Genomic DNA, 102,370 nt, shown 5'->3' on the forward strand with positions numbered 1-102,370 from the left:
ATCTCAGGGGCTGCCCCTGCACTCAGCCTTTCCCTCTGTAACCCCAGGGAAGCGGCCAAACCCCACACCCTCACACCCATCCGTGTGGGAACATGGAAAAGCTCGGCTCAGAGGTGCTGCAGACACCCCAAATTCCAGTGGTTGGTACCAGAACTCCAGGCTGGAGGAGGGGAGTCACTGCCCAGGCACAGCCACAGTCCCTGCCTCTGTGCTGCTGCAGCACAGCCCCATCCTGGCAGCCAAACAACTCCAGCACCCCAATCCCAGTGCTGCCAGGACACCCCTGCTCCTGCCAGGACCAAATTTACCCCACCAGGACCACGGCATTCCCACCAGGACCACGGCATTCCCACCAGGGCATCTCCCATGGCGCAGCACCGCTCATGCCAGACCCCCCTTCCCAAGCCATGCTCGCCCTTCCCTGACTCCAGCGGGATTTTGGGAGCTGGGAAAGCCCCAGGCCCCACTCCCCCCAGCCCCGAGGAGCCTTTTGGGCAGTGCTGCCAGCACGTTGCAGGCTGACAGATGCCAGCTGGAAACTGCAAACTCATCCAGGATCTGCACCCAGGGGTTTGCTCCCAGCACCTTCCCCTCCTCCCTGCCCCCAGCCCCAGCAGTTGGGAGTTCATATGGCTGGATCTTCTCACCCACAGTCAGGGGGAAAAAAAAAAAATTGTCATAGAAAATGTGCGAGCACTGACATCTTAAGACAAAAAAAGATGCAGATTTCTCAACTGTTCACAGCACATTATGGAAATACATTCTCAGGGACTATTAAATATGGGATTATTGACTAGATGAGCAGCAGCTCAATGGACTGGCTTGCAAATATGTCTTTAGACAATTCTTAAAATGCAGATTAATTATCTAGCAGACAAGAATAGTTTTTTTCCTACAGACTTTCTAATGATCTGTTGCATAAACAAGCATCCAGACAGTTTTGTTTGCGCTTGTGGTGGCTGCGATGTTCTTCAAGAACTAAATGGTGACTGAGACTTAAATCTTATTTAACAGCCAGCAGGAACACAATAAAAGCACGTCAGTCCAAATCACTGGAAGCCACATCTCCTGAGAGCCCCTTGGGAGGTCCAGCTGCCAAAAGACCCCAATCCCCAAACACCAAACCCCTGATACTCCACAGAGCATTCAATTCTTCCCATGTTTATGTCATTAAACAACTGCATCAGTGTCCATCATTTAACCCCCAATCCCTTTGGAAATGAGGGAGGAATATTGGACTAAAGAGATGTTTTCAGTGCTCTGCAGGCTCAGGAAAATATCCCTGCTGGAATTCCATTTGAAAGAATGAGGTTGAAGTTGGGGGAACCATTGCACTGAGCTCTGCCCTCACCTGCAGATTCCTTCTAACCTGTTAGGCCAGAATTTAAAAACCCCATCTTGATTTAAAAAACCCCATCTTGAATTTAAAATCCCATCTCGATTTTAAAACCCCATCTTGATTTTCAGTTTATCATGGATGTGATGCAAAGCACAGTGGTCATTTCCTCACTGAAGGTAATTAACTTGTTATTTGTCAGCTTCCATCTCCCAACCCTCCACTGCTCGGTGCCTTTTGTGATCGGTTCAACTGCTGTTGGGTATCAAACCCACTGCAAAGCAAGTGTGAAACATTATTATTCCAGCTTCACACCCACTTTCCCTCGGTGTGAACAATAATGCAAAGTGAGAGACAGTGATGAATGGGACCCGGAGAGGACCAGCTGCTCGGTGAGCATCAGCACAGGCTCTGCCCCAAACGTTTCTCGGGCTAAAAAAGAGATGTGATGGCCAGAGCTGCACACACAGCCCTGAACAGCACTCACGAGGTGGAGCAGGAAACGGGAAATAAGCAGAGAGCAAACAAGAAAACAGCAAAGGCAAACAACCGGTGTGGGTAGAGGGAGAGATTCTTTGATTAACCTCTTTTTTGGGGTGGAAAAAAGCAGTTTTGGCACGTGTAAGAGTGTCCAGATCAGCCATGAGCTGAGCTTGTAGCCCCTGGCTCAGGCACTTCCCCCAAACCAAGCCACGTTTAGAGCAACTCTCTCAGCCACAGCAGCAATTTGCTGCTTGATCACAGCCTAGAAAGGACAAGCTGCCCGGCGTGGGTCCCACCAGAGCCTCCAGCAGCAGTGACAAGGAGCCCCGCAGTCCCCGTGCCTCCGAGCAGGGACAGAGCCATCAAACAACCCCTCAGCATCAAAGCACCACGTTCCTTCAAAAAGCACCGAGCTGAGGCTCTGTGGTTTGAGCAGAAGGTTTACACAAAGGTCAGGGCTGAGCAAGGGGTGTTCAGGAATCCATCCCCTCCTGAGGTGATCTCTGTGGCCAGGCTCGGCTGTGGGGAGAGGGGGCAGAGGCAAGGGAAGCTGATTTTCTGCTGGAGCAGCTGAGGTGTGAGCACACAGCCAGGTTCCTGACCTGAAACTGCTCCAGCAAGAGCCAGGCAAGGACCCAGGGATGCTCCCAGGTGTCACACAGCCCAGGCAGAGCTGTTCCCCCCTGTTCTTCTCCTCCTCCCTGACAAACACATCGTAACAGTCCCCAAAAAGGTGAAAAAGCTGCTTTTTAAAAATAGCAAACTCTTTAAGGAGCCGAGCACATGCCTGAGTGGGTGGGAAATTAGTGTTTTATTATGGCTCTCTGCTCACGGGGTCTGAGACCTCAGATGACTTGTTTGTGCCCTGCACGGATTTTTGCAGACTCATTATAAACCCTGGCAAAGAGGGGTTTGTAAGGTCACAGGAGAATTTCCATTAACTGAAGCCTGGCTGGGGATTGCCAGCATGATCTATGTCTCCCATTTATGCATATGCAGGGAGGCCAAGAGGAAGCTCCTTTGCTTTATTTCCACATCATCGTGCTGATGCTGAGCTCACCAAATAAACAAACTGAAAAGGCAGTGGGGAAGCAGGGGGAGGAAAAAAAAAATACAAAATGCTGTGCCTGGCTGTCTCCCTCATGAAGGATGCAAATGAATTCTGCAGACTTTGAAGGCAGGAGATCTCAGCAGAGATGAAAATCCCCTGGATGGCTCAGCAGGTGAGGCACTGCGTGGGTATTTTGTTACAGAGCTGCTCACGTGCGATGGGGACAAGGAATAAATGTGGGTATGGGGGTGAGAGCTGCCTCAGGGAGGAGCAATCCAGCAGCAGCAGAACCCTCTGGGCTCTCCAATCCCCCTCCCAGCATCGAGACACCACAGAGCTCTCAAAAGCTGGATTTCAAACACAGAACATCCCCATGGAACCGGGATGGAGGCACTTGGGGGAAATCAGCCCTGATCTCAGCTCCTTCATCCCTGAGCCATCACCTGCCCCCTCGGGAAATCCAGGGGATGGCCCCACCAGGAGGTTGGGGCTCAGCAGAGCTCCCCTGGATTGATTCCACGGCAGCAAATCCAGCAGGATGCTGGCACAGCCCAGACACCAGAGCCCCTGCTCCAGCAGCAGCAAATCCCCGGGCTGGGGGGCTTTGGGAAGAGCAGATGTCACTGCAGAGCCCTCTCTGAACCACACAGAGATGGGGAGAGCCCTGTTTGTCCAGCAGAGCATCTCCTGGGGCTCCCCAGCACCTGCAGCTCGTCCACACAGCCCCGGGCCCTCCTCAGCTGCACACCAACCACACCAACTCCTCGTGTCCCTGCACCTTCTCCTGCTGGAATCCCACAGAATCACCCAGGATTTGCTATCAGGGAAGGAGTCACTCAGGTTTTCCCTTTTTTTCACATGCTCAAAGCTGAGTTACACTGAACCGCCGCACGCTCTGATCCCTCTTTACTCCTGCAAAAGCAACCCCTTCCCGTTGGCATGTTCACTCTTCCTAACCCAGCTCTGATCCATTTCCACCTCCAAATCATTAGAGATAATAAATAAGCCCAGCCTCAGTGTGAGGAACCCTCACATAATCACATATCTACGCTCCCATCAGCACTCGGCCATTACACTTCTATTTTCTGCAGCTTAACTAAGAAAGCCAGCACTGAACTCTGCCCCTTATCCCACAGCTATTTATTGCCCACATTCTGCTATTTATTTCCTAAAATAGTCTCTTTTGGGTGGATTTAATGAAATATCCAAATAAATTAGGCCCGTTGGAAGATGTTGAACTCTTATTTCCTCAGCCTTAGGAAGGAAGGCTTCCCTACTGGGCAGCCATCCTCTGCATATAAACGGTGGTGATTTGACCCCCAGGGATGGACCATCCAAGTATTTGAGGGATAATTAGGCTGTCCCAGCAGGCACAGAAGAAAAAAGTCAGTTATCTGATATCCCAGCTCTTCCTCAGGTTTGGTTTCTGTACAGGCAAAAATTCCTGCTGCATCCATCAGCTCCCTCTGCCCGCTGGGGCTCCTGCCTTGGAAATGGCCAGGGAGGAGGAGGAGGAGGAGGAGGAGGAAGAGGTGTCTTCTCCTCTGTGTTTACACCTACTGCTCTTTTACACCTGATTTATCCCAGATCTACTGATTTGGAGCACTTTGGGTGCATTTCTCCCTCTTTGAGCAATCCAGTCACTGCTCATTCCCCTCAGCCAGGCGCTGCCAGCTCTGTCCCTGTCACCAGCATGGGAACGATCCTGCTTTATCCTCTGGAAGGTGCCCCTGTCCATGGAATGAGATGAGCCTGAAGTTCCCTTCCAACTCAAACCACTCTGGGCATCTCCAGTCTGCTCCTCACTGCATTTTCCTCCTCTTTCATCACAACCAAGCCCCACATGCATTACAAAACCAAATCTTCCAGAGGCACCAGGACAACCACAAAAATCCCTCTGTGTTACCACCACATTCTCTCTGCAGGCTCCATCCCACAAATAAAATTATGATGGGGATCTTTAAAACTGCTCCATGACCTCCTCACAGGTTTTACACCTTCTTTCATCTCTCCAAGCCCCCCATTTTTCCTCTCAGGGACCCCAGGACAGCATCAGTGGCTGCCCTGAGGTGACAAAGTGGGGTTTCCACCCTCCTGTGCACAGGCACAGCTCCAGCAATCCCACAATCTCCTTTCTGGACAATTTTTTCCTCGTGGAGCTGATGATACCCCAGTGATTCCTCCCTCAGGTGTAAGCAACACCCTCCAAGCTGTTCTCATCCTGCTCAGCACAATTTCGCTGCTCCTCCTGTTCACACACAGCAAGAGGTGCCTTGTTTTAACAGATTCCTCACCTTTTACGTGCTGCCTTGGAAACCTCTTGCCCCAGAACAAAAAGCATTTCTGAGGAAGCTTGCAGAACTTCTGTCTTGCCTTCTGCCTGCCAGAAGCATGAAAAATAAATAAAATCTGACCCCTACAAGTGCTGCCCACAAAGATCTCTCCCTAAAGTCACTGAAAATCAATATCCACACCTCAGGAACATCAGCAAGCCTTTAAAAAGGGCAAGACATCGACTGTCTGCACATGCTGAGTGCTGAGCAAAACCAGAATAAAGCTTAAATTGCCTTCAAAAAAATGAAATTTCTTGGAGGAGAGGGTTCTCCTCTGCTTGTCTGGCCCAGGGATGTATCAGCTCCTTCATCTCTTGTGTCAGCTCTTCCTCCTCCTCTCCCCTGCTCTTCCTCCTTCCCCTGCTGACCTCAGAACCTTTTTCCTTGCACCCACCCAGTGCAAACACCCAGCCTCTCCTCCAGCCAAGCCTTTCCCCTGGCCCTGTTCCACATGGAAAACCATGAGCAGGAGCCAGGAGCAGCAGGAATCTGATCCCCCACCACAGCCAGGTACTTTCCCAGCAGAATTCCCCAGGGTTTAGCTGAGCATCCTCCCAGCTCCTGGGTGAGTTCGAAGTTCTCTCTCTGCTTCTCCTCCAAGCAGAGACATCACTGTGAGCATGCACAGATGAGATTTCCTGGCACACTGAAGCTTCCAGGACACTTTGCAGGCAGCCCTGCCCCTGCCTTGCCTCGCTGCTCCTTTGAGGAGAAGCCCAGCTCCCTCAAATCCTGCCCCCCTCACCCCCAGACTGCCGAGTGCTCCTTGGCACCGAGGTACCCAGACCTCTGCCAGCCCACATGACTCCTTGGCTGATTTGCCTTGCACAGCCTGCAAAAGAAATCTCCAGCACGAAACTTGCAGCAGCATCTCCGTGCCTGTGGAAGCTGCAGGCAGCTGCTCCGAGTCAGCCACTAAAAACCAATCTTTTCAAGGGGATGTTCATGTCTTTATGCCAAGATTTCGGGATAAAACCCTTCATTTTGGGGTTCACTTTCCCCAGATAGCCTGTTCCCACCACACAGGAGCCAGATCACATAGGGTTTAAGAGAAATAACCATTTAAAGGTAATTTTTTTAAAGAGCATTCTCCTTCCCTGCGCTGCCACTCTCTGCTGGGCACAGCCTGTCAGCAGCTCCCCTTTCCCCAAAATTCCAGCTGCCTCATCCCGGGGTATTAATTCCTGCCAGGTGCAGGGGAAAGCACCACCTGTGAACCACAGAGAGCCACGCAGCAACTTTCCCAACTTCTGTCTCTGCTCGTCAGGCCCAGCCCTGCAATGGAAACCGAGAGGGGCAGGTTCTGCCTCTCACCATCGATTTCTGCACGCAGACTTGTTCCCTTCCAATCGCCAGCCTCAGACACATCAATGCCGAGGCAGGCTTGCATCGAGACACTTTCAGCACGCCTTGGCGCGGTGGGAGCCTCACTGCGGATCGTTTCTCCCCCTCTGGGATGCACGACTCGAGAAAAGCACGGCAGGGAAGCCCCCAGCGCGGCCGCATCCCCCTCCTACCTGCGGGCACACAAGGCTGAGCACCCAGGAGCCGGCGGCAGAGGCGGCTGCCGGTGCTGTCAGGCTCCTGGGGGATGCTCCCGGCTCTCTCCGATGCCGTAGGCTCCGAGTCGCTGCCCGGGGAGGCGGGGAGGGCTCTGCCCCCGGCTGCCTGCAGCGCTCACATCCAGCCGGGATGTGGCTGCCGGAGGAAAGGCTGCCTCGCCTCGCCGGCACAAAGGGGCTGCCTCCTCCTGGGGGGGATCTCCGGGGGGGGTGAGGGATGCTGGAGCCCCGTCAGAGCGGCCGGGATGCGGTGGCAGAGCGAGCCGAGCCGTCCCTCAGCATCCCCGGCTGGTCCCCGGGGAGGCGCCGGGTGCTCCGGCCAGCAGCACCTCCCCTCGAAGGACACGCGTGTGGCCACAAAGCCACCCCCACGAGGGTCCGGTTAACCCCCCCGGGGCCACAACCCCGCCGTGTCAATCCTAGCCGGCCAAAGATTCCGGCCCGATGGATGGCGAGAGCCGGGCAGCGCTTGCAGCATCTCGCACCTACGCAGAGCCGCAGCTGAAGCGGAGTTTGGGCATAAATCAGCCGGGATAAAGTTGGGCCTAGGAAGAGGTTTCTGCACGGAGTTTTCCCCGGGCTCGGCGCTGCCGGTTCAGCAGCGGAGAGTGCCAGCCCAGCCGCGCACGTCTGCGCACACAGCCGGCACCTCCGCGGTCCCAGCGCCGATTATTCCCCAGCTCAACTCCGCAAAAACGCCTTCCACAACAACGACCCTTTCCTCCCCCATCCACAGCCTGACAGAATGCGAGTTGGAGAGCGTTTTCCTCGCCGCCTCCGAGCGTGGCACGCCGGCACAGCGAGCCCCGCGCCCGCGGGCAGCATCCCTCAGCATCCCTCCCTGCTCCCGCACCCGGCAGCCGCTCCCGGCGGATCCGCGCGACTTGGAGCCGCACCGAGTGCCCCCTCCCCGCGCTCTTTGAACTTCAGCTCCGCTCAGAGCCCGAGCGTGGCGTTTTTCAACTCTTGGTGCGCTAGAACACCGCAAAGGGCTGGTCCCAAAGTCCTTCAGCGAGTGCAGGAGGCGGTCGGGGGGCACCGGCTGTGGCCGGGGGGGGATGGATGTGGCCGGGGAGGGCTGGATGTGGCCGGGGAGGGCTGGATGTGGCCGGGGATGGGGGGGACACCGAGTGCCAGCCAGGGGCACCGCCGGCAGGCAGCGAGCGGCGGCCCCGCGGCTCCGAGCGCTCCCGGCCCCGCGGCTCCGCAGCGGCCGCGCCGAGCATCCCGCGGGGGTCCCGGGGGAGCCGTGCCCACCCCCGGCCCCGCTCCGCCATCCCCCCTGCGCCCCCCGCATCCCCCCATCGCTGCCCGCGGCTCGTACCTGGGCTGGGCTCTGCCCGCGGCTGCTCCGGCCCCGCTCCGGCAGCGGCGGCCGCGGGTCCCCGGCGGCGGCCGCGGGAACTGCAGGGGGCGGGGGGCGCTGCCGGGGCACCGGGACCGCCGGGCGGCGGCGGGGACCCCCCCGGCACGGCGGGGCTGCGAGCGAGCGGGACCCGGGGCGGGGGGATGCGGGAGAGCGGGGCGAGATGGAGGGATGAGAGGAGAACGGGGGATCCGGGATGGATGGAGGGATGAGAGGAGAACGGGGGATCCGGGATGGATGGAGGGATGAGAGGAGAACGGGGGATCCGGGATGGATGGAGGGATGAGAGGAGAACGGGGGATCCGGGATGGATGGAGGGATGAGAGGAGAGCGGGGGATCCGGGATGGATGGAGGGATGAGAGGAGAGCGGGGGATCCGGGATGGATGGAGGGATGAGAGGAGAGCGGGGGATCCGGGATGGATGGAGGGATGAGAGGAGAGCGGGGGATCCGGGATGGATGGAGGGATGAGAGGAGAACGGGGGATCCGGGATGGATGGAGGGATGAGAGGAGAGCGGGGGATCCGGGATGGATGGAGGGATGAGAGGAGAGCAGGGTGAGATGAAGGGATGCGGGGAGAGCAGGCTAGTGGGATGGATCAGGGGATGCAGGGAGAGCAGGGGGCTAAGGATGGAAGGAGGACCAGGCAGGATGGGAGGATGCAGGGAGAGCAGCGGACCCGGGATGAACGGAGGGCTGGGCAGGATGGAGAGAGGCAGGGAGAACAGGACGCTAAGGATGGAAGGAGGGCCAGGCAGGATGCAGAGAGGATGGGGCACCGAGCTGTGTCAGGGGAGGTTTGGGGTGGATCTCAGGGAAAGGTTCTTCCCCCAGAGGCTGCCGGCACTGCCCAGGCTCGCCAGGGAATGGGCACGGCCCGAGGCTGGCAGAGCTCCAGGAGGGGTTGGACAGCACTACCAGGGGTGCCCAGGGTGGGATTTGGGGTGTCTGAGCAGGGCAGGAGCTGCACTGGGTGATCCTGGTGGGTGCCTCCAGCTCAGCCTGTTCTGGGGTTTGGAGATTCCAAGGATGGAGGCAGCACAAGAACCTGGGATGGAGGGCACTGAGGAGGGAGGGCAAGGACCACTGCTTCCAGCGGTGAGCAGCTTTAAGCCCAGACTAAACACCTCTGACTGGGACAGCTGGGTTTGGGAAAGCTGTGCTTGCTCCCCACACATCCCAAATCCTCAGCTGCTTTGGGTCTCCCTGCCAGCACCCCGAGTTCCCCTCCTTCTCCCCTCCCTGAGAAGGACATAAGTGAGATAATTTTGCTCCCAGCTGCTGAAACCTTCACATTAAAGCTTAACCTCCTCCTGGTGCCCAGCCCAGGCTGGGAAAAGGCATCAGGCAGCACTGGGACAGAGCCATCCGTGTGTGAGGCTGGGAAAGGCCAGGCAGGATCCTGATCCCCCTGCCTGCAGTGCTGCAGTCCTGTCCTCCTGCTTCTGTTTGTTTGTCATGGCCAGGAAAGCAAAGCTTTTAAACCATCAATTAATTGGACTCTTGCATTAAGAGCAATGAACTATTATTTGACAGAAATTCATCTTCCCCTCCTGCTGAGAAGAAATAAGCTGGAGGAAAAGAATCAGCTTCACAGGAGAAAAATAAAACGCCTCTGCCTCGGAGACAAATTACTCATGAGATACACAGGTAACAGGCATGGGGTGTTTGAGCTCATCCCTTTTACACATCATTTCCCTCAGGACAACAGCTACAAGTCAGTGGCTTTGTGACAGATCCCTTTGTCCCAGTGTCCCTGCCCATCAGGCCATTCCCAGCGCTTATTATTCCTGGAATTGATGAGCATTCCCCTCATCTGGGCTGCTAATTAACGACTGTGGCCCTGCAGGTCCAGGTTCAGCCCTGCCTGGCTGAGCAGAGCTTTGGCTGACAGGGCTGGGATTTCTCCTGGACCCAGAGCAGCCTCTGTGCCACCCCCAGGAGTGGGAGCTGGGCAGATCCCACCTCTCACCTCAGCTCTGAGCACGCCTGGGCCAGGCAGGGCACCCCCATCCACCTGGATCCAGGAGGATTCTGCATCTTCCTCACAGCTCCTGCCTTGTGCCAGCACCCCACTCTCTTTTAGAGATTTTTTGTGTGGTTCAGATCCATCTCTGCCATGCCCTGAGTCCTTCATGCAATTACTGGAGCCTCAACTGAAGACCTGGAAACGCAGAATTTCTCCAGAATCAACATGTTATGGCATAAATCAGAGCAGACTCACAAGTTAGAGCACCCTGGCAGCCAACAGGGTGAGCCAACAGCAGGAATCCAGAGGAGACAGCTCCAGAAACTGCCTGCAAAGAAATCTGGTTTGGTTTTGGGGTGGGGGAAAAAAAATCCAGGATTCCAACACAGGAGAGAGGTTTCCACAGTGCCTTCTGCTGGGAAGTGTTACGTGGGGAGAGGAGGGGGAGGGAAGGCACCCAGCGAGGTTTAAAATAGAGTTTGGTCATTTTATGAATGAGGTGATGTGACACAGTTCCCTGCCAAAGCTGGAGGGTTTGGTGACCTAGAAAATCCTGTTTGGGGAAGGAGCTGTTGTTGGTGTGAGGCTGCAAATCCAAGTGTTACGGAGGGGGTGGGATCCCACTCACGCTCAGGGCACTCAGGCAGGGAGGAGGTGCTGAGGATTCCAAAAGCCCTCGGGGGTGCTCAGGGCAGGGCTCTGCTCCCCCCCTGTCGCCCTGTTCTTCTAAGCCTCCTGATGTTTACATTATTCTGATGAATTTCCTCACACGGTTTTATGTAAATAATCATTATTTTACATGCTTCTCTGGAGGAGGAGAAATGTGATGGGCTGTTGGTTTGTCCAGTGTCATTGGTGAGGTGGCACTGTCACCCTCCAATCCACTGTCACCTTTGGAAATCTATAAATGCTGGAGTCAGAAAATAAACTTCCCTTCTTTTTACCTTGGAGGTTCCAGCGTGTGTGTGTGTAGTTTTATTTTGTGTCCTGTAGTGACACCCCCAGCCAGCCCGGGGTGCTCCTGCCCAGGGGTGTCCCCTGAGGTCACCCAGGCACAGGGGAGGGAAATGGAGCTCATTGTCCCAGAGAGAGCACAAAGGCCTGGGAGCAGGGCACACCCCAACCTGGTTTGGGGTCTCAGGGCAGACACAAACATTCTTTGGGGTCACGATCCAGACCCAAATACAGTCCAGGGTCTCAATCCAGACTCAGGGTCACAATCCAGACCCAAAGACACTTTGGGGTCTCAATCCAGACTCAAACATTTTTGGTGTCACAATCCAGACCCAACAGGGTCTCAGTCCAGACTCAAACACTTTATGGGGTCTCAGTCCAGATTCAAATATTCTTTGAGATTACAATCCAGACCCAAATACAGTCCAGGGTTTCAATTCAGACCCAAACATTTTATGGGGTCTCAGTCCAGATTCAAACACTTTTTGAGGTCTCAGTCCAGACTTAAACACGATTTGGGATCACAATCCAGACCCAAATACAGCCCAGGGTCTCAATCCAGACCCAGGGTCGCAATCCACACCCAAACACATTTTGGGGTCTCAGTCCAGACCCAAACACTTTATGGGGTCTCCATCCAGTCACAAAGACCTTTTGAGGCCTTAATCCAGATCCAAACATGATTTGAGGGCTTAATCCATCCCTAAATACACTTTAGGGTCTCAATCCAGCCCCAGGGCCTCAATCCAGCCCCAAACAGATTTTGAGGTCTAAATCCAGCCCCAAACACATTTTGAGGTCTAAATCCAGCCCCAAACCCTTTCCCCAGCAGCAGCTTTGCCAGGAGGGTTCAGGAAATCCTGCGCTGCTGCACATGGATGAATCTGCCCCAATACTCCCCAAACTCCAGGCTGGTTTTTCTGGGAATAATCCCACGCCTCCAGCTCCAGACATCCGGAACAAAGAGCCCCCAGCAGTGCCCACTGCTTCCCTCATAGCGGGTTATTTACCCAAGCAATTAAATTCCCTTTTCCCTGTCAGTGCACGGAGAGGGGCTCTGATCTCAAACTGACGTGGAGGTGAGCAGTGAATCATTTAAAAAAACTGCTACATTTATCTTCATAGGTGGCTGTATTTCAGCAGAACAGTAAATAACAGCCCCACTGCCAAAAAAAAAAGTCCAATTCAGGCAGAGCTGAGAGATTTCAGGGGATAAAAGGCACTGAAAGTCAAGATTTGACTGAGACACAAAGAATAAATCTATTATGGGTGTGATTTTTTTTTCACCCAGGTTCATAACAAGCTTTTATTGGTAATAGAAGACATCCAAATGAGATAATTTTATAGATAAGAGCTGCTCTGAAGGAAGCAGTGAGAGGAGCAAGTAGCCTGTGGTAGTTATATAAAAAAGCCCAGCTAATTATAAATATATATTTAGATAGCTCCAAGAAGTTGGTAGGATGAGTTAGATAAATAAGGAACATTATGTGGAACAGTTTGTTTGCCTTGTCTCCCATGCAAAAAGGAAAATGTGTGTGAATTTCAACGAGCTGGGGAGGCAGGAGTGGCATCTGCCAAACCCTGGTGCAGGATTTGGGAGGATATTCCTGGGCCCAGCTGAAGAGGCTGCTCCACACCCCGACTGCCCATTTGGGAACTGCCACCTCATCCCAGAAATGCACGTGGGAATGGGGATTTTAGTGCCTGAAGCTTCCCAAAAATGGATCCCACCCCCTCTCAGGTGCTGCACACGAAGTGAGAGAACCCTGGATGATCACAGCACTTAAAGAAGGTGCAATATTTAAGGAATTTGGGATTTTTGCCACTTCAGGGACGGGGAACAGAGCGTGGCAGCAGTGACAGGATCTCAGGGAGGTCACACAGAGCATCTCAGCTGCCACAGGATCCATCCCCTCAGACAATCATAGATGTTGGACTGATCATTTCCAGCCTGTCACACTTCCCCTTGCTCCTTTTTTTCATTCCCCTCCTCATAATTACTGCATCAAAGGATGTTTTCTCCTCTGTGCATTCCATTCACACCCCAAAGAGAAAGGAAAGCAGTCATTTAAGCGAGGCAGGGGAAAAAAATCCAACCAAAACCCAACCTCTCTTTGAAATGTGGGGAAAACAAAAGATGAAGAGAAAAAAGATGAAGAGACTTTCAAGTGAGGAATGATTAAGAGAAGGGAGGAACGAAGAATGAAATGAGTCATGGGCAGGTTGGGACAAGGACTCAGGAGGAGACCTCCCATTTGTGCAACAGGTTCAGGGAATTCCAGCCCTGGCTGTGATTTTGGGGCAAATTCACCATAAAATCTCCACCATTTTATAAAACCTTTATTTTCCAGGCAGAGCCAGAGGGGTAGAGGCAGCTTTAATCCCTGGAGAACTGCAGGGCTGACTTTTCCCATCAGCACAGGGCACGGCATTTTCCAGCTCTCAGAATTCCATGGAGAGTTCCAGCTCTCAGAATTCCAGCTCTCAGAATTCCATGGAGAGTCAGGAAAGGAAGGCAGTGAAAGGAAGACTCAGTCCTAGGGGACCTGAACAGGGAGATTTGGATCTGCTGAGAGCCCAAACCCCAAATTTTGTAAAGGAAATTCCAAGCATGGAGCCCTGGTAATTCCATGGAGAGTTCCAGCTCTCATAATTCCATGGAGAAAAGGAAAAGAAAAAAAGAAAAAGTAAAGGGGAAGGGAAAGGAAAAAAGGAAAGGAAAGGAAAGGAAAGGAAAGGAAAGGAAAGGAAAGGAAAGGAAAGGAAGGAAAGGAAAGGAAAGGAAAGGAAAGGAAAGGAAAGGAAAGGAAAGGAAAGGAAAGGAAAGGAAAGGAAAGGAAAGGAAAGGAAAGGAAAGGAAAGGAAAGGAAAGGAAAGGAAAGGAAAGGAAAGGAAAGGAAAGGAAAGGAAAGGAAAGGAAAGGAAAGGAAAGGAAAGGAAAGGAAAGGAAAGGAAAGGAAAGGAAAGGAAAGGAAAGGAAAGGAAAGGAAAGGAAAGGAAAGGAAAGGAAAGGAAAGGAAAGGAAAGGAAAGGAAAGGAAAGGAAAGGAAAGGAAAGGAAAGGAAAGGAAAGGAAGGAAGAAAGGAAAGGAAAGGAAGGAAGGAAAGGAAAGGAAAGGAAGGAAAGGAAAGGAAAGGAAAGGAAAGGAAGGAAAGGAAAGGAAAGGAAAGGAAAGGAAAGGAGCGAGAAAAGGCTGGGCTCAGTCCTAGGGGAATGAGCACCTGACCAGGGAGATTTGGACCTGCTGAGAGCCCAAACCCTGAGCTTTGTAAGGGAATTCCAAACATGGAGCCCTGGAGGAGCAGCTGGAGAAGAGACCACGCTGCTGCTGTGGATTTTGGGGCAGGAATTGGTGCCTAAATCAGAGAATTTGGTTTGCTGAGAAGGAGAAGCCAAGGCTGGAGTCATTTGCTGTTCCTGGTGACATCCACGGCCACTGCTGCACCTGGGGGGTGCACAGCATTTCCAGCAGGAAAAAAACAACTTGGTTTATTTGGGGGGGAGAATTTTTTCCAGGTTCTGAGTGGGACTGATCCAGTCCAGCCTCAGCAGAGCGTTTTCCCTCAGCTCCCATCTCGCAGAGGGAGACGGATGAGGCAGAGCTGAGCAGTGACAGGGGCAGCTTTATTATGGCACAATGAAGAAATTGCAGAGGAGAAAAGATGAGTTCAATAGCAGCTGCAATCGAGGCTATTTGACTTCTGCTGCATGCACGCCCCAAAATGATGGTGATGAATGGCTCGGGGGGGCTTCTGAAAGTAGTGAGCCCATTTAATCCAAAAAACCAAATAAGCAAAAAAATAAAAATAAAAAAATCAGTATTTGGAGGTGAAAGAACAGGTTAAGGGCAGGCACAGGAAAACATGGGACAGTTCTGGAGTTTTGTGGTGAAGAGCCAGAGAAATGGGGTTAAATTTTAAGAGTTTTGAAAGATGATAGAAGGATTTCAAAATGCCACCAAGGAGGGTTTAATCTCCCCCTCATCACAAGGCCCAAGCAGCTGGAGCTGCATCAAACCCATCTTTATAGAACTGGAGAGAAAAGGGTTTTTTCAAAGCGAGCTGACAAAAGAAAAGCACAAAGCTCTCTCCTCTCTGTGCTAATTCAGAGCTGAGAAGTTGTTTCAGCACCAGAAGTGGGCTCTGAATTGAATTTTGGAGAGACAGAAGGGAGGGAGATGTGCTCATTAATATCCCAGCATAACAATAACCCCGGATAATGCAAATTATTGCCAAAGCTCCGGAGAGCTGAGAGAAATGGAGATTCACTCTGGAGCTCCACTCCACGGAGTTTATTCAGCAGCACTGAGTAAATATCAACAAGAAGGTTAAAATATTGATCAGGGGAGATGCTCCACGCTGAATAAGCTGCAGACATCTGGAAACAAACAAACTGCTGCAAGAAAGGAAGAGGCTGGGATATTTTGGGGGTTTCATTCTGCCAAAAGCCCAGCTCGATGATTTGCAGCTGTAAACTCCCAGCAGCTGAGGAAGAAGGGAAAAAAAAACAAAAAACAAAAAAAAACCAAAAAAACAAACAAAAAATCACAACATTTTCCTGATTAAAGGAAGTGCTGGTGGATTTTTGGTTTGGGATAGGGAGAAATGCAGGAGGATCAAGCACTGGGATGGAATAATGGAATTTTTAAGGTTGGAAAAGCCCTTTAAGATCAGTAAATGATAATAACAACCCATCAGCCACAATGGCAGCACCAAAGTGCCACATCCACAGGGTTTGACATTCCCAGGAATGTGAACTCAGCCCCACATCCACAGGGTTTCACATTCCCAGGAATGTGAACTCAGCCCCACATCCACAGGGTTTGACATTCCCAGGGATGCTGACCCCACCACTGCCCTGCTCCAATGCCTGACCTCCCTTCCCATGGAGAAATATCAGAAATACCCAACTTCAATCTCACCTGGAACAACTCAAGGCCATTTCCTCTCATTCCCAATTTCTTTTTCTCAGGATGATTTTCCAGAAGTGATGAAATCAGTGAACGGGGCTGGCCACCAATGTGCAGAAAAGCTCTGAAACCCCTCACAAAGCTTTTATTTTCACTGCCTGACCTCACCAGGGTGGAGCTGAAAGTGGCATCAAAACTTTTGGGCTCCTTCTAAAAACTCCCCATATCCTCCTTTTATAATAGTATTTTTAATATATATATATAAATTTTACATATAATTTTTAATATTAATAATAATAACAGGTGACTAAAAATGTTGGAAGATTTCTCAAACCAACATTTTAACCCAGGCATATGCTCAGTGTTAACCCCAGGCTCTTTCCTATTTAATTTTGGATCACACTTTGAAGGAAACATCCAAATTTTATTTTTTTTTCCCATTCTGGGAGTGCTGGGCCCAGCTCTGATGGGAAATATTTCCCCCCCCAAAATGCTCAGCCCAACTGGCAAAGAACTCGTGCCAGGGACTGGACAAATTCCATCCTACACCAACCTCCCATCAATATTTTGAAAGAACAAAACCTAAAATCCATTGAGGAGTTGACAAAAAAAGGGAAAATTATGGGTTTTTTCAGCAAATACCAAAGGGATATTTGCTGAGAGAAAAAATGGATTAAACAGTTATTTTTTATCATTTAGGGAGGTGGATGGAGTGCCACCCATAGAACCCCCTGGATCATGGAATGGTTTGGGTTGGAAGGGACCTTAAAGCTCCTATAACCCCAAAATGACTCAAAATGACCCAAAAAATGACCCAAAAATGACCCAAAAATGACCCAAACCCCACCTGCAACCACTCCCTGAATCCCCCTCGTGTCTCCCCTGCCTGTGGAGATGAATCCCAGGATTGTGGGTGTGGAACAACCCCAAAACTGCAGCCCAGCTCTCCCCATCCCCAGCTGGATTTCTCTGAGCTGCTGAGTCTTGAATCATTTATTTACAGCAAGGCAGTAAAGGGAATATATAAAATAACATTTAAATAGGCAAAACACGAAGAGCATCATTAGGAAATGTAATAGAGCTCAGATTACCAATTATAATAAAGTAATAAAGAAATCTCTCAAGGAGCTTCATGTTCATAATGCAGACAGGGAAGGGAAAATAAAAAAAAAGGAAAAGCTCCCAAGTTTTTAGGAATAAAGCTGATTTGTTTTCTATTTTGGTGTTGTTCTCAGTTCATTTATTTTTGCCAGTTTGTCAGGAATCATCACCTTCCAGGGAAGGTGAAGACAAAAATGTCACTAAAGGCAGGGATTCAGGGAGAGCAGCCTCAGCTCAGAAATCACCAAACTCTGAGCACAGATGTTCCCTGTTCCAAAATGCACAGGTTCCTCAACAGCTGAGTTTTAATTTCACTTCTCTTTTACAGTTCTGGGTCGGTCCCAGCGGAGGGAAAAAGATCCAGCAGGAAAATGGGGATGCAAATAAATATTTGCAAGATGCTGAGGTGAAACATCACAGGGAAGGGTTGTAGAGATGATTCCCAACCTTCAGAACAAATTCCCTTTAAAAATAACAATAAATTAACAGGATTAATCAATTAATTGACCTGAATACTGGCTCTGGTTGCATTTAAAAGGGAAATAACCCAGAAATGATTTGGGATTGGGAGCAGAACTCCCTGCTCAGGCTCAGGAAGTGTCTCAACATCAGCTCAGCCAGAGAAGCTCCTCTGAACTCCTCCAGAACTCATTAAACGGCTGGCTGTGGCCAGGGCCAGCAGAAATTCCTTCAAAAGGGCAGAAATTCCTTCAAAAAGGCAGAAATCCCTTCAAAAGGGCAGAAATTCCCTTTCCAATCCCAGGAGGGCCCCGTGTGCAGGACACCAAGGCTCCAATTCCTGCAGGGAATTCCTGAAGGGTCAGCTCAGCTTGGAGCAAGGGGGGATTTCTTTTCCTGTAGTGGGTGCTCTGTCAATTAATTACTTAATTAATGAATAATTCATTAACTCTGAGCAGCAAAAATACAATCAAGGTACTTCAATCTCTGGAAAAATTCATTGGCCCCAAGGAAAATTTCCTTTGCCATCATTTGTCCTTTAAACACTCCAGGAATTACAGCCAAACCACCCCAAAAAATCCACCAGACAGAGCTCATTTTCCTTTAAGCTTATTTAATGATATTTGAAACGCTTAAATTTTCTATTTCCCAGGTCCTGAAAACAGATTTCTTTTTTTTTTTTTTTAAGTGACCAATATTTAATTCCAGAAACATACAACCCGATCAGCTAAGTCATAAAAGAGCTATTTTACAAACATACATCTGGATAATTAGAACAATAAAGTCTTTTTAGACATTCAAACATGATCAGTAAAAATACAGGATTATTAATAAAGATTTTTGTGTATTTTTTTTAAAGAATACTTCCAGATTTTTTTTTTCTTCTCTTTAAAGTAAATCTCTGTTAAGAGTACATGATTGTATGTTGTACAAAGAAAATAAAAATATTCTAGTATGAAGAGAGCTCCACAAGACTTAATTCAAAATAAAACAGCAGTGTTTTGGCTGCAGTATCCCTTTTGCAGTACATCTGCTTGTCAGTTGGCACCTTTGGGGAAGGGGAGGGAATCCAGGGATTTCTTTGGGGAGCAGGGAGAAAATTCTGGATCCAGGAGAATGCAATCTAATAGCAGGGAGAGATCAATCAGAAAATGGGATTTTAAAGGCTGGAACAGGCCAGGTGCTGTCTGAGAGCTCCTGAGGGTTGCACTCCTCATCCTCTGAGCCCTCCCTTCCCACCAGGGATCTTCTGCAGGACAAGGGAATTCCCACTCCAGAAAATTCCATCTTCAGCTTTTGGCTTGTCCATGAGCTGGGGGACAGCAGGAGGGAAATGACCTCTCAGATGATGTTCTTACATCCCATCCTTGTTCCCAAAACAAAAAATCCTTGTTCTGTTTGGGAAGGGGGGAAAAAAAAAATATTTTTGGGACGAGGGGCTGGGACAAAAAACTCCAGAGAACTGTTTGGATAAGGGAATGCCCAGGGGGGCAAACTAAAATGATAAATTCATTTTAAAAGAAGGGGAAATCTTATGGCTTAAAGGAGGAGAAAACTGTGGGAATCCTGAATAGTGCATTTGAGCTCCAGCCCGAGGTCTGTGGTGCTGCAGGCGTGCCAGGGAGGGGAAAGGAATTCCTGGAGAAAGGAATTCCTGGAGAAGGGAACTCCTGGAGGAAGGAACTCCTGGAGGAAGGAACTCCTGGAGAAGGGAATTCCTGGAGAAGGGAACTCCTGGAGGAAGGAATTCCTGGAGGAAGGAACTCCTGGAGAAAGGAATTCCCTGGAGAAGGGAACTCCTGGAGGAAGGAACTCCTGGAGGAAGGAACTCCTGGCAAAAGGCATTCCCTGTCCCCCCAGTGGAGGGATCCCTGACCCAGCACTGTCCCTGCTGCTGAGGTGGCCCAGAGCTGGAGCACAGCCAGCAGAGTGGGGTTCCTGTCACCCAGAGCCGGGCTCCTCCAGCATTCCCAAATCTCTGCCAGCCTGGCACTGCGGGGGACTGTCCCTTACCCACCCTGAGTGACAGGGCCACAGCTGTTTTTGGGGTAAAAGCCACCCCAGCAGGCAAAAAAGTGAATTGACAAACTCGCTGCACTTTTCACTGCTGCCACAACCACCAGGGGTGACACCAGGGACCACCACAGACCCTGGAATTTGTGCTCAACCACCAGCAAAGAGCAGGAACACCCAGGCCTCCCCAAGCCCCAGCTCTGCTGCTCTTCCAGAACATTCTTCCAAAGCCAGCCTGAGCTCCACGGAAGCCTCTGGGAAGCCTCTGGATCACTGAGGTCACAACTGCTCCTGGTTTTGGAGTGTGAGGGGGAAAGGGTCCAACCCCAGGTCTGGGCTGTTTTCCAGTTCTCTTCCCAGCAGCATTCCAGGCTGGGCGATTCTGGAGGAATTTTGGCTGTTTATAACCCGGGGAATTGTGGGGCTGAGGTGAGGAGTGCTGGGTTAATACTGACAATAATCCCACACAACAGGACAGGCTTTGGTGCATCCCAAAAACCCAGGGAGCTCCTGGCAGCCTTTGGCTGCTGCTGGCAGTGGTGATGCTCCTAAAACAACAGGGAAAACCAACAGGAAAAACAACCCTCCAAGGGCTCCTGGCTCCCACACCAAAATCCCCTCTGCTCCCTCTCCTGCCACCTGAACAGGATTCTGACACCCCACAGGATTCTGAGGGAAGAAACAAGAGCTGGGATTTCTCTGACAAGGACAGAGAGGATTTCTTGCCAGCAGCTAAAGGGAAAACATAAAAAAAAAATTGGTTTAGAGGGGCAGGAGGATCCTGGTGCTGAGCAAAGGTCTGAGTGTCCAGGGGATGTGCAGGATGCTCAGTCTGGATCCCTTAAAGGGATTAAACCTTGGGAGGAGGGTTTGTTCCTCACAGAGCTGGCAGAAGCAGCCAGCCCAGTGACACTGGGGACAGCCTGAACCACCCTGTGCCAAGCAGGACAGTGAAAATTCATTTTCACCCTCCTCTGATACAGAAAACCAGAAAAGCCAGGAGATGCCTAAAGGCCAGGCAGGGGCAGTGCAGGGATGCAGAGCTCCTCGCTGTCAGAGCCCTCCTGTGTGAAATCCAGCACGGGGGGATGGAAAATGAATGGAAACGGGCCCAGGATCACCCTCATTCCCACCCTGGCAGGAATCCCAGCTGCAGATTCCAGGGCAGGCCTGAGCAAGTGCCCAAGAGCTGCCTCAGCCTCCTCAGGTCACCCATCTCCCTCGCATTGGCACCAACGAGTTCCAAAAAAAAAAAAAAAAAGGCAAAAATTCAACAAAAACAACCCCACCCCCCCAAAAAAACAACCCCAAAGCCACCCCGAGCCCTCAGCAAGACATACTCCAGGTACTAAAACTTACTGGCCCTAAAATCAGCAGTACCTGTGGCTAACTCCATGGCAGCCCTGTTTCATTCAGTAGTGAAGCAGGGGCACAGCTGCCCCACATCTTTGAAACACTTCTGGGTTTGCATTTTTTTCTTTTTTTTTTTTTCTTTTTTTCTTTTGATCCAGAGAAGAGTTACAAAAGTGCTGCAGGTCCAAGTATTTTTTTTTTATCACTTTACAAAGGAGACAATGATCAAAGCCAACAAAGTCAAGAAGAAAAAAACCAAAATTAAATCTCTTTCTCCTCTCCCAGCAAAGGAATGGGAAAGGGGAAAAGGAAAATTTGCCCATCTCAAGTGCCTGGCTGTTTAGTGCATGGAAAATTCCTGTTCCACACGTGGTGACATGAGCAATTCCCATGCAGCTGGTTGGATACAGACAAATTCCAGCCATAAATTCCATCCTAACACCTTCATGAGTAGCTCTTGGTAGTCTGAGTGCCAGCAGGGAGTGCAGAGTCCAGTCCAGTGAGGAAACACCTGCACACAGATCCCCCCTGTCCCCTCACCAGGCAGGGTGGGCCACAACTGTCACTACCCAAAAATAGAACAAAAAAAAAAGGCAGATTAAAAAATTAAAATGTGCTTTTGATACACGGAATGAAGTCAAATAAATACATTGATTTTTTTTTTCTTTTAAATGTCTAAATACATTTTTTTATATCCTACACCCAAAGCTCTGTACATTTGGTTTGGTTTTTTTTTTTCCTGTTCTGAAAAAAAAAAAAAATTGAATTTCTGGTAGCAAGGAGAGGAGCAGAATAGAATAGACTCCCTCACTGACAAGATAGTGCAGATGCCCCACAGGAAAAGCACCCCATGCCCACTTTGCTAGAGAATGGTTCCTGTTTGGATGCTCCAAACCCTCATCCCAGAGTCCACAGGGGAGACAGCGGGTGCTGTGTCCTGATTCTCTTCATCCCATCTTCAGCCACTCCTGGAAACACGACTAGCTTTTGTCTGGAAAGGGGAAAAAAGGGGAAAAAAGGGGGAAAAAGGGGAAAAGAAGGGGGAAAAAAAGGGAAAAAAGGGGAAAAATAGGGGAAAAAAAGGGGAATAAAAGGTGGTGAGAGAGAGGGATGGCCTGGGCCAGGAGCTCTGCAATTCCACCTGAGGAATTTCCCCCAGGCAAAGCAGAGCCAGGCTCAGCATTGCAGGAACCCCCCTGTGGGATTCCCACCCCTCTGGCCTGCCTGGAGGGTTCCCCCTGGGGTGGAGGTGTGGGGCAGCTGGAACAGAACCTTCCAGAACAGGAACCAGCCCAGCTGAGCCTCCAGGGGTGGAGCTGACCTTTCCTGCAGGCAGCACTGCCCGGGCTGCTCCAGGAGGTGAAACCTTTTCTGGGCATGTGGGAAAGGCCAGCTGGACCTCTGATCCCTCAGGATTTCATATTTTCCATCTATTTGTAACCCTGCAGTTCTTTAGTGCAGAACTCCAAACTCCACACACGGTGGGAGCTGCTGCTTCCCCATTTGGGGCAGACACAACAATTCCTCTCCAGGCCTGGCAGCCAAGGACACCTCACTGCCTCAGGCTGAGAGATGGAAACAAAAGGGAGTTGGGGCAGCAAACTTGGGGTCAATGACTTCATTGGGTGAAGCTGGAATTGGAGGATTAATCCCCAAAATGCAAATGGACCAAACTTATAAAAGTGTGAAACTTGTGAGTCCATTTTGGGTGGGTTTTGTCTGCCCTAAATGTAGCTGGAGGCCCTTCAATAAACAGGACTGGTTTTTATTCCCTCAATTCTGCCTGGCCTCTGTTTTTGGGTAGCCCAAACCCTGGACTTTGTGCTCTGGGCTGGATTCTGGGCTCCTACCTGAGTGCTCTCCTGTGGAGGCTGAGCCAGCCAGCCCCTGGCGTCGCAGCACGCTGTAATCCTCCTCCACCTCCTGCAAAACAGCAACAACAGCCCCAAAACTCAGCTGCTTTCACCCCTTGGCCAGTCACTGCCAAGCTGTGTCGGGACTCTGGGGAGAGTCAGGAGTTTTCATGACTATCTTTTTAGCATTCTGTAAGTATCCTTGCTGTATTCTTTAGTATAGTACAATATTCTTTAATATAATATAGTTTTATAAAGTAATAAATTAATCTTCTGAGAACATGGAGTCAGATTCATCATTCCTCCCTGCAAGTACAACAGCCTTCCAGGAGAAAGAGCCAGAGGTGAAGAGAAATCTGTGTGCTTGCCCACCAAAATGGTTTTAAAGCTTTTTTCCTAACCCAAAACTGTACGGAAATGATCGAACGCTCAGGTGACCATCAAACATTCTATGTGAAATAATAATAATAATAATAATAATAATAATAATAATAATAATAATAATAATAATAATAATAATAATAATAATAACAATAACAAATAATAACAATAATAACAATAATAACAATAATAACAATAACAATAACAATAACAATAATAATAATAATAATAATAATAATAATAATAATAATAATAATAATAATAATAATAATAATAAAAAAGACCAAAAAGCAACGGACCTTTAGCTTCTCCAGGGCGTCCTGGATGTTGTGGATGTACTGCATGAGCTGCACTCGGGTCTGCAGAGGGAGCTGGGGGCTGCCCAGGAAGGGACAGGGCTCCTCCAGCCCTGCCCAGCGCAGCTCCTCGGGGAAGGGCGAGCTGCCCCCGTCCGACCGGGCGTCCCTCGGGGACAGGGGACACTGCTGCTGCTGCTGGGGACACTCCAGGGGGGGCTGCCTGTGGGAGGTGCACTGCAGGACCAGGGCTGACACCTCCTCGTCCGTGGAGCTCTCCTGCACTGTTCCGTATCCATCGAGGATCAAATAATTTCCTGTGGGGACAGCGGGGATTGGAGCTCCAGGGCTCAGCGGGGCTGGAGCAGAGTTTAACAGACAGAAGAGGGGATGTCCCACAGCCCATCTCCTGAGAAAAATCAAATAATTTCCTGCAAAGACAACTGGTTTTGATTCAACCGTCCCCAGAAAGTTTCAGGGCTCAGGGAGGTTGGAGCAAATTTTTAGTGAGGATGTCCCACAGCCCATCTGCTGAGAAAAGAGGTCCCACAGCCCATCTCCTGAGAAAAGAAATCCCACAGCCCATCTCCTGAGAAAAACCAAATAATTCCCTGCAGAGACAACTGGTTTTGATTCAACCGTCCCCAAAAAGTTTCAGGCCTCAGGGAGGTCTGAGCAGATTTTTAGTGAGGATGTCCCACAGCCCATCTGCTGAGAAAAGAGGTCCCACAGCCCATCTCCTGAGAAAAACCAAATAATTTCCTGCAGAGACAACATCTCCTGAGAAAAATCAAATAATTCCCTGCAGAGACAATGGGCTTTGACTCAACCACTCCCAAGAAGCTTCAGGGCTCAGGGGGGTTTGAGCAGATTTTTAGTGGGGATGTCCCACAGCTCATCTCCTGAGAAAAACCATTTGGGAACACCCCGAAGATCAGTGGTGCTGTCAGACTCAGCTGGTTCTGCACAGGTTCAGAGATCAGGGATGGTTTTTGGACTGTACATTTAAAAAGGCCATAATTAAATGGACAGCACCTGGGCTCAATGATCCTTCTGGCTCCTGTCCAGCTCAGGATATTCTGTCAGCTCATCCTTCCCTGCTTGCCCAAAATCTCTGATATGATAATATTATTATATTATCATATCAGAGATTTTGGGCACGCAGGAAAGGATGATAATTTCTATGATATTATCTGAAATTCCTGCTTTTGCACTCATGGCATCTGACAAATGCAGCTGCTGGATCCCCAAACTCCACTCCCCAGCCCTGGCACTTAGGATGCTTTTAGACGGGTGAGGTTTAAAGCAGAGCTTGCTGATATGCTAAAATGTAAAGTAATTACAGACAGAAAATGTTTTCACAACCTGCACCCAGAAACAGGAGTCCATTTAATGAATTTTTCCATAATAGCACAGGCAAAGCCAGCACAGGGGACTCAGAATTGACTAAAAACAGATCAATCTCATTCTGATGTCCCCATACAGTTAAAAAAGTAAACAGTGGAAGAGGTGACAAATAAATTAGATGCTTCAAGTTGTTGGCTCAGTTTTAATAATTTAAAATGTCTCAGTGAGAAAAGTTATTTGCACTGTGTAGTTGGAAAGCAGCATTGGGGCAGCCATAAATTGGCTTATCCACGTGGATATAATCCAATTTTTAAATAAGAGCATATTTATGGATAAGGGACTTCTGTGTGGCTGTTAGTGTTGAACCCACCTGATAGCAGCTGCTTCTAGTAGAAAATGCACATGAGATAAACCTCAGCTTCTGTGCTGAGTTTGGTGTGCTCAGGAAGCTGTCAAATAGTCCATGAGCAGCAATAACAATAAAATTAATAAAACAATAAACTTTTCAGAGGTTCAGAGTGTGGTAAGGTTACAGGAGACTATTACAGTGTAAAATTAAAGTTCCGAGTTTCTTTCCTGAAGCTTGATCAGGAAAAGGGCTTTAAAAAGTGCTTTGCCTCCAGGGAAAACCTTTTCCCTTTAGGCAGTAGAGAGATGAAGTGGTCCAGGCCAGAACTGAGGGCTTGGCCGGTGCCTGGTGCCTCTGCAATTCCAGTTTGCCACTGGGTGTGTCCCCAGCACTTCACTTCTCCTCCAGCACATGCAGAATGAAGCAGATCTGTGCTTGCACAGGGCTAAAATGACCTGCTGAGAGCTGGCAGCTCTTGTCCTACCCAGACAAGCAAAAAGTGAAGTGTTAAAGGACCTGGCCAGGCCATCACCTGCTGAAGGAGAGCCCCAGGCTCACCTGAGATCCGAATTTGCACCTCCTCCTCCTCCTCTTCCTCCTCCTCCTCCTCCTCTTCCTCCTTCCTGTCCAGCAGCTCGCTCTCGCCGGGGTTCTCGTCGCTGTGAGCTTCCCGGGCATCGAAGAAATGCTCCCCGCTCTCCTCGGCCCCCAGCCCCTCCAGCTCCGAGCTGGAGCCCTCCAGGTTCATGCTGTCCATGGGCAAAGCGCCCCGGGCAGGGGGCTCGGTGCCCACCAGCTGCATGGCATCCCCTGAGGCCGGGCACTCGGCTGCAGTCCGGGCGCCGTGCCCGCCCGCCGCCTCTGCAGTTCTGCCAAGGGCTCTGTCCTCTCCAGGCTGCTGCAATTTGCTCTCAGGGGGCTGCAGCTCGTTGCCACTCTCAGTCTGGGCTTCCTGGGACACGCTCCTGAACCTGGGCAAGCGCTGTCTGTCCTCCAGGGTGCCCTTCTCTGCCAGGCCCAGCTGCTGCACCAAGAGCTGCTTCAGCAGCCCCACTGCAAGGACAGGCAAGGGTCAGCAAACAGCTCCAGAATGAGGGGAACGGGACAGGATTTGCACTCCAAGTGACAAAATGACTCAAATTTGACCCTGCAAAGGGGCTCACAGCTGTGGTTATAGCAGGGGATTCCCACCTCAAGGAAATTGGGAATATTCCGCTCAGGTTTGAAATGACAGCAAAAAAAAATAGGAATAAAAGCTAAGAAGCATTTTCCTTAAAATTCCTTCTGGCTCCTCTCCAGCTCAGGATACTCAGTGAGCTCATCAGCTCCCTTCCTGCTTGCCCAAAATCTGTTTCTATCATAATGTCTGGAAATCCTGCTCTTGCACTAATGGCACCTGACAAATGCAGGCAAGGCTCACAGAGCACAGAAGGGATTAAAGCAGACACAAAGGTCACCCTCTGACAGAGGTGTGATTCCTTGCTCTTGGCTGGAAAAAACAGGGATAAAAATAAATGTTTTAAAGGCTCCAGCCTCACTCCCCTGTTTTACCCTAAAATATGTCAAGACAAGTTGCATCTCCTTGGAGAAAACCAAAGAAATTCTCTCCAAGAAAATTGTAAAATAAATTATCCTGAGTGCCTGGGTTTCACCCTGCACAGGAGCTCACAGCTGTGGTTATAGCAGGGGATTCCCACCTCAAGGAAATTGGGAATATTCCACTCAGGTTTGAAATGTCAGCAAAAAAAAAAAAAAGAAAAAAAAAATCTAAGAAACATTTTCCCTAAAATTCAATGCAAATTTATGCCTGGTTGAACTTCAACCCACATTCCTTTAGTTCCCAAATTATCCCAACCAAACACTTCATAATAGGGACATATTGTTCCAAACAAAAACGTGCTGCTGTCAAGAGCCCCAGATTGTTCCTCCTCACCACAAAATGCTCCTGCAGCACCCAAAAAAAGCAGTGATGTCACACAGCAGAGCTGTCACTCAGCTCAGGCTCTTGTCACAATGTTGGAGAGCTGCTCTTTTAACTCTCAACACTCAGGAGATGCTGCAGGGTCACTAAAAGTGTCCTTACACACCCCCAGACTAAGATTATTTTAGCTGTGGTCTCTTAAAACAAGTACCAAGAATATCTGTCCAGTATTCAGAACTAGAAAAGAACTTTAAATCCTCTGAGGATGAGAATAAATGGAATTAAAGGGCTGAGATAACTCTGAGACTGCAGAGAACTGTCATTGCTTGGACAGAGAGATGGAAAAGGCAATTGGGGCCAAGGATGTGAGAGAGAGTTCTGCATTTTGGTAACAGCAAATATTCCACAGGCTCTTCCCTCCAAGTACAACTGAGGGACTTTGTGTCCCTTCCAGAGCTGCCAAGGAGAGATCTCTGGATTAATGAATTCATTCAAATTTTAGGGAGTTCTATTTAGGAGTTGCACTGCCAGAGCTGATCCAGCAGGTTGCAGAGCCCTGCATTCCTCCTCTGAGAGCAGAGGAAGTGACTAAAAACCTTAAAAACAATTTCAAACAATGATTTGTCCATCAGGAAAACTTCTCAACACACACAAGTGTTGATCCAATTAGACCCAATCACCTCCAAGTACTCAGAAATCTGAGTCTGGATATAAGTGAGCTTAACAGTTTGCAGGATTTTACAGAAAAAAAAAAAAGGAAAATTGTATTCTGCAACACCAGCAACCTCTCCAGTTCTGCTCCAGTGCTACAGAAATAAGCCAGGGCTGACTGCCTTGTCTTTAAAAACTGCTGACCAGCAATGGCACTGTGCACTAGGTTCTGCAATATAATTCTGCCATCAAAGCACTCCATGGATGGTAGAAATTCATGATCACCCTCATTTGATAGAGAAAACCCCAGAAAAACCAGGAGATGCCTAAAGCCCAATGCATGAATCCAGAACTCCTTGCTGTCACATCCAGTCCAGGGGATGGATAATGAATGGAAATGGGCTCTTTGACCAAATTCCACCTCCAAAGGGCACCCCAGGGTGGTACTCACAGTTCCTCAGGGCATCCCGTGCCCACTGCCCCTCTGGCAGTGAGGCTGAGCTGCTGGCTGGGTGTTCAAAGCAGGCAGAGGAGTCCTTCAGTGCCAGCTCTGCCTGCTGCACCTTCTCAAACTGCCCCTCAGCCCCCAGCAGCCCCTCCACCTTGGCCTTCTCAGACATGATGGGTGAAGAGGACTGAGGGTTCAGTATCAAGGGAGACTCCAGGCCCAAATCTTTATCTAGAAGAGAGAAAACAAAAATTCAGGTGAAATAACGATGATAAAACTGCAGAAAATTCCACTCTGGAAACACTAAGATTCTTCAGCTTGGCTTTGCTACAAGGCCAGCTCTTTCCAGGGTTCAAAAAGACTCTCCAGCAGTTTATAAATCAGATGGGAACAGTAAAAGGTGCATTTCCAAGAGGTTCAGCATCACTTTTCTGAATGACTTGTACAGAAATCATCCCTTTCCAGGAAAATCTCCAAGCTGCCCTAGGGTCCCCAATCCCCCAGGGCTATGGCTGGGCACATCTGCACTCTGTGGAGCAAATCTCCTGCTCCACTCCCCTGAATCCCTGCTCTACCTGGACTTTGCAGGCTGCTGGCAGGAATGTCATGCTGCTCTTTCAGCTTCTGCTGCTCCTCTTCCTCACGCTCCTCTCTGCAGGGAGGGAACAAACACATCCTTTCAGTCAGGTTCATCTGCAGCAGAATGCTTTGGAGGGCAATTTGTAAGCAGGAAAAGGGGTGCTGGAGAAAGCAAAATCAGCTTTTCTTCCTCCTGCAGCTTTGACTTACTCGCCAGGGCCTGACTGAGGCAGTGGGATCACTCTTCTGCTGCTGCCCATCTTCACAGTTCCTGCCATCTGAGCTATGAGGTCCTGCCAGCTGCAGCAGAAACAGCAAATAAAACCATGCAGCAAGTGAAGCACAATGAGCATTTCTCTATTTAATCCTCTTAAACCCAGTTGATATTATTACTGCTTTTTTTACCAAAAAGAAATGTCTTTTTTTTTAAAGTTCTGTTACATTCAGCCCCCCCAGGAACACCCTGAAATCACCACAGCAGAAAGCTCAGCTCTCCTGGATGCTCTTCAGCAGACAGAAATGACAGACAGGACTGTATCACTCATCAGATTAACCAGTTAATTGATATATAAATACATGAAAAGCATTATTTCCCACATCACTGAAGTGCATAGATGCAACAACAGGATGTATCCCATGAACACATCTATCCCTGGGTATTCCTCAGGAGAAAAGAGTTTCTCCCAATGAAGCTTTTAGCCACGGAATCCAATTCCTGCAGTGGGGTGTTTATGATGCCAGATTGTAAATCTGCAAAGATCTCTGGTACTGCATGAAGATGCAGGATTATTTCTGTGTCTGATCTGGCAGTCAGGCCCAAAAACCCAGATTTTTGAAGGTAAATAAAAACATTTTGGAGGTCAGGAAAGAGTCTGGAGTGAGCCAGCTGGGAGGGACTATCCGTGGATGCTTCCTACAGAGACCACAAGATTTCCAGCTGAATTTAGAGAAGGAGCTCAGGGAATTCATGGGGTAAAAGGTGTCAGAGGTAGAGCAAAGCCAGCAGCAGCTGGATTGACCCCAGGACTTACACATTCTTCTCTGAGACAGTCTGTGCCACCAGCTCGTAGATGTGAGCCCCGGTCGCCGACATGGAGATGACGAAGAAAGCTTTGTTATCTGCACCAACACAGGGAAGGGAACTGAAACAGCTGCCCAAAAACTCCTACATAACCCCAGCCCAAAGCGAGGAAAAAGTCTGTGAGATAACTTTCCAACACTAATACAGAAACACTGACCTTGTCCTATCAAAGAAATGTGCCCTCAAAGGAAAAAACCCATTTTGAAAAAGCTCCATTTCTCCTCTTTTCCCTTCTAATAATTTCCAGAGTGCTTTTCCTCTAACACAATCAGAGTACTTTCATTTAGAAGTCTATTTAAAACTCAAGCAAATGCCTATTACTGATGCAAAGAAGTTAAACAGCTCATCCATACTAAGCACGATGTTGGACAACCAAGAATTAAGCCTACGCAGTTTTCCATGTTCTGCTCTGAAAATCTACACAAAATCATCTTCCTCAACTGAGCTAATCTTTATTTTTGGCTTCTCTTTTTGCTTTCTCAGTGGGCTGCACTGACCTGTGGCCACCTGGCGAACCAGCACAGTGTTGAGTTTGATGATGGGGCTGAAGGTGTGCTTGCTGTCAGCTGTGGATGCCAGGATCTTGCTGTGGCACTTCAGCACCAGTTTGTCATCTTGTTTCTGCAGCAGCACCAGGATGTCCTCCAGCAGCAGAGTGTACAGATCTGGCCAGAATGCCAAAAAAAAAAGCCCAGAATGAGTTAAAACCATTCCCATCAGAAAGCAGAAAAGCTGCATTTCTGATTACTCATGCAGAGGCAGCAATCAGTGCTGTGCCATTCCAGGCAAAGCTTGCAAATCTTCCTGGTGAAAACTCCAGCAGAAAGCTACAGATGGAACTGGATCAGCTCATGACTGACTGCTGTGTCCCTGCGTGGCCCTAATGATACTCCAGCACATTTCAGAATTGACAAGAATAATTTAATCAGCTCAGAGAAGCACACAGGCATTATTAGAGGTGGCAGTAAGAAGCATAATTGGGAGCTGCAGCAGAGCTTTTCCCTCCTCTCCTTCCCAGCAAACTCACCCAGAGCCAGGGGATGGCCCAGACTCACCGATGGTTTTGTCACGATTCACCTTCCAGGTCAAGGGCCCTTCGTGGAGCATCTTTCTCTTTGTTAGATCCAGGTTCTGTCACCAAAGGAAAGGAAAAAAATGAAATTTCCATGGAAAGAAACACAGGAAATAAAATACAGCAATGCCAGAGGGACTCCAGTTTGGAGCTAGGCAGCTGAACCCAGGCTGGGAAAAGAAACATGGAGCAGGGAACCCAAAATCTTGTCAGAGATGCTGTTTATCACTTCTCCTCTTCCACTGCTCTTTTCCACATGCCAAGTGCCACAGAGTGGAGAATTCTCCCTCCAAGTCAAGCTCCTGGGGCATGAGGATGTCACCTGTTTCCTAGGAGGAGTTTTTCCAATCCCCCATATTCAGCTCTAGCATTACAACTGATTAATGCTGCAGCACTCGATTTGCAAGTCAAGTGTGCCTACAAATTATTTACAAATCATCCCAACGATCTGACAGGCTTTGTAATGTCAATGGATTCTTCAGGCACTTCAGTGCTTGTGACATTTAGATCTGCAGGCAAGCAGAAGTGACAATTTTCACAATTCATCCCTTCCAAGTCTCAGAGTCTGCAATCAATGACAGCGAGATTTCGTAGCTGCCAGAAGTTCTTCCTCCCCTTGCTGAATGCTTGCAAGTTTATTTGGGGAAGGATACATGACACAGTTTTATAAAAAAGTTGGGGTTTTTTGAGTCACACTGACTTTGAGGGAGATGGGGAAGCAACCAGCAGGTAACCAGCTTCCAACAGAACTGCAGGGATTTACAGGAGCCATGGAACTGAGTATTTTTAATACTGGACTTCAGGTTTTATTTGGCTCTGTGGATTTCCCACGTTTTTGTACATGCTCTCCTTTTAAAGCCAATTCCACTGTTACACCTCAGGGCTCTCCAAGGTCTCCCCAGTTCCAACAACATGCACTCATATGAGATAAATACCCGCAATAATCTCATTATCCACCAGATATATCTCTTCTGGGACACAGTGCTTGAGCTTGCAGGCCATAAAGGTTTGTTGCACAGAGCTGACAAGCTTCATCAGCACCATGATGTGCAGAGCTGAGCTGTTAGAGCCACAGAAATCTTCAGGAAAGTGGCAAAACTCACATTTCTGAGACTGTTTTCATTTTCATACAGAAATATTTATCTCCAAAGACCACTTGATTGTGCACCACAAGAAGCACAAAGTGAACGATGGGGCTGCAAACTCCATTCACCCAGGGCTGGTTTTGATGCTCCCACTCACCCTGAACTCATCCATCATGGGATCCTCTGACTGCTTCAAGTAGGAGAGGTCGAGTCGCCGCTGATAATCCTCCAGGTGCTGCAGGAAATGCAAGGGAATGGTCACCTGGAGCAGCAAAACTGCCCAGAGTGCAGCTTTACTGCCGTGCCCAGCCCTGGGTGTTCACTCTGGGCCTCCCACCTGCTTGTTCTCCGACTCTTTGACAGCCTGGTTCACGTGGTTGAGGATCTGGCGGCAGTGATCTGCTGCTTTCTTGACTTTCTCCTTCTCCTCAGGCAGCTCTGCAAGAAGAACACAGAGTGGGACAGTGCTTCCAGCAAAGCTTTGGCCAGGCAGCCCTGCAGTGCAGTGTGCTGACCTCAAAGTGGACAAAGAGGAGTTAAACTCCCAGAGAAGTCATCAACAAAAGCAATGCAACACTGATAAAAATGAGATTTGTGACAGGAGAGAATTGATTGTGACCTGCACATCATTACACACAATACAATTGTGACTCTCCCTTTTTTAGGGCCTTGTTACAACTCACAATAATGTGGGAAACCTAAAATCCCTACTAAAATCCTTACTGAGAGTACAGGCACAGGTGAACCCATCAATTCTCAGCTACACTGAGAATTCACTTAACAGGAACATCAACCAGTACATCAAAGATAATGGAGTATCACATGCTCTCCTAATTAGGATTAGAGGGAACTTGTAGCTGCAGTCTATTTTTATGAGTAATGAAATTACCCTGCAGCAGGTATCAGATAGTAAAGCTGGGAAGGCATTTTGTGCCATTATTTATCACATTTTTACCTGTTGTGCTGGAAGTATCTTTCAGTGTAACACATCCTAATTAAACCCCACCCTCTGCAAGAGCATGAGGATGTTCTGTGCTGCTTTAGAGGTTTGATAAATTCACTTATTTCACACTGAATTTCCTTTTTATTTTCCTAAGGAGGAACCAACACTGGATTTTTCTTTTTATTATTATTATGTTTTACACCTCCTGTGCAGACAGCAGCAGTGAGGTTGCAATGAAAACAGAGACACATAAAATTGAAGTGCTATTTAACACATTTACCTAAAAAACCTGCTGAGATGGGTGCCCAAATCCCAGTGGCAAGGCTTTACCTGTGTATTTAGCAATGTTATCCAGCAGAAGGGGGTATTTAGTCAACCTCTGCATCTCCGTGGGGATGATATCCTTGAGCTGCAGCCGCCGGCACAGGGGATTGCTCTCAGCATCCTAAATTTCAACAGCACAATATCTGCATTTGTCATTTTTATTAAGGCCATAATTACCTGAATGCACAACATCTATTCATCACTTAAACATCTATTACTTCACTTTCCAGTAATTAAATACAAGACAAGAGATGCCAAGATCTATCACCCAGACAACACATCCCCTCTCCATCTGCAATTACCCAGAGGAAAAGCTCATCACAGCAGCAGTGCCTTCCTCCCCTCATTACTCCCCATGGGCATGGGCCCAGCCCAAATCCATCTCAGTCAGCAGCTCCCAGGGAACACATCAGTCTGGGCTTTCACACCGCAGCAAAACACAGGATATTTGTCAAGATCATCTCCCCCTGCACTCCCAGGGCTCCTCCCAGCCCGTGCTGATGGAGATGATGCTCTCCTGCAAATGCCACATGGACCCAAAGCCCACTGCTGGCAGGCAGAGCAGCTGTGCAGCATCTGTCTCCTGCTCCTGGCTCTCTGAGCACTCTGCCCCACAGAAGTTGGCATCCTTTGGCATCCAGAATTTGGCAGCAGCCACCTCGAGGGAGATGGGACACTCCTGCCTGGGACACTGCGCTGCCCTGCTTTCCATCAGGACACTCTGTGCTCCACAGAACTGAAGGCTCCTCCCTCCAGAAACCATCAGGAGAGATAAATACAGTGCTGGACATGTCCCCAGATGAAGGCAGCCTTAGCCATGACGTCATTAATTAATGTTATTAATTATCAGAACTTTATCTAGGAGGATTCACTGGGCTGTGCTGAGGCAACTTAAAAGCCTGGAGGAGAAAACTCGAAGCCTAGAGGAGAAATCTCCAAAGCCTGGTGGAGAAAACTCAAAGCCTGATGGTGAAAAACTCAAAGCCTGCTGTAGAAACTGAGAGCTTAGGGGAAAAAACTCAGAGCTTAGGGGAAAACACTCAAAAGCCTGGTGGAAAAAATCTCAAAGCTTGATGGAGAAAACTCAAAGCCTGGTGGAGAAATTGAGAGTTTGGTGGAGAAACACAAAAGTCTGTTGGAGAAAACTCAAAGCCTAAAGGAGAAACTCACAAGCCCATTGGAGAAAAACTCAAAAGCCCGGTGGAGAAACTGAAAGCTTAGGGGAAAAAAACTCAGAGTTTGGTGAAAAACTCAAGGCCTGGAGGAGAAAACTCAAAGCCTAGTGAAAAACTCAAGGCCTAGAGGAGAAAACTCAAAGTCTGGAGGAGAAAACTCCAAGCCCTGTGGCAAACCCACCTGCACGAAGGTCTGGAAGCGCGAGTCCTTCTTCTGGCGGGACTTGATGACCTCGAGGGCAAAGGGCTGGTTGCTGCAGAAGGTGGCAGTGGCAAGTTTCAGCTTCTCCTCTGCTGGTCCACTAAACTGTGCCAGAAAGCCAAAAAAGCCAAGTTTAGACAGGGTGGAGCTCAGCACGAGGCACCCCCAGCAGGCAGAGCTACACGGGACTGGGATCACCAGGGAACAAAGGAGTTATTGACAAAAATGAGGAGGCATTTCTGCCCTGGTTTAAGGCTTTGTCTTCCCCGAGGAGATGTGTACATCTCAAACTCTTCAGTTCTCCAGAATCCATCCCTCCCACATCACAGAATCCCATGGGTTGAAGGGGATTTGAAAGCACATCCCCACCATGGGACACTTTCCACTACCCCAAAACATCCTTGAACATTTCCAGGCATGGGGCAGCCAAATCTCTCCATAAAGATCTCAAAAGCAAAGCCTGCAGCAGCACTATAAACTCCAAATTTATACATTCTAAGATTAGAAATCAGTATTTCTAACCACCTTTTAAGTGCACCGCAGGCAACACCAGGCTCACACTTCAATGTTACCGAAATAAATCGTGCCACTACATTTCTCAAAATCCCACTCTCACCTTTATGTACTCAAAGTACCTTTCTATTCTACCCACACATCTTAAGGATATTATTCTTGTGCCTTAAATGACTCTCATCTCCAGTCAGATGAAAATCCTCTGAGTTCTTCCTGCTTTCCTTCCCCCCTCATCCTCCAGCTCTGTTTTGGCTCCAGAACTCACAGCCCTTCAGTTCCCATTGCTGGGAATTGCCTCCTCCAACCTCTGGCTCTACTGGTCACTCCATGACACATTATTTTCAAATATAAGAAATATATAAAAGAATTTTACCCAGGAGAGCAAATCTTCCCCAATTTGGCCAATGACAGAAGTCTCGTTCCTTTTTCGGACAGATTTCATCTGATCGTTCAGTGCAACTAAAAAACAAGGGAAAAAAGGCAAATTTTATTAATAGTGGTCAAATTGCTGGCTTAATTGTCAGCATTTGACATAATAGCTGTTCTAGGAGAAGATCAGATTTGGAGTAATTTTAATTAGCTAATAAACAATATCCTGCAACTTAATAAATTTAGGATATCTAATGAAATGTGATGTAACTCCTTTGCGCTTGTGTCTCATCTGGCTTCAAAGGACCCCTAAGAACCATTCCAAACTCAACTTTTCTGAGGCTCATTTTTCTACAAACAGGAATAATGCAGAAGGTAGAAAACCACACAGCTGATGATTCAGTGGCTGAAATTCCTACTGTGAGCAGTCCTGTCCTTAAACAACAAAGAAGGGCCACCCTTCAGAAACAAAAAAATCAATATAAATCTGTTTTCTGCTCACTTCAGGAACAGCTGTACCACCTCAAACCCATAAAGCCCATAAAGCTCACTGCTCCTTTTATCAAGCATGAATCAACACAGACAAGGAAAAGGAACACTGGACACATGATTCCTTATAAAAATATCTTTGTGAATCAGAAGTGGAACAAGTGTGAGCAAAAACAAGCCCAGGGCAGTGTCCTGAAGAATTCTGCTCCATCCCAAGTGTTGGGTGAAGCTGGGTCCGTTTACTTCAATTTCTCAGCCAGTGGAAGCCCAAATTCCAGCATCCAGCTGCTCCTACCGTGCAGCCCAAGGATGTCCTCCAGGTTGGAGAAGATTTTGCGCTTGTCACTGGAGCTGAGGATGCCCTCCCTGGTGACCCTCTGGTAGAAGACGTTGTGCAGGACCTTCAGCGTGCGCACGTGGGCTCGCTCCGTGTAGAACAGCTCTGGGGAGACAGGGAAAGCAGGATTGCAGCCCACAGGGGAGCTCAGAGCAGGCTCCTCAGCAGCATTTCCCCTCCTGGTTCATATTCCAGGCTCTGCTGTAATTCCACGTTTGAATTGTTTGTGAAATTCCATCGTTTACCCCAAACCAACAGATCTGAGCTCACAAACCCAGGCAGGAGCTGCAGCTCAAAGCTGCTGAAGTTTGGGAGCAGCATTTCCATCACCTGCTTCCCAAAAAACCAAGCTTTTCTTGTTTGCTTTTACAGAACATATTAAAAACCTGGCCTTTCAGTGCCTTAATATTTAATAACCACTTGATATTGTTTATTTCTCCTCTAAGGACAGGATCAATCTCACCTCAGGTTATTTCCCAGTAACAAGCACGGGTTTCACACTTAAAAACTCTTCAAACCAAAAGTACTGCAATTCTCCAGCCACTACTTCACAAAATCAGTAAAGAAAAACCTAATAGTAAATTTTTTAAGAACTTCAAAGCTCTCAGGGAAGGTTTCAGCTCTGAGCTTGGCCAGCTAGGACAGAACCTCCATCTCACCATTTATCACTTCCTGACGTTTGATTTCGTAGGGTTTGAGCCCCATCAGCACCTCCCTGCTCACAAGCTGCTGCCAGTTGGGAGGGTCCATGTCCATGTCGAAGTCATAGAGCTCATCCTCACTCTGCACATCTGCAAAGCCAACACTGTCCATCCTGATGGGAGGAGAAAATGAGTGAGTTAATTCCCATTTCAGGGAAAAGCTGAGTACATCCATCAGCTTTATGAATACACTGTCCCTGCCAGCTGGGGGCTGTTGGATGCCTGAACCTCTGGGCACATTCTTTAATTTTGCCCTTTACAGACTGACTGTTCTGACAGTGTTTTCATAACCCTCCTTTTAATGACACAGATCAAATCATGTGCAGTCAGATATCAAGGCAGTGAAAAGGGCAGGTTACAGTTTCTTGCCTCTGTCTATCTGCAGGTACAGAACCACCAGCAACACAGGTTGGAATGGAAAATAGGGATCTCTCTACTCCCTAATCCAACTCCTATCCACTCAAATCATTGGATACAGCAATCATTCCACTTCACTCACAGATCAAAGGGGTATTTTTGCATATGACTCACTCCACCTGCCCTACAAATAGCTGCCAGTGTCTGATTTCATGTGTTCTTCAAGAAAAGGGATCATGCAGACAACTGGGCTGCCTCAGAACAAAGAGCACTGCTGCATTCTGCTTCATAACCATTTGAAATCCAAACAAATTCAGTCAAGTTCAAACATTTCTAAGCACACTCACTTGCGAAAAGGCTTCGGTGTTCCCATGTCAACCATCCTGCAAGGAAGGAAAGCAATCATTAGGAAGCTTGTGCCTGAATTTCTCCCTGCCCAGAATGATTTCAGAATGGTGGTCTGAGCTCCAAAGCAGAGTATTCTACACCCTCTCCTGACAGTTTTCTATCAGAGCAGAGACAGATACCAAAGTTTCCTAATTCTCCCAACAATATTTAACACAATGTCACTGTCATTTTATGCACTAAATTTCAGCAGCCACTGCCACAGTGACAAAGATCACTCTACAAAGATCTTTTCCAACCCATTCCAAGCTTTCCTGACTCTCTCTCAAGGCTCCCTCAAGCAGCCAGAGTTACCTCTCAGACTCTCCCTCCTCCTCCTGCAGGTTTTCCAAAGGAGATGGGAACTCAAAGGTGTTGTTGGGTGTGCGAGGGGTGCCATCCATGGAGTCACTGGCAGGTGGGGCTTCCCCAGGCTGCTTCACACCTGGACACAGGATAAATGTGAAAGGTGAGGAACCAAGTTAGAGGACATTGGAGAACCTCCCAGCCTCTCCAGAGCCTCAATTCCAGCTTCAGAGCTGGAGGAACTCGATTCCCAGGGTGGGAAGAACAAATCTCAGTGACAAAAGCTTCAGGTGGCACCCGTTGGGTTTTTCCTGTTGGATGATCCAATGCCACACTGGCAGAACCCACTAACAACCACTGCTGCTCGTGGCACGATTCCCTAATTGAGGAAAGCTGATTAAGGCGAGGAAGAGCAGCTCCAATGACATCAAAGCATTGCCTAATTAGCCCAGCTCGTTGCATCAGTGCTCTGCACATCCTGTTCACAGCACGACCTTTAACCACTCTCCATTCCACCCTACCTGTGTCACTGTCCTTGCTGCCCTCTGGAGAGGCAAAGGGCCCCATGGCCAGGGGGGACATGGGGTTGGCAGGGGGGTAAGGGGCATCTGTGCCATCGCTGGAGGAGCCGCTCTGCCGCATCTTGCTGGACTCGGGGGGCTCTGGGCTCACAGAAGAGGCTGTGGGTGAGTGCTTGGGGTGCCTGGGCTTCTGCATCTCCATGGCCCTGCCAACTGGACAGAAAGAATCATCACCCTGATGCTTTCCAGTGCTGAGCAAAGCAGCATCGCAGGACCAAAATGGGTTTGTGCATTTGCAAAGCTGGGTTTTAATGAGAAGTTTAAAATCACTCAATCCTACTGAAAATCAGCCAGTCCTAATGAAAATCATTCAATTCTATTGAAAACCACTCAATCCTACTGGAAATCACTCAATCCTACTGAAAATCACTCAATCCTACTGGAAATCACTCAATTCTATTGAAAATCACTCAATCCTACTGGAAATCACTCAATCCTACTGGAAATCACTCAATCCTACTGGAAATCACTCAATCCCACCCCAAAATGCCTCAATCCCACCCCAAAATGCCTCAATCCCACTCCAAAATTCAATTCCACAGCCCCTCAGGGTGAGACAGGGTTGGGAGGGAACTGGCAGAAGCGGGGTCCAAACTGGGAGGGCTGGGATTGGGTGAGGCGGGATGGGTGGGATGAGGTTTGGGGGGGCAATAGGGTCCCTGGCATGGATGTTTGAAGGCAGCAGGGATGTTCTGTGGCTCTCAGGCTAGCAGGGATGTTCTGTGGCTCTCAGGCTGGCAGGGGCTCCTGGCTGACATACTTGCACTGCTGTCGTGTCGGCTCGGTCTCCTGGGGGGACCCAGAATGTTGGGGAAGCCCCTCCTCTTCCCCTTTTCCTCTCCTTCTTTCTCTTTCTTGATGCTTTGCTGCAGGAAAAGAAAAGCAAACATCACTCTCTGCTTCAAATCCAGCTGTTTACTGAGATTTTAATCAGTTCTTCAAAGCTGCAGAAGGGAGAGGACACAAAGCTTCAAAAAGGTTTCACACTGTTTCACCTTTTTGGTTTCACACTGTTTCACCTTTTTGGTTTCACACTGTTTCACCTTTTTGGTTTCACACTGTTTCACCTTTTTGCTTAGTGCAGAACTGCTTGAAACTCTCTTAATATTTCAAAGGAAGCTGAAATGTTGATGAAAATAAGTAACTACTGTGACCAGATACACCCCCATGCTGTGGGAGACAAGGGATCACACCCACAGGGATGAAATTTTGGTGGAAATATTCATTATATAACTGGAAAAGTGGGGGTGGCAGGGAGAAGAGCTCTCCTGCATCACAAACCAGGAGGGTTTGGGTAAGTTTCTCCAGCAGAAATTGAAGTAAACAAGGCAGCAGCCTTAATGAGACCCTCCTGTGGTTCAAGGCTGTGTTCTCTGAAATATTCCTCCCACAAAGTTTTAATAACAGCCAAAAACAAGGTGAATTCAGGGGTAGAGATAAAGGAAATAATTCCAATTATTTCCAATTCACGCCTCTGCCAACAGATGCAGAACCCAATTTCAACTCTTAGGTTTGCCGTGCAGCTCAGCAATCCCAGATCCTCTTGAAGGATAAAAATCATACCCATTTTTAATTTTTTTCCTGCAAAACTGGGGTTTGAATTGCACACAAATCCAGGGTAGGGCAGCACTACCTTGATCTTTGGCAGGAAACCGATGCGGCCCCGCTTCTGCTCCAGGTTCCGAGGCTCTTTGACTTTCACTCCCAGGTGCTTCATGTAGGTGAGGATCACATATTGCATCGTGGAGCTGCCAAACAAACACAAAAACAGGGAGGTTTAAGAAAAAGATATTGGGAAAATACATCGAGTCAATCAAATTAAGGTCAAGTGCCAAGGTTCTGTTGAGAAGTTCATTTTTTAATTCAAGTGATGAAAAGAAATAAATTCCCACAGATAATGGGGAGGTTCAGGCAACAACAGAATTTATTGTTTTGTAAACTATGCAGTAAATAAAGATGGAATATATAGATGGGGAGGCACTGGCACAGGGTGCCCAGGGAAGCTGGGGCTGCCCCTGGATCTCTGGAAGTGCCCAAGGCCAGGCTGGAGCACCTGGCACAGTGGAAGGTGTCCCTGAACAAAGCAAGACTTGGAGTTAATTCATCTTTAAGGTCCATTCCAACCCAAATCATTCCATGATAAAAGGCACAGAAGCCCAGTAGGTGAAAATACAATTTTGAGAATTACACAGAAGGTCCTAAAATTCTGCACTAAAACCACATTTGATGTCACATTATGGCTTTGAGTTATGGTAGAAATAAGCAGCAGTAAAAGGTGACTACAAAAAGCAGAGGAAAAGCTGCTCAGATAAAAACTGAACAGGACAAGGCACACACAGAAAATAAATGTTAGAGCAGATTGAAGCAGTTACAACACAAAACAAAAATAAACACAAACTCTCAGTGACAGTAATTTTTAAGATGTGAAACACAGGCAACAAACATCAGCAAAGAAGAGGCTGGTGCTCTGAATTCCAATGATTTGTGCCAGGGGATGCAGGAGTTTGGAGAACAGCCGGGAGAGGGCTGTCGTGTTCCATCAGCACAACACAGCCCGAGCTGCCCAGCTCCCATTACCTCTTGTCTTCTTCCAGAGGCTGAGATGTCATCCTAAAAACAAGAAAGCGTTTTAAAATGAAACTCAAAACCCAATTAACACCCGGTCCCATCCACCCAGAGCATCAGTAGTTGTGTTGAAGTGTCCTTTAGAATGTTCAGCACTCCCAGCAGGGGAAAAAAAATAAAATCAAGAATCAAAAGTGAAGGTTCGGCTGTGGAAATTGGATTCAGCCCACATTAAAAAGGAGAAAATGAGTTGTGAAGCTGTTGTTTCCTACAGGAAAAGGGCTCTGATCTAATAATGCACATGCTGACAATGGCAGCATTTCACAGCAGCCTCCTGGACAAAACAGACTTCCCTTCCCTCCTGCCAGCCCTGCTGTCACCACCCCAACCAACACTCGGGGGCAGAAATCTCCAGACATTGACACCAAATCCCGCTCCCCAATTCCTCCATCCTGCCTTTCCCAGGATGAGGGAAGCACCTTTAAGGTGCTGAGGCAGCACCTTGAAGGTTATTTTCTTCCCCCCACCTTCCCATTTGGTGTGACTTACAGGACCTCCTCGATTTTGGCCAGGATCTGCTCTGCACAGCTCCTCTCCTTCTCCACGGCGTTGCGGTCGCGGAGCCGCTCTGCGTCCAGCCTGCTCAGCTCCCCCTCGGCCAGGGTCAGCCCCATGCTCCTCTTCTGCCTGCAACAGGGCACAGGGAGCATCACCTGCAGCTGGGGATTGCCCTGTGGCACTCAGGGTGTCATCACAGAGGGGCTTTTGGGGTGTTTGAAGGATCTATGTGAGGTTTTTAGGGTGAAATAGTTCATTGCTGAGCTTGGCATGGAGCTCTTAGCACATGAAAAAGCAAATTAATTATCAACTTCTACTCCGTGCCTGTGAGAGCTCACAGAATCACAGAATTCACAGAATCACCAGGTTGGAAGAGAGCTTCAGGATCATCAAATCCAACCCAGCCCCAACTGTCACAGCAGCTCTCTGGTCACACAACTTTCCCAGGCATTGCTCTGGGAAAGGCTGTGAGAAAATCAGGGAAAAGAATAAGAAACAATTCTTATCTTAACTTGCTGCACCTGTTATTTTGAACTCGTAGAATGTGTTGTAGAGATTTGTTTACCAAACAGTAGTTTCTTAATTTGCCAGTGGTGATGGTGTTTTAATTAAAGGACCCATCAAGTCCACCTATAGCAAACTAAGGTATAAAAAACTATGGTTTTCTCTTAATAAAGTATTATTAACTTTCTATAAATGCATGAAGTCTATACCACTTATCACCCAGCCCTGACCTGCTGTAACAACACCCCAACAGCTCAACTCAACCCTGGCACCCAGTGCCACATCCAGGCTTTGTTAAACACACCCAGGGATGGTGACTGCACCACCTCCCTGGGCAGAACATTCCAGAACTTTATCACCTTTCTGTAAAAAACTTCTTCCTAATATCCAACCTGTATTTCCCTTGGTGCAGCTTGAGCTCTGTAAAGGGGATTATTCCCTGATCAAAGGGGAGAGGGAAGGAAAATAGGAACAGGAAAAAAAAATATATAAGCTGATTATAAACACAATCAGTAAAGAGATTTACCAAACAAAACCTAAGAAAAAGTACTCTGCCATTTCCTCACACAGCTTCCAGGAATGAAGAATCCAAGCTCTAGGACTGCAGCTGATGACTTGATTTAAGGATTGGCCACAGGGTGTATTCCTGGTATATTCCTATCCAGCCAAGAGGAATTTTATCTCCCTCAGGTTTCCCTGTGCTGGAAAGCTGACTGAAATCAAATATGAATGAAAAGGAAACTCCACAGAGAGCTTCTGGTACCTGAAATCTTCCAGGTTCCTCTGAACCTCTGGGCAGACTTTATCCTGCATGGTTTGGATGAACTGGCGGTGCAGCTCTTCAGGGAGGAGCTCTGGCCTCCTCCTGTCTGGGAGGCAGAAAATTCACCAATTATTCCTCTGGGAACAGCCCCCACCTTCAATAAAAGACTTCAGTAAAGTCATTTCCATTAATTAACCCACCCTTCACTCCCACCCTACCTAATTCCAAGGAGATTTCCTCTGGAACTGGGACTTTCAGGTTCTGCAAGAGGAAAGAAAGGCTGGGAGAACCCACAGAGAAACCAGCACCCCAATAAAACACACAAATCACTCCAGGAAATTCCCTCAAAAGCTAAAATCATCCAACCTGAGCACCTGCTGGATTGAAAAGAGGAGACTCCCATGAATACATTATCATTCACAGGATTATTTAAGATGAACATGTGGTACATAAAGCTCTGCTGCAGTTTCTGGGAGTTTAGTTCATGACAACAAAGAATTTTCTCAGCTTTCCAACAGAGATATAAAATTTCCCAATCCCTGCAACAGCCACATCAATACCCACAGCAATTATTAACTAAAAAGCAACGTAGAAGAGCCAGAACTTGCTTAGCTACCATTACATTATTTCTCCTATCAACAACAAATCCCCTGGGATTTACTTTGTTAGCAGGCACCTGAGGCCATTCATTCCCTGGTAACATTTCAACAGAAATACTTAAAACTTTTATTACATTTTTACATTTTATAAACAATATTCTGATTTTGATTTTTAAAACTGTTTCTTTTGGAGGGCTTTAACCCCCCTTAGTTTTTCACAGTTCAGGTGAGTGGAGAAAGGTCAAAGTCAACTTGTTGAATGTGTAAAAATGAAGAAAACAAGAGGAACTTACTGCAGCTCTGTCCAGGAAAAACTGGTAAAACTCCAGGAAAACACGCCGGGTCTCTTTGGAGTTGGTCTGTTTGTACAGGTCTGTGTAAAGGTAGCACAGCTGTGGGGAACAGGAGGGCAAGAAATGAGGTGAAAACCATGAAAACTCCAAGTTTGCTTTGCAGTGTTTCAAGGAATTCAGCAGTGCTGGGTTGAAAGCTTTCCCAGCTCCTCAGGGAGGTGCCCTGGCAATGGGGGGAGAGGGAAGGGGCTGGAAGAGCACAGAGAGGTCAAAGCTTCCCTGCAGACAACTCATCCCACACCTTGGGGTGGAATGAGAGGCTCTCAGGAGCTAAATAATTATTTGTAAGCAGCCAAATGTAACGGGAACAATTCTCTTTGTGTTTCTCCCTTCATCTGAGGAAATAAATGTGGATTTATCACCCTCAGGCCTGCACAGAATCTGCATTTCCCTCCTCGCCAGGGCATGGCAGTGAGTGCTACACAAGATCTGCTAAATTCCGATGAAGATCCCCAAAACGTGAGCCAGGGAAACAATTCCAGAGCTTCTCACCAGTGCTGCAGGGTCAAACTGGGACACCACGTGGTGCAGGAGGACAGCCAGGTGAGCCGGGCGGGATTTCAGGAGCTCGATGTTCTGGAAGCAGCTGCACTGCCCATTGATCTGCAGGGGACAGGGAATTACTAATTACTAATCTGGGTTCGTCAGGAGCAAGAGAAAGGACAGCTAAAATAATGCAGAGTAAATAGGTGCTAGCTGTGCTGCTGTGACAAGAATGCAGGGCTTAACACAAAACTAAAGATTGTGAAATCAATTATAAATAAATAAATGTATTACTAATTATAAAATTATATCATTTAATTATATATAATTTAAATAATTAAGTAAATAAATAATTGAGGTTTGGATAACAGACTCCAAATGGATATTGTCATAAATTCCCCAAATGTTTCTATTTGGAAAGATCAGCAACAACAGGAATTCCCAAATTCTTATTTCACTACACAAGGAGTAGTCAGCAGTTGAGGAACAGAGGAAGGGAATTGTGGTTGGTGGGGAAAAAAGGCTAAAAGTAATTCCCACCTGCTCCTGCTCCGTGTCAAAATCATCATCCTCTGCTCCAATGATCTGAGTCCCCACTCGGGCCAGGGGACTTCCAACACTGCACTGGGAGTCCTGGGGGAGAGAAGGAGAAAAGCACAACCCTGGGATTGACCCTCACAGGAAAACTTGGAGATGTTCTGATCATTTAACTCTTCAAAAACTCCACCTTGGATCCCCCTCCCAAAATCCAAACATTCCCAAACATCAGGAGCATCAGGAGCACACCTGGCACGTGCCCAGTGCCATCCCTGCACAGGGGGAAATGTGGCTTTGGGAGGAGGAGAAGGAGAATCCAGGAGTCATCCCAAGGATGATGATGATGATGTGTTCAGACAGCTCTGCATTTCCTGCTGAGCTCCACTTGAAATGGCAGCCCCCAAATGAGGGAATATCCTAAAAAAAGGGGCTGGACCCAAGGAATAAAACACATGCAACTCCTTGTTCCAGGGCCAGCTGTTTCACTGCTGATCAGGTATTTCTCACCTCTAAATGGCCCTGCTCTTAAGCTCCATAAACATTTACTCACCTAATTAAATTTCTCTGCACTTCTTTAATTGCATTTTATTTTCTAAAGCAAAGTTCAGGCATGCTCCACTTACAAAGTGGGGGAAAGCAGCAAGATTTGAATGGGCCTGCTAGAGGAGATGCTGTTGTGACACTTGATGTTTTGTACTCACAGTGTCTTGAAGCTCAGCCTTTTCTGGGCTCTCATCTGGATAAATCCTCTCCTTCAGGCCACTGCGAGGGCTCTGGGAAAGAGGGAAGTTCAGTTCTGGTAAGTACCAGCAGATCCAGGGAAGGGAGAACTGCACTGGGCAGTTTGTCAGCCACCACAGCCAAAAACTTCTCCTTTCTCACAGGAAAAGGAGGTGTGACAAACCAGAGTCAAATCTGTGTCCTACACACACAGTAAAACAAAAAAAAACCCCAAAACTCAACTGAATGCAGAAGTTTTGGTCAGAAATCTGGTGACAGTGAGCAACAGCAGAGCTGTAAAATCCCCAGCCCTTGGCTTTTTCCTTGCTCTCTCCACCTTTTCTCACAGTTCAGCTCTCTTGTTCCATCTAGCAGCAATCCTCCTGCTCAGGAAGCCCAGCAGAGCCTTATTTGTAAAACCCACGTGCTGCTGCCTCATCTTCAGTGTGTCCAAAGGTTTTTCCAGCCAGGCCACTGCTCACTGCTGGCTTTTTCCCAGCTGCAGAACTCTTTCCACTTCCAAAGGTTTCTTTCACCCTTGCTCCTTAAGTTTCTCAGAGCTGGATTAAAGGCTGGACTGTTTGGTGTGCCAATCACCTGCACTGATCAAATACCACCCCCAATAGTGACAATGATGATTATTAGGAAGATAATTATGAACTTTGTTGGTGAATTTATTACACACAAACACTGAGTGGGATCTGGTCAGGTTTGGAATGTTTTGAAACAGAGTTGTGCATGCTCCCATCTCACCCAGCTCCCTTTCACTTCCAACTGCTGGGACAAATTTAGCTCCCACATCCTTAAGTTAATCAACAAACTTAGGCCAAATCCAAGCAGGGAGTCTCAATTCCCCTGCACTAATCAGACAGTGTCTTAATTAAGGATGAGGCACCAAGGGAGAGCACAGGAGCACACGGATTGATAAATCATGAGTGAGCACACCACGAGCCTTTGCTGGAGGCAGGAACTGAAGCTGATTTGGTGGAAGGAAGGCTCTTCCCCACTCTCAGGGCAAGCTGCCTGGATCTGAGTCACGGTGCTGCAGTTGGAATATTCCCTTCAAAGATGCTCTAACTGGCAAATTAATTTAGAGAAACATGCTGGCATCCATCTTTGTCTGGTTACAGGGATTAATGCCAGGACAATTTAATCCTGGATAAAAACCCCAAATTTATTCTCTCCCAGTCTCTAACAGCAGTCCAATAAACCAGGTTTTTATAGGGAAAAGGTTTTGGTGAGCACTGAGGAGCCTGTTCCAGTAAAGCACAGGACAGCACACACACACAGAATCTGCCAAGGAAACCCAAATGCAAGAGGTAGAGAAGCAAAGCCCTGGGGCTGCCCCAAACTCACATCAGCAATGTCACTGTTGGGTCTGGAGGGGCTGTCACCACTGAAATCCAGTTTGCTGCCACTGTCCCCACTCTCTGCCTCCCCCTCGCTGATCTGCAGCGACTCTGACGCAGACCTGGAGGACAGGACTCCATCCTGCAAAGATGAAAGCAGAACATTTCAAAAGATTATCCTTAAAAATCAACTCCTTCAAAAGCCAGCAGCGCACATTACTCATAAAACCTTAATTTATCTAGAAAAGGCTGCAGTGCTTTTCTAAGAGAAAACAACCACACCAAATTTTCAGCACTTTTAACACAGGGGAAAAGGGAAAAATGACACAGCCTAAATTAATTTCTTTTCAAAAGTGAAAACAAAATTGTTTAAAGCTTCCAAGAATGACTTCATAGGTGTATTTTAAGTTGCACTGACAGATAATAAACACATCATTGCTTGCACTTATTCTTAAAAGCAGGATTTCAGAGATGAGAGCCCACTGTGAAATGTACTCCACATCCTGATTAAGATGACAGTGCCAACTTCAAATCTCAGCTGCAGAGGGTGCAGCCTGCCTGTCTGAGCAACTGCAGCTTGCCCAGGATGCCTTGGGAAGGTTGAGCTGGAGTAGAGGCTGGAGGAGTTAAAGAATAAAGCAGGGATTTGTTAGAAGCATCTCCTCCATGGATGCACCTTGGGCAGCACCAGAGCCCAGGCAGGGCTGCACCCAAGATGGACCAAAATGGTCACAAAAGGAACCCAAGATGAACCAAAATGGTCCCAAAAGGAACCCAAGATGAACCAAAATGGTCCCAAAAGGAACCCAAGATGAACCCAAATGGTCCCAAAAGGAACCCAAGATGAACCCAAATGGTCCCAAAATGAACCCAGAATGAACCCAAATGGTCCCAAAATGCACGAGCGCTGCCGGGGTCTCTCCCTGGGCTCAGCTCTGCTCCATGTGCACATTGCAGTTCAGTGTCCAATCCCAGCTGCAGCCCCTGCAGTCCCATCCTGCTTGTTTTTCTCTCTCCAGCCCACGGGGTTTGTGCTCCTGGGCTGAGATTTGGATCATTTGTCCTTGGTCCCCAGCTGGAGCAGGAATTGTTTTGTTTCCCTGCTCTGTGCAGAGCTCACCATCCCCTGATGTGAACCCAGACCCACACACTAAATCAGCAGAAAATCTGAAAATATAAAAACTAAACCCTGAGGCATCACCCAGAGCACCATGACCCCCCTGGACTGTGCCTGGGAGCACTCCCAGAGCAGGCTGAGCCCGTGTTACCTGGGAGCAGCCCGTGGCCTTGGACAGCTGCTCCTGCAGCTGAGGAATGTGTTTCTTTGCCTCCTGGATCTCCTTGAGCAGGCGGGTGGAGGGGGTCCGGCTGTACTCCTCCTGCAGGACCTGCAAAAGAATTGTTTGTGCCTTTTAAATTAACACCTGCACATCTGCACGCCCAAGGAGCTGCTACACAGAGTCTGTTTTACACAGCTCTGCTAATAAATTAAATTAACGACCCCTCTTTGCATCACTTCCCCCAGCTCTCTCCAAGCTGCACAGCTCCAGTACCTGCAGCCTCTCCTGCTCCTTCTGGAGCATCTTCCTCAGAATCTCCACCTTCTGGTTGTGGACAATGTTATTCTCCTCCTAGGAAGTACAGAGAGATTAAGGTTGGGTTTGTTGGGCAAATGAGGAAATGGACATGTGCATTTTTCACCACTTCCTAAAAACAGGCTCTGAAAAGCCCTGTGAGAAGCAATTCAAATTTCCAACCCTATACCATGTATTCTTTCTTAATTTTGTATAAAAACAGTACAAAAACCTGTATTTCTGTTATCTGTATACATATATATACACAAATAATACATATATCATTTGTATATATAAACATATATATGTATATATATACTTATATATAAAATGTAAATATATATATGTATATAAAATACATATGTATATATTTGCATATTAAAAATATTATATGATTTGTCCCAGCAAGATAGGACTGCATATGCTTTTTCATAAGTGAACAAATACCCACAGACAGGATAGATATCCCAATGCTGATTTGAAGTACAAAAAAAAAATAAATAAAATTCAGGCCAAAACCACCCGGCTCCATTTCTCCTTTTGGGAAGGGAGCTCCAAGCCTTACCCCCATGAGCACTGGGCTGGTGATCCTTTCTGCATTCCCTGACGTGCCAGGCGAGTGGGGGGATGCCATGATGGGAGACATATGCCCAAAAGCTGCCAGATCCACGTCAGAATCCGCCAAGGGAATCTGGGGCGACCCTGGAGGGCGCCCCTGGACAGTGAGAGCTACATAGGAACCAGCTGTGGGGACACAAGGACAGGCACAGGTCACACACACAGGGACACTGCTGGGCTTCTTTGGTTTCCCTCACACCATTCCTCCTCCAAACTGAGCCTGAGAGCACTGCCTGCTTTAGAAATCCCTTTAAATTTCAGATAGTCCATAAAATTTCATGAGAATCAGCCTTTATAAAAGCAAGCAATCCCATTTCCAGCCCAGCAGGTTACATTTGCAGTGCACACACACAAAATAAAACCACCAGCACCTCCTTCCTCACAGAATAAAATCCACCAGGAAAATCTTTCCTATAGTGCTGTGCAGGCATCACACAGCAATGCACAGTAAATAAACCACCAGCACCTCCTTCCTCACAGAATAAAATCCACCAGGAAAATCTTTCCTATAGTGCTGTGCAGGCATCAGTAAGTGGTATTTAAAGTGGAAATAAAGCACCCAGGCAAGGTTTGGTGGGAATTCAAACATTCAGTTCAGGAGAAGCTGCAGGAGAATGCATCAGCTTAAATTCAGGATGTTAAAATCATTCCAATTTCACTTCCCTGTTTCACACCCCTGATCTCTCAGTGCTGGCCTCACCCTTGGGCCCTGGAAGTGATGCCTGTCACACTTTCAAGGTGACACAAGGGCCACCTGCCTTTACTTACACTTGATCAGCTTGACCACCTCCAAATGGTTCGAGTGTGTTACCAGAGTCCCGTTCACCTGGCAGGGAGCAGAGAAAATTCAGTGTTTGCCTCCTGCTTTCCAAGCAATTCCACACATTCCAGAAGAACAGCAGCATTTTCTTCTCCCCCATCTCCATTACTGCCTCTTTCAAGACATTACCAGATAAATTATTTATCCTTCTAACAGTTTATCTCAGTGAGCAGAGCTCTGCAAAAAGAAAACTGTGCACACACCGAAAGAACTCAAGCAGGCAGACAAACAAAAAAAAAGGCAATCCATCTCTGCCTGGGCAGAAAAACAACAGGGTAGCTAATTTAATTCATTAATTTCAATGCCTGGTTGAAATCCCAGCTCCATCTGTGTCAGGAGCTGCTGTAGCATTTTGCAGCAATAGTTTACAGAGTCTTTTAAGTTACTGACTTGATTTCTTACTTGCTTGGGACTAAAAAAGAACACAGATGTGGGAGCAGTTAGGGGGAAAACAACAATTCAGGCAGGCAGTTTATTTACAGATCATTATTAACAACTCTGCCTTGCTTCTCTTCCCTGCCATTTCTGGTTTTATTGTATTTGTGATCCTTGAGCCTGGCAGGATGCTGAACTTGTCCATAAAATTCTGAAATGAGGATCTGGAGGAGAGCCATCCCCAGAACACTGAAGCTTCAGCCATTCCTAATGCAAACACCACAGCAGACACATCAATGTTTTTTGGGTTTTTTTAAGAGAAAGAGCTCATTTAAGACAAAGGACCCATTTCTCTCCCAATTTCAATGTCCTTACCTTGATAATTCTATCACCTGTCTGCACTCCAGCCCGCATGGCTGCTCCATCTGCAGAGGCAAGAAATCACTCAGTTCCCGTTTCAATGCAATCATTTAGAGCAAAAATGGTTTTAAGACTTCTGTAAAACATGCAAAATACTCCTGCACTCAGCCAAGCTTCCTCTGTCAGCTAAATCTTTGGGTGTTGAGTCTAGAGCAGTTCTGCTTTCACCTGCACTGGATACACCAGGACATGATCCCACCATGTTCCAAGGAGTCATTTCCTCCCCTGGGATGCAGCTCCAAACCCACCAGACCCCAGAATGAACCAGGATGGACAAGACCTTTGAGATCAACACAGAATGATCAAAGAGGTCAGCTCCAAACCCACCAGACCCCAGAATGAACCAGCTTGGACAAGACCTTTGAGATCACCCAGTCCATCCTGTGACCTGACACCTCCTCATCACCCAAACCTTGGCACCAGTGCCACATCCAGTCTTGTTTTAAACACCTCCAGGGATGGTGACTCCATCCCCTCCCTGGGCAGGTGATTCCAGTGCCCAAACCCTCTTTCAGTGAAGAATTTTTCCCTGATGTCCAGCCCAAACTTCCCCTGGCACAGCTTAAGGCTGTGTCCTCTCGTTTTCTCAGTGGCTGAAGATTCAGAGGAATAAATTCACTGCTCAACCCCGACCTTGCACATCCCTTCCCAAGCTGCAGCCAGCCCACCTGGCAGGAGTCTGGGAGTTTTCTGCTCCAGCTCACAGCCATTTCCAGGATGGCCAGGGCAAGCTGGCAGGTTTGGGGGCTGCTCTCACCTTCCTTGACAGACTGCACGAAGACGGGGTTGTCCCCGCTGACCGTCAGCCCGAAGCCGTTCTCATCCCGCTGGATCACCACACACCTCTGCACCAGGCCTGGGGACACAGGGACACCACAGGGAGGGCAACACAGAGAGACACAAGCCAGGCATCAGTCCAAAACCTTATCCTCCCAGATAATCACACAGTACTCAGAGGAACGGGGACAACACGGCACAGAGGAGAGACAGGAACAGGGCAGCAGTCCAGAAATGGAGAGGGATGTCAGGACAGGTCAAGCTTATTGCTCCAGCTACACAAAACAGAGATGCAGACAGCTCTGGCACATCAGACACAACCTGAGGGAAAAGCAGCTTTTAAAGAAGAGCAGCAGTACCCACACCAATGAGCAGGATTGCTTTTGTCTGCATTAATAGTTCAGAAACACCTCACAGCTTCTACAGGCTGCTCTAAAACAGAAGCACAAATTCCTCAGAGTAATATGAGGGGGTTGGGCTAAAACAGATTTATTGATCAGGGAAAGTTCTCCCAATTCTCAGCCAAAATCTCCTCCTGGGGCACCTTCTGCTCCAGGTGGAATGTTGCACAGAGCCAGAACAGCAGAGGTGAAGAAGTAAAAGCCACATTTAACTGATTTAACTGTCCTGAACAGGATTTCTGACATAAAGACCAGTCCAGGGCCAAAATCCCAGGAGATGAGTTTGAATGTGCCCCTCCTTTAATTTGCTGTGAGACATCAAAGACAACTTGTTTTGTTTCCTGGTATACTCAGCATAATGTGAACACAAATGCAGAGATAAATTCATTGAGTAGGTGCAGCATTTGGACCAGGTGGAATGCTGGGGATGTCTTTTGTTCCCCTGGAAATGGAACAATGGAAAGACAAAGCACAAGCAAGCAGCAGCCCTGGCATATTCCTTGCCAAGCACTTTCCTAGGAGCAGCTGCAGAAATCCTCCCAAAACAGAGCCCTCATCCTGAAAAGTGCCTTCAGGAACTCTGGAAATGCTTTCCAGGGTGATTTCCATCACCTTTATTTCTACCAGGCTGCTTTGCTTTCTCACTTCTAAAGGCACAGCAGGCAAAATTCCTACACTGGCACCTCTGAAAGGAATCAGAGCTGTCCCAAATCCGACTGCAGAACTGCAGCAGTTTTGTTTGGTGTGGAGGGAACACGGGGAATTGGGAAGATGCTGTCCCAGCCAGACTGGCTTTTCTGGAATGAGCTTTAAGGTATGAATGGTACCAGAGCAGGGAGTCATTCCCCTGTCCCACACTGCTCCCAAACCACCAGGGCTCCTTTCACTGCTCTGCAGCAACTCCCCATGGAAATGAGCAGCCCCAAGAGCCAACAATGCCTGCCCAGCCAGTCCTGCCCTCCTCCAGCGTGGCACAGATGAAAATGGGTGTGGGAGCAGTGCAAAAAGGACTTCTGCAGCACCATCACATCCCAGGAATTCCCCTCCTGCCAACAAAGCAGGAGCAAAGCACGGGATCCCTGCTCTGCAGGGCTGGGGAGTGGATGGCAAGGAAAATCCCCCCACCTTTCACCCCCTGAGCACAGGCAGAGCTGAGGAAGGTGCCTCTCCCTCCTGCACCTCCCCTTCTTTTATATGACCAAGCTTCTTGAAGTCTCACTTCCCAAGAATGCTGCCCGGGGCTGGGGTGTGGGAATTGGTGCTGTTTCAGAGGAACAGCTCCTCTGCAAGGCACTAAACTCAGCTTTGGACTCACAAAGACTGGCCCTGGTTAAAGACCAGAGAGCCCTGAGTCTGCTCTGCCACTGGATTTCTTTTTCTCCACAAGCAATAACCCTTGGATTTACTGATAAACTTCCTCCTGATGCCAAAGCAGTGCCCACGTAACATAAATTGACCTGGCAGAGTGTAAGTGAATTTAATTCAAGTTTATTCAAGTTAAACTCTTTCAGTCCACAAGCTTTAATTTCACCCAAGACCACCTTAGAAATTTAGAATGGAGAAACAATTGAAATTAGGACAACTCAACTTGAAATTAGTCCATAATTGCTTTTTCCTGTACTTGTTTTCTTCAGATAAGGGACACTTAACCCTTCTCCTAATCCAATAGAAAAGGCTGAAATGAGGTAGAGGAGATAGCACACTTGACAGAGATACACTTTATAGTGATTTTAATGAAGTTATCTGGTAGTTTTCTGGAGCTAACACTGTGACCTGCAGAACTAGATCAGCTCTGATAGCACTCCCTGCCTGAAGCAACCTTCAAGTGCTTTTACTCTGCTCATTTTGATATATCCCACCCATGATATTTTTCACTTTTTCCAGTTGAAAATTACAAAGTCATCAGATTTCATCACTGATAGTACTCAAAATAAAATTCTTAATTATCTTATTCCCATTTTTGCTTTCCTTAACAGCATCTTTATGTTATGAAGTGAAGAGACATGACTTAACTATGTGTTAAAATCTGTTTGTGTCTGGAGTGGAGTCCTAAAATTCTGGAGGAAAAATAATCAATTTTAATGTTTTCTGTCGTCATGGAGATGCAAATTCCCCCGAACTCTCTCAAGCCAGGAGGACAAGAAAGCAACCAAACCTGTGCTGGAGTTAAAGAGGTTAAAATTAAAAGTGAAAGCACAGAGAAAAGCTGCAAGGAAAGCTGAGAGGAGCTTCAGTAGGTGGCACTCGTCACTCTCCCTTCTCCAGCCCTGCTCCAAGAGCGTCTTTGGGATGGTGGAAGGACAAAGCCTGGACTTCTCAAGGTCACTGACACCCCAGGGCCACAATAATTGTCCCAAACAGCCTGGCCAGACACATCTGGGCTGCCCCACAGCTTCTCTGGGAAGCTCGTTTTTCTTTTCCTCTTCCCTACATCCTATTTGGAAGTTATTTAACAACATAGGAATTTCTTTAGCAACAAACAGAGAAGGGGTTCACTCTAAAAAACTGACTGAGAAGATGGAGAGATGGACGAGGCTGAGGGCAACCTGGGATAGTGGAAGGTGTCCTGTCCACGGAACAAAATCATTTTTAAGGATTCTTCCACCCCAAAGCAGCCTGGGGTTCCATGGGATGTGAATTCCATCTCCCAAGTCCAGTCCAAGCCTAGGAGCTGAGATTTGGGAACTAAAATCTCCCCTGGGGGCATGAGGCCACCATAGGAAAATGCAGTTTAACAGAGGGATTTGAAATGAATCATTCCATAAACAAAAAGCCAAACCCCTTGGGGTTTTGAGAGTGGCCAAATGTTTCACTTCATTTGGGGAGCTTTTTGTCTATAAAATATTGTCAGAAATGCTGCTTCACAAGGATAAACAGAACTTTTATAAAGGCAAATTTCTCTGGAAAAATGGTGGTCACAACATAAAGACACAAAGCTGGTAAGGACTGCAAAAAAAAAAAAACAAACCCAGGGAGAGTAAGTTTCAATTTCAAAATATCTCAAATCTGGAGTTTCAAAACAAGAACCAAAAACTTATCACAAAGTTGGAGAAAATATGTGGAAGAGTTTGTGTCAAGTCCAGGCTAATATTCTGGCCAGAAATTGATGATTGAGAAACATAAAGGAAGATATTTTTGGAGAGTAATGCCTCACCTACCACCCTGAAAGGTAATTTCAGTTTTAAGTTCATTTAAGAGATGAAAATGCTATATTGATAAGAAGATATTTAATACAATGGGAGGTCATGGCACTAATTAGCAAATTGCAGCAAAACAAACTACACTCATTCTCTCTTCTAATAATCTGAATTTCACTGAATATACAAAGGTGAGATGGTTGGGTTTATGAATGAAAGGGAGAGCTGAGAGCTTCATGTCACTATCAGTTAATTTCTGTCCATTAGAACAATTTCCCTCCCTGACCCACTCTGCCCCCCCAAGCCCTCAAACACTTCAGGAAATGCTGGCTCCTGAATTAAGAATTTCAAGAGGCGAGAACAAACACCCACCAAAGCCACTCCTCCTCTTCCTGCTGTCATTCCCTATTATTCCCTTTGCAGTGGCCAGCCCCCATCCAGTCAGCAGAGAGCAAAATATCAGTACAGTATTTCTACTTGGAGGGCTTGGAATAGTTTGGTGCCTTCCAAAGCAAACAGCAGAGCTCTGCACACATTCCAGAGAAACCTGGGGAAAGCAGACAAAAGGCAGGGCAAGGCCACTGGGAAGGAAGGAAGGAAGGATGAGTGGGAGCTGCTCCCAGGGATCTGGGCACGGGGACAGCATCTGCAGGAAGCTGGGGGGAGGCAGAGCTCACAGGAGGAAGTTCTGTTTGCTTCTGGGAAGGCAGAGCTCACTTTGGGAAGTTCTGGTTTTATCTGGGAAGGCAGAGCTCACTTTGGGAAGTTCTGGTTTTATCTGGGAAGGCAGAGCTCACCTTGGGAAGTTCTGGTTTTATCTGGGAAGGCAGAGCTCACCTTGGGAAGTTCTGGTTTTATCTGGGAAGGCAGAGCTCACCTTGGGAAGTTCTGGTTTTATCTGGGAAGGCAGAGCTCACTTTGGGAAGTTCTGGTTTTATCTGGGAAGGCAGAGCTCACTTTGGGAAGTTCTGTTTGTGGGAAGTCAAGAGCTCACCTCAGGAAGTTGTGTTTGGTTTTATCTGGGAAGTCAGAACTCACATGAAGAAATTCTGGTTTTATCTGGGAAGTCAGAACTCACATTAGGAAGTTCTGTTTGGTTCTGGGAAGGCAGAGCTCACATTAGGAAGTTCTGTTTGTGGGAAGTCAAGAGCTCACCTCAGGAAGTTGTATTTGGTTCTGGGAAGTCAGAGCTCACCTTAGGAAGTTGTGTTTGTATTTGAGAAGTCAGATGTCACATGAAGAAGTTCTATTTGCTTGTGGGAAGGCAGAGCTCACATTAGGAAGTTCTGTTCCTTTGTGGGAAGTCAGAACTCACATTAGGCAGTTCTGTTTGTTTCTGGGTAGGCAGAGCTCACCTTAGGAAGTTCTGGTTTTATCTGGGAAGGCAGAGCTCACCTTGGGAAGTTGTGTTTGTATCTGAGAAGTCAGAGCTCACCTTGGGAAGTTCTGTTCCTTTGTGGGAAGGCAGAGCTCACATGAAGAAGTTCTGTTTGTTTATAGGAAGTCAGAGTTCACCTTGGGAAGCTCTGTTTGTGGGAAGTCAGAGCTCACCTTATCAAGTTCTGTTTGTATCTGGGAAGTCAGAGCTCACCTTAGGAAGTTTTGTTTGAATCTGGGAAGGCAGAGCTCACCTGAGGAAGTTCTGTTTGTTTCTGGCTACTGCCAGGCTGGGGAAGAGGGATAAACACAGAGATGTCCCAGCAAATGTTTCCTGTCATTAACCCACTGCACCAGGCAAAACTGAGCACAGGGGTCTGGTGATCCTGGCTAAGCTGGCTCCAAACCCACAAAATCAGCCCCAAATCCCTGCTGCTCCCTGGGAGGGTGGCAGCAGGAATGACAAGCTGCAGCAAGCCAGCTCTCCCCAAGACAGGTTTCCATCAAGACACCCTCCAAAGGTGTTTACAGCTCCTGAAGGAACACTCTCACACCCTGAGGAACGTGACTATCATATTACTTTGCTTTTCTTTTTTTTTTGCCTTTTTTTTTTTAGAAAAAAAAGAAGTGTGTGATTCAAAATTCCAGGGGAAACGAAGAGATCTCACAGAAAGAACAGGACACACCGCCCCAGACTGCACCAGCTTTTCCTAACATGCCTGTGTTGGCTTAAACTCTTCAGGGTTGTTGTTGTTTGGTTATTTTTTAGTGTTTCTTGCTCTGACAGCATCACTTTGTATTCCAGAGGTGGGTTAAGGAGCTGGAGCACAGCCATGAACACCTGGCAGTTTTATTCCAGTGGAATGATAAAGCTGATGATTCTGGAAGAGTCACTGCATCCAAAATCCCACAGCAGCAATTTTCTGAACAGATTAAAATCAGAAAGTGTCACAGACTGCTTTCAACATGAATTAAATAAATAAAAAAAAAACAGTAAAGGAATAGAAAGGCAACCTATGGCTGGAGTCATGGAAATAAGTCTTGGAAATAAGGAGTGCAGCCAGATTCAGCCCAAGTCCAAGGGGCTGAAGATGCTGATAGGATAAAAAAAACAACTTGTAAATCCTTCTAGATTCTAAGGTCTGAATGCAAATATCTCCAGAGAAGAGTGGAGTAAGTCCCTAGAGCAGGGGGATTTCACAGCCCCAAGAGTGACCCAGCTGGCAAAGCTGAGGGAGCACACAGGCCCCTCGTGGTGCAGGGACAGCACCAGGATGGGTGGGGACATTCCCTTCCCAAACTTGTCACTGCCATTTATTGCAGCCAACAAGCCCAGGAGTGCAGGGTCACTCCCTCTCTCTGGGACAGAGAATAAGTTCACATCCTTCCACTCATTTAAATTATTCACAGACACATTTTTCCATTTCTGTCAAAAGGAACAGACAGAGAACACCTACAAACAATGCAGCAAGATGAATATGAGTGAGAATATGGCCCAGACTTTTCCACAAGCACAAACCCCTTTGGGAGCTGTGCCCTCCCTGCCAGGAGCACCCAGTGACACCTCCACTGGTGCCAAAATTAACATTTTCCAGCCACTAGGACACTACAAGCTGGGAACTGAAGCAGGATGGAAGGGCAGCTCTGGCTGCTCCTGGGCTGCAGGGCCTTTCCAGGCTGAGGAAAACCCTGATGAAAGCTTGAGTGAAACACCTTAAAGAGAGCTCAAAACCCTGTCCCTGCTTCTGCCCAGGGCCTGAGGGCAGCACAGCCACTCTGGCCTGGTGGCCCTGCTCACCTGGCAGGAGCAACAGCTCAGATGGTCACAGGGCTCAGCCCAGCTGTGACACCTCCACAGGTGCCAAAATTAACATTTTCCAGCCACTAGGACACTACAAGCTGAGAACTGAAGCAGGATGGAAGGGCGGCTCTGGCTGTTCCTGCAGGGCCTGGGCTGCAGGGCCTTTCCAGGCTGAGGAAAACCCTGATGAAAGCTTGAGTGAAACACCTTAAAGAGAGCTCAAAACCCTGTCCCTGCTTCTCCCCCAGGTTTCCATCAAGGCACCCTCCAAAGGTGTTTACAGCTCCTGAAGGAACACTCTCACACCCTGAGGAATGTGACTGTCATAGGGCCTGGTGGCCCTGCTCACCTGGCAGGAGGAACAGCTCAGATGGTCACAGGGCTCAGCCCGGCTCTGACACCTCCACAGGTGCCAAAATTAACATTTTCCAGCCACTGGCGTGCTAGAAACTGGGAACTGAAGCAGGGTGGAAGCAAAACCCTGCTGAATGCTTGAGTGAAACCCCTTAAAGTCAGCTCAAAACCCTGTCCCTGCTTCTGCCCAGGGCCTGAGGGCAGCACAGCCACCCTGGCCTGGTCCAGGGCCTGACCTTCAGCCCTGGCAGGAGGAACAGCTCAGATGGTCACAGGGCTCAGCCCAGCTGACACCTCCACAGGTGCCAAAATTAACATTTTCCAGCCACTAGGACACTACAAGCTGGGAACTGAAGCAGGATGGAAGGGCAGCTCTGGCTGCTCCTGGGCTGCAGGGCCTTTCCAGGCTGAGGAAAACCCTGATGAAAGCTTGAGTGAAACACCTTAAAGAGAGCTCAAAACCCTGTCCCTGCTTCTGCCCAGGGCCTGAGGGCAGCACAGCCACTCTGGCCTGGTGGCCCTGCTCACCTGGCAGGAGCAACAGCTCAGATGGTCACAGGGCTCAGCCCAGCTGTGACACCTCCACAGGTGCCAAAATTAACATTTTCCAGCCACTAGGACACTACAAGCTGAGAACTGAAGCAGGATGGAAGGGCGGCTCTGGCTGTTCCTGCAGGGCCTGGGCTGCAGGGCCTTTCCAGGCTGAGGAAAACCCTGATGAAAGCTTGAGTGAAACACCTTAAAGAGAGCTCAAAACCCTGTCCCTGCTTCTCCCCCAGGTTTCCATCAAGGCACCCTCCAAAGGTGTTTACAGCTCCTGAAGGAACACTCTCACACCCTGAGGAATGTGACTGTCATAGGGCCTGGTGGCCCTGCTCACCTGGCAGGAGGAACAGCTCAGATGGTCACAGGGCTCAGCCCGGCTCTGACACCTCCACAGGTGCCAAAATTAACATTTTCCAGCCACTGGCGTGCTAGAAACTGGGAACTGAAGCAGGGTGGAAGCAAAACCCTGCTGAATGCTTGAGTGAAACCCCTTAAAGTCAGCTCAAAACCCTGTCCCTGCTTCTGCCCAGGGCCTGAGGGCAGCACAGCCACCCTGGCCTGGTCCAGGGCCTGACCTTCAGCCCTGGCAGGAGGAACAGCTCAGATGGTCACAGGGCTCAGCCCAGCTGACACCTCCACAGGTGCCAAAATTAACATTTTCCAGCCACTAGGACACTACAAGCTGGGAACTGAAGCAGGATGGAAGGGCAGCTCTGGCTGCTCCTGGGCTGCAGGGCCTTTCCAGGCTGAGGAAAACCCTGATGAAAGCTTGAGTGAAACACCTTAAAGAGAGCTCAAAACCCTGTCCCTGCTTCTGCCCAGGGCCTGAGGGCAGCACAGCCACTCTGGCCTGGTGGCCCTGCTCACCTGGCAGGAGCAACAGCTCAGATGGTCACAGGGCTCAGCCCAGCTGTGACACCTCCACAGGTGCCAAAATTAACATTTTCCAGCCACTAGGACACTACAAGCTGAGAACTGAAGCAGGATGGAAGGGCGGCTCTGGCTGTTCCTGCAGGGCCTGGGCTGCAGGGCCTTTCCAGGCTGAGGAAAACCCTGATGAAAGCTTGAGTGAAACACCTTAAAGAGAGCTCAAAACCCTGTCCCTGCTTCTCCCCCAGGTTTCCATCAAGGCACCCTCCAAAGGTGTTTACAGCTCCTGAAGGAACACTCTCACACCCTGAGGAATGTGACTGTCATAGGGCCTGGTGGCCCTGCTCACCTGGCAGGAGGAACAGCTCAGATGGTCACAGGGCTCAGCCCGGCTCTGACACCTCCACAGGTGCCAAAATTAACATTTTCCAGCCACTGGCGTGCTAGAAACTGGGAACTGAAGCAGGGTGGAAGCAAAACCCTGCTGAATGCTTGAGTGAAACCCCTTAAAGTCAGCTCAAAACCCTGTCCCTGCTTCTGCCCAGGGCCTGAGGGCAGCACAGCCACCCTGGCCTGGTCCAGGGCCTGACCTTCAGCCCTGGCAGGAGGAACAGCTCAGATGGTCACAGGGCTCAGCCCAGCTGACACCTCCACAGGTGCCAAAATTAACATTTTCCAGCCACTAGGACACTACAAGCTGGGAACTGAAGCAGGATGGAAGGGCAGCTCTGGCTGCTCCTGGGCTGCAGGGCCTTTCCAGGCTGAGGAAAACCCTGATGAAAGCTTGAGTGAAACACCTTAAAGAGAGCTCAAAACCCTGTCCCTGCTTCTGCCCAGGGCCTGAGGGCAGCACAGCCACTCTGGCCTGGTGGCCCTGCTCACCTGGCAGGAGCAACAGCTCAGATGGTCACAGGGCTCAGCCCAGCTGTGACACCTCCACAGGTGCCAAAATTAACATTTTCCAGCCACTAGGACACTACAAGCTGAGAACTGAAGCAGGATGGAAGGGCGGCTCTGGCTGTTCCTGCAGGGCCTGGGCTGCAGGGCCTTTCCAGGCTGAGGAAAACCCTGATGAAAGCTTGAGTGAAACACCTTAAAGAGAGCTCAAAACCCTGTCCCTGCTTCTCCCCCAGGTTTCCATCAAGGCACCCTCCAAAGGTGTTTACAGCTCCTGAAGGAACACTCTCACACCCTGAGGAATGTGACTGTCATAGGGCCTGGTGGCCCTGCTCACCTGGCAGGAGGAACAGCTCAGATGGTCACAGGGCTCAGCCCGGCTCTGACACCTCCACAGGTGCCAAAATTAACATTTTCCAGCCACTGGCGTGCTAGAAACTGGGAACTGAAGCAGGGTGGAAGCAAAACCCTGCTGAATGCTTGAGTGAAACCCCTTAAAGTCAGCTCAAAACCCTGTCCCTGCTTCTGCCCAGGGCCTGAGGGCAGCACAGCCACCCTGGCCTGGTCCAGGGCCTGACCTTCAGCCCTGGCAGGAGGAACAGCTCAGATGGTCACAGGGCTCAGCCCGGCTGGTACACCTCCACAGGTGCCAAAATTAACATTTTCCAGCCACTAGGACACTACAAGCTGGGAACTGAAGCGGGATGGAAGGGCAGTCCCTGCTGCAGAGCCAACCATGCAGATCAGGGGAGGGGGAAAAGCCTGGGATTCACAGACAGGAAAAGCAGGAGCTGCCCAGGGGGAGGCTGCAGCTTTGGCTTACCATACGTCTCGGATCTACTCTCCTCAGAACTAGACTTTGTCTTCTTGGAGGAGCTATCTGCACGAGAGCAGGAGAGAAGGAGAGAGAGATATAGAAAATATGGAGACCAAACATGAGGAAAAAAAAAAAAAAAACTTCATGAAAAAAAAACACAGACTCGGATTTCTCGGGTTAAATCGTGCAAAACACAAATAAGATGTGAACAAAACACAGGTGGAACATTTGGAATAAGGGTGAATAATACAAGGAGACACAGGTAACAGCACACAGAATCTGTTACAGGAGCTAGGACACGACCAGAGGAGCTCTCTGCAGTAACTACAGACAAAAACCAGTCCAAGCACGGAGACTCTGGCAGTGTTCCTCCCCAGAGTCAATAACCAGCACAGGCACAGCAGTTCAGCATCCTCAATTCACCCCTTAAATAAAAGAAAAGGGTTTTCTGCAGACTGCAGTGCAGTTCCCCTATCAAAGCAGGTAACAGCTCTCAACTCTGGAGTGACTCTCTGCAAATTAAGATTACAGGATTCCTCAAGTCTGTTTCTGGAGAAATTAAATTCCTTCCACAAAATGAGTTCACAGCCTGAGAGCTCCCTCAACCTGAAATAATTTTACATTACCTGTCCCAAAGGACAAAGGAAAAGAAGACAAGCACTAAAACCACTTTTTTCCCCACTAAATGGGCATTTAAAGCCCTTTTTCATTTATTTTGTGCACAGAGAAGGACTCATGCAGCCAGTGGCAGAAACCATGACCAGGATGGTTTATAAATAACCCCACATCCTACAAGTTGTGCCCCCCTCCCCTGTGCTCCCCAAGCCCCAGGGAAAGCCTGAATGCACAGACAGGAAAAATGCACCTTGCATGGGGCCAGGAGGCTCAGACAGCAGCCTGGCAGGAATTTCACGAGCAGGCACTGGGGGAGAGCTCCAGAGAGAACAAGAATGCTGGGTGCACCCTCATCTCCCTAATTTAACTAAAATAAAAGCAGGCTGAATCAAAGTAGGACAGCAAATCGTTTAAAATTAAGTTTTTATCTTCAAATGCTTCACCTTGGGAAGCACAAATTCACTTTGCAAGGGGTAAAGAGGGATCAAAATCGACTAAAGAACAAAACAAACCCCCCAAAATTAAAACCCCAGCAGGGAAACCCAGCCCTGGCTGGGCCAACCACATCTCCAGTTTCAGACTTCACTAAAGAACTCCTCACAGCTAATTACAGCCTTTGCCTCCTGACTTTGCTGAAAGTGGAAGTTGTTGTAATTATTTACTGATACACTAATCCAGGTTGAGGATGAGGGTGTTTAAAATCAAGCCCACATTCATTTCAATGCCCACACTGCCTTTGCAGAACAACCCAGCTCTGAAAACCACATTAAAATCATTTTTAATCGACTTCCCAGTGCTTTTGTTTGGCTTTTTTCCCTTGAATGTTGGGACTTTACCTGTGGGATCGAAGTCGTGGGTGCTGCTGCAGCGTTCAACCTTCTGCTTCTTGTCTGCTGGAGACTCTCTGCTCAGAATGCTGCCGTGTCTGGGGCACAGAAAAGCAAAATATCCTCACACCAGAGCCCACAGGAGCTGCCTGAGTGCTCACAAAACCCTCACCCAGCTCTGCCTGCTCACCAGAAATTCAGATTAAAGCGTAGGCATCGAGTTCCCTTAAAAAATTTATTCCCAGGCTGAATTCAAAGAGGAAAATGATCTCCCTTGCAATCTCTGGGAGTGGATCCAAGGCTCCAGAACAGTCCTGGTAACCTCCAGAATTGGTAACAGCAAGTGCATTCTCTTTATCACTCAGCATCAGCCCATATTTTATCTTAAAAACCAAATAAATTTAATGGAAAAAACCCTCCTGAAATCTTAACTCTCCCAGCAAACTTTAAATATTTCAGCATGCCAAAATTAAAGATTTAGGATCTCCCCAGAAGGGAAGCACCTGTAGCAGCAGTGTCCCCTTCCTTCCCTGACCATCTCAAATCCCAGGTAAGATGAGCCCCAGCCATGTCACAGAGTGCAAATGGTCACCCCATGCCAAGGACACCACCAATAAATCTATTTTTGGCACCTTATCCCCATCTGGATATTGATTTCCCCACATCTGTAATGGGTGCTACAAGCTGTGCCTGTGTATATATATATATATTTTTAAACTTTTAAAAGCATTCCCCCTGCAAAAATGTTGCAGTATAATTTACAATACAGACAAAAAAGCAAATTTCAGGAACTCACCTCGAAGGTTTTTTGAGAGGAAACCTGAAAAGAAAAAAAAAAAAAGAAGTTTAATGAACTCTTATTTTTCACTATTAGGTTTTATATCAACATTAGTGCTTAATACAGTTATTTTACACTTCTGTTATACCTTCACAAAAAATCATCTCTATTTTCATGGAACTCCATGAACTTGCCATCTTTCAGACAAGTGCAACAAAGTTGAAATTAAATTACCTATTCCAAGTAGTATTTTACATACAGATAACAAAAGCAACACATCCAAAGCTGAAGGGAGAACAAAATACATTTGTATTTTTAACTGAGGAAAACACGGGATTTACGAATCCAGGATTTTTTTTCCCTTGAATTCCTGACAGAACAAGGTGGTGCCATCCAGCTCGAGGCCCCAAAACTTTTACTCTCATAAAACAAAACTATTTCCTTCTCAGACTCACAAGCTCAGCTCCACTCCTCCATTTATGTTTTAGATCCTTCACTAGGAAGGAAAAACACATTTAGAGCTATGTAAGCAAGGACAGGTAACTTAAATCACTTTCTGTTCTAAAAGGTGGTTTATACCTGATCATTTCCCATATATATAAAATAATTCTTCTTCATGCATTTTCTCCTATTTATATACATTTTTCAGGAAGTGCTGGGGTGAGGGATTAGAGGGAAGAAATTCAACCCCACACAACTCGAACACCACAGAGGTAACCAGGGCAAGAAATTACCTTTTAATTTTAAATTTTATTTTATGTTTTTAGTTGAAACACACTGATTTCTCAATGACCAACAGTCCCCAAGTCTGGATTAGAAAAGGACAACAGGAGAGGGACAGGGAACAGCAGCACTGACACAACCAGAGCACACAGCCTCCAGCTGCACCAAGGGAAACACAGGCTGGATATCAGGAAAAAGTTTTTTCCAAAAAGGTGATGAAGTTCTGGAATGTTCTGCCCAGGGAGGTGGTGCAGTCACCATCCCTGGGTGTGTTTAACAAAGCCTGGATGTGGCACTGGGTGCCAGGGTTGAGTTGAGCTGTTGGGGCTGGGCTGGACTCGATGGGCTTGGAGGTCTCTTCCAACCTGGTCATTCCGGGAATTCTGTAAATTATTTAAATTCTGTGAGTTCTGTGATTCTGTGAATTAATTCTGTGATTCTGTGAGTTCTCTAAATCTAAATTCTGTGAATTCTCCAAATCTAAATTCTCTAAATCTCTAAATTCTATCAACAGTTCCAAAGCCAGGCTCAGGTGAAAGGAGGCTGGAGACAAGGGGGGTTTGGAATCTTCTCCCAGATGAGTGAAAAGTAGAACATTTGGCATAAGGGTGAATAACACAGGGCCTCAGGCAGGGCAGCAGCAGGAATTTCTCCATGGAAAGGGCTGCTGGACACTGGGAGGGGCTGCCCAGAAGGGTCTGGAGTCCCCAGCCCTGCATTTCTGTGAGCTGAGCAACAGCCCCATCCCAGAACCAAACCATTCTCCCAGAGTTTGCCAGACCATTCCAACCAAGATTCCTTGACTGGCAGCACAAAACTGCCCCAAATGCTCCTCTTGTCACCTCCTCCCCTCCATAACTCCACCTGGAGTGGCCCAGGCAGGAAAATCCCAGTCCCAAAGCTCCAGTAGCTCCCTCCCCATCACTGAAAACCCTGAGTGGCTGCACAGAGCCAGCCTAAGCCCTCTCTTGGAGCAAGAGCTGTGCCATCAAGTGTGGAAACACCCAAAACTGGCCAGCTCCCACATGCCAAGCCCCTGTGCAAACATGCACTAATATGGAACTCCACAACGAGCATCTGATGACACATTAGGCAAGGGAAATTAAAATGTTGTCTGCCTGTTCCTGAAAATGATTATTCACAGCAAGACATTTGCCATCTTTCAGATAACAGCATTGAATTTAGCTGAACTACAACCAAGCAGCTTCCAAATTAAGGGGGTAGATAGGGCCTGTGATTGCATAAACAGCAAAAAGTTAATTAATTGAAGGCAAGAAGTGGTAATCCTCCTTCCTCCTGCCCCCAAAAGCTCTATTTTAATCTTAAAAGCCTGGGAAATCCACTCTGATTCAAATAAGAAACATCCTCTCCTCGTTCTGCTCTACCTGCAAAGCCACATCTCTTTAGCATCCCATCCCCCAGTTACCCATTTCAGGCAGGGAAGGAGGACTCAGTGCAGGACAGACAGCTTGGATCCCAAAGGAAAGCAAACAAAAGTCATCTCAGGCCAATCTAACTCTGCCTGAACCCTGAGCAGCCAGCAGATGCAGCAGCAATCAAGTGTTTCACTGAAAAGCAGAAAAGAGAAAAAAAAAAAAGGAATCCAGGGAAAGATAGGAAAAGATGCTTAGGATGAATTACACCCATTTTTTTATCTGATGCATTTGAACTTCCGAGCTGCATAAAAAAACCCTAACACCACTGCTAAGTACTTTAATGAAGCATTTTAGTGACAAACTTTATTCTCCAGAGGTTCTTATCAGCACCCAGAACTGCAGGCTCTACTGCTGCAGCATCAGGCAGAGCTCGTGGAACACAAAGTGAGTTCACTGCTGGACCTCTGGGCTGGTTCAGGGCTCTTTATTATCTATGAAACACTAATGTCCTATTTTCCAGGTCTAAAAGCTGTGTAAAACCTTTCTGCTTATTATACTAGGCTGGTGATTAATTATTTAGGAAGGAACTTTAAAGATTTTGTAAACAAAGCAGCGCTGAAAACACCGGAATTTTTTTCAGTGCTTTGACGTTACCGGCGAATATCAAATTCCTGTGGGGTGGGAGCCAAAATCCCCTGCTCCTAATCCACAGCTGTGCTCACAGCTGGATGGTACAAGGGGTCAGGATCCAGCTGGCTCTGGGGAATCCTCCTCCCTGGGCAGGGACCCCATTCCAGGGCTGTGCCCCCCACCCCAGGCAGTGCTGGAGCCCCTTGGCCACCCAGCAGCTTCCTGAGGTTCCTTCTGGTGCCAAGCAAGCAGGGATGGACAGACGGACAGGCTGGGAGCAGGGATGGACACAGGGACAGGCTGGGAACAGGGATGGACACAGGGACAGGCTGGGAGCAGGGATGGACACAGGGACAGGATGGGAGCAGGGATGGACACAGGGACAGGCTGGGAGCAGAGATGGACACAGGGACAGGCTGGGAGCAGGGATGGACACAGGGACAGCCTGGGAGCAGAGATGGACACAGGGACAGGATGGGAGCAGAGATGGAAGCAGGGACAGGTTGGGAAGCAAAGGAGGAGGCAGGGACAGGTTGGGCAGCAGGGAAGGAGGCAGCAGATGATCCCAGCACAATCTCTGGGTGCTGCACAAACACCACTTCCCACCCTCTCCTGCCTTTGCTTTGCTTCACAGGTATTCCCTAAAATCACTGGAGTGGGAAAAGGATGGGCTTTGTCCAGCCAGGCTGAAGGTGAAGCTCTCCAGCCCCAAAAGAACCTCCCCTCCTGGATCTGATATCATCCCTGGGCACGAGTTAGGAAATCACAGAAATTTCTGGTGAAGACTCAGCTGAGCTGAGGCTACAACACTGATCCTTGCTGGGAGCATTCAGTACCCCATTCCTCCCTTCTCCCATTTCCCTGCCTGAACACCACCTGGAAGACATTCCTCACTTCCCAAACACTGTGCCACTACAGCAGGAAGCAGAGTAAAAATGGATGAAATCCAATCAAAGATCACAGAGTAGCTCCCAGGAGTTTATCTGTGTTTCACTACAACTGATCTTCACTTGGAAATGATATTAAATTTGAAAGCAGCCCTGAAAATCCCCTCACCGTGTTACAGCACCCAGCACAACATAATCCAAATTAAAATATATTTCACCTCCTACTGTAAACAGCAGCAAGGAGGCAGAGCAGGGTGTGGTGAACAGCTGGAGCCTCAATTCCAAAAGGAGCTGGCAAGTTTAGGCTCCACGATAAAAACCCTGTAGACATTTTGTCTGATAACTGATGAACATCAGCACATTTTCAAACGAGTTGTTCCACTCTCCCAAACACCAGCACCAATTAAAAGCCAAGGCAGATTTTGTTTTTAAAATGCTGGGTCCGAATAATTTGAGTCATTTAAATGCATCAAATGACTAAAAGTGTGTTTTCTTAGTCATGCTGCATTAGGAAAATCTATTTAAGTGAGGAATATACACCTACAAGTAATAACAGCATGGATTAAACATTGGATTTCAGGTTAGCTCACATATATTCACCACCAGAGCCTAATAACCACCTTGAAACCAAGCAGAAAAAGGTGATTTGAAGACTTAATGTGTCAAAAAATAGGAGAGCAGGGAGGATTCCCAGCTTCCAGCAGTACAAAGCATTCCATTCTAGCTTGGGAGGTTGAAAATATAGCTGACCATAAATAGCACAGCATCCAGATAACCATGTTGGGGGTTTTTTTGTTGTTTTTTTTTTTTTTCCTCCCCTACTAAAATATTACCAGAATTCAAGTATATGCTATCTCCAAAGCTGATCAAAGAGAAAAATATTTAGATTCAGACAAGGGCCTCAACCTTGGAAATATTTATTCATGTGCCTAACTTTAGTTCCAGGACTGCTCACATGCCTGAAATGAAGCCTGTGTGCAAGGAGAAATTATTACTCCAACTTGTGCCCAGATGAGTAAGAAATGTTGTGAAACCCGTGCAGAAGAGAACAGCCAAAAACTGCTTGCTTGACAGAACTAATCTTTAATTAGGAGATGAACAGTTGCAATAGAAGCTGCTCCAGTGCTTTATTAGTTTCATTTAAATAAGATGTTGCTTGTTGCAGAAAAAACCTCTGAATGAATTCTAAATTTCAAAGAAAAGCAGCCAACACAACTGATCATGCCAAGCTCAGGAGGAGAAACAGTCCGGGGCTGATCATTGGTCTTTTTCAGGGATATATTTAGAAGGAAAAAAGGAAAACCAAAGGTTATCTCAAAGTCCCTCTGATAAAATCGCCAAATTCTGTTTTTTTTTAAATCTCATCCTAATTCAGGAGGTTTCCACCAACTCATGAGTCACTGAGAAGCCTCTGGCCACCATCAGCTCCATGGATTTTGGTGAAAAGTGATTTTAACTCACTTGGAATTCCAGAATGGTTTGGGTTGGAAGGGCCTCAGAGCTCATCCTGCCTGGGCAGGGACACCTTCCACTACCCCAGGCTGCTCCAAGCCCTGTCCAACCTGGCCTGGGACACTCCCAGGGATGGCTGTTCAAGGTTTTGGGAATGCTGAGCAGGATTGTTCTCGCCTCTTGTTCATACATCCCCAAACAGATCCTGGAAAAACCAAAGTCTGTTGCTGGGTGATGGGTAGAAAATCACTGAACAATTCCAGGGCTATTCCTAGTGCATCCAGCTCCTTTAATATCCATTAAACTTCATTTTCAACACCCTGACTGGACCTCACTGACAGCACTCAGAGAAATTATGCATTTTTTGTCCAAATCTAGGAGATCTTAAATGCTCTGAAAGCATATTAAGCATTGACATAAATGCTATTCTGCAAATTACTCCCAGAACTTCATCTTGGAAGAGACAGAATGAAAGAAAATCAAGGAAGGGAATCTGTTTTCCAGGGTTGTAGAGGCACAGATCCACCAGAGCAGGATTTTAAAAGCCCTGACAAAGGTTGCAGGGGAGAGTGCAGCACCACCAGGACCTTTCTGTGGAGCTGAAGGCAGTTTTGTGTCCCAAGGAAAAGGGCACAGGGCAGGGGGAGAGCCAGAGGGGCTGAGCAGATCACACCTGACAGGCAGATCCAGGCAAAATCCAGAAAATTGGGAGAAAACACAGGCACCAGCTGCAGCTGGAAGCACATCAACCAGCCTGGGACAGCCCTGATCCAACACATCCCCTCCGTTCTCCTCAGCATGGAAAATCAGCTTTCTGCTGGGTCATCTTTTCCACGGATCAAAGCACAGGAGCTCAGGAAAACGCTGAGGTTTTTCCCTAAATTAAAAAAAACCAACCAAACCCATTGCATATAGCAACAGATTGGACACAGGGAGCAGGAAAACAGGGATCCATTGGGATTCCTGGGAGCTGCCAGAGCCTAGGGATGGATTTTTGGGACTTGCAAGGAGGCACTGCGAGTTCTGTGTTATTTTTGTGGGAGTCGGAGGCAGCACAGCTGACACAGTGACTCATGGAGGAATCCTCCCTGGCATTATTGACCTTGCACTGCTGACAGCTCACGGACAGGAGTGCTGCCTTCAGAGAAGGAACATGGGAAATTTAGGGAAGTGTCAGGAGAGCCCACAGAGCCACCACCTTCTGTGTCAACCCCCCCTGAACACCCCCAGCAGCCTCAGTGCTGCATTTGCCTTTATAAAACATCAGCAAATGCCTCCCACTCAATATTCTATCATTTTTCAGGGCACTAATGTCTCTAGCCATAACCAGAATATGCCATTCCATTTTCCTTTTAGGAGAGAAAATGCAGAGTGGCCAACAGAGCCCATCAGCATATTTCCTGATGGATCGGAGATGGATCAATGCAAGGGACTGGTGCCATGGCAACCAACGTGCTGAGCAAAACACTTAAAGTAGGTTAAGATGAATTTGATAAAAAGCAAAGTCTGGAAGGCTGGCAAGTTCCATCTGTAGGATGGGGAGGGTCAGGCCTCCAAGAGGAAGGAGGAATTCTACAGAGGAGAATTCCACTGGTGCCTTGCCTTCACAGGATGCTTCCTCTTTTAAAAAATAAATATCTATATACAGATTCCTCTTTCATTCTTGTGGTTGAGGGCTTCATCAAGAGGGGTGAAGAGAAGGTGGGCAAGAAAAGAGGAAAAAGAAACCAGCTTAAAATTATGAAAGAAGAACAGAATGCGAAGATAAATCTTCTCCATAAAACAAACAGCAAGAACTTGGAGATTTGCCTCCACACATGGAATTTCCTGATGATACAGGAATGTATCATCATGCTATGTCCTGTAAAAATGACAAGCAGGCTACTCTGAGTTTACTACAGCCATCTGTAGCTCTTTCCTCAGTGTCCTTCCCTGTGAAGCCCTGAGGTGGGAAGGGTTTCAGCCTCTCAGAAAAGGAAGAAGAAAAGCATCTCCAGAGAACTTCCATCCACAGTTCAGCCATTCACTCCCAGCCCAAGCAAGTGCCTCAGCTATTTTCCATGACACAAGCACTTGGATTTTTCCAAGAGCTGATGTCAGGGCTTTTCATGGAGAAAGAGCTGCATTTACGGGGCAGGCAAGGAAGGAGGGCTTCCCCAGCAGCCATCTCAATGTGGCCTTTGTGCTGCTCCGCTGCTCAGGCCAGGACCCTGCGAGAACTCCCAGTCCCCAAGAAACTCTCCAAAGGGGAGGGGACAGGGACACTTCCAGCAGCCAGAGCTGTTCTTCCACTCCTGACCGACTTCCAAGGCTCAGAAGGAGCAGCAGCTTTCCCTCCGCAGGCCCTGAAGTTGTCACACAAGGCCATTTATTGTTGAATATTCCTACAACAGGCTGGAAGCAGCCAAGCTAATGAAAACTGGGGAGGGGGCATAGGAGGGAACATAAATAAACCAGGCTGCTCATGTTTCCTTAATGCTGCCTTTAGATTCAGCCTAAAAGCAAGATTTGAGCAACAGGGGGAAGGTTTGGCCACTGAATGTAGCTCAGAGCAAGCACAAAACCCGCTCAGAAATTGGTGGGGAGCGGAGGCTGCCAAATCCCAGGTGATTTCCTACTGGTTTCCCAACGTGACTGCTTACAAATTACTGAATCTCTGTTTTCACCTCTGGGAGAGAAAAAATTGACAGCTTCGAAACGGAAAAAATTAAACACCACAAATGCTGAAAGAGGCCAAGTGTTTTTCTAAAAAGGCTTCCAGAAAATTTATCATGACAAAAATTGACGCAAAACCAGCGCACAGCAGAAAAGAAACATTCAGGATTTGTTCCTTTCCAAGCTTTTACTGCATGACCCATTTAATACAAGTGACCAGGTACAGCAGAAAGGTCAAGCTTGTGATTTCAGAAGTTATGACCCAGTTTTCTCACTCATTTATTTATTTTGAAGTAGACCATAGACAAATATTCCCAGGCCTAGAGGGCTCAAGCTTCCCTGTAGCAAGAAAAAGCTGAAATATGTGGTTTGGCCATACTAGAAAAGCCCCAAAATATCCAATTTAATATAATATTTATGTTTTCACATCACATCACAAATATATTTTCACACCATCTTTGTATCCTGAGCTTTTGCTATTTGGAAGAAGGGAAGGAAGAGGGGTAGAACACGTTTGTTGTGATTCACTCCTCCAGCTTTCACTTCTGAAAAATCCTTTCAAACCCCTTTGCCCAGAGCCTGAAAGAATCAAATCCAGCACTGGGGTTTCTTGCGCAGACAGGGCGTGGAGTCCAAATTAACCTGCCCTCCCTAAACTGCAGCTAATTACAGGGAAATGAAATGTTTGCTTTGCTTGCCAATAATTGCAACGCGGAGCTGGCTTGGTGGCAGCAGCACCGCTCCTCCTCCACGGCGTCTGCAGCAGCTTCCCAGGGAACTGCCCCAAAAAATCCAAGGAATAAACCGATTTTATTGTCCCAAGCAGAGCAGAGAGACCCAAAGCTGTGGAGTGCCACGGGATTTGCTTTCACCTGACACACACCCAGGGCTGGCATCCCTCGTGCTGCCCCAGCGTGGGGAGCAGTTTTTGCATTTCATTAGGCACCAAGCCTAGTTCCTTATTAATGCCATACCCAGCTTGTGGTTGTTATGAACCAGCAACGAGCCTGGTGTGGAAACAGTCCTTAAAAACAGCAAAAGACAGCAATTAGAAAGGGAGGAGAGGGAAAAAAAACCCATCCCCAACACAGAGTGCACGTAATACAACTGGAAATGTAGCTTTCAAAACAGCGTAACGCTGCCTCCAATTAGGCAGCTTGAAGTTTTGCAAATATATGTACAAGGTTCAGAGGCACAGAGCAGTATTTGGCCCAGAGTTCACATTTCTGGGGAGTGAGTGCAGTTGCCTGGCACAGCAACACCACACCTCCATGGTTTGGAAGTACTGAGAGTGTACTAAACAACCTGCAATAAGACATTTATTATTCCTCTGTGTGTCCTGTGTGTAAAAGATGTTTTAAAGAAGTGACAAGGCCAAGCTGTTGTGCTCCTCAGCTTTGTCAGCTTTGCCTGGTTCAATGTGGCCGCCAAGGTGAGCAGAGGAAAGGATGGGAGAATTGGGATTGTCCAGTCTGAAGAAAAACAAGGATTCTTCAAAACTGGGAAAGGCTGGGAGAATTGGGATTGTTTGAGGTGACCTCATTGTGGCCTTCCAGGAACTGAAGGAAAGATGGAGAGACTTTTTACAAGGGCTGGATGAGGAGGAATGGCTCCAAACTGACAGAGCAGGGTTAGACTGGATATTGGGAATTAGGAATTGTTCCCCGGGAGGGTGGGCAGGGCACAGGGTGCCCAGGGAAGCTGTGGTGGATCCCTGGCAGTGCCCAAGGCCAGCTTGGAGCACCCTGGCACAGTGTCCTTGCCCACGGGACTGGGTGACCTTTAAGGTCCCTTCCAACCCAAACCACCCTGGGATTTTGTGATTTCCCCTGACACAGATGCAGCTACAACCTGACAACATCAGCAGCACCTTCCCCCATGGATTTACACCTTCCAAAGGCATTATCAGTTTGTCTGCCCTACTGCACAACCCAAAACTTTCATCCATTTGCTCCTTTGACAAACGAGGTCAGCAGGCACCTTGTGTTAATCTAAATTTCCCTTCAGCCCCCGTTAGGTTGCTGTAAAGGTTCACGTGCCTTTACTGCTCTGGAAATGTAAACCAAGAGTTGTCTGCTCATCAGAACCAGCAGTTTATGAGTTCAAAGCTAAGCAGACACTCAACCCAAAAGCATTTCCAGCCCTGCCTTCCCTTCTCCCACTCAGCCATGAACCTTTGGCCAAATTACACCCATTCTGCATGGGATGTGCAGACAGCATCCACCCCTCTGACCTCTGCAGAGCTTCTAAATATTTCCCAGCTGCCATAAACTAATTTACAGTTAATATGTCTAAAACCACCCAAAGGCAAAGTGCTCCCAGTGGCTTAATTTACACCAAAGGAAAAATTGGATCCACAATTTTACAAAGCAAAGCTGCAGCACGGAGAGAATCAAGAAATCATTACCACAGTGTTGCTTAACCTGTACAGTGTATTTTTAGCTCTTAGTCCTTCACAGCTAACTCTGCTCAAGTTTTACTCCTGTAGATACAAACACCAAGGGCAACCAAACTATTTGAGCCTAAATTCCAAGTATGCAACTAAATGAGCATTTCACCTTGCTGGCTTCCACACCTCCCAGCAGGGTTTCTGTCCCAGCATTCCCTCAGATTTTAGAAGCATCCATGGAAAGTTTCTCCACCATACATTGCAGTTTTCCAAAAAAAGAAAACGTGATGTCAGCTGAGCTATAAAGAGATTAGCAGTGCTGTATAGTGGAGTTGAAGCTATCTCAGTTGTTTAAATGGCCTTAAGAAAAAGAAAGAGGCTTCTGGGATATGCAAACCTATTATTTCTGCCATAAATGCAGCTCTGGCCCATAAAACACAAGAGGAAAGATGCACATAGCACACATTGCATGAGGAGGGAAAAAATGTACACAGGCATTTGTGGCATGCTTTGCTCCTTCCCGTTTCATCTCCCCTCCATCTAAACTACAGCACAAATCCAGAAATACCGACTGGCAAGGGCTGGAGCAGAACACAGGATTAGGATTTCTCAGCAACATCAAGCCCTGCTTCTTCCACTGTAAAATGGAAGATAAAAATCCAGGAGTGAAGCTCCTTGTAAAATGGCTCAAGATCCTGAGAACAGCCTGTGAGTCAAACCCAGAGCTATTAATAGGCCTCTGGATGTGTTTGTATTAGTATTTGCCTCTTGGGTCTCGTAAAATAAATAAAAAATACAAGCAAAAGAGAAAAAAAACCAAAAAAAACACCAAACATATATTTACTCAGGAAAGCTCCCAGCTCCTAAAAGGTGAGTGCAGCAAAATCCCCCAGATATGTGGAAGGGGCATGGAGATAACAAGGCAGCAGAAACAGCAATGCCAGATTGGAGCTGCTCCCCCACTGGGCTCAGTGACACCTTCAGCTCTTGGTGCCTCCCCCTCATCATGCAGGATGATGACAACTGCCAGCCCTCACTGGCTGTATTTATATTTATATTTTTAAGAAACAACAAAATCCTGCAGCATCTCACAGCCTTTCTACATCACAATCTCATATATTAGTACAAAACACTGAATTTTCTCTCAATGCTGAGGGCTGTCACTGTATCAACACTGCCTCAAATCTGTCCACATCACCATTGTGACTGATACAATTTGTTTAAATTTTAGAACACTTTACAAGAAAATAAAAGAATAAAAACAAATAAATCAGTGAGAAATGTATTCAGAAAAATAAACCCCACCCAAAACACTCAGAGATGGATGCTTGAGCACCAGCAGCTAATTTAACATCAACATGCATAAAATATCAACTTATCAAAAATCACATTCCCTGTGGCTGGAGAGGAAGGTCTGGTATGGAATTACTGGGAAATGGAAAGAAGGGAGTGCTGCCAGCATCTACATCTAAAGCATCTTTCCAGGCTGTCAAAACCTTTGTTCTTCAGCTCAGACACCAAGACACAGATTTTCACAGCAAACACGTTAAACTGGCCATTTTCACAACACAAAGGAGTAACTCAGGTTCACATAGTAGCTATTAAAAGATTAAAGGAAAAAAAAAAAAAAAGGAGACAAACCTTCCCTCCCACCCTTTTTTCCAGCAGATATTAAAGGAAAAATCCTTTCTCTCTGCTCTGCATCCAAGGCAGGTATTCCTGGCTCAGGGAATAGGAACAAAGGCTCTGTGTTACCTGTTCCACACGGCAGAGTCAGCTGAGCAGGGACATCCCAAAGACCCATGGCTCGGATCCCAAATCCAGCTGTCTCTGCAGGGAGAGATCTGATCCCAAATTCTGCTGTCTCTGCAGGGAGAGATCTGATCCCAAATCCTTCACTTTGCAGGGAGAGATCTGATCCCAAATCCTTCACTCTGCAGGGAGAGCTCTGATCCCAAATCCTGCCCTGTATGCAGGGAGAGATCTGATCCCAAATCCTTCACTCTTCAGGGAGAGATCTGATCCCAAATTCTGCTGCCTCTGCAGGGAGAGCTCTGATCCCAAATCCTGCCCTGTCTGCAGGAACAGCTCTGATCCCAGATCCTTCCCTCTATGCAGGGAGAGCTCAGATCCCAAATCCTGCCCTGTCTGCAGGAACAGCTCTGATCCCAGATCCTTCCCTCTATGCAGGGAGAGATCTGATCCCAAATCCTGCCCTGTATGCAGGGACAGCTCTGATCCCAAATCCTTCACTCTGCAGGGAGAGCTCTGATCCCAAACCTGCCCTCTCTGAGCTCAGCTCCCCAATGTCGGGAAGGCTCCCGGTGCTGTCAGGCTCCTCCTCGGGAATCCTTGGGAAGCATCCGCGGGTTGCTCGCTGACCAGCGGGGGAGGGAAGGAACTCCCCCTCCCCTCGGCAGCATCAGCCGGGCTGCTCAGGGGCACGGGGAGAGCTGGGAATGCGAAATTCAGCAGTTCAGCTGTCCTGGGGGCTGGGAAAGAGATATCTGGATTTCTGGATTTATGGATGTGGGGTGGGTGGATAGGTTTGCTTTGTGTGTGTGTATATGCATGCATATAAATCTGTGCATATATATATTTATATATAAATACATATAATTATATATTTTATATGTATATACTTTATATATTTATATCTATTTTATATATTTTATAAATTTATTTTTATATATTTATTTTACATATTTATTTCCATACATTTATTTATATTTATCTATATTTATATTAAATATATAGAAATGCATATTATATATTTTATATATATTCTATGTTTATTATATATATAATTATATATATAATAAACATAGACTATATATTAAATATATAATATGCATTATATATTTAATTACATATATATGTACATTCCATATACAGATATATATTTTATATATTTTTATATATTTTATTTAATAATTATATTTTATATTTAAATTAATTATATAAATATATATTATATTAAAATATATCAACATCTATTATATGTAAAATGTATATTGTATATAATATATGTGCATATAAATAATTTTATATAAATATATTAAAATATGGCTATAAATAATGAATATAAATAATCTATAAATATTAATAATGTATAATAGTTTATATATAGAAGCATATATCATTTTATATAAAGATAGTATATATCACTATATATAATGATATAAAAATATATCTAATATATCTTACACATTATATATATATTATATATACATATATATATAATATATACAAAATGTCTATTTTAATATCTAAATATATATAAAAATATAGATTTGTGTGCTTTCCCACCAGGAAATCCCAGCACCGACCCAAGGAGCTGCATCACGAGGCACAGGAACAAAGGCCTGGCAGAGGGCACTGAGATCCTCCCCTCAGCCTTTCCCAGGTCACGCTGTGCCACGCTGGGCACCGTCGGCTTTCCGGGCGTTGGCACCTGGAAAAGCAGAGCCTGGAAACCACAACCTCTGCATGGCTCCAGGAGTGGGGAGGCAGCAATGCCCCGTCACCGTCATATTTTCTGGAAAAATCCCTTTGCCGTGATTTCTCTCCTGGGAAGCTGAGAAGCCGCAGAGAAAAAGGAAAACAATATTATCTCATTGCTTCTCCTGTGCTTTGCTGCCTTGAAATGCAGTTTAAACATTGTTTACCAACAGGTGGTTGTTTCATTAGTGTCATGGGAATTGTTTTTACTTATCAACCAATCACAACCAGGCTCTAGAAAGAGTCACGAGTTTTTCCTTAATACCTTTTCGCCTTCTGTCTGTATCCTTTCAGTATTCTTTAGTATAGTATAATATTCTTTAATATATTATAGATAATAAAATAATCAATTAGCCTTCTGAGGACATGGAGTCAGATTCATCATTCCTTCATCTGGGAACACTGTAAATACAAGACTACCCTCTCTGCAATGAGCAGAGGCTCTAGAAAAGAGTCACAAGTTTTTAGTATCTTTTGGCCTTCTGTCTGTATCCTTTATGTATTCTTTAGTAATAGATCATAAAATAATCAATCAGCCTTCTGAGAACATGGAGTCACATTCATCATTCCTTCATCTGGGAACCCTGGAAATACAAGACTGCCCGTCCCTGCCATGAACAGACGCTCCAGAAAGAGTCACAAGTTTTTCCTTACTATATTTTAGCCTTCTCTAAGTATCCTTTCATTATTCTTTACCATAGTTTAGTATAAAATTCTTTAATATATTATAGACCATAAAATAATCAATTAGCCTTCTAAGAACATGGAGTCAGAGCATCATTCCTTCATCTGGGCACCCAACAAATACAAGACTGCCCATCCCTGCCATGAACAGAGGCTCTAGAAAGAGTCACAAGTTTTTCTTTACTATATTTTAGCCTTCTCTAAGTATCCTTTCATTATTCTTTAGCATGGTTTAGTATAAAATTCTTTAATATATTATAGATCATAAAATAATCAATTAGCCTTCTAAGAACATGGAGTCAGAGCATCATTCCTACATCTGGGCACCCAACAAATACAAGACTGCCCATCCCTGCCATGAACAGAGGCTCTAGAAAGAGTCACAAGTTTTTAGTATCTTTTGGCCTTCTGTCTGTATCCTTTCAGTATTCTTTAGTAATAGATCATAAAATAATCAATCAGCCTTCTGAGGACATGGAGTCACATTCATCATTCCTTCATCTGGGCACTCCACAAATACAAGGCTGCCTGTCCCTGCCATGAACAGAGGCTCTAGAAAGAGTCACAAGTTTTTAGTATCTTTTGGCCTTCTGTCTGTATCCTTTATGTATTCTTTAGTAATAGATCATAAAATAATCAATTAGCCTTCTGAGGACATGGAGTCACATTCATCATTCCTTCATCTGGGCACCCAACAAATACAAGGCTGCCTGTCCCTGCCATGAACAGAGGCTCTAGAAAGAGTCACAAGTTTTTCTTTACTATATTTTAGCCTTCTCTAAGTATCCTTTCATTATTCTTTACCATGGTTTAGTATAAAATTCTTTAATATATTATAGATCATAGAATAATCAATTAGCCTTCTGAGGACACGGAGTCAGAGCATCATTCCTACATCTGGGCACCCAACAAATACAAGGCTGCCTGTCCCTGCCATGAACAGAGGCTCTAGAAAGAGTCACAAGTTTTTAGTATCTTTTGGCCTTCTGTCTGTATCCTTTCAGTATTCTTTAGTAATAGATCATAAAATAATCAATTAGCCTTCTGAGGACATGGAGTCACATTCATCATTCCTTCATCTGGGCACCCAACAAATACAAGGCTGCCCGTCCCTGCCATGAACAGAGGCTCTAGAAAGAGTCACAAGTTTTTCCTTACTATATTTTAGCCTTCTCTAAGTATCCTTTCATTATTCTTTAGCACGGTTTAGTATAAAATTCTTTAATATATTATAGATCATAAAATAATCAATTAGCCTTCTGAGGACACGGAGTCAGATCATCATTCCCTCATCTGGGCACTCCACAAGCACAAGGCTGCCCCTCTCTATGCACAGACAAACGCAGAGTCAAACCAGGGGGCTCTGAGGATTTGGAGTGGTGGAGCCCCAGGGAAGGATTGCAGGGTGAAGGGGCTGTTTTCTTTTTCTGCCCCAATAAGCTAATGAAGTTTGGGAGCGGTGCTGGCGGGACAGAAATTTCTTCACGCTACACTGTCTGTTTGTGTTTGATTAATGTAAATCTTCCCAGGGCTCCGAGCACACCCCGGGCTCCGGCTCTCCATTAACGAGCCAAAGTGCCACGTACAGCCAGAGCAGGGCAAAACCAAGATCTCTATTTTAGTCCTTGCCATAAACGCCAGAGAACTCCACCAAACTCATTTCTGGTGATTTGATTTGAATTACCCTCCTCCTCATTAAATTCCAGATTTTTTCCCCTTCCCCAAATCACCAGGCCTATTAAAAAACGAAACTGCAGCAAAGCACTTTAATATATTAATAAGAATTATTTTCTTTTTGCATTTCCTCAGTTCTCATGACCAAATCTTTTAGCCTGTCCAACGGATGCTGGTACCAAACATCATCTCCAAGCCACAACTGCAGCAAGGCTGCAATTACCCAGAAGACAGGAAGCCAAAGAAATCAAGTCCTACCCTTCCATCTCCCTGCTCCATGCAATCATTTCCCAGCCAAAACTTTTATTTTCCATGCTTCTCCCTTTCCCAGTGGCATGCATTATCATTTTTGAAATAGCAAAGGGCTCGATCTCATTGGTTCCTATTTTGAAACGTTTGACCAGCTCCTCAATTTTCTAGGAATTTCACAAATAAGGAAATGTCAGCTGTCCAGAAGAAAATGGTAACCAGAGGGAAGGAGAAAGCCAGGCCAGGATGAGCTCAGATCCTCACAGGAACATTCCTGTCCCAGTCCTTGGGTAGCAGAAAAGGAAAAAATGATCAATATTGGGGTTTCTGACCACTGTGCAATCACAGAGTTAATGAAGCCAGGGAAAAGGGGCTGAAAATCCCAGTTTATTATTCATGCCTGAGTGAGAATCACATGCACCAAACAGCCTCTGCTGAGGGTGTCAAAACAGAGGTATTTTTAAACTTGGGTTACAGTCGAAAATCAAGCATTTCCACATTTTTCTCCCTAATGCTCCTCATCATCAAGTGAAACACAGATGGGACAATCTGGCAGACCAATAAACCTTCATTTACTGAAGGATATTTTCATTAAAACATTGATATTTCCCATTTCTGTCATTGTACAGAGCAAATTCACATTTCCCAGCTGCCTGCCTCAGTTTACCCTTACCACCAATTTAAGGTTGCAGGTTGCTTTGCAATCATAAAAATGCATAAAACATTATAGGGTATTATGTATTATTTGATATATTTTAGCTATTTATTTACGTATTTTACGTATTTATGTCTTCTACATATATATTTATGTCATATATATATTAAATATATATTAAAGAAATATATGTATATTTATATATATATATAAATATATATAAAAATATATATATTTATATATATAAATGTATATATAAATATCCTGGCAAAAAACCCCTCAAATCCATCCATTTTAAATTTTCATGCAAAATATTTAACTTGAAGTCATTAAAGTCAGTGAGGAGGAACCAGGAATACAAAAGGAATATGCTTCAAGGCTTTTAACTCAGAAGGGACATTTTCAATTCCCTGAAACATAACAATTCTGTTGCTGGCGTGAGCACTTGGGAAAATGAATGCATTTGTACCATAAAACAAGCTTAAAAGGGTCAGAAATGGATATTGCAGCTCCTCTTCGTTACAAAGGAGTCAAACAGACTTTGAAGAATCCAAATGAAATTTCAGTCCATCAGGAAAAACATTTATTATTTTAAAAAAAAAGGACTTTAGGGCACAGTCATGTAAGATTTAACTGTTGTCTGCAATTTTTTTTTTTTGCTTATGGAAATAATTAACTTTAAAAAAAATTACAGGATTAATTTTTATTTCTATTTTATCCACATTCTTTGGGAGAAAGCAACACAATACATCCCTTTCAAGTGCAAACCAAGGCAGCTGCCAGGAAACAATGTAAAAACAAGAAAGATTCAGGAATGGAAGCTTCTATCTTGCTTCCTACTCTGATTTCCCAGATTTCCTTCCCCCAGCACGCTCAGTCACAGGACATAATAAGAAAACAATTTGGAGGAGGGGAAAAAAAAATGACCATAAAAAGCAAGAAAGTCTGATGCAATCAGGTTTTTTGGAGAAATTAAGATATAGCCAAGAAATGGCGAGGACTGGAAATGGAATATCACTGGTTTAAATCCACAGGGATTTCTACAGTCCTGGACAACAGCAGGAAAGGAAGATAAAGAAAAAGTATGGAAAAAAATACATCATTAAAAAAAGAAATCTCTCCTAAGAACATGGGAAAGATGGGGTAGGAATAAGTAATGATTTGGAGAGTTATCTTTGCCTATTTAGAATAATAAAATGCATGAAAATTAAGTTAAATAAGTGGTTCTAAAACATCACACAAGTTCCAAGCCTCAATATCTCAGAAATTTGCAATCTCTGTGCTTCACCCCTCTTTGCAAGAACAGCAATTTTGGTCCCCAATATTCTGTATTGATTAAGGAATTCTCTCCTCCTTGCAAAGCTCCTCTCCTCATTCAATCCCAGCTCTGTGCTGCTCAGGCTGGGCTTTGGTAAATATTTACACAGAATTTCCAGACCTTTACCCCAGCAAGGAGCAGGCCTGGGAAAAGCAGAACTTCCCAGAGCTGCGCAGGGTGGGAGGCGAGCGCTCCCCGAGGAACGGAGTCCCCACCCCTGTGGAAAGGATCCAGGAGGATTCAGCATCCCATCCTGCAGGGCTGGGGGAGCCCTGCCAGGAAATCCTCAGCCTTCAGCTCAGCAAACTCTCAGGATCCTGTTTGGGATGTGGGAAGTGGCCCTGGAAGTGCCCAAGGCCATGCTGGAGCAGCCTGGGACAGTGGAAGGTGTCCCTGCCCATGGGACAAAATCACCTTTAAGGTCCCTCCAAACCCAGCCCAGGCTGGGATTCCACGATGTGATATTTGCAGCTTAGAGAGGCCAACCATGCCCAGAATTTTTGAAAGTTCAATCAGGTATGGATAAAAAAAATCTGTTATTGATGAAGAATTCCATGCAGGCACCACCAGGACATGGGATAGATGGACACAGGCATTTTTAACCAGTGAATCCCTACTATTAGAACACATCACATCAAGAAATTAAAAACTTCCCAATACTTTTTATCAGCCCCCAAAATTACCAGTAAGAGAATGGCTGCCCATTTCCCCCACCAGAATGTTCAAATACTCCACAGAGCTTTACATTAGCACCGACCTTCATTTTCTTCCTTTTCTTTGGGCTCAGAATGTTCATTTCTCCTATTTTATGTGAAGGAACAAAGTCCATCCCACACATCCTAAATAAACAGGAACTAGCAGAAGACTGCTATGTGTTGTTTTTTTTCTTCTTTTTGAGAGAATGTGTAAATATTAAAGTACAGACAAGAAGAAATGTAAGAAATCTGGCATATTTCAGCAAGGACTCAGAGTCTACCCAATGACCAACACCTTTCAGACACATCTGAGAAACACCTGAGTCTTTTCAAGCCAAAAATCCAGCCCTGCTCTGTCAGTACACCCCACAAAAACCCATAAAGGTGTTAGAAGCACAGAACTGCACTTTAATCAAGCGTGGGGAATTTTATATATTTTTTTTCTCCATGAAAAAAGAGTCTGTGTGTTGTCTCAAAACCTTTTATTGCTTTCAACCACTCACAAGCAGCAAAGGACTAAGAGATTTTCTCTCTGGGTACTCTGGATGTGTTTTCTGGAAAGCAGGAGACAACCTGATGAAGAAATGAGTTAATATTTCATGTGAGTATCCCAGCTATGCTGGGTTACATAAGAGGCAGGGGAAGTTAAAGACACAGCAGCTTTCCTCTCAGAAATTCCTCTCAGGAATTTCTGCAAGTCAGAGGAGACAACTGAAGGACAGCTTCGAGCAGATAAAGAAATCATTTTCCAAACCCACTGCCTCACACAGACCAGCCCCTCCATTACCTCAGCTCCTTCAATTACTGGAACTTAGCTGGGAAAACAAAAAACTGAGGCACAGAAACAGGAAATTGTTTTTGCAGTAAAGAAGGAGATCAACAATGGAAGTGGGAATGCTGCTCAGATCAGCCATTCTGCCTTACATCACCACCAGAACTCTTTTTTTAAAAAACAAGTGACACCTTGTGATGCACAGAAAATATCACAGATATTCAGCACGTTCAACTTATTTGCAAAGGCAATGCACAGGCCAGAATTCCTGCAGACTTTCCATTTTCACAGCATTTTGCTATATAAGAGTTAAGCAAATGTTTTATAGGATGGAGATGGGAATGCCTTAAGAAAAACCCTCAATTTTTCAAGTACAATCATGGGCTGAAGTCACTAAGTGAAACCTGAGGATAGCATCTGCACCATGCCAGGGAAAATTCAAATTAAAGCTGGCACAGAAGAAATAAAAGATTAAATCACATCCAGAAGTACTACCCACAAAGGAAAAAGCAAAAGTGATTTAGACAGGGGAGAAACCGATCAAGTGAGTGGGTGGGAAAATCAACTTTCTTGCTGGAGATACAGCTCAGTTTATTATTGAGGATGATTCAGCACCCAAATCCTGTGCCCTGGACAAAACCCACCTCCTGGGCTGCAGGCAGCTGAGCAAAAAACCCAGATCAGCACAAGTTAGGATCAGACTGGGAGCCCAGCTTAGAGTCAATCATTACAAGGCTGAACCACAGCTGCCTGCTTTTAATGCACGGCTGCATTAACCCTCAGCAAAGTGCTTTAAAAATCAGCCCTAAAAAAAAAGGAGAACACTGAATCATTAAAACTTTCAGCACAGAATTTTAACTCTGAGCATTCGCTGCTAATAGATATTACTGGAGTGATCTAAGCCAAGAAAAGAATTACAGAAAATTATCATTTTCGACTGTGTCACCCAACAAGCAGCTGAATGGTTTCTACAGACAGTAATTAAAATAAGAAAGTTCTGGTACAAATATGGAAACTGATTAAAAGACAGCTGTGAAGTCTGCTAAATCTGTGATAAAAAAAATAAATCTGCACAAGCAAAACATGAAAGATCCTTTATGAAAGAGAACCCTCTTTCAGTTTCATTGTCTGGGCTGACTTCTGGCATAGGAAAATGAGTTCTATGGAGCTGCATTTAAAAGGTCACCGAGTTTCCTTCCTTGATCTTTTACCATGAACAATTTTAGAAGGCATTAAACATTTCAGAACAGCCTATCTAAACAAAATTTTGCTTATCCTGTCATTGAATTAAGTTCAACCAATTCCAGTAAGTCTGACAAAAAAAAAAGCCCCCCCCAAAGCAGCTCTAAAATATAATATTTATGCCAGCCACTAAATGCAAACTTGAGTCCATGCCAAAACAGCATAAATTAGAAAAATGTAGTTATTCTATAGCTGACAATTTGAAAAGAGAGCAGTGAGAGCTGGGAAACTCCATTTGCTAAGGCAAAATCTATTTCATTCACAGCAAAGTGACCACAGTTGTTAAATCTGTGCCATAATTCAGAGAGAGAGAAAAAGCACAGGACTGATTCCATGGATTTAGCACTCAATACCTTGCTCTGGTTCACTCCAGGGCTGGGAATTGTCAGCAATAAATACTTCCAGGCCTATAAAACTCCATGAATAAAACTCCACTATTTGTCAAGAAGCAGGGAGGGAGGGGCAGAGTTTCATTTATTCTTTCCAAAGAATTTTGCAGGTCCTTTTTAATTCACCATAAATTTCATCCCACCCCAGTTTTACAGTACAAAACATAAACAGACTCAAGGACAGGGTCAACATCAAAATGTTGACCCCAGAACAAGTCAGGGCTGGCTTTATCATTATTCCATCCCACACCTGCAGACTTGCAGACCCAAATTCAAAAACCAGGGAAGAAAAACCCAAATTAAAATGCAAGGTAGCAATACCTGTACTCACAACCTCGGTCTCTGACAAGGCATAAATCCATTTTTTAATGCATAAAAACACACTTTCCTTTTCCCACTGCTTCAGTACAACAAAAACCACACAAATTTAAGAGTTGCCAGTGTTTCCAGGTACTGTTAATGAGCCAAACACTGGTTTATGTCCCCCAAAATTCACTTTATTTCTGACTGTGTTCTCCAGCTCTGGATAACCACAGCCTTTCCCAGGACTCTCCATCTCCCCTTCCCCTAAAGCCCAGCACACACAGGGAGGGAAGGAAGGTTTTAAACCTCGCCAGGAAGTTTTATTGTTTAACTCCAATTTTATTGTTTAACTCCTCCATCTGCCCCTGGTTTGAGATTCCAAAGCAGGAGCGTTCACACAGCTCACTGCCCCTCCTCTGAGGACCCTGGCAGCTGATTCACCTGAATTTTTTATTGTTTACTCATCATATATTTGTACTGGGCTGGACACGAGGTGCTTCCTGCTCCTCAGCAGGGCAGAAATCAGGGGAATTTTAACCCAGGGGCTGCCTTGCAGGTAATATTTGATCATCAAACACACAACATGACGTGCTAGAATTTGTTTTAGCAGAGTGTGCACACAGCTCACCTAGCTGATTTCTATTAGAAAGTTGAATTATGCTGGCTGTTAGCAGCTAGATCAGAGCCGCCCATGCCTGAAAGAAACCACAACTCTCTCCCTGCCCTCCTGGCAAACTCTAAATGCCCAAACAGCTCTTAATTTCCAATTTCCTCTGTATCACCCAGACACATTCATCACCCATCAGCTGCCCACATCTCACAGGACTAACAAAATGTTGTGTTAGCACCAGAAGCAGCAGCTGAGCTTAAGGAACTGAGATGGTCCAAGCTAAAAGAAACCTGTAAGTGTAAAAAATGTAAAAAATTAATGTAAATGTAAAGATTAAATGTAAAAATTAAACGCTGGTCACCAGCAGAATGTCAGGGCTGAGTGCATTAAAGCACAGGGAAATGCAGTTTTCTCTCAGTTCAGTAAGACAGCTCCTCCCAAGGTCTTTGCAGCAGCAGGGAAACCACCAGGATGCCAGAGAAGGGTTTTAATCTAAAGCAAACATCTCCACGTGATGGAGCAGAGGGAGAGGGGGAGAGCCCAGGCAGCTCCTGATCCTCCAAGAGAAAATTCATTTGCTGCTGGGCATTTCTTCCTGCACATTTTCATGGAATTGGGGAACAGATCCAGGGATGCTGCCACCAACCTCCAGCACAGCTGAGAGAGAATTCCCTAAAATCTCAGATATTTGAGAGGGCTCCTCACTGCCAAACAGCTCCTGTTGTATTTTACATTTATTCTAATTTACTACCACAGCAAAGTGAACCAAATACAACTCAGAGGAGAAAATGACAAGATTTCACATTGAAATTTACAATTTAAATAAACAAATCACCGTCCTCGTTTGAAGTGTCCAGAGTCCCTTTGTGCTCATCCCCACAACCAATTACAAACTACCTTTTTTATTTAACAAAAAGAAAAAAAAAGAATAACAAACCCTACCTCATTATTTGCATGTTCTTTGTTATTTTTCTCCTTCTTTGAAATGCTCTTTTGGGGAAAGCTTTTTGATCTAAAAGCCATTTAATTAAACAAAAAGTAGAGAAGAAAGGAAAACCCTAAATCCCTATATACACTCTACAGCAACATTTATTTGGGGGGAATATATTCCACAAAATTATATATATAATATATATTCCCAGGGATTGTGCCTGGATTACCAGAGCCAGAACACAGCCAGATTCCCCAATTTAAAAAAACAGAAAAACCAACTTATTTCAAGTTAAAGTTTAAGTTCCTTGAGACTTTTGCTGATCAAACCCCCTCAGTATCCCAAGAATCAATCTGGAGATCTGAAGGAGCCATTTTCTCTGGGTATGGAGAGCGACAGATGGAGCATAAATTTTCAGCAGATTTTGAGCTGCTGTGATGTTCCTGTGAGGAGGCTCAGCTGAGCCACCCCCCAGGAGCTGCGGGGCCAGGATGATTATGAAAACAGATATAAATTTAAAAAATTAAAAATAAAAAAAAATTAAAAGGGAGTAGGAAGGGACAGGTTCTTTTCATCTGGCTGAATTCCAGGGAGAGGATTTCGAGTTTTCCAAGCAGCCCAAAACTGCTGCAAAGCTGTTTCCTCTCCCCCTCCCAGCGAAGTTTAATTCTCTGCTTCTGGGAGAGGGAAGAGCCTCCCCCAGAATGCCTGAGCAGCAGCCAGGGACTGTCCCCTGCTGCTGACCCCCAGGCAGGCAGTGCCACCCACCCTGCCAGGAAAAATGGCTTTTCCTGCCCTAAACCTGGGATTGTGCCTGCACGAGCAGGGCCATGTGCCCTGTGACAGAAGGGAGGGCGAGGCACGGGGTGAGCAGGTGCAGACACCAAAAATCGCTGCTGGATGTCCCTGGTGAGTGTGAGAGCTGATAATTCCCTGCTGGAAGGGAAAGGGAGAGGAGGTCAGGCCTTGCTGTGCCATACATTCAGCTGAAGTTGCACTGGTTAACATCCAAAGTAAACACCACTGCAGCATTTACAGCCAGCACCAACATTCCTACAGATTTCCAGACTGCAAGAAACATGTGCTTGCCTTTTTTTTTTTTTCCCTCCCTTTTCCCCCTCACTATTTCATTCTCACAGCAGTTTCCATAACGTGAGTGACCTGAGTGTAAAACTTAGGGCTTTCAAAGGGGCTGCTGTGCTTGGCAAATAATAATTACCAATTCCCACTATTATATCAAATCACCCAGCACTGAAGTATCTAAATCTAGAGATCAGATATCTAGGTAGATAATCCAGATTATTTCTAGCGAGTCATGATCTAGAGAGCTCTGCTCTTTTAATCATTATTTCTGAATTACTGCAAGGTGTTTGCCTTTACTGCTGATGGTTCAGGGCAGAGCAGCACCTGCACAGGTGCTCCTTTGGGCCTTCAACACATCCTCCCACCAAGGCAAACCCCACAAGAACTGCAGAGGGCTCTGTGCAGGATCCCAGAGCACCTTCCCCAGGCAGAGCCACCAAGGGAGGGTGCTGGCTTTGCTCAGATCAGATCTGCCCGCAGGAACCACTTCCACTCCCCAGACCACAGGGCAAACCACAACCTATCATTTGGTGCCTCCTGACAGGCTGCAGGAGCAAACTGCCAGCTGCAGAGCTGCACTCCAGCACCAGGAGATCTCTTTTATCCTTGGCACACGAGGATTCCCCCCCATCCTTACATTTAGGAAGCCCACATGGTATAAATTCGCTCTCCTCTGCTGCAGTTCCCCCTGGATTTTTGCCAGAGCTGATGCTGCTGCCTCAGTCAGGATAGAGTCTGCAGCAGCAGGGAAAATCCCTCTTTTAAATCCCCACAACAGCAGCTCGCTTTTGGCTGAGGTCACTGCCTCATTTAGGACACCATCATAATTAAAATTAAAAAAAATAATAAAAATCCTATTGACATGGAGCAGCAGCTTCGAAAGGCACTCCCCAGCAGAGCAGGGATGATCAGGACACAGCTCCAACACCGCCACACGGGAGCTGCTGCCAGCAGAGCAGCCTCCCCAAGAGCCACCCAGGCACTGCCAGGCTCTGAGGGCGTTCCTGCAGTCCTGCCCAGCACACCGAGCTGCAGCCCTGCCTTCCCAGGCCTTTCTGCCCTCCAGCAGCAGCTCCAGGGCTCAGGGCAGGCAGGAAACCTCTCTCCTATCTGGCAGCTGCCACCAGCTCTCCCATTTCTCTCCCTCTCGCTCACTTCCTATTGATTTCTCCTGTCTTGCACTGCAGCTTTTTCCTATTTCCTTTCTCTGCTGGCTCGTTGTGGCTTCCCTCCTTTAATTCTCTCCCTTTCCACGTTTTCCATCACTTTTCTGGCAGCTTTGATCTGGGCAGAGCCCTCTTTTGCATCTGGGCACAGCAGAAAGGCAGCGGTGCCTCTGTGGCACGGAGCACTGGGAGGAGACGCCTTGTCTGAAGTGCTGCCAAGAAGCTGCACCAACAGCCACTATCATAAACAGGCTAAAAAAGACTTTCAAGCAGCCATCAGATGCTTCAGGTGAGCCTGCAGGTTGAAGCTTGTATGTTTATGGGAGTGGTGGACTCCCAGTCCTTCGCCTGTCTCACATCAGTCTGGGGCTTTATTAAACACATGGGCTTTTCCTCCACACTGGGAAATGCTTGCTCAGGTCAAGCCAGGTCCCACTTAAGTTTTCCAGCCCCTCTCCAGCATTGCAGCTCACTCTAGAAAAGAGTGTTGAACTCTTCTTAGGTTGCTGATTCCACCTGGGAAGTCACCCAGGACTCCATGTGACAGCACAAACCAGGATTCACCACCTGCAAACAAATTCAGGAGCAGCTTCTCACACAGACAAGAGTCAATTGTGCTGCTACTCATAGATTCAATAATAAAATTCAGATTCCCACCAACATCCCTGAAAATTTCCAGAACACATTTCAAGAGCTCAGGAGTAAAACCAGTTTGAGTTTTGCCCTTGCAGCCCCAGTTCTTGTGCCAACTGAGAGCAACCAAGAGCTGCCAGAACATGGAGATTCTCTCTTAGGTTTTTAACATTTCAACTTCTTTGCAGCACCAAGAGAGGCCCTGCTGCTTAATTCACACAGTTCAACTTTTACCCAACCCTGCTCCCTGCCCATAAAAGGTTTATTTTTTGGAAGAGCTGAGCCCCAGTGCCACTTGTGACCATGCCCCTCCTGCCAGGACAGCTGACAGCAGGGACAGACAAGACAATGACCCACATCACACCAGAATTATTCCAAGTACAGAAACCTGTGCTGTGATCTTCCCCACCTCCCATCTGCTTTGCCAGTGCCACAGCAATTCCATGAAACGCTTTTGCCACCGAACATCCCAGGCCAGACCTTTCAGCCTTGTCAAAACAGAGCCTAAAATAGCCCCACAGGATCACATTGAAGTGTTTGCCAACAAATGTAAACAGAAATGTTTCTTATTTACCATCAGGCTGCAAGAAAGGGTTCCTGCCCATGGGCCTCAGAAGTCAAACAGACACAACACTGAAAATCCTCAAGGAAAGGATGCAGGGTGATAACAAAACATCCAGACGATCTGTGAATGTCACAGGCTGAACACTGTTTGTTTGGCTTTTACTATTTATACTTGTGCTTACATTTGAAACATAAGGACGCTGTTTTTTCCTGTCATTTTAATGTATTTATTTTTACATGTTTTCTTTTCAAAGAAAAATGAGTAAACGTTGCTTCTTCCTGTCTTTTTCTAAGTGTGCTGTTACTATTTTGTATGTATCCTGTCTTGCATTTTATCCCTTTTGCATTCTTAATCAAACACTGCACGTTTTACATCCCTTTTCATTTTACTAATTCCCTTGCTGCCGCTTCTCCTGTCCTTATTTTAAGCCCTCTCTTCTGATGTTGAGATATTACCAACATCCAGGCTCCTGACCCTTGGTTTAATCAAGCTGAGACATGAACTAAGACTTTTTATTCTTTAAACCTAATAATTATCCAGAGCAGGGCCACAGAACACAGTATCACCTACCTGAAAATATGCATTTAAATCTATTTTCTCTTAGTGCTATTGACATCTCTTACACAGGAAAATCTGCTTATCTCAAAGCAGATAAAATATCAGGGGGAGTGCTTAGGCAGAGGAATATATGGAATGCCATAAAAGCATTTTTACAGCAATATATCCACTAGAAACACGAGGATAATACAAATGGGATTCATTAATAAATCTCCAACTGCTAATTTTCAGAGGGAAGGAAGAGGAAACCTGGAGGATAAAGGCTCAGGGCAAGAGGCTGAGCTTATCTTCCAAGCAGCACAGCCAACATATCTCCCTGGTGACCCCAAGGACCACCTCGAGGTGGAGAATTCAGCCTCCAGACCAAAGCAAACACTGCTCCTCTCCGAGACACTCTGCAGAAATGCAAACTACACGCAGGGCTGGCCAGGTGGGGGAGAGGATTTTAACCACGAGAGGTAAAGGATACTGCTCAAAATACTACAGGAAAAATGGGAGAGCAACAGTCAATGTCACAATTCCTGATGATTATACTCCGAAGATTCTTGGGAAAGCAGAAGCTGTCACTGAAGCTACTCAAATTCTTTGGACACAAAATTCACTGGGAGACCCCACTGCAGGAAAGAACCAATAATCCTGGTGTCTAGCCATGAAATATGGAAAATAACAGGTACAGGTGTGTGTACCACCTTCCCCAGGCAGATTCACCAATGCTCCCTACAGCCTTAGGATGAATTGCCAAAATCTCCAGTGCCTAAATCACCACTACAATAAAACACCACTTGTGCACGAATCACTACTTCTACAAAACCATCACTTGTACAACAAGGTCCAGAGCAGTTGTGAGAGCGAACAGAGGGCTCTTTGATTTCCAGCAGGACAACTGTGCTCACTGCTGTCACCCTCCAGGACCAAGGAACTCTCCTCCCACACAGCTCATGGAAGTCAAAGGACACCAATGAACACCCACAAATCCCACCAGTGACCTCAGCAACTCCAAGGGCAAGCTGCACTTTCCTTCTCAAGCTGGACAGCACTGAGTAATTTTTTTTTTGCAGCTAAATTCCTCTAGATGTGGACCAGAACTTTCAAAATCTAAACCAGAAGGATCCAACATCCCAGTCCCTTTCCCAACCCGTCCATTTGAAATGTTAAAATGCCATTACCAGGAGTTCTGTGCACAGGCAGAATTATACAATTGGGCTCACAGATGAAATATCATTCCTGCCTCCACCCAAATAATCACAACGCCCACAGCTCTACTCAAAACTAGAAAATCAAGCTCACCTCAGCTCCTGTCTCCAGCAAAAGCCTTAATAAACTATGCAACATGAAGTGGTAGCATTTGTGTCCCAGCCAGCAGTAAACACCCCAGACAGTCCTCTCCTCTGCCAGCCTCAAGAACAGCAGAATAAAACAGGAATTTATGCACAGACTCTGTCAACTGCTAATTTCCAAACACAGCCAAGGCACAATGATGAAAAGCCCCACTCAAAGTCTATTATTCTTTTTAATCCTTAGATGCCATGCTGCAGCCCATTTTCCATAAATACTGGATTTTACTAACTCTACTAATTAAAAAAAATGCATGATAATGACATCTAACTAGTCAGTAACACTAAGGTGTGACTTTCTGAGCAGCTCTTACCCTGCTGGAAGAAATAAAACCCTTTTTTCCCCACCATACAGTCAAAGAATTCCCAAATTACTACAGGGACTTCCAAAGAGCCAGAGACAGGGAAAGTGCATCTAAGGCAGATAAGAAACAATTAGAGTCTATTTTAATACCAAGTCAGGAGCAAATCACCAATTAAAACTTCTCAAGGGTAATTATGTGTAAATTCTACCTCTGCTGTTTTCCAATCATAGCAACAGAAACTACAGCAGGGTTATAAATAAAACTCATTTGCAAGCAACTGCAGAGGAGAGTCACCAGTTCCTCAGCGAGGTCCTGCAAAAGCAAGAGCCTCCTTTCTTTTATTGGCCTTTAATAAACAGAAAGAAACATAAAGCAAGTCCTGCAGCCGTGCAATTGCTCAACCCTGAAGTGTGTTTGGAACGGTGACAGGAAGAAAAATACAGTTAACTCCGGGAGTGAAAAAAAATTAATGGCACACAAATGTTTCTCCAGTGTCATAACAGGATACAGCCGAGCTCGGGCCGGCCTTTGGTGGCCAAGCAGAGGCTGGAAATGGCCGAATTTCAGAATTCAGCCTGGCCCCAGCGTGGCCTTGGGAAGAATAAAGGCCTTATCTCACCCGGCCATGCACAGCACACAGCAACGCCCAGAGCTGGCCAGTGTCCGGCCAGCAGAGCTCCAGAGGCAGGGAATGTGGGCACACTGCAGCAGCAACAGGAAAACTCCTCCAGCAAACCCAGCCCAGCTGCCTGGGCTGCAGATGGACCTCAAATCTGCTATCCCCCCCACCAAAAACAGCATCCAGCAACGAAAACCCAACCCAGCACCAGGGAGGGGTGAAAAATAGATTTTTTTTTTTTTTTTCAGGTTAAAAGATATGGGAAATCTCACCTAAATCCAGAGCTGGATGAAGCTCAGTCACCTGACTGCTTTTAGATACCTTGAGGATAAGAAAGGTCCCCTGGATGTGCAGATTTCCTTCCACTAATGATCAAGTCGAGCCAGATGAGCAGCTCAGGGATGTCTACCTCAAAGAGTTCCTAAGCTCAGCAAGATAAATGCCACCTTAGGAGGCCTCTGAACAAACACAGCACAGCTAAGGGAGGATTAAATTAAGAGGGTGTAAATGTTTACAAACATAAAGGAGCAGAGCAATGAGGCTGGAGATGAAGAGTTTGATACGCTCCAATGGGCACCGGGACTATGAAAAAAAAAAAAGCAGCTGACAAAGTAAAAGAACATCCTGAGGGAAAGAAGGGGAAGTTAAACACTGATTTAACTCCCTCAAATCACCAGCAGCCGTGCAAGGCACCACGGCTCTCCTGGAGAACGCGTTGCTGATGTGTTTTTAAGCCTCAAATGCTCTTTAGGAGATAATTTTCTGTCTGCCTGCACCCCTTAGGTGCTCCCCCAAACGAGCAGTGTGTGTCAGGAGCTCCTCCACCAACTCAGCACAGCCATTCCACTCTCAGGAGCCTCAACACCTGCTCTGGATTTTTTGTTTAATGCCTGATATTCCCCCACTCCCCAGGCACTCGCTTCCCTCCAGACTGAAGGCACTTGAAGAAAAATATACCAGAAATCGATGCTGCTTTGGGAGTTCTGATAACAGAATCTGAGCATAACCACTACCAAAACTAGCTGGGTTAAGGTTAATCCACAGAGAGAACAGACACAGATATGAACTGGCCTGACTGTGTTTCAGCAGTGCCAGACACTAAAATCCATTCAACTTTCCTGGGAAACAGAACAAAAATAAAAGAAGAAAGAAAAAAAAAAAAAAAAAGAAAGGGAGGGGACTTAATAAAAACATAATTTATCATCCTGGCTCCAGAACAGCATTAGAAATGGCCATTCATACACTCCTAATTTATATATTTAATGGTAATCATGACATCATCAAGAGATATAAAATATGTCAAGGATGAGACAAGTGAAACTTGCACAAGGGAAATTTGACAGCTGTCAAATCATCCCCACCTTAAACTGCAGAGATACCAAAGGAAATATCTGCTGTCTGTAATGTGGATTTAGGCAGCTCTCTATATGCAAAATGCAAATATGTAAAGCTAATATGGAGAAAAATCCAGGCCCAAGCTACCCTATTATATTCCTAATACCATCTGGCACTGATGCAAGCTGGCTTTTCCTGGTTTAAGGCAATTCCCATCTCAATCCCACCAAGGAAGGTGATTGACAAACACAAAGAGAATTGAACATGTCAGATGATTTATCCACGGAGATCTAATGACAGTGGAGGCACCAACATTATTTCTATTGCACCTGCTTTGCATTCTGAGCTTCAGAGGCAGATTGAAAGAGGCAACAGAGACTCCCCAGGCCTGAAGAGGAATATTCTGTAGAGACAAGAGTGAACAAAATCCAAAATCCATCCTCTCCAAATCCTGCACAATGCCGGGGATGAAAAGGAATGGCAACCCTGCTCTGAGTTTGAAACCATTCCCCCTTGTCCTGTCACTCCAGGTCCATTAAAATAGTCTCTCTCCATCTTCCTTGCAGGCTCCTTCAGGTCCTGGCAGGCCACAATGAGGTCACCCCAAAGCTTCTCCTCTGCTGGCTGAACCATGACTCTGCAGCCCAGAGGTGAAAAATAGTGACAAGGAAAGATCCAGTTCCCCCACATTCCCCCAGCCATCCCAGAAATCCGAGGGCTGTGGAGACAGCTCCTCACCTGACATTAAAAGCCTTTTGATCCAAAACCTTAATGGAACACCAAACAGAAACATCCTCCTGACATGACTGGGAGCAAAAGGAAATGAGACTTTTTTTTTTTATTTGGCTGCTCCAATTCAATAATGGAAAGTATTTTGTTTTACTAACAAGTAAATTAAATTCCCTGTTCTCGTGTTTTTCCTTTCCATGCATCACTCAGCTTTGGGATGAAAATCCTGTCGTTCTTTTTTGATATCATGCAACTGCCACAAGACATATGGCCTGAAGTACGTAACAAAATCCTCCCAAATCCACTGAAATGCCTTTTTACTGTCACTGCCTTGCCTGCTACAGAGAAAAACATCCTGCAACTCAAGAACCATTCACGCACTGCACAAGAGAAAATTCTGCTAGTACAAACTACCAAATTAATTGCCAAGATTTAATACTGTGTGAACAGCTGTAAACACGGATTGCACACAAGTCTGAGCCCTTTGGACTGTGCTGTGAGGACTTGAGTCACGAAAACGCCTGGGTTTAAGTGAGAATCACACTCAGTCTCTCTCCTGTCCACATCTGGAACCTAAAATTGGTGAGCTCGAGCACCCAAAGCATCACTGCTCCATCCCAGCTTCGCTGCTTGGTCATGAAAGGCCTTTGCCACACACTTTCACACCTTAACCACCCAACAGCCACGATGAAGATACAACAAAATACATTACATGGTTTTTACAGCATACAATGTCAAAAAAAGGTATCTTTGCTCGCATCAAAAAAAAATCTGAAGACACTCATTGCACTCACTCGCATGTTAAAATGTTTCCTACTTGATTTTTTTTTTGTCACATTTTTTTTCCCTTCCTCTGAAACGCCCAAGCACAAACAAGAGGACTCCAGAGGCAATGAAAGGCACCTGCAGAGCAGCCCAGGGGCCCGAGCAGGTATCTGGAGGCAGGTTCCTGCTAAGGTAGACACCAGCAGACATTCCTGCTTGTCAACTCTCCCTCCTGCCCTCACCTGGAGTGACCTCCCGGCAGTACTTGACCCAAGGAGACCCAAGCGCATCCTCAACACGCTCTCTGAGCTCGGGCTTGAGCTGGATACCAAACTCTGGTGGCTTCTGCTGCTCCAGCTCCCTGCAGGAGCCCTCGCTTTCGGTGCTCCCCGCAGCACCAGCCCGTCCTGGGAGCTGAATTACCACCCCTGGCTCCTACAAAGTCAGCCTGGCAGGCCTGAAAGCTGCTGGACTTGAAATGCTCCGGTTTCAAAGTTAACCCAGTTGCTTTGACAGTCAGGACACCCTCGGTTCCCAGAACCTGTGATTTAATCCTGCTCTTCTGATCCCGTCTGTCACTGAAGCCAGAACACAAAGTACGTGAGCTCTGCGAATATTCACACTTCAAAAAAAGGAAAAAAAAAATAAAAAATCAGGAAATCTCATTTTATACTGACCTGTCCGTGATTGTGGACTGTGTGCCACTCATTGGAGCCTTTGGCAAGAAGTCGTATTATCCAATTTACATTTTACTCTTATTGCAGGAATACGAACGAGGCTTTGCCCCTTACATGCACCGAGGTTCAGGATCCAGCCTTGCTCCAGAAGAGGCATGCACAGAGGACAAACTCAGTTCAAGGGCAGGAGAAGGGAACAACAAAAAAAAAAACCAACAAAAAAAAACCCCAATCCAAAACAACTCCAAAACTCTTCTCGCAGTCACCCAGAATATCCAAACCACGGAAGTGGGGCGCGGGGGAATAAAGGAAAAAAAAAACTCCAGCAAGAAAAAACTCCAACAAGAAACAACAAAACAATCTCGGGGGGGGGTAAAAAAAAAAAAAACAACAAAACCGTCCGAGCAGCGGCCGATCCTCCCCGGCCCCGCCGGGCTCAGGGGCAGCGCTCGGGGGGCGGGCGGCGCTCCCCGCCCGCGGCCGGGCCCATCCCCGCTGCCCGCCCGCCCCGACCCCCGCCCGTGCAGCGCCCGCAGGGGGTCGGGCAGGGCGGCCGCCTCTAGGCCCGGGGCTCCATCCCCCGCCGCTCCGCCTCTCGCTCCGGCCCGGGACCCAGCGGGGCGCTGCGGGCTGGCTGTGCTCGGCTCCGCGCTCCGCGTTCCGCGCTCCGCGTTCCGCGCCGAGTCCCGCCGCGCTGCCGGCCCCGCTGCGCCGCTCTCCCGGCCCCGGTGGCGGCCCCGCTGCGCTGCTGGGAGAGGCGGGAGCGGCGCGTCCGGGGGAGCCTGCGCCGAGCCGAGCCGGGCCGGGCTCGCCCCTCCCCGGCGCCTCCGGGGGGCTCGTACCTCCGGCCGCTCCGCCCCGCCGCCGGATCCCTCCGCCGGCCGCCCTCCTCTTCCTCCTCTTCCTCCTCCCTCTCTTTCCCCTCCTTCTCCTCCTCCTCCTGCCTCGCAGCCCTTCCCCCGGTCCCTGCCGAGGCCTTTCCCCTTCGGGAAGCGTTTTCCAGACCCGCGGGGTGTTTCCTTCACTTCCCGTCTCCGCTCGGTCGCGGGCGCTCCTCCCTCACCCTGTGTTCCTGCCGAGCAGCTTTCCATCCCCCTGCGTCCCTAACCCGAGGAGATTTCCCTTTTCCCCTCTACCCCTTTTCCCCTCTACCCCTTCTCCCCTCTACCCCTTTTTCCCTTTTTCCCTTTTGCTGTTTTTCCCTTCTCCATTCCCCGTCCCCAGCCAGCCGACGCTTGGCCGTGTCACCAGCGCTCAGAGCAGGGAGCGCCCGCGCCTCCATCTCCATGGAAAATATGACACAGGCGAAACTTGGAGCAGAAAGAAAATAAATAAGCAGCGAACGAAAAGAGTAGAAGTGCCAGGAGCTGAGCAGAATGGAGCCTCAGCCTGTGCTGTTTGCTCCCAGGCCTTTCGTGGCTCTGTTGTCCAGTCCCGCATTTCCCACGCGTGTTTCGTCGGGAATTTTCCTACAGGTTAAGGTCAGCATAAATCCCAAACTGATCCCTCCCTGCACGTACATTCCAGAAACACTGCTGCCGAGGGCCTGTTCCTGCTCCCCTTCAAAAGCTCCAGTAGCAGAAGTTGAGCCACACGGGGTGTTTGGGCATTTCAATTCCAGCAGGTTTGGATTTCCCTCTCCTCAGCCACAGCCTGAACACAAACTCAGCCTTGCTGTAATTCCTGCCCTCCATGCCGTGTACAACACAGTCCGAGAGAGAAATGCCTGCCTGGAATCTGCACACAATCCCAGGATGGTTTGGGTTGGAAGGGACCTTAAAGATGATTTTGTTCCAGCCTTCCACTATCCCAGCTTGCTCTGACCTGCCCTTGGGCACTTCCAGGGATCCACCACAGCTTCTCTGGGCAACCTCACCACCCTCACAAGGAATTATATTTTTTCCTAATATCCCACCTAAGCCATTCCCCCTTGTCCTGGCACTACAAGCCACTTGTTCTCCAGCACCTGGAAATAACATCTATACCTGAGACCTTCAGGAAACTTCCGTGCTACTCCTCCAGAAATTAAAGCTCGTGAGCAGCACAGATGTGCAATGAAAAGCAGGATATCTCCACTGCCAGTAATTCCTGCCCCCCTCTGCACAAAGGAACTTGTGGAACATCAGCCTCCCCCAGCAAATGCCAGCAGACCAAAATAACCTTATTAGCTAATCCCAATCATCTAGGACACCGCGCTTCTTCCCTTTAATTAATCTTGCCGGTATATACTTCAAAGCCGGGACACTGGGCTTGGAAAGAGGCTGGAGAACAGGCTCTGGAAAGTGGGGAGCAGCTCCCTGGCTGGGACACGGGACCATACCTTGCCTGAGGCTACATCCAGCCACGGCTGCTCTGGACCCCGGAGCTGTGTCCTGCTCGGAGCGAGGATCGGGAAGCCAGCAGAATGTCTGAGAATTTGTTGTTTTGATGGAGCTCAGAGCAGAGAGGGGAAGCGTGGGATGAAGTCATGTTCATGATACTTCACGTATATACGCAGGACATTTATACTTCCTTTTTTGGTTTCCTTTTAGGGGAAAATAGAGGCTCGGGGGGAAGAAAATAAATAAATAAAGTGTGGGAGTGCAAGACAAGCAGCCACGTCTGCCTCTCCTTCTGCAGCTGTGTGCAGTACAGTCATCAGTGCTGATGAAGTGACTGAATGCCTCCATATATCTATATTTATTTATTATATATCTCTTTATTGCATCTTCTCTGCAATAAATCCCTCCCTTCTTTTAACTTTGGGAACATCGAGTACTCTGCCTGGAGAGGGGAAAGCTCCTGGGAGATCTGATTCCTGGCAGGCCCAGCATTTGCATATTAGGCCTCGATGCTTTTTTATTACTTTAATTACATTTTATTGTGCATGACAACATAACGAGAACAATTAGCTGGAGGAAATCCTAAGACATAGATTCTGAAACTGTTACTGCTTCTCTTTTCTGCAGATGCTGATTTTTCTTTTGGTGGGAGCTGGTTACATACTTAGATTAAGATAGATATTTATGATAATTCTCTTTTACAGCCTGAAATACAGGGTGAGGAAATCAATAAGCAATTACAGTGTGCCCATTATTTTTTATTTTTTTTGTTGAGCTCTGAAGTTGTCACTTCACCTAAATTTACACACAGAACTATCCCGTGGCAGCAGGGTTGGAGCAAGATGATCTTTGACGTCTCTTCCAACACAAAACCATTTTGTGATTCTCTAATCTCCTCAGTCTGTTTTTCAGTCCACAGCAGAGCTAAGCAGGACCCTGACGGGGAGGAGATTCATTCCTATGGATTAAAACTTATTATTTTGTCTTAAAATAATGGTCAGATCCTTGGAGGTGCTTTAGAGGGGCTCCTGTAAAATCAGATTTAGAGAGGAAGTGTTGAGCGAGGATCCTTTGGCCAAACCCCCTTTCCCAGGCTCGCACCGAGGAGCTGTTGCCATCTGCTGGGAAAGCCTCGAATGGCTCCTCCAACCTGAGCTCCCGGGCAGGTAAAAGGTGAGGAATTTGGGAAAAAGAACATTCCCAAGAGGTCTGGGATCCTGGAGCTCTGGGATGCTCCGAGGGGGTTTGCACCGCTGTCAGCTCGGCATAAAAAGAGAGAAAAATCTGCAAAAAGTGATGCTTTAAGTGTGGATAAACTGTGCCTAGGAGCATTTATTCTTTCAGAAAAATTCCAGTTTGTGTTTCACATGGGATGATCAGCTGAGTTTGGCTGAGCTCCACCACAAAAATCAAGTGGGTAAAGACTCTTTTGCTCATTATAAGTAATCAATTTCAAGCCAGTGAGAGAATGCTCAGGTATTTTGAACTGTAAATGCTCATAACAAGTTGCTCATCCAGCTCCTGTTTTTCTGCTGGTTTTGCAAGCCAAAAGCCAAACCTTTCCACCTTGGAGGGAAAAAGCACAGGGGAAATAATTCCCGAGTTCATTTCCCAAATGTGCCTAGAAATTTGTGACTCCTAATGAACAGAGGACCTAATCCACAAATAAATTTGTGCTGTGCTCCACATTTCTGTGCAATTTCCAAGCCTTTTTTTATCTCCCACCTTAAAATGGGCACCAGATTTGCTCCCTACAGTCCTGCACTCTGGAAATGCTGGAAATGCACCCAGGGCTGGTGTGGGACACAAAGCTTTGCTGATTTTGAGACTAATTTTGAGACATTTTGAGCCTAATCTAGCAGAGCTTCTAGAGTGACAGCTTATTACAGTTCCTAAATCTGGATAATCCATGGGGCAGTCAGCATTTTTACAGCACTGAGCTTTCATTCCATAATGAAAGCAGCAAGGACAGAGGAATCTGCTGGACATCGAACCCTGAGTTTTCTTCTCTTTCTCCATCTCTGGCTGGACGGGGGGATTAAAAAGTAAGAGGTAAAATCTAAAGAACTAGAGAATGTAATTTCACATTTGAGGATTGTGGCACAAACAGCACTACATTTTCAGCGCTGCTGAAAATCTGTGTTTTGTAACATCTGAGAATCTGAAACTTCCTTCTTCCCATATAAAATTTATCTGCCTGTAAACCTTTATTACTTTACAGAAGCTTTTCCATGTACCTTGATCTGTTATATTTCTTCTTTTAGTAATTTTCTAAGGATCTTTTACGCTGTTGACCTGTCAGCTGCCAAGCTGCCCCTGGAACTTGAGGCAAAACAGGGCTTTGACTTCTTTGGACACGGCAAACCCCATGGTATTAATGTAATAGCAGATTTCAAAGACTTTAAATGCTGCTTTTACATCAGTGCCTGGACTACTGCTGCAAGGGAACAAAGCTGTGAATATAAAAAAAAATTCAGTTTTTTCAAGTCCAAATAAGGAGTTCAGCTACAAAGAGAGGGCAGAGGACTGATAGAGGAGGTTAATTTTACAAAGCTCGACTGCAGGGCCAGCAGGAGAAGCAAAAGGCAGGCAGCAGGGTTGCCTGTAAAGACATAATAGGATGACAAAAACCGAAATTAATTGGGTGTAGAGGGGCAGCTTTCACTTTTCACAGACAAAGCACATCTGACCACTGACAATGCCACATTTTGTCACTTCTGAAGACACGAGACCTGTGAGACACTTGCAGCTCTGAAGCAAAGCTCCAGAACTCTGCTGTACTTTCTTCTCTGCTTCTGGAACTACCTCAGAGGTTCAACAAAGTGCCAGCACCAATTCTTGCAGGCTCTGAGACCCCTCCACCCCCAGGCTGTGAAGAGAAAACATCTCCAGAGGGCTCAGTGCTGCTCAGCAGCTGCTCCCCAGTGCTGGAGGGGTTTAAGCTGGACTTAAGGGTTACATGCAAACAACTAAATTGGCTTAACTATTTATAGAAGGGAAGACTTTGAGCGTTCTGGGTCTCTGGCTGTGGCCATCAGCAAGCTGAGTGTTGTTTACCAACACTCCACCACACGGC

General features: G+C 46.7%; 2 protein-coding genes across 6 annotated transcripts in view; both read right to left on the reverse strand.

The window, feature by feature from the left end:
- The window catches only part of GRIK4 (glutamate ionotropic receptor kainate type subunit 4), a 190,203-nt gene extending 181,872 nt beyond the window's left edge, over positions 1-8,331 (reverse strand). Inside the window, exon 1 of the mRNA XM_064397624.1 lies at positions 8,090-8,331. The gene's annotated coding sequence lies outside the window, so the exon portion shown is untranslated. The remainder of the gene's footprint in view (positions 1-8,089) is intronic.
- A 9,786-nt stretch (positions 8,332-18,117) lies between these two features.
- Positions 18,118-99,417, reverse strand: ARHGEF12 (Rho guanine nucleotide exchange factor 12). Of its 5 annotated transcripts, none has more exons than XM_064398029.1 (41): positions 96,974-97,112; positions 64,088-64,111; positions 63,301-63,389; positions 61,856-61,912; positions 51,630-51,728; positions 50,828-50,877; positions 50,026-50,083; positions 49,205-49,383; positions 48,619-48,696; positions 48,334-48,453; positions 47,073-47,207; positions 45,698-45,769; positions 45,000-45,092; positions 44,469-44,579; positions 43,917-44,015; positions 43,243-43,285; positions 43,025-43,130; positions 41,749-41,886; positions 41,212-41,244; positions 40,268-40,382; positions 39,395-39,500; positions 38,575-38,787; positions 38,063-38,192; positions 37,711-37,746; positions 36,965-37,119; positions 36,264-36,410; positions 35,484-35,569; positions 34,577-34,702; positions 33,227-33,341; positions 32,291-32,391; positions 32,111-32,188; positions 30,852-30,927; positions 30,294-30,461; positions 29,747-29,834; positions 28,926-29,015; positions 28,712-28,788; positions 28,140-28,367; positions 25,675-26,169; positions 23,424-23,737; positions 22,741-22,813; positions 18,118-21,881 (listed from the first exon to the last, which is right to left on the reverse strand). In XM_064398029.1, exons 1-41 carry the CDS (start codon positions 97,003-97,005, stop codon positions 21,871-21,873), a joined length of 4,644 nt encoding a protein of 1,547 aa, XP_064254099.1. In that variant the 5' UTR covers positions 97,006-97,112; the 3' UTR covers positions 18,118-21,870. The 5 variants fall into 5 exon arrangements, with proteins under 5 accessions (XP_064254099.1, XP_064254102.1, XP_064254101.1 ...); XM_064398032.1 differs by lacking the exon at positions 96,974-97,112 and adding an exon at positions 75,937-75,987; XM_064398031.1 differs by lacking the exons at positions 61,856-61,912; positions 96,974-97,112 and adding an exon at positions 99,294-99,417.
- Between the last annotated feature and the right edge of the window lie 2,953 nt (positions 99,418-102,370).

This window comes from Passer domesticus, chromosome 23, assembly GCF_036417665.1.
Source record: "Passer domesticus isolate bPasDom1 chromosome 23, bPasDom1.hap1, whole genome shotgun sequence".
Taxonomy (NCBI): Eukaryota; Metazoa; Chordata; class Aves; order Passeriformes; family Passeridae; genus Passer; species Passer domesticus.

Coding starts and splice junctions, on each gene's coding strand:
- ARHGEF12 (XM_064398029.1), bottom strand. CDS start 97,005: ATGAGTGGCACACAGTCCACAATCACGGACAG. Junction 40,383..41,211: donor CCTCTGGAAGAAGACAAGAG/GTAATGGGAGCT, acceptor TTTGTTTGGCAG/CTCCACGATGCAATATGTGA. Junction 38,788..39,394: donor CCGACACGACAGCAGTGCAA/GTATGTCAGCCA, acceptor CTTTCTGTCCAG/TTGGCAGGGCCATGGAGATG.